A 144,179-nucleotide genomic window follows, 5' to 3' on the forward strand; every position below is an offset into this window, starting at 1 on the left:
CTGACTGGATTCACACACGGTCAAGTGTCACTTGGTAAGAAAACCTTTACAACAATAGGTATAATCTACCTCGCAGGAGCCACAACCAATGCAGGTCACTACACTGCATATATTAAAAAGAAATGTGGATGGTTCGAATGTAAAGATAGTACCATTACTCTAAAGTAGAGATTGCCAGCTAATCTTACAAATGCGTATTTAATCTTCTTAAAGCCAAAATTTAATAACTAATGTGTATTTCACCATTAACAAAAAGTGAAAAGCAGTTAGAATACACCGACAGGTATCTAACTGCTCAAGAGTGTATAACAACCACACAGATAAATGAATACCACAGATAGGTAACAAAAAATACACAGTTAGAATACGTCAATAGGTATCTAACTGTTTAAAAAATCTGCAACAAGCCAACATACATAACATTAATCAGAAACAACAAGTAAACACTCAAAGGAAACAAAGAAATAGTTTGTAGCATAGCAAAGAAAGGTTTTTTTGAATCCGACAAGGATTTTTTTTCCCCCAGACCCAAGGATTTGAAAAACAAACACAGAAACTGAGCAAAATGCACAATACACTGGTTTGTAAAGTAAATATGAGGGTAAAAAAAGTTAAAATGTCTATTGTACAATGTAATAAGTCTTTATAAAATACAAACACTAACATGCTCTTTTCTTTTATCGCAGAAAATAAAAAAGGATATTTCCGCTAAGTACTAAAATCATGTAACAAATATATGGAATCTCAACAAAGTACACAGTAAGTATAATTTCACACATGTCATACATATTCAAATCTATACGTCTGATCTATGGCAGTAATATGGTGCAGTGGCTGTAGGCAGGGCCTAGAATCTTCGATGTATAATTTACCACGTACACCCTGCACCCAAGCAACCAAGACTGTATGTCCTACCCACAACCATCGCAGCATATCAAAACCATGGTGGCTTATAACTTCACTGATTATAACTTTGGTCTTGTGTGCATGTTCTGCGGCCATGCACCTAAGACTCTAGGTTGTGCACACAACCACCGCACCACAGCACACCCATGCTGACTTATAACCTCAGTGCTTATAACTTCAGTCTTGGGTGCATGGCCTTTGGCCATGCACCCAAGACTCTAGGTCCTGCCCACAACCACTGCAGCATATCACACCCATTGTGGATTAAAACTTCACTACGTATAAATTTGGTCTTGGGTGCATGGCCTTCGACCATGGACCCAAGACTCTAGGCCCTCCCCACAACCACCTGATCGATATGCGATACTACTAGTGTATCTATTGCTGCGATATGTTGTGGTGGTTGTAGCCAGGGCCTAGAGTCTTGGGAGTATGGCTTACGGCCTGCGGCCTTCGGCCATACACCCAAGACTCTAGGCCATGGCCACAACCTTTGCAGCATATTACACCCATGGTGGCTTATATATCATTAGCACACCCATGGAATGAAACATTTTAACTGTATCATGTACTCAATTTGCACCCAGGACTCTAGGCCCTGCCCACACCTACCAGATACATAATCAACTGTATGGGTGTGATGTATGAATGTGATATGCTGCAGTGGTTGTGGACAGGGTCTACACTCTTGGGTGTATGGGTACAGCTTGCAGCCATGCACCCAAAACTCTACGTCCTGGCCACAATCACTGCACTAGATAAAAACCATGGTGCCTAATAACTGCAGTGCTTACAACTTTGGTCTTGGTTGCATGGCCTTTGGCCATGCAACCAAGATTCTAGGCCCTCCCCACAACCACCTGATCAATATGCGATACTACTGGTGTATTTATAGCTTTGATATGCTGCGGTGGTTGTGGCCAGGGCCTAGCGTCTTGGGAGTATGGCCTACAGCCTACAGCCTACGGCCATGCACCCAAGACTCTAGGCCCTGGCCACAACCACCGCAGCATATCACACCGATGCCGCCGTATAAATCAATAGCACACCCATAGAAACAAAAAATGTAACTACGGCATGTACTCAATTTTAATATTCGCTAACACCACGAGTGCCCTTAGAGCAGTTCCAAGTTGCCTGCGCACACCACGGACTGAAGCACTATACTTATGATACCCCTCATTTTCAGTACTAACAAACATCCCAGACAAGGCGGGCATATGGAATACATCATTAACACCTGCCGCTTCAGCCATACAACCAAGACTCTAGGCTCTCCCCACAACCACCTGATCAATATGCAATACTACTGGTTATCTATTGCTTTGATATGCTGCGGTGGTTGTGGCCAGGGCCTAGCGTCATGGGAGTAAAGCCTATGGCCTACGGCCTACGACCTATGACCTACGGCCTACGGCCATGCACCCAAGACTCTAGGCTCTGGTCACAACCACAGCAGCATATCACACCCATGGCGCTGTATAAATCAATAGCACACCCACAGAAACAAAAAATGTAACTACGGCAGGTACTCAATTTTTATATTCGCTAACACCACGAGTGTCCTTAGAGCAGTTTCAAGTTGCCTGCGCACACCACAGACTGAATCACTATCCTTAAGATACCCCTCATTTTCAGTACTTACAAACATCCCAGACAAGGCGGGCATATGGAATACATCATTAACACCTGCTGCCTAAACAAAAACAGTATTTCACCCATCTCTTACTCTCTAAACCTACCCAAGCACTCTGACACACCAAAACAGTTTCCAAAACAGCATTTCGCCTCAGGTCGCCGCTGCGCTATCGGCGGATCCAAGATGTCGGGTGCATCCAAACAATCTGACGCACATCACAGCTCACTGCAGTCAAGCAGCGGAGACCTTGCGTGTCCGCAGTCATGACGCCAGCCTCTTAGCCAATCGATATCTTGTCCGCAGGGAATTGTGACCGTGGAGCGGACATTGATATCGCACATTTTTTTAGACCTACTTTTCAGTCGTTTTAAAGAAAACTACTGGAAGGATGGTCACCAAATTTACAAAAGCACGCTTTTGGGACCAATCCCCTGCCGCAAATTTGGTGAAAATCCATCCAGCGGTTTGGCCTGTAGGCGTGCTTTTCCCCCATTCAGTCTATGGGAAAAAAAGACGTTTTGGGACCCCCTATAATTCCCCCCCAGACCATACATCACCAAGCTTTGCAAAAAATATTCAGAGTGGCCCATATACTTTGTTTGCAAAGTTTGGTGAGGATTCGTCCAGGGGGAGCGAAGTTATAGACCGCCCAAAAAGTGTTCTTCCTATGGAAACAGCAACTTAACCATAACTACACAGACACTACCGTGTCTGTGCAATGTCCATATTGAGGTCATATTCATCCACCTCAATGATCCGTGCTTGTTATATAGAGTTAATTATGCTTGGTGACTTCGTTCATCTGGTGCAAAATCTTTTACTTTTTCAATCGAAAACGACCTTAGATTTTCTATTTACATACAACCAAATCCATGTTCTTCAGTGAAAATACCCTACTTTTGCATATCATCATGCCTGAACAAGTGCTCATGTCTGTTGTTAATTTTCAATATTTGTCACCGACCAGTGTGGACTCAGGGATTAATGGGATGCCGGGAAATGGATTGTGTTGCAATGCAGTATGATTCCGTTTGCCAAGGCGGCAGAGTTTTCGAAGTGCCATTGAAAGCCCCACAATGCTCATTTAACACTGTCAGGGCGGCAGAAGATATCATAGGTAGACACTCGGAAATGCATTAACTTCTCCCATAACCATTCAGATCTTCATTAGAGACCAGGGCGGCTGGCATTCAAATCCCACTGGGAAGGTAGAAAACGGACAAGATAGGAACAATGCTTCATTTGCGTATGCGTGGAGATTCCATTTTCAAGAATGATTCCCAAAGCAATTAACGTAGATAAGAGCGCCGTCGTATTTGCAGCTTAATTCAGCTTTCAAATGATGAGTTTCAGTATAAGAGCTCAGTTTTTAGTAGAATTTACATATAGAAGGATGTATTCACTCTAATTGACAGGAGATATTTTCCATTTTTTGTGTGACTTATTCTGCAAGAGCTCAAGCTACTATGCAGGTTGAAGATGGAAGTTTGTATAGTTTGTATAGCGTGAAACTTTGTAGAGCGAATTATGGAGTGCGGTACGCATTGTCGAAAGTACAATATCCCCTTTCTAGAGGAAGAAGAAGCCATTTCTAACCACACGTAAATTCTACTCATCCAGGTGAAAGCCAGTGCTTAAATTACTGCAGCGGTAAATCCTTTCCCACTGGTAGTGATAGAATAACCACTAGTGATTTCCAAAACGGAAACACTACCACCTGAAAATGTGGTAATTACTAAAGCAAATGGGATCAATTGTAAAATGGTGTCAGAAACAGTCAACAACTAAACCATTTGCCTCCACTTCAGCGTCCTCATGCTTGGGCCTGCATATGGGGAGAGTGCTTCAGAAGACAATGTTGTAAGTCTCCCTTACTCATGTAACAATTTTACCACGTGCATGGCCTGCCAGTAGTACATACTCACGCAAGTTCTACAGAAATTGAAACAATCGTGATGGTTGAGTATCTACATGAAAAGATATTTCTGTGTCAACATTTTGCCTCACAAATGATTTTTCCAGGGGGAAAGGGTTGTGTTGTGTGGGGACACACTGTCACCCTTCGAGTGGAAGACCGCAAAAGAGAACCATTTGCCATGCTTTTACATCTGATGTGTTGTGGTGCAGAGAGAGATCAAGGATCATGCACAGGCATGCAGAACCCCCTTACATGTTGAGGGCTTCTGCAATACCTCTGATCATTTCAGATCTGCATTCAAGAGGTGTGTGTCAGCAGGAGTATCTGCGTGCCCAGGAATGAGCAAGCAGTCATGATATTCCCTGTGGGTGTTCCGGCGAGGAGAGACTGAGGACATGAGTTTAAGCAAACTTGTTATCAATAAATGATGAAGACGTGGTTTGTGCAAGAGACACCTTATTCATCCACTTGCACTTTTGCATATGGCAATGTTTAATGTTATTATCATCAATGCAATTTTATCCCAGCAGTGTTTCTTTAACTGATAGAAATTCAGGAAAATGTATGTACAAATGATGCCATTAATAAGTGCCATGAGCAGTATTTCCCACCAATGATAATGCAAGTATCCTGGTAGTAATAGGTACATGTAGTTCCACCTAGATGTACACTTCTGAAGGCGGGTCATATCAGGGGCACTGGTCATTTGCTAACAGCTGCATTTCCCATGCAACAGAGGCCATAGTGTTCCCTCAATACAAATGCAATTAGATTCTAGATCAATAGCTCCACATTCTAAGCCATTAAAAGTAACAACCTTCTACTGATGCGTAACACTTTTGGATTTACATTGTTAGCTAAATTCTGATTTACTTGCTTGCTATGCACCTTGTCCCAACAATTTCTAGGCAAGATGCAATCACTTTTTTAGGCTATCTACAATGAATACAAGTACGTTTTACCTGTACAGCTGGCATGAGACCCACACATGTATCTGATTTGATTGATTGGTTGTGTACAATGACTAATATTATGCAGGATGCAGGGATGAGTAATAGCTAAAGGACCTACTTAGACCCACACTAATACCAAACCAGCAGTGAACCTGATTATACATGTGAAGCCTGTGCAGCCAGACAGGAATACCTCCTTCAGCTTTATCGGTAACTTAGCTGGAGAACAGGCCATACTCTTCATAAGGGGTGTGAACTGGAACAAATTCAATGCAAAGAACAATTTTATGGTGGTGCCAAAATTAAATCATGTTCAACAGTTTCTATAAAAATAGGAACTTTATTAAAAATCATAATGCATTCAATGAATTAGTCCATTCCTGTAAAAGTACCACAGTGTATGCAGACTTTCAGAACAAAGGGGGACAATCTGAGTGAAAACAGTGTTGCAGGCCACTGTGTTGAGGAGCATATGTCCAAAGTCCTTGTAAGACCCTTGAAATGGCAAGGAGTGGGCTTGCCTAAGCCAGTAGGGCCCTTTAAGATGGACCGAGGGCAGCACCCCTTTTATTGCTTGTTTTGTTTGCAGAGTTGCTGCTGAGTTGTCCCTGCAGTCTGCGACCTGCGTGGAAAGTCTGTTCTCTTTGTCGACAGTTGTGCCGTGTGAGGAGGAGGAGTATTCAACAAAAACCCCATTAGCCCGCAGAGTGGCTGTGGAATTGCTGCTGAGTTGTCCCTGCAGTCTGCGAGCTGCGTGGAAAGTGTGTTCTCTTTGTCTACAGTTGTGCCGTGTGAGGAAGAGGAGTAATCAACAAAAACCCCATTAGCCCGCAGAGCAGCCACACAGTTGCTGCTGAGTTGTCCCTACAGTCTAAGAGCTGCTTTCAAAGTCAGTTCTCTTTCTCTACAGTTGTGCCATGTGAGGAGGATGAGCAATCAACAAAAACTCCATTAGCCCACGGAGCAGCTGCAGAGTTGCTGCTGAGTTGTCCGTGCAGTCTGCGAGCTGCATGGAAAGTCTGTTCTCCCTGTCTACAGTTGTGCCGTGTGAGGAAGAGGAGTAATCATCAAAAACCCAATTACCCCATGGAGCAGCAGCAGAGTTGCTGCTCAGTTGTTCCTGCAGTCTGTGCAGTCCGCGCAGAACAAGTAGTCCAAGAGGGCACAAGGTAGTACGCGCCAGGCTACGCTGAACTTTTGCCATTGTTGTTGCTCCCATAAAAATCCTCCAACCCTATCCGTGCACAATCTTGACTCTAAAATCAGCGCTGCCCATCGAGAGAGACTGCCGGCTTTGTCTTTGAGCTCTTGTGTGCAGCAGCAGTATATTATTAGAAGTAGCAGCTTCTTGAGTCACAAGATCTGTGATTTATACCCTGTGCCCAGGAGCCATGCCTGCAATGGCACAGGGTAGACAAACTACATATAATGTATGGAAAGCTAAAAACAAACATCCACGAAAGTCACATGGGTACAAAAGGGCAGTCCCTACAGCATCGCCAGTAAGGCGCTCAGAAGAATGTGAAGGGGCTTGAGGGGGAAGTCAAAGTCTCCAAACTATGTAGAAAAGACCACGATTCCTGCCCTGGCCAAAATAACAAAATACTTCTGCTCCACAAGTGCAAAAACTACCAGAATACTTGTGGAGGTTGCAGTGGTGTAGGAGCATTTGAATATGTCAACTGGAGCATTATCTTTGGGAGCAATATCAAATACTATGTTTGGCGACATTGACAATAATTCGATCAGAAATCTCTGCTACCAATTATGCTCTAGAAATCACCTACTGAAGGCAGGAGGGGATATACCAGCGAACAATCTGGACTGAACCAGAGTCGGCCTTCTGAATAGTGCCAGGGGAGTGCTCAGTCCCACTTCCCCAGTTGCCCTGTTTGCAAACCTATTCCTAGCAGCTCAGGTCATACTCCCCCCGTTGAACTTGAGATCGGTCCACTTACACTCACAGCGGCTGTCTGCCTCACCACATTTATTTTGCCAACCTAGCCTCCAGCTCTTGATTTGGGTGAGGTAAATGGGGAATAGATCATCTGAGGGGGATCTGGCAAACTCAGCCATCAAAAATGAATCAACAGTGGGGGACCAAACGGACCAACCCGAGGTGGGGGCGTCATGGGATGTCTTGAATGTTGCTGTTAACATACTTCTCAAGTTGTGTAACAGGATCCATGAAGAAGTCTTAAAACATTATGACCATATGACACTCCTAAAAGGTGTATTAGAGTCTTGTTTTGAACTGGTCCGCAATGCTGGCTCTGACCCCTAAAATGATGATTCAGGTGGGTCTCTTTCAAATTCAGTTGAAGTCTGTACGATCATTATTCCTTCCCAAAGTCCACCTATCAGGAACAGTGGGCTATAAATGTCATCACCATCACCATTATGCTACCCTACTCATAAACAGCGCCGCAAAAAGAGCAAACAAAAGAAAGCAGTTGCCTCTAAAGGAGAAGCTGCCGTATTACCTGTCGCTGACCTGTCGTTACCACTGAACTCGACAATAGCATCAGGTGTTAGCCAGAGGAAGCTGCCTAGACGTCGGAGGAAAAGGGAGTCTCGGCATAAGAAGAGACGCCAACCGAGTGTGGGCACATTGACTAGCTTGCTACTTAATGAAGATAAAGTGGAAACCTCCTCTTCGCCTGAACTCCCTATTAGAAGCCCTGCTGCAGTAGGGGCTGTCACTGAAATTTCTATAGCTGCAATTACTGTGCCTGAGGCAGCTATCAGCACTGGATGCAGTGTGGCGGCTGCTGTGGAGAGAGTAGCGGCAGGTACTATACCTGAACCAGTGGCGGTCTTTGGTGGCCCAAACCTGGATCTCAGGAAATGTACCATAAGGAAAACTGGCATGGAAGGACTAAGTCCTCACATAAACAGACATGAACTGCTTAAAGTTTGCAGCATGATTCCAGCACTTTGCATACTCAGTTCAGCCGATTTTGATTTCATAGAGCCTAAGGCAGCCTGGGGAATGGTGGGTTCCAGAATACATTGTGGTTTACCTGTTATGGCCTCGCTAATCCGAGCCCAGGCTGATTCTTTGGAATTTCTGGGCTATGAGGATACGAGCCCTAATATTGTGGAGGCTGCTGGGGTGTGTTGCAACTGTTGTGTTAAGCCCCAAAGCCCCACAACCACGGTCTTACAACTTAAGAGAAACCCCCACCCGATAAAAATGGATAATGTACAGGGATGGCATTGGTTGAAGAGTATGTTTGCTGGCCTAGAGGGTCCTCAAAATTGAAAGTTAACTCTAGCCTCTTTGAATACAAGAGGCCACTCTCATTTTCTCCATAAGTGCCATTTAGTTCATTTCCTATTAAATCATGCGATTTTTATGGTGCAAGAAACATGTCTAACACAGCAGTATCTGATAGATGGTTACCATATCCACGAGGTAAATGCAAAAACGTTCCCAGTGGGGAGGCCATTTGGGGGGCTGCTGATTGGCGTTAGCCAAGGAGCATGAGTCACAAATGCTTCTTCCCAGCGATGCAGATGGAAATGTATTGGCCATTGAGGTGGTCTTGAAAAGATCACAAGTGATGAAACGGGTGCTTGTGATCAACATTTATGATCCAGCAGGTACCGGCTCTTCAGAGCCGGTACCTGCTGCAAATTCGCCTTTATAGATACGTTGATAATAAATGGGGTGAAAACACTGAGTGAAGATTGTATTATACTAGGAGGTTATATAAATACTAGGTGTGGAGATCATAAAATGAAAGGAAATGTTTGAACTATTGCCTCAGAAAATGAAATGGAGATGAAAATGACGAATGGGAAGGGGAAAAAGTGGCTTAGTTTCTTGGTGCAATGGGAAGTAGCAATACTGAATGGGAGAACTAAAGGAGATATCCCGGGGAAAGCCACCTGGGTGGGGGGGGGTCCTACAGGGCAACTCTTGACTATGTGTGTTTCAATAGCGTTTTGAATGAAAACGTTCTAACATTATCTGTGAACAGCTTAAAAGCAAGTGACCATGCTGGAGTGAGCGCTGAATGGTCCTTGAATTTTCAGGGATAATCTTTGGGAGAACCGACTTATTCGGTGGCCTCGCAAGCAGGCAACAGGCTGTTATGGTCAGAAGCAAATATTGCTAGAGCATGCAAAATGGTGCAGCAGTATAAGGTGAAGTGTGAACTACTGACCAGCTATGTGAATGAAATAGAACATTGTCAGTTATTTCTCACAGTAACAGTAAACAGGGGCAAGGTAATAATAGGGTCGGGCAAGGAACATATTCATTGTCATGATCCAGAAGTTAAAATAACTAAAAGAGCCCTAAGGAAAAGACTACGAACGTGTAGTATTTGTGGTTCTTTAATGTAGGCAGGGACCAGTCAGGAGACAGGCAGGTACAAATGGAAGTAGGCTTTATTAGTTTCAGGGGACAGTTATGAAGAGGGAGTAGGAGCTATAAGGTATACATCTTACTTCATGCAATCTCCCATCCTGAATCCTTAACTGCCATTCATGGAATCCTGAACCCAGCGGGGTTCCATGCTTATCTCATACATTCTACTGCCTGCTTCAGTGCACTTGATGCAGAGCAGCTACATCCCAACACAAGATACTACACAACCCTAATTAAATCCGCCCCCCTCCCCCTTCATAGCCAGATTAAAATGCCAATGCAGAAATTGGGTTGGAAGGAGAAAAAAGGAGGGGAAAATTGGAAATTGGCAAACGTTTCCTGAGAGGCTACTAAGTGGCAACACAAGAAGCATGTGGAGGATACTGTCCTCAGTCAGGAAAACCACTGACTTGTTGATTTTGAATCCGATTCCGGAAGGGACCTGCTGAAAGTCCATAGAAAATAAAATGCATGTAGTAAATTACGAGCCTGAGTTAAGTAGACACTCAGCATCATATTGGCCCATTGAGTTCAACTTTAGAAATGTTTGTGAACACTTGAGGAAGCTTAATAGCTCTATGGCACCAGTCCCAAATGGGCTACCAGCAGCTAGTGTTAATGGAGTTGTCCCATTATGGCAGATGTTCTGCGTCACCTGTTTCTAAAGGTTTGCAAAACTAGAACCATTCCAGATTCTTGGAAGAGATCAATACTGGTGCCAGTTTTTAAAACTTGTGACTGTTTGGTGCCAGAAAATTATCGGCTACGGTCAATGCTCGACATAACTGGAAAGGTATTTGCCTCCTATGTCTTAGAGCATCTGCAGGATTGGGTTTAAGCCAGTAATGTTCTTCACCCCTTCCAGACAGGCTTTCATGCTGGGTCAGGCACAGTTCAAAACATCAGAGCACTGAACACGACAAAATCCCAGGCAAGGATCTCCTCTAGTGGCTCAGTATACATTGTCTTTGTGTATTTTATTTCTGCTTTTGATGAGGTAGATCAAAGCATCCTGTGGAGGAAAATGACGAGAGGATGGGTGTGTCCTAGTTAGCTTCTCAAAGTGATTATGGCCTTAGATGCAGCCTAAGCCAAGATCTGTTTGGGTGACAATGGCAGCCTGTCTATGCAGATACAAATAAACAGGGGATGAAACAGGGTTGAATGCTAGCCCCCTGCTGTTTAATTTTAACATCTAGATGTTGGATTAGTCGGGAAGGCTGATGGAAAAGGGAGGATGCATATCAAAGATCGGGCGTACTTCTATCAGTGGTACGCTGTATGCAGACGTTATAGCAAACAAAGAGACCCAATTAACAGTAAACATAAGCAAAACCAAGGTAATGCTGGTGTCTGCAAAAAAAATCATCAGAAGCATGCTCATAACAAGAGTGTGAATAGTTGAGTAAACTGATACCTATAAATACCTAGGGCTTCAAATGACTGTGACCCCAGGATACTGGGATATAATAAAAGCAAACGTTAGAAGGGCAAAGCAAATCACATGTTTGTTCAGGAGAATTATGCTTGAACACTCTGGCTTCTTGCTAAAAGGTATATTGGCTCTATATAGGCAATGATTATGCCCGATGATTTTATATGGGTTGGAATCCTTAGCCATGGGAATTCTGAAATTGCTGGATGGGGTGGAGGCTCGTTTCTGGAGAACCATTTTGGGGCTATCTAGATCTAACTCGATGGACTATGTCCGACTTGAATTAGGTTTGAGGTCTTTGACTTCACAACTCTTGGCTCGTAGGGGTATTTTGATGCTGAAGGCAAAGATGGCTCCTTCCTGTCCTCTTCTAGCAAAATTAGGCTCAAGTTATGATCAGGGACTGTTTGGGAATGCCAGGTCCCCCCATGTTAAGCTGTTCAGTGAACTGTGTAACAGCATTGGATGGTCTTCCGACTTTGGTCAAGGCTCTGTCCTTGATACACTGAAGGGAGCATTTGTTTTACGGCTCTCGAAATGGGATTGGCAGACAACTATGGCCCTCTCTCCACACTAAAGGGCTGTTACTCTGCCAATACCCCAATGCTCGTAATTTCCATATGAAGTTGCGCACAAATCAACTTCAGATGCTGGCAGAGTGTAGTGTTAAATATGCCATGGGAAAAAAGATTTAGCAGAACTTGTAAAATTACAACCAACCACAAGCCAGCTAAACATATGTTCACACAGTGTCTGAATATGGGTCCCCTCTACGTGGTATCTTTGGGACCCTTTGTCCATGATTATAACTCCATAAAATCTACTGAATTTTGTTTTTTCTGCTTAATCACAGAATCCTTGTTGGTTGTGTTAGACCTCTATAGTGTTTGGGGCAGGGTTTTTCCCTACCTTGTTACACATAAACCAGTGTAAACAAACTCCTATGGTAAATATTTATGGTTGTAAGGCTAAAGCATATGTTAAAACTCTCACACGCCAAAATGTATTAAGTGAAATGTGGATCACATAGATCAAATATTGGAATTTTCATAATTCTTGCAAATCTTTAACTCTGTAGCTTTTTAATTTTGTACTTTTGTATTTTGTTTACTTATATGTATCATACTTATGTATTTTATATTGAGAATTGTATGATACTTGAATGAGGTATGACATGGAAAAATGGAACAGTTACCAGAAACAATTCAAGTATGGATAAAATACAAAAAAAGTGTTAGAAATTGGAATTTCATTTTATTGTAAATAAGCAGATTTTTTTTATAGATTTTTAATGTATTAATACTAAATGTTAATATGTGTTTTGTTCTATGTATTGAGTAATATTGATTGTAAAAAGTTCCTTTTTTAACTATGTCCAATTATATTAAATAAAAAAAAATGCTTGTGTTGGTGGCTCAACAGCGTTCAGGGAGGTTTCCTTTTAGCAATCTAGGCAGTGTTGAGATGTTGAAATTTGCTAAAACATTTCTCGCACCATTTGATTTCCTATTTTTCTTAGATGGAATGTTTTGGGACTTTTTTGTACCCAACGATTCTTGGCTTTTCCCCGTTATCCCACTTTCTTTTATTATGCTTCTGAAAAATTGGGAAGGATGAGGCAGTAAAAATAGAGTAATTGGACTCTTTAACGGGAGGTTTATTCAAGTTCACAGAGGGTACCTGATCTTGTACCACTTTAGCCTCCGAGTCACTGACTGCCACACTTTCAGACAGTTTATCTATAACAACTTGGTGTTCCCTATTTACTTCCAGTCTTTCCCCACACTGTTTATTATGAAAGGTTGATGTTCAGAGTCCGGTTTAACATTCACACCCACATCTACTGACGCCCTTATTGTTCAATTCTTTGTTGGATCTTGAAGACACTTCAATGCTTACAATATTGACGAGGAAACATGTTTTAGTTGTTCAGGTTGTTGTTCATACCATGTCTTCAACAAGGAGGCCATACCAAAATTACAACAATGTCCTGATGTATATATGACTTGAACCAGGAAGAGTGAAATAAGTCTACCCTTATATACATACTCCTCCAGGACCGGTAGTACATCAAAAGCCTTTATGTATCCCTAAAAGAAGAAAGCAAGTTATTCCAGAAGAAGTAGAATCTATGTTGAAGGTCGAAATTATTGTTAATGTTAAAGGATATTTGTACCACACACTATCACCATCGGATTGGTCCCCTGGCACTCTGGGGTTCTGAAAAGGGAAGGGGGTGAGTTAGTGGGAACGAGCAGGAAAAGTGCAAGAGAGCAGTGATGTGCCATTGGCAGCCTCAGCCAGGTTAACACTGTTCGCAGGGCGTGGGGTGCTTTCCATTCGGTAGCCGTCGTGTGCTGTTGTGCGAGTCAATGTGTGGTTTGTTTTGTTGTGATGTAGTGAAGTCTGCGCGGTTTGTAATGCTATAGGATTGTGGTTGTGTTTGTTTAGAGTTTGAGAGGTGTATGCAGAGGGGTGAAATTTGTTAGGGCGTTGGTTATTGGCATAGCTGTTTAGAAGTGATGTGCTAGATTTCCATGTTCTTTCTAGATGTGGCACATGAATATTTCTGCATTTCTATCTATATCCGGTACTTGCTAAAATACGCAATCCATTCTATATATTCAGCCATCATAAAGTCCATGGTCCTCCCGATTGTCTTAGTTGCCAAGCCAGACAATTCCTGGAGATTCTGTATAGATTTCAGAAAGATGAACGAGGTATCCCAATGTCATAGATATCCTATGCCCAGAATAGATTACCTGATTGATAAATTAGGTGATGCCAAGTACTTGTCCACTATTGATTTACCCAAAGGGTTCATCCAACTGATAAACCCCAAACAGTTTGTTTCTACTCATCTTGGGCTATTTCAATTCAAAGTATTGACTTTCGGACTGCGTGGGACCTTTGCCACTTTCTAGAGCTTGATTGATCAAGTTCTAAGACCTTGGGCCTCATTACACGGTAGGCAGTAAGGGTTTACCGGTACCAGTATTTTACCAGTACCGGTAAACCCTTACCGCCTTACTACGAGGTCCCTTTGCGGGTTGGAGAATTTAACGCCTGCTTTTTGCAGGTGTTAAAAACCAACCCGCAAAGGGACCAGGGAGCTAATTATGGTGCCATAGTTAGCACCTTCCCCATTCCCATTATGCCCTATAGGGCAAAAATGGGAATGGGGAAGGGCAATGGGGGAAGGGGGAATTACCGCCCCACCAACCTTGGAATAGGGCGGTAATTCCGCTTTCTACCAAGGCGGTGCCGGTATTTTACCGGCATGGACCAAGGTGCTAGTAGCACCTTGGTCCACCGCCGTCCATGTAATGAGGCCCCTTGTCAGGTTTCCTTCCCCTATTCAGGCTATTTTCCCTTATTCAAGTTTCTTTCCCATTATTTCTCTTTTATTATCCTTTTTTAGGTTAGCCTTGTGTGGGTGGGAAGTTTTCTATTGTAGTTGGTTTGGCCTTAACTTCCAGATTCAGAATCCTGGTTCTGACCCAAGGCAAAATGGAGTTTCACAGTGACAGCTCTGATTGGTTAGAAAACACTGCAGAACAACAATGAACATTCTAAACTGTCACTCTTTGCCTTTCATCATCTAAGTCCCAGCTGAGAGGACGTGTGTAGTGGCTGCTCCTGCTTAAGACTTGGGCCTGGTGGATTTTATCCTTCAGGCGCTAGCAGTTGAGTGGCTACTTTCTTGGGGGTTTCAGGAGAAGTTCTCAGCTGTCAGGAATGCGATTTGAAGGCAGGAAACTCTGAAGATCTTTAGGAAATCGTTCTGGAGATAAGTGACTTTGTTTAGAGATTGTTAGACTGCCGCTCTGTTTATCTTAAAGACATTTAAGTGAGAACTCGTAAAATGTTTTCTTTGAATTTATATTTTGAACTGTTTTGAGTGCGCTTGAAATTAAGCGCGAGGTTAACGGGTGAACGCCATTTGTTAAACACGTACTATGTGTAATCTGAAATTAACCGTTGAACCTTTGCGCGTGCGAAAATTATTTAACGTCTTTGATTCCTCGCGAGTGAAAATAGCGCGTGTGTTTTCAATCGCGTTGTTTCGGCGTGAGAATTCAATTGCGCGTGTGAGTTTCAGCGCGTGTGCTTCCTAGCGCGAGAATCTGTTCGCCGCGTGAGAACTCAATTGCTCATGTGTTTTCCAGTGCGTGTGCTTCCTAGCGCGAGAATCTTTTCGCCGCGTGAGAACTCTATTGCGCGTGTGTTTTCCTGCGCGTGTGCTTCCTAGCACGAGAATCTGTTCGCCGCGTGAGAACTCTTTTGCGCGTGTGTTTTCAAGCGCGTGTGCTTCTGCGCGAGAACTCAATAGCGCGGGTGTTTACCGGTGCGTGTGCTTTTTAACGTGAGAACCTGTCTGCGTGTGAACTCTTTTGCGTGTGGGTTATAAGGCGCGTTTGAATAGGCGCGGGAGTTCAACAGCGCGTGTGAATACAAGCGCGTGTGTTTTCTGCGCGTGGACTTTTCTTACAGTGCGCGTGTTCTTCAGTGCGGGAAGTTTTCACTGTGCAAATCTTCAGCATTGAGATCATCTGCGTGTGTGCTTTGCATGTGTTTCTTCAAGAATTCTCAAACTCTATTGAATAGTAAAAAGGTTTTGGAAACTAAAGAAAAGTTTGAAAGAAAAAGAAAAGAAGATATTAAAGACAATTTAACTGGACAATTAGTGAATTTTGGAAAAAGGGCAAAGAGCAAAACTTTCCAGGTTTGCCCAAAATAAGAGGTTGCTGTGAATTTCAAGAGACTCAAGTAAGAGAGATTTTCAGCTTCTTTACAAGCTTCTCTAAGAAATTTAAAGAGAAGAACCAGGTATGATTCTTACTTATTAGTTAAGTATTTAAAGTCTTTCCAACTCTAAAGGTTAAGTAAGTAATGAAAGGATTTGTATCTGCTTTTCTTGTATCCTCTGCAGGTTCAGCTTTGGTTAGCCTTGACGCAGTCAGCCTGGTGTTGTTATGTTATCCACTTCCCCCTTTCCCTTTGGGGTGTAGTTTGCAGAGCTGAATTAATATCTAGTTCTGGGAATTACATTTCAGGGGGATTGTCGGGGGTTCAGCAAAAAGGTCAAAAGGTGGATGACTTGAGTGTTAAAGTAATACAAATTCAACAGAGGGGAGAAAGGGGAGAGGATGAGGTTTCAAGGGGTGCTGGTTCTCCACCTGAGTTAGAAAGGGAAGGTGGAGATTGATTACCACAAATACAACGGGCCCCTCCAGTGGCGGAAGGGGTAAGGAGTTTAATTATGCCAGTTCCTTTGGCGCCTCCAGAACGTTATCATGGGGACCCCAAGAGGTTTCGGGTGTTTTTGACGCAATGTGAATTACATTTTATGAGTAGACCAGAGATCTTTCCCACGGATGCATCTAAGATAACTTTTATGTTGTCCTGTCTTTCTGGGGAGGCATCTGCTTGGCTGGGTTATTGGTGAGTCAAAAGAGTACGGTTTTAGGAAATTACACCAGTTTTTTAGAGATATTCCGAAAGATGTTTGATAGAAGACAGTTATCTCTGGAAGTGGATGGTGAACGTTTAGAACTATAACAAGGTAATAGAGATTTGATCGCTTATATAACACAATTTAAGTCCCTTGTGTTAGAAAGCAGGTGGCCCGAGGATAAACAGGCCTCATTGTTTTATCGGGGCCTTAGAGATGAGTTAAAGGATGCATTGTCACGAGTGGTTGAGCACCCTTCTACTTGTGAAGCTCTGATTGATTTGGTTATTCAATTAGACTTTCGTTTGAGTGAAAGGAAGACAGAGAGGTGACATAGTCAGAGTGATGTAAAGTCTCTAGTTAGAGTGGATAGATCTAAAGAAGAGAGTAGATCCAAAGGGAATAATCCACCTCCCAGGGTCCAAGGTCCTTTAACTATGGAAGAAAGGGCTAGGAGGAGAGATAATAATCTGTGTTTATATTGTGGAAGAGGTGGGCACTTTTTAGGGAATTGTCCTTACACTCCCAAGAAGACTTCTACTTTAGCGGCCAAGGTACAACAGATCGCCAATACTGTGCAGACAGCTGTTCCCCATATTACCGTAAATGTATCCTTGTTCCTTGAGTTGGAGTGTAAGGGAAATGGTCCTGTTATGCTTGACTCAGGTGCCACCGGGAATTTCATGGATTGGGGTCTGGCAAAATCTTTGGGAATTCCAATTCTTCAGAAAGAGGTTGTAGAGCAAGTTAGGGCTGTTGATGGTACGTCTCTATCTTCTGGTCCCATTACTCATATAACTGGTTCTTTAATTTTGGAGTTAACAGGAGGTCACAGACAGATAATTTTGTTCGAGTTAATTGATGCTCCTTTGTTAAAGATTATTTTGGGTATGCCTTGGCTTACTCTCCATAATCCTTTGATTGATTGGAGTGCTAGGACAATTGACATGCAGTCAGATTTCTGTAAAGAGAATTGCTTTTCAGGAAGTCTCTTTGAGGAAGATGTCAAACAAAGTAATTCAGTGTCTAGCTTTCTGGCTGAGACTGGAATTGGATGTCATGGTGTGGGAGCTGTAGTGGGTCAACTTCCCCAGTGTTACAAAGATTTTTGGGACGTATTTGATGAGAAAGTGGCAGGAGAATTACCACCCCATAAGCCCTTTGATTGTAAAATGGAGCTGGAGCCAGGAACAATTTTGCCTAGTAGTAGAGTATATGCTCTTACAGAGAAAGAGAATGATTATTTAAAAGAATATTTAACGGAAAACTTGGCCAAAGGGTTTATTCGTCACTCTAAGTCGCCGGCGGCCTCTCCTTTATTTTTTGTACCAAAACCGGATGGAACACTTCGAACTTGCATAGATTATCGAGCAGTTAACAGAGTCACTGTTAAGAACCGGTATCCTCTTCTCTCATCTCGGAAATGCTTAATCAAATACAAGGAACAAATATTTTATCTAAATTAGATTTGAGAGGAGCTTACCATCTGGTGCGTGTGCAGGAAGGGGATGAATGGAAGACAGCGTTTAAGACCAGGTTTGGGCTGTATGAATACCAAGTTATGCCATTCGGTTTATGCAATGCACCAGCGGCTTTCCAATATTTTATTGACAAGGTTTTTAGAGAATTCCTGGATATTTTTGTTGTCGTGTATATCGATGACATTTTGATTTTCTCTTCTGACCTGGATCAACATCAGAAACATGTTCGCTTAGTCTTACAAAAGTTGCGGGAAAACCATTTGTTTGCCAAATTGGAAAAAAGTCAATTCCATACAGATTCTGTGGAGTTTTTAGGTTTTATAATTTCACCTAAGGGTTTAGAAATGAATCCTAAAAAGGTTCAAGCAGTTCTTGAATGGCCCACTCCTACTAAGGTTAAGGAAATGCAAAGTTTATTAGGGTTTGCCAATTTTTATAGGAGATTTATCGAAGGTTTTTCTCAGCTGGTTGCTCCTATTACGAGACTTTTGAAAAAAGGAGTGAATTTGACTGGGACCTTGAAGCAGAAAAAGCTTTTCAAGAGTTAAAAGAAAAATGTACTTCTAGTCCGATTCTAATTCATCCTGATCTATCTAAACCTTTTTTGTGGAGGCGGACGCTTCAAATTTAGCGTTGGGGGCGGTGCTTTCTCAAAGGCAGGAAACTACTGGTCAACTACATCCAGTTGCATTCTTTTCTAGGAAGTTTTCTGCTGCTGAAGTGAACTATACAATTGCAGATCGTGAACTGTTAGCAATAAAGTCCACTTTTGAAGAATGGAGGCATTTTCTGAAAGGGGCAAGACATACGGTAACGGTTCTTACTGATGATCGAAATTTATTGTTTTTAAAATCTGCAAGAACATTGTCTCCACGACAACTTCGTTGGTCCTTATTCTTTGCCGATTATTATTTCGTTGTGACCTTTAAACCCGGAAGTCTGAACAAAAAAGATGATGCCTTATCCCGTCCAATTTCCTGGTAGTGAGGAGAGAGAGGTTCTTGAGCCAGAACCTCTAATTGCTCCAGAACATTTTTTGTTCTGGAGGCATTAAAGGAATGGATTTTTTGAACGAAGTTCGCCAGAATATGTCCTTGCAGAAGATGGAGTGGGTGAGTCTGGATCCAGCCAGAAGTTTGAAAGACGGTCTTCCATTTTTTGATAACAAGCTTTATTTACCTACTGAAGAGTTAAGAGGAAAGGTTTTGAGAAATTGTCATGAATCCATTTTATCAGGACATCCTGGTTTCAGAAAAACTCTGGAATTGGTTCGAAGGAACTTTTGGTGGGAAAAAATTTGCCAAGACACGTTGAACTTTGTTAAAACATGTGTAGTCTGTGCACAAGCAAAAAGTCAAGTTGGGAAGCCGCATGGTTTATTGGAGCCGTTACCTGTTCCTCCTCGTCCTTGGCACCCTATTTCCATGGATTTCATTGTTGATCTCCCTCAAGATAAGGGTTGTACTACCAATCTTGTTGTGGTGGATCTTCTTACTAAAGAAGTGCATTTTTTACCAATGGAGGGAGAGGTTACCGCGGAAAAACTGGCTCATAGTTTCTTGCAAGGTGTGGTTAGACTACATGGACTCCCAAGTCAAGTTATCTCTGATAGGGGATCTCAATTTATTTCAAAATTTTGGAGGGCCTTCTGTAGGAAACTTGGGGTAGACGTTAGTTTAACTTCTGGGTATCATCCGGAGACTAATGGACAAGTGGAGCGAGTAAATCAGGAATTGGAGACATTTTTAAGGTGTTATTTACAAGCTGGAGAGGAATGGGTGGATTTGGTATGGTTGGCAGAATTCTCTTACAACAATTGTGGTAAAGATGCTACTTCTATGTCCCCTTTCTTTTTGGGTCGTGGGTTTCATCCTCACTTTCTGAGTTTTGAGGTGTTGGAGGATTCTGCGAATCCTAGACTGGAAGATCGTTTGCTGGTAATGAAGAATAACTTGGATAGAGCAAAAAAGGTGCTGGGAGAAAACAAGCTGAAATATAAAAGGTGTGCTGATTTGAGAAGGAAGGTTGGTCCTGAATATAAGGTGGGAGACTTAGTTTGGCTTTCTACCCGGTACCTAAAAATTAAGGGGAAGAATAAATTCAGTCCACGATTTGTAGGCCCATTCGAGGTAGAGAGAATCATCAACCCTGTGGCAGTACGATTGCAATTACCCAAGCATTTGAAGGTACATCCTACTTTCCATGTTAACCTTTTAAAACCAGTTTGTTCAGGAACTAGATTTAGAACACCACCTTCCCCTGTGATTTTGGAGGATTCTTCTGAGGAATTTGTGGTTAAACAACTTTTGGATTCCAGGAGAGTGAGGGGAAGGTTGCAGTATTTAATTGATTGGGAGGGATATGGACTTGAAGAACGATCTTGGGAAGATTCAGTTGATGTACATGCTCCCTGTTTAGTTGCTAAGTTTCATGCTAAAAATCCACATAAGGTAGGCCCAGGGACTGAGCATTAGGAGGGGGGTACTGTCAGGTTTCCTTCCCCTATTCAGGCTATTTTCCCTTATTCAAGTTTCTTTCCCATTATTTCTCATTTATTATCCTTTTTTAGATTAGCCTTGTGTGGGTGGGAAGTTTTCTATTGTAGTTGGTTTGGCCTTAACTTCCAGATTCAGAATCCTGGTTAAGACCCAAGGCAAAATGGAGTTTCACAGTGACAGCTCTGATTGGTTAGAAAACACTACAGAACAACAATGAACATTCTAAACTGTCACTCTTTGCCTTTCATCATCTAAGCCCCAGCTGAGAGGACGTGTGTAGTGGCTGCACCTGCTTAAGACTTGGGCCTGGTGGATTTTATCCTTCAGGCGCTAGCAGTTGAGCGGCTACTTTCTTGGGGGTTACAGGAGAAGTTCTCAGCTGTCATGAATGCGATTTGAAGACAGGAAACTCTGAAGATCTTTAGGAAATCGTTCTGGAGATAAGTGACTTTGTTTAGAGATTGTTAGACTGCCGCTCTGTTTATCTTAAAGACATTTAAGTGAGAACTCATAAAATGTTTTCTTTGAATTTATATTAAGAACTGTTTTGAGTGCGCTTGAAATTAAGCGCGAGGTGAACGGGTGAACGCTATTTGTTAAACACCTACTACGTGTAATATGAAATTAACCGTTGAACCTTTGCGCGTGTGAAAATTATTTAACGTCTTTGATTCCTCGCGAGTGAAAATAGCGTGTGTGTTTTCAAGCACGTTGTTTCAGCGTGAGAATTCAATTGCGCGTGTGTTTTCCAGGGCATGTGCTTCCTAGCGCGAGAATCTGTTTGCCGCATGAGAACTCTATTGTGCGTGTTTTCCTGCACGTGTGCTTCCTAGTGCGAGAATCTGTTCGCCGCGTGAGAACTCTTTTGCGCGTGTGTTTTCAAGCACGTGTGCTTCTGCGCGAGAACTCAATAGCGCGTGTGATTACCGGCGCTTGTGCTTTTTAACACGAGAACCCGTCCGTGTGTGAACTCTTTTGCGCGTGGGTTATAAGGCGCGTTTGAATAGGCGCGGGAGTTCAACAGCGCGTGTGAATACTAGCACGTGTGTTTTCTGCACGAGAATACATTTGCGCGTGAATTGTGCTTCACGTGTGTTTACAAGTGCGTGTGTTTCTGCACGTGGACTTTTCTTACAGTGTGCGTGTTCTTCAGCGCGGGAAGTTTTCAACGTGCAAATCTTCAGCATTGAGATCATCTGCGTGTGTGCTTTGCACGTGTTTCTTCAAGAATTCTCAAACTCTATTGAATAGTAAAAAGGTTTTGAAACTAAAGAAAAGTTTGAAAGAAAAAGAAAAGAAGATATTAAAGACAATTTAACTGGACAATTAGTGAATTTTGGAAAAAAAGCAAGGAGCAAAACTTTCCAGGTTTGCCCAAAATAAGAAGTTGCTGTGAATTTCAAGAGACTCAAGTAAGCGAGATTTTCAGCTTCTTTACAAGCTTCTCTAAGAAATTTAAAGAGAAGAACCGGGTATGATTCTTACTTATTAGTTAAGGATTTAAAGTCTTTCCAACTCTAAAGGTTAAGTAAGTAATAAAAGGACCTGACCTGAACATATGTTCCATTTAAACCAAGTCACCAGCACCTTGAGGAAAGCTAAACTAAAGGACAACTCAAAGATATGCTTCTTAGCTAGATCAGAGGTAAACTACTTGAGTTTCTTTGAAGAGAATCGACTAGTGCAACTCCAACCAGATAAAGTTGAGGTGGTAATGAATACCTCTGCACCTAAAACAAAGAAAAAGCTTTTTTGGGTCTTGTTGGCTACTATAGAAGGTTTATTCCAAATGTTTCTTCCATCTCTGGTCCTCTGACTGACAAACGTAAGAATGTATCCCCGGAGAAATTACAGTGGCAGCTAGAAGATCAAAATTGTTTTGATGAGTTGAAACATATATTATGTAGTGATCCTGTTTTGAAAGTGGCAGACTTTAATCAAAAATGTCCTTTTCTCAGCCTCCATCACACTCTCCACCTGCAACATCGCTCATGGCTCTATCCTCTCGCCCTGGCTCTTCAAAATCTACCTTGCTCCTTTAGCCCATTTGATTGATTCCTTCTCTTCTCACTTCTAGTGTTACGCGGTTGACACACAGCTCTCCTTCAAGCTTCCAGCCACTGCCTCATCTTCTTCCTCTCTCATTACTGACTGTCTGACTGCTATTCAGGCATGGTGTGATGCTAACGATCTCTGCCTTAATGCCAGTAAGACTGAGATCCTTCTCATTGGGACACCAGCTCACTCCTTCCCTCCTAATCTCTGGCCACTTTCCATGGGCCCCCTCCCCTCATCCTCTTGAGAGGCAAAACGACCTTGGTGTCATCTCCTTCTCTCCTCAACCCTCTCTCCCTAAATACCTCCCTGATAGAGTCCTTCGCTCTTCTAACTCCAACTCTCTGCAGATCAGATGCTGTTTCAAGCAGAGAGTGGATGGTAGATCTATCTCTTTCTTAGGTGCCTCCCTCTGGAATGGCCTCCCTTCCCCTCTCATACTTGAGCCAGATCTCCTTAAATTGTGGAAGCTTCTCAATACTTTCCTTTTCTGTTCATCCTTCATTCTCCCCCTCCCCTGCTAATGTCCCCCTCTGCCTCTTTTTGACTAGCTGCCTGGTTCCTTCTGATCCATTCAGGCCAACAAGTCCTCCTCAACCAGTGTACCCCTGCACTTGGTCTCCCCTGACCCCCCCCCAACTTGCACTTGCCCTTCCAGGTTACCTCCCCCTACACTAGCCTGGCTGGGTCAGCTCCCCATTTAGCCCATCTAGCCCTGTCCCTCATACTTAGCGCATGGATCTTTTTCCCTTGCACTCTCTGCATTCCACTGGCACATGTCGACCTGGGCTCCCCTTAGCGCTTGCCTAACCCATTGGCCCTTTCCCGACCTTATTTATTTTTTATTTATTTAATGTATTTCTAAAGTGTTGCAACATGGCCTGTGGGCATAGAAGTGCTGGGATTGACTAACTCACATGCAAGAAAAACACAGATATGATGAGACATGGGATAGTAGCAGACTGAGGGAAGTTATTCAAAGAGAATAGTCTTCAACTTTTGTTTGAAGGCTGTCAAAGAGGGGCAGGACCTCAATTCCGGGGGAAGTGCATTCCAAAGGCGCAAGTCTGCTGCAGGGAAACACCCTTCTTCCACCAAGGACGGAGTTTGCAACACACCCGAGTTATTAGACCTCAAGGCATGCCTATCAGGGAGCCAGGCTAACTGATTAGAGAGGTATCGAAGAACATCAACAAGCAGGGTCTTATGGTGTCAGCGCTCTCTCTATCCAGGAAATCAACAGATTAAATGTTAGTTCCAATAAAAAATCAGTATCCCATTCAGTAGAACATCTTTTAATGGTTTGGTCAGTACAGCAGACATGTGTTTCATTTGGTCGTCTTCAAGGCTGTTATTCCACAAACATTTTAACAATATCAATAGACAAAAAATCATCATGTATAATCCACACATGATGAGTAAAAATAAAATAAATACATTAAACAAACAAAACATTGTCCAAGTGTGAGTAACACAGGAGTAAATATCAATAAAGCAATTACAGAAATTACATTCCCATTGTTGACACAAAGGAGAGGGATGTTGGGTAGCGGGAAAAGGAGAAAAGCGAAGGCATTGTTCATTTTAACAGATACCATGAAGCATGTCTACGATACATTGATCAACAGTCCAATTCATGAGCTAAAGAATTTTCAATTGTGCATTAAAGTATTTAGGGGATCAATGTCTGATATGCAGCGCATAAGGTGGGAATGCTAGGCGCCTATCTTTGCCCAAGCACACCCATGTATCTTGAGACTACAACATTAGAGAAGGTGTAATGTTTAAGTGTTCTATGAATTATACAATGTATGTGTCATTCACTTTGGACAAGCCTCAATTGTGGTAGTACCAAAATCACCAGGACCCAAATGGTGTTTCAAGACAAAAACATAAAAAACTGGTATGTGAATTATACTTTTCCTGAGTTTTCTTTAAAAATGTGAGCTTTAGAACTGATTCTCTCATTATTTTGAACCTGTACACAAACATATATTATTTTATTTCAGAGACGGTCATAATCTATCTTACACTTTGATAAGCTCCTATTTACTAGGAATCCCCCTTTTTTTCTTGAAACACCATTTGGGTGCTGGTGATTTTGGTACTACTACTGGATAGGGAGAGCGCTGATGCCATAAGACCCAGCTTATTGATGTTCTTTGATTAACCCTTCTATAAGGCCTTACGGGTGGCCTTTTGGGTCATTTGGCAGTCGCTGCCTTCCACTACAGATTTTCACATACTACTTCATAGAATCTTAGTGCCTTCTAACCTAAGGATCGTACCCGTAATTCTCTTCTGATTAGAGAGGAGACAGGACTTTTTCCATAAAGGCAAGCATCGGTAATGCACAGTGTCCAAAACATTATTCTTTTCCTAACAGGGTGCCAGTGTAAATATCTCCTTGCCTCTGATACATGATTAACCCTCCGCAGGCCAAGGAGCAAACGGACGCTGTTGTTTTGTACAACCTGCAGATGGTTAACTTCACATTTACCCACGCCTTGCAGGAGACTAGAACAGTAATCCAAGCAGGCACCGATAATAGATCTGGCCTGGGTAGCACAGCAGGATGAATCAAGAAATGGTGTGATTTGAGCCAAGAGCTTAATGTAATAGGATTAACTTGAAACTAGGATGCTGATTTTAACCTTCATTGTACCTTCCTGATTGATAACAACTCCGAGGCTTTTAACTTTTGTTAGAGTTGTCAACTCGCAATCAGCAACTTGAAAGGACCGATAAGCCTGATCCAGTTTATGTAACTTGGGTGCATTTCCAACAATCATCATATCTGTTTTGGCATTATTCAATGCCAAGCCAATATACAACATTGAGGTATAAATGTGATTGTAGACCATGTTTTGTGTCTCAGTGTCTAAGGAGTGATTGCCAGTAAGAGGGATGAGACACTCCTCATTACGGGTGCAGCGGTAACTTTGCCGGTGCTACCGGCAGGTTGCCGCCAGACCTGTAATGATTTACCGGTGCCTGACTTACCGGTGGCACTGGGAGATAACAGCCCCGGAGGCCTTGAAAGTCAGGTGCTTCCGTCACAGGTCTGACCTGTCAGGCATGGCAGCTCCAGCAGGCAAACCTGTAGTTTGCCAGTCCAGAAACAATGGTGCCGGTAAGCTTCCCGGCACCCTTGTTTCCAGACCGGCAAACTTAAAATGAGGCCTAGTGTGTCATCTGTGTAATTCCATACATTATTCCCTCGAAATCAAAAAGCTCAAACAAAGGGAGCGTAAAGATATTGAATATAGTTGGGGACACACAAGATTCCTGTGGTACGCCACATGGTAACACACGACCCTCTGACATGGCATCTTCATGAAAGACTTTGGCTGTTTGATTCGACAGAAAGGAGAGGATCCAGCTAGCAGCCTCCATAGAAAAGAATGAATGATCTTGTAGTCTGCCAGTCAAGATGGGATGATCTGCAAGAACAAACGCTACAGTGAGGTCTAAAAGCATCAGTAGTGCAGTTTTTACCTTTAGCCAGGTGCTGCAGGATGTTTGTTTTTAGGTCCAAAAGAGTGGACTCTGTGTTGCGAGCACATCTGAAGCCCAATTGCTTGGGCCCTAGGATAGTATGCAGACCTAAAAAGTCTTGATTTGCCGATGGACAATCTTGTCCAGGATCTTCAGAAGGAAGGGAGAATTATTAATAGGTCGATAGTTGCATGTCACACTTGGATTTAAGGATGGCATTTTTAGAAGAGGCAAGAGCCATGCATGTTTAACAACTGCAGGGACTGAGCTCTCTTTAAATAAGAGATTAACAAACTTGGTGATAAGAGCAGTAAGTAAAGTAGAGCAGTATTTGACAACAGCAGCAGGGCAGATATCACCCCTACAATTTGTCGGTTTAATCCCAACTAGGGTGTCAAAGACATCGACTTTGGCTCCTCCAGAAAATTTGTAAGGGGAAGGTGAGGTGGTCCGCCTTCTAGAAAGGTGGGGGATGCCTTTTAATGTGCACAAATTATCATCAATGTCACCCATCATCTGCTCGATCTTATGCATAACAGAATTCCGAATTTGGGTACACCAATTGGCGTCCTTTGGGATTGTGATGACAGGAGGGCAAGGATCTTCCAGCTCTCTTAAGAAATTAAAGAACTACTTAGTATCCGAGGAGGCTCCCTTAATTCTCTTATCGTATGAGAGTTTCTTGGCAGAGCAAATGGCATTTGTGTGTTCCCTCAAGGCAGAGGAATAACTTATCCCATCTTTAGTGGAAAGAGTCTTCTTCCATCTCCTTAGTTTTCTGATGTTTCAGATTTTGGATTTTGGAGGAGTACCAGGATCCCCTCTCCCCTCTCGACAGCACTTCATGTTAATGCATTTGCACAATCCGAATGACACACGGCTTATTGGGACCGTTTCGATTTTGTTTTTTCTTCATCGATGTTCCCCCCTCCCTTTTGTGTTGTTGCGCCTTGAAATACCTTTTGCTGTTAAGGTGCATTATAAATACCCAATAAATAAATAATTATAATTAATGAATCAACCCTTTATTTTGCAGACTGATACTTCCCATACCGATTAAGAGCAGTTTTGTCTCAGCTCCACGATGGGGTAGAAGGTCCAATCCTCTATATAAGCTGGAAGTTATTTGATCGGGACAAGAACTATGCCACTGTAGAGTTGGAAGCCCTTGCCATCAAGTGGGCAATAACATACTTGAAATACTGTTTAAAAGGAATGTAGTTCATTTTAATTACTGATCATACCCCTCTTAAATGGTTAAGATTGAGAAAAGATACGCTAGAGTCATGCGCTGGTTTTTAGATGTACAGCCTTATTGCTTCCAGTGGAACATTGGAAAGGTAAAGAACAAGGTACAAAAAATAGAAAGTGTCCACGGTCTGTGGATCACTCGCGTCCCCTGCACACTCAAACAAATGTATGGTAATAAACAGTAAGTAAGTATAGTTCAATTAAACATTAGTGGAATAGCTATCAGTCAGGTTTTACATTTCTTATAGATATCGTAATTATGAGTAAACCCAATTAATTCTAAGGTCAGTACTTTACAAGCAATATAATAAGTCAAGTTGATTTGACATAAATTCGAGATTGAATCATTATTTTTAATTTGACTCAAAAGAGTAGAGCGAAAAACAATACAATTGTAAGATCAGAGTGACAATATTACTTTCTTATTGATACAGTGTCTTCAGAAGTGATTCATATTAAAAACTCAACGTGTTTCGGAAAAACAATTTCCTTCATCAGGAGTGGTCACTTGTGAGTACATTCAACACATTCTGTGATTCCAATTTCTGATATCTGCAGGTTATAAAACAAATAATTATCTCTCAGTTTACATGAGTGAAGCAAAAACACTTCCAAATCTTCAAATAGATAAATTGGTTAAGGGAGACACTACCTGGTATAGGTGCCCCACTGAGTGCTGCCTGTGTTTAGGTTGGATGCAGGTCCAATTTCTTAACTGGAATGATTACCTGCAAATATCCATTAGTACATGAATAAATGTACCTGAGGTTACAAAAAGTCTCTTATCGCTGTCAGTATGTAAAATGCAGTGAAGGGGGACCTACCTCAGTCAATGAAGTTGGTTCTAGGGTATACGGTGGGTTTAGCTGTGGAGTCGCATACAAATGCTCATAATTCTTGGCGCTCATTCTTACATCCACAAAGTGGGGGGACACGCCTTTTGGCTAAAAGGAAAACGTGATAAGGCTTGGAGTGGAGCAATGTATGCTAAAGGTTCCTTAGTTGTAGGTTCAACATCAATTGGAGCTTACCTCCCTGTGGGAAGCTTGACCATGTATGGTTAGCGTTTCAGCTTATTATGCAAAGGTTTGTTGTCATCTTTCACTTAATGGGGTCATCAGGGACTCCTCAGTAATGTTCAAGTTGGGTCAAAAAAAATTGACTCTAGAGGTCTATATGGAAGAAATAGAATCAAGTAAGGACCTTGTCTGCATCTTTGTTAGTTGTTAATTAGTAAGAGTGCAAGGGTTTAGTCTAAAGTGTCATTTCGAAAAACAAGTAGACTTCTACTATCAAGAGGCGTAATGCCTGGGATTGTTGATTGTTAATTATTCAGTGTACTAAAGTTAAGACTTAAAATGTTGTTTCGAAAAACAAATAGACTACAAATATAAAGAGACATAATGCCTGTGATTTTAACCAAAAGCACAGTTAACCTGTGAGACAAATTATTCTAAAGGGTGCTGTTGTATCTGTGCAGTTTCCTGGTAAAAAACATGTTTAAATAGAATTGGTAATGGTGCATGCAGCACGTACCAGAAATTACTTCTTTTAATGCGAGAGAGCTGAGGGATGTAACTAACCATCACCAGCATGCTCACGGTCAGAGAATAAAGCTAAAGCTTGTAACACATACACGAGAAGTGGCGCTGCAGAGAACCGAGCGGGATCAGAGCAGGAGTCGGGCATTCCGAGGTAACTGCCCAGGAGCAGGAAAGATGCTAATTGAATGACGTCTTGCTATGTGAGCGTGATGATGTCAGATGTAAAGATCTGACATCATCACGCATCACGTCATTCGTTGCAATAATTCCCGTGCACAATAGTTGGGGACCATCTTGGACAAAACGTGCCCAATACGAATAAATACATGTTACATGAGGATGGAAAGGATATGTACAGGCAATTAAAGGGTAAACAAAGTAATACATTCAGAATGTTAATAAATGATTAAAAAAGGAAGCCTCGTGTCCCGCTAATACTGCAGGATTGATTTACATAAATCTAGGGTACCTACGATGATCGAAGTGGGGGACAAGATATCTGAGTCCCCAAATTGCCTGAATTATGGATGATGTCTAATGGTACCTTTAGGAGAATAACTCCTCTTGCAATGGGGCACCTATTACCAATCTAATGGTAAGATACCCCGGAACAAGTAAAATCGCACAATTCATAATACTGTTAGCCAATGTGCAAGAGTAAAGAATAAAAGGCATGAAATCAAGCTTCAATCAGCTTGAAATGGCATACCACCACTATGCTGTTACAGACACTATAAAGTGTTATGTATTATGATCACTGTTGTATATAAAGACATCGATATCTTTGAGAGTTAAAGGACACTTAGCGGTATTAGAGACCAACTGGTCTGGCAAAAATTCTCTTTATCTTAGTATCAGAAATATGTAATGTACATTATGTAAAAAGTGGCTGGTTACTATCTTTGGTTTGTTCAGGTTATGTGTCATATTAAAGCAGCTTATATGAAAGAATCAATGGATATAGAGAAGGTATGAGAATATGTGGTGTATTAACTCTGATTAGTTAGTCTATGTGTAAATAAGACGTTCATTCGTCTTGTGTCAGCTATATCTGGAATGGTAATATGCAATAATGGAGCTCAGTGGTTCTGATAATTAAAGTTCATAATCACACCATATTCAGACTTTATGGGGTACAATGTGGGGTCATACCGAACAGTATGTGGTAGTCCAGTTTCTCAGAGAAAAGCACTTGAATGAAAGTCTTTGTTCATTCCATGCAGGCTCATGCTGTCTAATTTGTCGATCCAAAAGAGTTCTCGTTGGTCAATTCTTTTAGCATGGTTCCCGCCCTTTGGGGCTCGTGGGGCTACCTCCAAGATTTGGAAACAAAGTTGAGCCACTGTGTGTTTTCTCTTTGTAAAGTGCCTGGCCACTGGGGAACATAGCTTGTTGGTTCTGATGTTGCTTTTGTGCTCATTGAGCCTTTCTATCATTTACCTTTGAGTTTTGCCTACATAGTAGATACAGCAAGGGCAGTTAAGAGCATACATACAGATTTGGTGTCACAAGTGGTATATTGTTTCAGTTTAATTTTTGCGCCTGTGCCTGGGTGTCTTACATAGTCACCTTTGGTGATGTTGTTGCAATTCCAGCATTGTAGACAAGCAAAGGTTACTAGTTTCTTTTTTTTCGTAGTATAGCTTGGCATGGTTCTTGGAACCGTTCAGCTTTTACTAATTGGTCTCTGAAATCAGTGGGGGTTCTGGGAAAAGTTTCTGAAGTTGTGGCTCCTTTTGGATAATCCTCCAGTTGTTTCGTATTAACCTGGTGATATGGTGGCTTTGGCTTGAATATTTAAGGGTATACAAAAAAGGTATTTCTTTGGATTCTGGCATTTTGCTCACTAGTTCAGTTTGTGTTTTGAGGGAAGCTCTGTCTCTGGATACAGTGATAATCACCTCAGGGTATCCTCTTTTAGAGTATTTATCAGCCATCTTGTCCATCTCTATGGTTAATGTTGATTCAACTGACGTGATTCTTTTGGCTCGAAAGAATTGGCTATACGGGAGATTGTTGCGTAGATGTCTGTGATGGTAGCTCTGATAGCGTAAGGTGTTGTTCACATCTGTTGGTTTGGAGAATAGATTAGTTACAGTTAAGCATTGTTTAATTTCCAGTTCAACATCTAGAAAGTGAATGTTTGGATTTCCTGTTTCCATAGTGAACTTTATCCTGTCATTGACAGAGTTCATGTACGTTAGGAAGCTTAGTAATAGTTCTTTGTCACTCCTCCAAATCATAACTACATCGTCGATGTACCTCATACAGCAAATTAGTTTGGTACTCCAATTTGGGTTTGTGATGATATGTTCAATTTCTAGATGATGCATGAACAGATTGGCATTAGCAGGAGCCATTGCCGAACCTAAGATCTCTTGTCCCCGACGTCGAAACATCATAGGTACCCGGGATGTATGTAAATCAATCCTGCAGTATTAGCGGGACATGAGACTTCCTATTTTCATCATTCATCAACATTCTGAATGTATTACTTCGTTTACCCTTTAATTCCGCGTACATATCATTTCCATCCACATGTAACATGTATTTATTCGTATTGGGGATGTTTTGTCCAAGATGGTCCCCAACTATTATGCACAGGAATTATTGCAATGAATGACGTGATGCAGGAAGACGTCATGTCCCTTTTGTGCAACACTATGAGAAAACTAAGACACATTTCAGTACCATAATTCATGAGGTGTATGGCTTGAGTCTGTCAGGACAGCAAGCTCGGGACTCATGCCTGGAGATACATATCCCATGCACTGTGACTCAATGCCATTGCTCCAGCCCATCCCCCATGCCATAGTTGTACATTATGCCATGCCGCTACAGAATGGGAAAGACCATATGAAAGACAGGCTCCCCAAAACAGGCATACAGACCACATTACAATGCCATATTTTAATTTTATTTTTTAAATTTTATTGAGCATTTGTTAGGTGCTTATACAACTGAATTGTGTTTCAAAGCACCAAAAGGATAAATGGGAAGGGAACCGGGGGACAAATAATAATAACAAAACATAAACATGCAGTCATGGACCTACTGGCCTTCTGCTGTTCGGACGTGCAATTGCAGTGAGGAAAAGTGCAGGAGATAGGGTGGAAAGGGGAAGCAGAGGAGTGGTAAGTGTTGGTACAGGGCCCAGGAGGGAAGTGCTAAGGGGAGCCAAGAGGAAGAACCTCAGGCTAGTGCAAGTGCAGGTGACTCCCCAGAGTGGGAAAGAGCCGCAAAGTGGGGGCCCAGAAGGGCAGTTCTGTAGGGGGTGCTGGTATCGACTGGGAAGAAGAAGGGCCTGGAATCCTGTGACATTCATCAGGATCAGGCCACCAATCACAGCAGCTGTTGGTGACTAGCAGGGAAAGGAAAGAGGGAGGGAGCTAGAGAACAGCAGCGTTTTGAGCAGTTTCTCTAACTTGAGGAGGTCCAGATCAAGTCTGACTACACATGACTAAATCTTTTGGCCTTATTGAGCATCATCAATGAGGTGGAAAGCTTGGGTCTCTAGGGTTAGTAAGTTCATGACTCACGTTTGGCATACATGTTCCACGTAATGTGACGTGCAAAATTGAAGAGTAATAGCTAGAAGGTTTTTAATTAATCATAACCATTGGCATTGATCTTGGTGATCCCCAAACCATAATTGTTAATCCTTACTTGCAATTAACGAATGGCAAAGAACATTTGCAAATCTCATCCAAAAATGGGCAGTTAAGCCCCAACTGCTAGCTTACTTTCCATTTGCACAATACCAGTAACAGGTCCAAACATATGTCTGGCTCATCTGACATCATCAGCGAGGAGCTCCAGGTACAGCAGGCTTTGTACACATATCTGACCCTACCTCTTCTACGTAGGGTAACTTTGCCAACACTGAATAGTAAGAAATGAAAGGTTTTAAATAAATTGTAATCACAACCATTGTTCTGTACAAATCTGTACACCATCCGTTAACACTCTCCGATGTCATCACTGGAGAGCAAAGACAATGTGAACATGAGTCCAGACCAGCTTGCTAGGTTTCACTGCTTTTGTATGAGATCATAAACAAACCCAGACATGTTTCAGCCTCATTGTGCTTTGTTAGCCTAATTTACATACGCAATTTCCAGTCTTCTGTAGTAGCATGTTAGGAAGAAAAACAATGTTTTCAAGGATTGCAGGAACAATGGATTTGGTTATAATGTATTTAAGGCATTTCATCCATCACTTTTAAGTTATGCATCCCATTAATCAAATATCAGACATATACAGCAGGTTATTTATATATCATCTTCTAGATCATCATTTGCCTGGTTCTTTTAAGTAGTCCCATGGACTTGGTCTTGTCAAACTTTATTTTGATTATTTACCTTCAATCTCGTACTAACTGATACTGTTGTTTGCTGTAAAATTGTATAATTATGACTTCATTTCTTTACCTGTGTGTGCAATGTGGAGACTACAACGGGCTTCCCCCAGGAACCTGGTGTGGGACATTTCTCATGTAGCCAGGGGAAGGCAGGCACTCTCTGATCCTGACTCTGGGATTGGTGTACTTCGGGAGGCTCACATGGGGTGGCGGTTCAGACCAGGAAGACCGGAAGGAACCTCTTTTTAACATTCCCCATAACCCCACCCATCTGATGGTCTTTTGCCATTTTAAAGTAGTAGGAAATACACATTTCTCTAAAAATGTACTACATGTCCCAGAATCCCTCAGGGACTGTGACAAAGAATAGGGCTAACGAGGCATGTAGGAGAAAAGTTTAGACAGGCAGGCCTAATAGCTTTTGGAAAGGTCAGGCAATTAGTCCTAAGAGCCTGTAATTGAAGCCAATTAACCAACCTGAGGGGCATAAAAGGCTGCAGCAGGATGGAGCAGTATAAATAAGCTGGAGCTGGAGCTAGAAGATCAGCAAAGGTAGCAGTAGAAGAAGCAGAGCACAAGGGTAGCAGCTCACTAGAAAATGAGACCACAGAACGGAGAGGCCTGAGCAGAGGAAGAGCAAATTTCAACTGCAGGTTCTGAGTTGGCCCTGTGCTCAAACCCTGTTTGGCTATGGCAGCATTGGAAAAGACTGGGAGAAACAGGAAGTCTTTCCAGGTGTGCCTAATTGCTTTGAATGCAGAGTTCAAGTTGTGCATCCACCCAAGGGTCATGTGCAGAAGCAAGCCGAGGGAAACCGGAGGAGGGAAGACTTTCCATTAATGGGGCGGGATCAGAGATACCCATGTTGCATAGGGGTTTGGGGACCCAAGAGTGTCTAGAGTAGTAGCAGCAGAAGAAATTAAGTCAGGAAGTAGAACCCACCCAAAGCTGCTGTTACTGTGGAATCAGTGAAGGAAGCTCTGTGCTCCAAATCATTCAGAGTACCTTGCTGTCAACTGTAGCCAGCTTAATTTATACTTGCATGCAAGTAAGAGCAAGTAAAAGGTTTTTGCAGAAGTGGGAAGTTGATTTAACAAGGGAATTATATCATCAAAGCTAAAGTGCCCGTGTGAAGAAAAAGCTTCTCTTTTTCCCATTATTGGCCTATAAACGTATGTTGAACGGTTTCCTGTCTCCTATTAAAGAGGAAAATGTTTCTGGTAACTCTTATGAAGTAGAAGTTGACTTTCCCGCAATGTTTCAAGCCCATCTAACGTCAAAAATGGTCGCACACATGAAACTGTGTTTCCCCATTTCTTTTGAAGTATAACGCTGACCGAAAAGAGGAAACACACATCCTTAGAGTGGTAGTTCATTCTCAAAGCAAAATCACATGTACCTAATTTCATTTCCACATAAGAACTTCCTCCTTGTAACATACTGCATACTTATGCAACAGTTGTAGAAGTTGCTAAAGTCAAACAAAGAACAACTATAACCCAAGCCAGTTTATCAAAGTCTGTTAAAGTGAAACCAGTTTAATTAAGAACTGAACACCATTGATTTAATGATGGTGAAGCTGTTGTAAACCCTAAATCCCCTGATGCAAGGGTAACAAGGTTATCGAAGGAGCAAAGATTGGCAACAGAGCTTTGAGGTAAGTACTGGAAAAAGGGAGGGTGTATATGAATCTGGGGAAGGGAACTGGGTACTTGTTAAAAAGAACTAACTAACATCTGTAGAGCTTAGACTGTTCAAGTTGGGAAGAAGCAGTCTGGGAAATAAAGATAGATTTTGTGGTAGCTGCAAGACAGAAAGGAAAGGCTAGGCAGCTACCCTTTCGTGCCATACAAGTGAGAAAAGTGCCTTGCCAACCTTTAGAGGTGGAACAGTCATGTTGAAGTTGACTAACAAACAAAGTCGCAGTAGCAGAAGTAGAACTGTGGTGGTCGATACTTTTGTCGGAACCTTATTATTTGAATGTATCAGAAGCAGAAGCAAATTGTGGGGTAAGGGAGCCTGCACTCATGGTATAAGTGTCAGAAGGGAGTTGCTAGAGAGAAAGCAAGGCATAAGAAGAAGCATCCTGACAGACTGTATTGAAAGACTCTGCATAAGTTACAAGAAGAAGGGTTGTTTCTAGGCCGAAGTGGAACTTTTGTCTTAAATTTGATCTATTCTTTTGTGATAAAGATGCAAGTTCAACACGGTATAAAGGAATGGGCTTCTCTGCTGCAAGAGTAGCACTGTAAAAGGGGAGGGGGTCTTTCTGATTCTTCTGTAATTAAACCCATAATAAAATTCATCCATAAATACAGGGGCAATGGTAAGTATAATTAAAACTTAGTGCTAGAACATAACGCAATAAATAGGCCTTAAAAGCTTGCTTTTGCAGAATATGTATTTTAGCTTTTTTGTGCGTGGAAAAATCAGCTGTGGTTGGTGATTTAGTGCAGATTCTGCAATCCCAGGCCAGTGCTACAAGAAGAATACAATGGTTGCTATTTTTCGAGGTCACAGATTTGAGCTCACAGGTTGCGCCAATGAATAATGAATGCATGACCATATTATAATTCAAAATCACTTGTAAAATATGATTTTCTAATGGAGCCGAGATGAACCAAAGTGGTTCCAAATTGCCCTGTAGTACATCTTCCCTGGGAAAAGGGTTAGAGTGTCCCCGATATGCAACATTTGTGTAGGAAGTGCGTGGCGGTGACATGGTGGTAAGCTTTTCTCATGAGAACCACAAATAGGGGACCAGGGCAGTTGATTAATGTTCTGCAGGTCATCTCAAATGTTTCAATGAAATAACTTTGTGCTGTGGGAATTGGGGGTGGATTGTGACATCACATGTTGTAATTGAGGGCGGTGTGGGAAGGTTTGCAGACCCAATTACATACTTTAATGTAGGGTCTGATGTTGTTAAGTGACCTCAATTCAGCACTCCAACTAAGTCAATGGCGAGTCTGGGATGCCCAAGGGAAGCCCTTAATTATATATTTTTATGACAAGTTCATGGATCTGGATGATAAACCCTTGTATAATGCCCCTCTCTTTGAATCATCCCCCTGACTTCACTGAGCCAAGAAGTAGGTTTGTTTTGCAATTTAACAGATTCATTTGAAAATTAAACTATATATATATATCACACTTTTATAATAAATTAATATTTGATAACACAATTATGAAGATAATGTTGATCAACAATGGATCCTAGCACACTTTTATTTATCAATTAGGAGTTGGTACTGAAAGGATAAAATAGCTGAGGATGCTTTATGGTTTCAAGGAAGACTAATGGTGGAAAGGAATGCAGAACAGAAATAAACTGATATGGTTTCAACAAGAGATAATATAATCACTTTTCCCCTTGTGGAAATTCACTCCCCCCTATGCAATATAAAGAGATGGAAGGATAGCACATAGTTTTCAGGAATACAATCACAATACAATACGAATTTCAGTTGCCCCCTAGCAAGCTTAGAACACAGGGATGATTTTAAAACACAGGCAAAATACTTGAATGTGATTTGCAAAGAAGTGAAAATATGCTAAAAATGATTTTAATTCCCTATATGCAATTCAGGGTAGGTGGCAGCTACTTTGAATTAGTTCAGGTCAACACTATCAGTGATTCATGAGGGATTATTAGGTTGAAAATGGATTTCAGCAATGCAAAGCAAAAGACAGCGATTTTTTTTACAAGTGATGAAATTCAGCTAGTTGCAATTCGCGGCACTTTTTCCTAATGCATCGAGCGCAATTATGGAAAAACTATAAGGTTTAGGGCGTGTTCGAAAGCTGAGGATCTTAGCTTTTGAATGAAAGTTAAATCTCGTTCCTAACACACGCGGTTCCAAAGATACAGACAATTTAGTGGAGGTAGATTTTCAGAAATGAAATGGCAAAATGACACTTTTACAGGCTTAATCAGACAATGGACACACGATTTCTATGATGCAGTTCTGGACAGGTTAAAATGGTTTGAATCAGATTATTTTAGACTAAGAGATTGGCTCTGGGACAGTTTTCAGGATACTCACTCCTAGTCTTGGAAGGAATGGGCCTCCGTCACAGATCTGGTCAACAGGTTAGCTGCAGTTCTCTCACCACGGACAGTCTCTGGGACCGGTTCTGCTCACAGCGATCTGGGTCAGCTCTGCTCTGCTGGTCTGGATCTCTGGTTCTGGCAAAAGTTCTTGGCACTGCACCGCGATCTGGTCTGGATACAGCACTGCTTTCTGGGTTCTGGCATAGGGTTCTAGTCAGAATCAAACAGCACAGCGCGGCTGTTGAAGAGTCAGGTTGCAAAAGATTTTGAGACCTGCTGAAAAGGATTCAGCTTGTAGCTCAGGCCCCTCTGCTTAAAGTTCTGGAGTCTGGAGTCTAAGTCCTGGATCTGAAGTCTTCTGGATATTGTCTGGTCCGGCAAAATGCTTCGCAAGAAATCAGTTTGAAGTGGAAAGTGAATGTCCCTACCTGGGTCCCAGTGGCTCCTTTTATGTCTTTAGAAAATGGGTGTGTGCGTGGGCATAACTAAGCCTGCCCCTCACAACTAATCATTGGCCAAGCTCTCCGCTCTCCCTTGATTGGGGGAAGGAAATGGAGTGTCATCGTGATGAGGTAAGTTTATGGGTCAGAGGATCCCCCCTTGTCAATTTGCACACAAATCTATTTTTGATCCAAATACATATTTATCTATGTACAATTTTTCTAATATTATAAGTTCATTTAGCATATTTTCTGTAGCACCAAATCATCCGATCCCTGTCTTTGTAAGATGTTGTGTCCACTTCTGACAGAATTCTCTAAACCTTTACAGAATTTACACACACATGCGCAAGGAGTATGGGCATCGGATGATAAAGTGTCAGATTTTTACCATACAGATATTTGGAGTAATACCTTATTTTCCGCTACTTCCCCCCAGAACATACCACCGAATCCTAACACCTCTTAAAATGAGCACAGAAAAACAGAAAAAACACAAGAATAAATGATATTATTATATAATTTTGACAATTTCGTACTATGAATTATCCATCTTTTTAAAATTATGCTCTGGCCCAGATGGGTGTGGTTTAGGTTCCAAAGCACAGGGGGGGATTTCTGTCTGTCCCCGCCTCCAGCTCAGGTGGCTCCCAGAAGCACTGCTCCTCACAGTTTCTTCCAAGAGAAAGCCATTTACGACCCCCCCTAATTTAACATTTGCCTGAGCCAAGGAAAGCTCATTGTTCTGTTTCCTGCAGCCCCAAGTACCCCACCCCTAATTCAATCAGAGAGGTGTGATCTCCTTTTGGTGGTGCAGCAGAAGGGAGGCCAGGCCTGGGAATGCAGTTGCTGGGCAAGTTCCCACTCCTGTCGGGGGTAGTTGTCATGCAGAATTCAATCTCTTCAAGCCAAGCTTCAGCTAAATGTCACTTTTGTTCCAGTTTTCTTCATTCAAATCAAACTTACAATTTTTACACATGCAGCTAGAACGCTGATTCTAAGTTCAAAACTATGACATTTAAACAGTTGAAACCTATGTGACACTCAAAAAGTAGGTCACTCATTTATTTTAAACATTTTGATTTGAGTGGTTTTAAGTCCAATTTCACTTAAGCTGCTAACATCCACCGCTCAGCCAGTTGTGTTATGAACATTATTTTACGCTCTTCATCTTTCCAGATTTTGTATGCACACAAGACTACATTCTGCCAAATGTCTGCTGGTGTTCAGTGAGATTTTTGAATATCTTGCAATGTTTAAAATAGGCATTTTTAGCTTGCATTTCAGAGAAACAGAGGTGATTTCAAGGCGCTTTTTGAGCTAACTGGCACTGCTATATTTCCTTTGGCACCACGTTTCACTCATGATGCTTCTGGCCCATCACGCTCGCACTGGTGGGTGGCAGGTCAGACGACCATTTTTGGTGTGCACAAAACTGCGCGGTTTTCCTGGATTCTTGCGCAAATGTGGGCTTTTCGCCATCTTGGATTTTCTAAGCCCACAGCACCAAATGTTGTAGCATAATAGTTCAAACGTGGGTCAAGACACCCAACAATGTACGAACACCAATCAGCTAAGTGTGGGGAGATATCTTCTTGTTTTAATGTTAGTAATGTAATGTAGCTCGACTATTATAAAAGTATTAGATTTATGGGCATTTCTTTGACAGAGTATTTTCATGCAGTTCTGTTCCGTGATCTGTTTGAATATAGCTGTCCTAGCTGCGTCTACGCCCTGAATAAAACTGTGTTACTTCTTGCACCGGTGTACACTCCTGCTTGAAAACGTTTCTAATTTTTTGGTGAGTTTTCAATGTGGCCCGATACATTTTTGGAGGACCATGCGAGAAATCTCTGCCTTTCAACTGAGGTGTGAGAATTCCAGTCATACCTCCGGAGGAGTACAGAACAGAGTCCCTTAGCGAGTACTTAGAGCTCAAGCAAGAGGAGGTCTGTGGAGGCCGAGTTCCCGAACATCCACCTGGTTCGGCACTGCCTTCCCTTCTGTTAGAAGTGCATGCCTTTTAAGGGAGACTCCAAGGTCGATAGAAGTGAAGAATCTCCTAAAAGGATACATGAGTGTACTTGTGCATGAAAATAGCAAGAGGTGGGAGGGACTATTTTTGTGGAGTATAGGATGCACCTTCATTAGTGGTGGAGGGCTATTGATGGTAGTAGTCTTATATGTTAGATCTCACTTTCCGATAGGGAGCAGGTAGATAGTGGCACATCTGCATTAGCAAAACTGACACTGCAGAAGAAGGGCACACCGTATCAGTCTAGGAAGACAGTAGTGACACCGATCATGGAGATGATGAAACAGACATACACAATCTGACAGACGGGAGAAGGGAAAGGAGAAGAAATGAGAGTGAAGAGGCGGAAAGAGAAGAGTCTTTGGGCAACTGTGGAAATAGGCTTCGGAGTAGAAAAACAAGAATAGCAGTAGCCAAGAGACCACAATGTGTCAAGTAATGCAGAGCTCGCACATAGATGCCCCTTTTACAGAAAGCGAGGGGTGAGGTTCATTACATACCGCGGTAGACAAAGGACAGGGGCAATCTAGTTTACAGTATACCTTCATTAATGGCGGGGGTGAGCAAATGGATTTATGTTTTTTAAAAGGCGAGAGCAGGAATTCCATTGGCCATAGGAGATATTGAAAGTTTATTGGCACTAATGGTCGGGGGGAGAAGTAACAAAATATGTCAACAAACTGGATATGCTGGGGTAAAATTGAGCTCTAATATACACAATGGAGCACTGTTTAAAAACTATCGAGCACATGTCTAGAAGGCTCTAAGGAAGCTGTATCCAGATACATCAGACATGGGTTCTATACTGGCTGGAAAATGAAGCCTGATGAGGAACCTATGGAGTATATATGATCCATACAAGAAATGTGGACACAGGAAAATAAACAGTCATGGGACAATAAAATACCCTTGTTTTACCACATCTTAGTGAGGGTGCTCCCCACAGATGTGCAGATCTCTTTAGAAAAGATAGTGGGAATTGAAGCAAAAGGTTGGCCTGAGATACAGGCAACAATTGTTCACTATTGTAAAAGGAAACAGGAGAAGGATAAGTAGACAGTTGATAAAGCAACTAAAGTGGAGCACAAATTAGTTCAGAAAAAACTAGCGAAAATACATGTGGAGGGAGCAGTACTCACAGGGCCAGTTGTCATTCCACAAGCTCAGCAAGGAGGGTTTCCAGTGGCCACAATAATGCAGTCAGGAGGTTACACTCAGGTGCCACCCAACCAGCAGTGGGGAACGGTACCGATGCAGCAGCAACTCAGATTCATAAACGTGCAGCAGCAGCCAGTGGTCATGCAGGCAGGCGTGGTAATCAGTACATGGGTCAGTATCAGACTGGGAGAGGATATTATGCATGTGGAAGGGGAATGGGATACAGGAGACCAACACCACGTTTTGAAGTACAGTGCTTCACATGTGGGAATTTTGGACATTTTGCAGGAACATGCCCACTTATTGCAGAGGCAGTGCAACAACAGCAGACATTTGTGCAGCATATGCCTCAACAGGTGCAGGTAATGCTGCAGCAAGAGCAATTGCAGAAAGAGCCTACACTAACAACACACATTTCTATCCACAGACAAGTGCAAGTACAAGGTGAAGAAATGGCAGGAACTCAAGGCACAGTGGGCATACTTCAGTGCAGACACAAATACCAGAAGGGGTAACAATACTGGGACATCATTCTCTGCCCCAATACACAGGAGTGACAGTGGTGGGTGGTTAACCCATTAACGTCATCTGTGAAAACATTTTCCCAATATGGGTGCCACAGGGAGTGCACGTTTGTCCTGTTCTAGCAGTAACTGAAGACCCAGAGGAGGAACTGGAGGTAGCAGTTCAGATAGAACAGAGGGGATTTTCCTTTCTTATAGATAATGGAGCAACAGGATCATGCATTAAGGAAGTAGGATTTCCATTATATAACAAAAGTTTGGAAACACAAGGATTTTTTCAGGAACAATTTTAAAAGTTCCTCTGACAAAAGATCTCATGTGGTAGCACTGTTGCTGTATTAAAAAGATACTCCTATCAACATTCTGGAGATGGACCTACTCAGCAAATCGAATCTGGAACTGTCACTTTCATTGAAATGGATGGTGTGCACTACAACCGGAATGTATTCAACTTGGGTGGCAGTACTGATTCAGGTATATTATGCACACAGCACAATGAGGGGTGTACCCACACACATGGAAGTGTTTCTGTACAGGGTACACATGTTGTTGGATGGTTGCCAGCGATCGAAGGGAAGGATTTCAGGCTGCCCAATGTTTTTTTTTCAGGCCCCAGGATCCTCTGTTATTTCAGGCATACACACTCTACTGTATCTGGAGGAAGTAGTGGTATGGAAATACATGATTATACTGGTTGTCACTGGTGATAACAGCATGGAATGGTGTTCAATATTATGTATTGATCCCACACTGACGTTGACAGGAATAAGTGGCACATAGTTTCTTTTGCAACAAAAGACAACGAAGAAGGAGAGGTTGTGTTTGAGCTGAGCTCACCTTGTCCAGCCCACATAAAAGAAAGGGCAGTGCCCCAGATGACTCAGGTAAAAAAAAACAAAGCAGAATATTTACAGGAAGATTTGTAAAAGGTGCGCAAAAGCTTGTATGATATGATAGATTATTTATAATGCGTTTAATACCTAGACGTTTCTAAGCATGGACACGGGGATCAAACCTATGGTGCTCTAGGTCGTCTTGCTTCGAAGGCAAGCACGTTGCCCCTGAGCTATCCTCCAAAGACACAGGACTCCCTGATGTAGGAATACTTAGAGGAGCTGGGGCAATATGCATCGAAGTTAAAAGGAGGAGCACTATTGCACAACTAAAGCCATAACCACTTTCTCGAGAAGCAGATGCGGGCATATACATGACACTGCATGCCCTATGGCAGCAGGGCATAATACAGGTGAGGTCATCACCTTGCAACACAGCTATCTATCCAATTAAGAATGCAAAGGCAGGGGCATGTCATTTTATACAGGATTTACAACCTCTGACAGTATTATTGAGGCAGAGTATCCACTGCTTCTCAGCCACACCACACTTCTTTGCAACATTCCAGTGGAGGCAGACTATTTCACAGTGGTAGATTTGAAAATGCATTTTTCAGCATTGCACTACATCCAGACTCCAGGTATTTCACTGCATTTATGTATCAAGGGCCCAGATTCGTACATTGTAGAATGTCACAAGTGTACTGTTAGGGACGTGGCATTTTTAACAAAGTTATACAAATAGATTTTTAGCAATTTACAGGTAGCAAGCACAATAATACTGTATGCAGACGACTTACTGGTATGTAGCACAAAAGAACAGGAGTGTAGTATGGACTCAGGGAAATGGCTGACGTTGCCAGCAGAGAAAGGATACAAAGTGGACAGAGAGAAATTTCAGTACTGTCAACCCAAGGTGGTGTACTTGGGTCAGATTGTGTTGGCAGACGGAAGAAAGATAACACCTAAAAGAGGGGAGGCCATACACAAAACTCCACACCCAAAAACAGTGAATGAGATGCAACAGCTTTTGGGCCTGTGCAACTACTGAAGACCATGGGTTTTAGAATATTCCACTTACACCACACCATTGAGGTAAGTACTAAACAAAGCACAGAAAAACAAAACACTCATTAAAAGGGACATCTGAAATGGCAAACTCTTTGATGAGCTAAAACATGAGTTAGCACATGCATCAGTTTTAGCAACACCCAACTACAAAGCCAAGTTTCACCAGTCTCACATTCAGATGGAAAAGTAATGACAGCAGTACTGACACACAAAAGGGGACAGGGACACAAGTCGCTTGCATATTACAGTGAGTCACTGGATGCAGTGATGCAGGGACATTTCTCATGTGAGCCCGCACTGCTGCTGCTACATTTGCTATTCAGCAGGCTTCCACAATAACCATCGGGTACCAAGTAGTTTTGTATGTGGAACATGCATTATTTGCAATATTGGAGAAAACAAAATCAACACTGACAACTCAGATATCCACAGGGTATGAGGTAATATTGACAAACACAGCAATAGAAGTGGTGAGATACAGAACCATAAACCCAGAGAGGAGTTCATTGCAGAGAACATGGAGGAAGGGGATTATGTGCATGACTGTATAGCATGCATTGACAGGAGTGAAGGTAACCCCCTGGTTAAGAAAGAAGTGATCGAAGGGGGGCACATGATTTTCATTGACAGAAGTTCCAGCTTTGACCAGACCACAGAGCAAAGACATTCAGGTTGCGTAGTGGTGGGGCATAGACAAGGTGTACACAGAAGGGAGGAATTGATAGTGCACTTAGAGACGTGACTACCAAACCATTTCTCTGCACAAGCAGCAGAGCTGGAGGCCTTGATTGAAGCACTAAACATGTCAGAGGGCCAAGCAGTGAACATCTTCTCTGATTCAGCTTATGTCACTTCCACAGTGCACTCAGGGTTAGAAAGATGGGAAAGGAGAGGGTTTTAAAAAAAGTGATGGCACTCCCAATCAGCATGAAAGACTGCCCAGTAAACTACTAGAAATGTTACCATTCCCAATAGCCTTAGCATTGATAAAGTGCAGAGTCCATATAGGAGGGCAAGATTATATCTCACTAGGAAATGAAAGAGCAGACAGAGCAGCAAAAGAAGCAGCATATTTGCCAGAGGGGTCACATGTGCTGTTGCCTTGCAAATAAGAACAAATACCTCTGATAGCAGTATTAAAGGTGAGCAAAGTGAAAGATGCATTGCCAGAAAACTTTAATGCAACCCCAACATTGCAGATAATTGAGTTGCAGAGAGAAGCATCAGATACTGAAAAAGATCAGTGGAAGAGGCGAGGATGTTCCTTGTCCCCAACAGACTTGGTCTGGCTGCATGATTGCAGGGGAAAGGTTGTAATGCCAAAGATGTGGTAACAATTGGCATTTGAACAGCTTCACTATTCTGTCCACGTATCAAAAGAGCCTGTGTCTCCAGAGATAAGTGAATACTGGTTTGTGCCAAATGTGTATGAGTATGTCACAGAATTCATAAATATCTTCATGACCTGCCATAAATGTCTGCCAGGTCACACATTGAGAGGTGTGCAGGGAACATTGCTGCAACCAGAATGCCCCTTCCGGCACTTGCATATCGACTATGATGACATGCAAGAGAGATGTAGTTGTAGTATCCGTTTTCACGTTGGCTTGAGGCAGGTTCTTGTGCCCAAAATTACACCTGCTATGTGGCTAAACTTCCTGTGAGGGAGGTATTGCCGAGATGGGGATTCCAGATAAAATGTGTTCTGATAATGGGCAGCACTTTGCTAATGATTTAATAAAGGAAGTAACAACACTCCAGAGGATAAAGCCTTCAATCCCCCCAAAACCCTTCAATATATCTCCTTGTAGAAGAGGCCTAAAAAACATAATGGACAATCAGGTGACCCAAAAGGACACTTTCCACAAGCAGAACTTCTCTATCCGGGAGACAAGGTCCTCGTTAGAAACCACATCAGAAAGTGGAAACTATTATCTATTTAACACCAATTGCAGCCAAGCTCAACGATCAGTGATTATGTGTCCATATGAGTGATGTTCACAACGACAAGAGCACTGTCTCCCAAAGCACAATAAAATGAGGAGTATCTCTGAACTTTTCTTTAAACTTTTTTACAGCGATTACAATTTTAAAAAAAAAACAGCAAAGGAGGGTGTTGAAGAGGTTTTGAATGGAAAATATGTAGCTAAGAAAAATACATTTTCAGTTTTCTGTTAATATGTTTTTGTATAGCATTAATATTTCAGTTTTATTTGATTTTTAAAGAAAAAAGTGAAAGACAAATGAATGAAAAAAGAAAAATGGGAAAAATAAATATGGTAAATGGGAAGGGTTTCCACCATGGCACTAAAGAGGAGCATAATTAATTAACTGGAAATGTTTGGTACGATGAAATGATGTGTTTGGGAAGGAGAAAGAGTAAATGGCACATGCTATGTCTGCTCTCTCCTTCCACACTTAGTAGGAGTGTCCACCTTTTCCTTCCCCAAGCTGTGTATTATGAGGAGGCGGGTTGCCTAATGCACCTGTCACTCTGTAGAACTAGAAGTTTATTCCAGGGGAAAAACGGTAGCAATTCATTGTGTGGATGAAGGGAAAACGTGTACCAAGACAATTTTGTGAAATTAACAAAGATGTCTTCAACATAAGGAAACCCAATATAAAGTGATGGAGTATGTCGCTGAGGGTCCGAAAGAAAGGGAAATTACAAACAAGAGACCATAATAGATTACAATACACAACTAATGAAGGGCAAAGCAGAACCCTCGTGTAATGGAAGACCACTGATTAGAACAGAGGGAGCAGTACGGCATGGGGACACGTGGGAGGGTGAATAATGCAGTGTTGTGCTGAAGGATTGGTGGGTTTCGAACAAAACGTTGCAGCCAAGGTGAATGAGAGCTTCCGAGAGATTTTCATGTACATGGCTTAATTTGGCTAGATAAAAAATATCAACCAGTTGACATAAAGAGCTTTGCATGATTCCCTTTGTGTTTCAGGTCAAGTGGGTCAATTTTCCTGGGAAATAATTAGGGCTGCACCAAGATGGTGAAGAATGCAGCAATGACGCGGGGACCTGCAGCAATGATGGATTTCTAGTAGGCCTGCAAATCCAAAGCACATATCAAGCTTCTGCCTAACTGGAGTGGAATGTGTGCTCTCATCACCTTGAGCAACTCTGCACTTGTGGCACCTCAAAATAGCACTGCCATGATGATTGCACTGCATGGAGAAATGGCACAGCAAAATAAGCAGAAGAATGAGCAACAAATGATAATGAGGAGAAGGAAACAAGAAAATAATTATTTCTCAAGAAAAAGTGTGGAGAGGCCGCTATCCCAGATGAGTTCTGTTTATTCTCCACGGCTGCTACGTTCTTTTTTTCATTGTTGCTTCCAGGAGTCCAGGATGCAACAAATTCGAAATGGCTGCAGCTGACTCAGTATGAGTTATAGCAGCTGGCAAACTCAACAGCAAATGATTTGAACACAATTAAAGAAGCGATGGTGGCTTTACGCTTTGTGGCCCTTCTGAATCTTTATGGGCTAGACCTCCTAACAGCCATCAAAGCAGATGTTTGTGCCGTGCTTGGAAGAAGTTTCTGTACGACCATACCTGATGGTGATGCCTTAAATTGAACATTAAATGCAGCCCTACAAGAGATAGGGATACTGCAGTGAAAGATGACAGGTGAGGTGAATGGAGTGCAAGAACAAGATTGGCTGGACAGCATCTGGACATGCGTACCTACAGGGATTTCCGGATTGTTTCGAGTCACTGTCCCTGTGTTGGTTCTCATTCTCATCACCTTCTGCATTATTAAGAACATTCTTAAAGTATATTTTAACAAGAAAAAAGGACAGTTGATGTTACCCTTAAGTTTTGACAAAAAAGGTTTTGAAATGAAGAGTAGGAACAGAACAATGGGGAAAGCCTGCTGATGTTGAAAATCACAAGGAATTCTGGATTCAATGTCTGAAGGATGGGCGAAGGTCTGTATGGGTGGGTGAAGATTTGAATGGTTGTGAGGAAACTGGGGAGACATGACAAGATTGGAAAAAATATTGATACATAAAGATGAAGTTGCTAAAAAGGAATGGGAGGCCCAAAAAAAATAGTTATTAATACATTGATACAAGGGAATAATGTGATAAAGATGTAAGTTCAACGTGGTATAAAGGAATGGATTTATCATCTGTGAGAGTAGCTGTGAGAGTAGCACTGTAAAAAGGGGAGGGTCCTTTCTGATGCTTCTTTAATTAAACCAATCATAAAACGAATCCATAAATACAAGGAAAAGGGAAGTATAATTAAAACTTGCTAAAACAAAACACAGTAAATATGCTTTAAATGCTTGCTCTTGAAGAACACATGTTAGCTTTTTGTGCGCAGAAAAAGCTGCTGTGGCTGGTGATTTAGTGCAGAGTCTGTGATCCCAGGCCAGTGCTGGAAGATGTATAAGATAATTGTTATGTTTTGAGGTCACAGATTAGAGCTCACAGGTTCCGCCGCCGAATAATGAATGTATGACCATTTTATATTTCAAAATCAGAGGAGAAAAAGGCAGATCATCGCCGATTTTAGCTTCATTTTTTAGATATGGTAAAAAGCGAGGTTATTTGCCCAGGTACTTGCCTAAGTTCCCAGATGCAAAAATAAGACAGAACTTCCATAGAACACGACTTAACTTGGTAAAGACTGGTTCATTCCTGGGAAAATGGTGACAAGGATCAGTTGCCAAAATCTTATGTCCAGAATGTATAAATGGCAGGGAGCAAACAATTGAACACATATTGAGGTTTTGTATGGGTACTTGGAAGGTTAGGCAAAAGTCTGATAATATTTGTAATTTCAAGTGATTGTTTATCATCAAGCAGTTTCTGGGAAAGAATGAAACTGGGTCATGAAATCAGACTAACCGTAAATGTGGTAAGAGTACTGCACGAGACTGGATTTATTGCACATAATGTCAGGTAGCTTTTATTTTAGTATCATTTTATTCGCAACATAAGAGAAGGAAAACAAAAATATGCATTCTATGTTATTACTTGGGGGTGGATTGTGGTGTCACATGTTGTAATTGAGGGCAGTGTGTGAAGGTTTGTGTACCTAATTACAGAATGTAATGTATGTTTTTCTATAAGATTCTGATGTGAGAACACCAATCAGCTCGGATTGGGGAGATTTTTTCTTGTTTTAATGTTACTAATGTCATCCAACTTGACTATTCTAAAGTTCTTAGATTGAGGGGCGTTTCTTTGACAGTGTCTGTTCATGAGGTTCTGTTCCGTGATCTGTTTGAATATAGCTGTGCCAGCTGCGTCTGGGCCTTGAATAAAACTGTTTCTTCTTGCTCCAATGTACACTCCTTTTTAACTGCTTTTGTCATTTTTGTGCGAGTTTCCTGTGCACCTTCCTAGAAGGAGGTTATCCAGGAATGCCATTGGTGCTGTTGTTTTCTTAGTGGAACTCGGAAAGGGAATCTTTTCATCAAGGGAAGAAGGAACTGTTACCAGTAGATTTTTGTTTGTGTGAACTTTTATTTCTTTGGAACTTTTCAAGACTTGATTTAAGACTTTATTTTCATTGTAAAAAAAATGACTTTGGGACATTCCTGGGGGAGCACGCTCTCCCCATGACAAGTAGAAGTCATCCAAGACACTGGTAATTTGGTAAGCTTTTATTTATGTTGTTTTTATGTTACTTTGAATGTTTTCTTTGTTTAGTGTGAGGGGTAGGTTTGTGTATGCTGCAAGATTTTCCCTTAGACCATAGTCTAAGTAAGGAATCCCATGGTAGAGTAGGTTTAGTTAGGGTTTATTTTCTGTTTTTGTGTAAAATAAAATGTCACAACTTGAGAATACGAAACATAGTCATGAGTCTCACATTAATGACCCCTCACAGCAAGCATTGTTTTTGCTTCCAGCGTATGCTGAGATTTACTTGTGGACTATTCTGACCAGCATTCTGAGCAGTAACTCCATTGCTTGGGCACACCCTTTATTTATTTCCGTCAGGACACTGAAGCGATGCATCATTTCTTTACCTGTGTGCATGAGCATTGTTTTTTGCTTTTATTTATTTATTTAATCATTAATTATTTTTTTGTGTTGCGGATAGAAAGGTCACATGGGCATGATAGTGCAGGAAAAAGCATACCAGAAGAAAACACAAAAAGGCAAATTAAAGGATGTGCAGTGTCTGTAGAGATTTATCAATGGACTTTTGTGACATGACCTTGGAGCAAGACTTCATTTCATTAGCGAGCATTGCTTTTTGCTTTCTGCATGTGCTGAGATTTACCTGTGGCCTTTTGTGACCAGCAAAGTGAGTCACTGCCACGTCGTCATGCAATCAGGCTGGCCAGGTTGATCAGTTTACCATCATGGTCTCTATCAGGGAGAAAGCAGTATTGTAAGTGGTGGAGAATCCCGATATGGCGGTCGATTAACTGTTTGTTGCGGTGGAAATAGTTGACCCAATATGCTCCTATACAAAGGTCTACAAGGACATGCCCACAGAAAACGATCAGAGATGTCGGTTTGGATGAAGGACCTAAAAGTACAGTAAAAAGAACATGTTTTTTTCCCATACATGAAGAGAATAACTCGATTGTTGAAACTATGCAAACTGAGCTAGTGACTGAACTCTCAGCCTCAGGGCCTTGTTTTGGTGCTAAGACAATTAAAAACATTGTGGATGCTATTCAACCTCTGTCTGGAACACATTAACTTTTGGCTGAGCTGAAGGTCACTCAGCGACAAACTAATGAAATAACTGATAATGAGACTTTTGTGTCCACTATGGGGACTATAGAGGGAGTTATTCTTGATGGACAGCCACTACTATTACAGTTAATCCCATTGGCATATACGGAATGCCTTTAATGGATACTGCACTCACTTCCTCTCCATTGATACAGATACTCAGTTGATCTGTTGATACCAGATGTTATCTTAATGCAGGGAGGCTGAAATGCTGAAATGTTTAGCATTTTAGAGACAATTTTAACTACTTTGGTTGAAAAGTGTGATAACTTAGAGAACACACTGAATGTGCAAGCCATCACCCTGAATATGATCACGGATTTGCGTGCATTCCTGGTTAGCAAATCTGATTTACAATCTTGATTATTGGAAAAGAACTACATTAGCATAGATACTATGAATAACACCTTAAATAATTACACAACATTACCTAATGGAGAAGGCATTATCTTGGGGGTTGGAATGCTATTGGATAACACTCCCACAAATATTAGTAAACACAGTAGAACAATACTTACTGGTGATTGGTATAAGAGGAACATTAGTAGGGTGATTCGTCAGGCTATTATGTATGGAGAAAACAGGAAAAGTGGAATCAAGCAGGCACCTAGTACAAATGTACAAGGAGATGTTCTGCCAGACAGCCCATGGTGGTTTAAATACTGCATTGAACTTGTCTAGGGATACAACAAGGAAGAATATAACCAATTCTAATAATGTGGGTAGGGTTTTTAATGTCACATTTTAAGGTGAGGAGGGCAAAGAGGTGGGTTCCGCCTCATTACAGAATAAAGATAAAAGTAGTATACATTCTTACATTAACACCCCCAAAAATCCCATTGCAGTGGGGGTCAACAAGCACACTAAACAACAGAAAAAGAGGCAGATGAGGGATAAGGAAAGTGATGATGAGGCTTTGCCTGGTCTCGAGAACTTGTTCAGTAACCCTGTTGATTTGGATTCCCCAAAAATTGAATGATGAGACTTTGCAAACCAAAATAATTGATATTATATCAGATCATACTCCAATTATGATGGTAGCTAACAGCATGATTATTTAGCAAATATCGATGGATCTTAAGGTTAGCAGTCTCTTTCGTCCGTCGGAGACCTTTTATATCAACCGAGCTGGGTATTTAAAATATTTGCTGCATGGTATCATTCCCCTCCCCCCCACGTTACATTAGAAGTGATGATATTCGGAATTGGGGATATCCGTGAATACACCACACTTGTTACCTCTATTATTCATTTCAAAGTGCAAAATTATATTGATTATATAATTATACGAACACTAATCAATTATTTCATACATTACGACAGCCATTGCCAACACCTCAGGCCAATTGTTCAAAATAACTATGCTAGGATGCTAACAGTAATCTAAAAATTAATGTATGAAAATCATACATCTTGATTGTTGAAGCAAATGAATAAGCTTGGACAGTGAAGATGTGGCCCTAATAAAGGAGAACATGTCCTTTGTGGGCATCCCAGGTGGATATTTATTTAGTGTTGATTGATGTAGAGATGTTCTTGCCCCTCTCAGGAGTTTCTTCTTAAAGATTCTTTAAGGATAGTCAATATGGTTGATTTGTCATTAAATAATCCAATTGTGTCATTAGTCATGTAACATATTGACTTTGTCAGTAGTCTCCACCAGAATCTCCAAGAGATCAGAATTAATTAACTGTGCAGGTTAGTGACTTGAAATCTAGAGAACATACGTGATCACCACTTCCCTCCTTATCTTTTCCCAATTTGGCAGTGGATTGGATCCAAATGAGTCTTTATTATTAATTGTGATTTTATTGGTCTTAGACGTCTTTTACCAAAACAAATGCATAAGCATTATACACTGTCTCAGAAAGCACAATGTCTCTAAAATATGTTTCCCCTTGAAATGTGTGTCAACAATATATGAAGCTGCTTGGAGCGCAGTACTATTGCATTGACTCTAGTGTGGACAATGAATTAGAATTGAAAATCATCCTGATAATGATACCCATCATATTTTGAAGTGTGTTTGTTTTCCTTTAAACTGTTACCTAAACCTAAGCAAGGAGTGTGCAGCAAACAAACGAGAGCAGATAAGGTGCTAGATTCAGAAATGAAGCTTGAAACCTTTAAGGACATAGGGGATAAAAGACATGGTTTAAATGATAACTAAACTCATTTAGTCATACTGGTTTACGTGTTGGATTATCAGAACATGATTTATCTCCTCCTGTTCCTAAATTCTCTTAGCAAGGGTCTGCTGAGTTTGCCTATTTCAAAATAATTGATTAGTTGGGTTATCCAAACTGTAAAGTTTTCCATAATTGTGTCTTAGGACTGGATATTGAATGTGGATGAAAGAGCAAACATTACCATAATGAAACTTTGAAACTAAGCCTGGGATATTTTTGAAAATGACGTCCATGGATGTTAGGAACGATTTCTCTTCAAGCAACGTTCCCTTCATATTTCTATGGACCCCAAAACATTTTATTTTTGTTTTTGAACCTGGCTACTGAATGTGGATAGTGCCCTAAAATGGCAACATCAAGAGATTTTCGATTGTTATTTGGCCATATTGTTTTTGGGCCTTATTCCTGCCTTGCCAGGTCAGTAAATCCCATATAAAGTCATGCACATGCCTGGAAAGGCTGCGGCTTTCGTAGGCTAGTGATGACTTTTTTTTGTTGTGGCCCAGGAAGGGAGTATAACTGTCTGGTGCCATTCCACATACATGGCGTCTGAAAATCTAGGTTTGAGTGGCATGAGTGAAACCTACAGTCGTCCCTGATTGGACCACTGATGGCTGCTTTAATGTTGTAGATCCTTATCATGGGTGGAATTGGGATTGCTTCCAAGCAGGATCTCTTATAAGAGGAGGACTCTTGGGTCCATTTCAGATCAGCGTTAGAGCCAGGTATCTTGTGTAGAAGAGCAGCCAACTGAAGATCTGTGAACAACTCCCAAAAAGGCCCAGCATCCCTTCCTGTGTTTGTTTTGGCGACTACCTGATCTGCAAAGGCTTTGAGTGGCGCTTCAACCCTTGGACTGGTGGGACCAACCAGTTTCATTTTGTTCCCGAGTATCCAGCTGTTCTAAGCCTTCAGAAGTGTCCCTAGAGCACCCGTTTGATGGACCAGGTCTCCAGTGGGCTACCTACCTAGAAACAAAAAAGAAAGGAGAAGATTCAAGCTTTGAATCCTCCCGTCCCCTGCACACTATATAGTGTTGGATAAACCAACTACTGTAGTCTGAGGATAAAGATCTAAATATAGAAAATAATTTTCAACAACAGTAATTTTTGTAAAACACATTTGTGTGTATATTTTTTTTGTAAAGAATAAATTGCATACAAGAAACAGTGACAATGTTATTGCACAAAGAAGAAATCATTGGAAGAATTGTTGTCAGTAGTCCGTAATTTTCAAGTGGCGACGCGTTTCGAGGGAAAATGCCTCTTCTTCATAGGCCTACAAACAGACTATAAAGAAATATATGTTTTACAAAGGAACTGTCCAATTTGATAAACCATACATCCTAAGTAGCTTATACATCGAGTCAATGTTAACAGAGAGATCAAAAACAATTTTTCTACCAAACACTTTTTTGGTTTACATGATATAAACAACAATACTCCTCATATATTTACACTCAGCTTTGTTATAAGTGAGTAAAACAAGAATACATTCATATGTTTCAAAACAAGGACCCTAGGATCCTTTCCAAGTTTAAACATGACCACTGATATGTTGCCCCAAATATTAAAAGTCAGGTAAGTGGGGGTCCCATGAACACCATTACTGTCCAACCAAAACACCGTCCATGCGGTTAATTAATAATGGAATGAAAAAGGTTACCTATTAGTGCAGGAATGGAGATGTGTGTCCATTACTGCCACCACAAACTGGTGTGTACACGGATGTAGCAAGAAACTGCTTCCAAAATGATGATGTAGATCGGCAAGGTGATTATAGTTTTCAGTAAGAATAAAGTAACAGGAGCCAGTTCAATCTAAGAGATGAAAGTAAATTAAATGCTCATGTCAAGTATAGTGTTGAAAAGAGTAAAAGAGAGGCCGAATACTCCTAAGGCATACGGTACTCAAGATAACACTACATAGTTCAGTATGAAGCTGCAAACATCGTCAGGAAGGGATACAAAATGTATAAGATAATGATGTTGCTACTGCATATTGCACTGGGTTATAGTGGTCCAAATAGGACCTTACAGCAGAAAGACAACTGTTTCCATATAGATACTCAAGAAAGTCAAAAAAGAAGGCCAGGCGCATATGTCTTGTGGTATGGAACCCACCACACCAGGAGAACCAAGTAATCAGGGGATTATGTACACTAGAATCAAAAATGCGGGGATGGAAAAAGCCCAACAAGACTTACACTGATCCAAAAGCAAAGTGAATATGGCAGTCCGGTGGTGTACTAATGCTATGTCTAAAAAGACCATCAGTGCCAGCCAGAGTTTACTCGACGTGCGGAAAACTTCGAAAGTGAAGCAATCTACAAAAAAAATGATTAACGAAAGAAACCTATTAAGTAAATATTGAACAAAAGTACGGGAACAATTAATGTAAATAGATAGAGTCATACCCAGAAATTGGTTTCTTCGAGTATGCGTTCGGTAAGTTTTAGTCCATCAGCTGGATGTGTAAAGACCAGAGCTCTGTGTAGCTCCTACTGCCAAAACTTCACTGTGAAGGCAGAGTCCTGAAGTAATTCACTAGCGCGGATGCTGAAACCAACGTGAAGAAAGTGCATAAATACACGTAACGATTCATCACTTTTCAGAGAGTCACTGACATTCTATTCAAGGAGCGATGATTCTTACCTCCGACCGCAAGGAAAGCGCAGTCACGAATTCACATGCAAGCATCGGCATAGGTCGCCATGGTAACAAAGTAAAACCCTTAAAAAGAATCACGTGATGAATGCATCACGTGATAATCCAAGCGGATGCAATAGACGTCAAATCAGAAGAAGGACAAAGAGTGTCCTTTTCGATGTAGCATGGTGGCCATATTGAAATGTAACTCAAGTGCTGCGAGCAAACATAACATGTTCAATGGATGATTAAGGAGGTTCTTACAAGGAAAAGCCGAGGAAACAAAATAACTAGAGATTACAGATAAGGAAAATGGGTGAATAAAGGGACAAGAAAAAATTATGAAAAAACAGTATAGAGTAGTGATATAAACAGTATCAAAAGTCGTGTAAATGGGAAAAACAAATTAAAACAGAAATAGTAGTAACAAGGGTGGCTAATGTGTACTGTAGTTAAGAACATAATTAGAAAGTCTGAAAAATTAATAAGAGTGTAGAGTGACCCAACAAGAGGTCGAAACTGGTACTGATAAAAGGGGTATAGAGACCGCAAAAGGTCCTTACTCAAGTCAGACAGTCATGGCTATCACACAGAGGGCCAAGCAAACCCAGCAGTGCTGGTGCTGTTAGTTGTAGAAAGAGGCATCATATCACAGTGATCATAACTGTACAGAGAAAGTAATCTCAAACTTCAGGTTTTGAATCCTAATGGAAAACAAACATAATAATTGGTTAACATGTAGTATAAGAAAAACAATTAAGAGGAGTTATTCAATTTACATGATATTGTTGTGGTACATAAAAGAAAGTTCAATTCACGAGGTCTAATGTAATACATAAAGAGTGGAGGGCGAGATTGGTTTCACAACGTCTCTCTGGTAGAGTACCCAGGAGAATACAAAAAATGATAAATCACAATAAGATTAAGATCAAAACAAATGTTTGCACATTAAAAGCAGTTGTATTAAGCCCAGATGGAGAAATTCAAAATCAACCCTTATAGAAAACAATTCAGTGAATGCTATACATTTAGTCCTTTGGGTTGCACAGTGTCTAAGAGGTTGATCCAAAATAGTTCTCTCCGAAGGAGCATGGAGTGTTAATCACCACCTCTTTGGGGTTTCCTTACAACCTCAAGAATCTGAAATTGCATCTGGGCAATTGTATGGTGTTCACAGTTAAAATCTCTTGCCACTGGTGAACGTTGATTATTACATCGTATGTTGGATTTATGTTCTGTCCAACGTTCCTTAGCTGGTCTCATAGTTTGACCTAAGTACAGTTTATCGCAGGGGCATTTGATTGCGTAAATAACTCCTGATGTTAAACAAGTAGAGAAGTCATGAATTTTTATTTTTTTGCCTGTTTGTGGATGGGAGAGCAAATTACCCCTGGTGATGTTATTACAGTGTGTGCAGCTCAGACATGGGTAAGTGCCTTTCTTCTCAGTGCTTAGAAATCGTTGATTTTCTTTCAGTGGTTTTTCGGCTTTAATGAGTTTGTCCCTCAAATTTCTACCTCTTTTGAAACACATCATGGGGGCCTTCGGGAATAGTTTGAGAAGTGATGAATCATTATGTAGGAATGACCAGTGTTTCTTAATACTTTTGCTGATTTGGAAACTCTGGCGTGAGAATTTAGAGATGAATAGTAATGGGATGTCTTTCTCATGAGGTTTTGATTTTAATAAATCAGTTCTTGTCACGTTAAGGGATCTAGTCTTGGCATCATTCAGTACTTCATCAGGGTAACCTCTTTGTTTAAAATTGTCAATGAGTGTAGAGCATTCAGTGTCAAAACCCTCTGGTTCTGAGATGATTCTCTTTAGCCTCATGATCTGGCTATATGGAAGGCTTTGTAACATGGCTTTGGAGTGGAAGCTTGAACAGTGTAATAGGTTGTTTGCATCTGTAGGTTTATGGTAAATGTTGGTCGAAATGTTACCATTCTCTAACTTCAGGTTCACATCTAAGAAGTGAAGGGAAGGATTTCCAATTTCCATGGTGAACTTAATTTTTGAATGTACTGAATTGATGTATGTAAAAAATGATTCCAGTTCATCATGTGTCCCACACCATATTCCAAAGATGTCATCGATGAAATGTTTCCATATCAATATGTATGATGACCATTTGGGATGATCTAATACATATTCACTTTCATATTTAAACACAAAGGTGTTTGCATACACAGGTGTCATGGAAGACCCCATTGAGGTTCCTGATATCTGTAGATAGTATTTGCCCAAAAATCGAAAATAACGATTGTATAGTATGATGTTCAATAGTTCAATACTGAATTCTGCCTCTCCTCTGTGATTCGTTGTATTGAGGAGTAGCCATTCGACCGCTTCAATGCCATCACCATGAGGTATAGAGGTATAAAGGCTACACACATCAAGACTGAACAAAATACAGTATTAGCTAATAGCCGTGATTTCCTTCAAACAGTTGAGAAAGTCAGTGGTGTCCTTCAGATAGGTGGACATAGCTTGAACCAACGGTTGAAGTAATGCGTCAACATGTACTGAAAGGGGATCAAAAATACTTTTGGTTCCCTCTACAATTGGTCGTAATGGTGGGTTCAAACGGTCTTTGTGGATCTTTGGCAATCCTTAAAATACCAGTGTGATAGGATGTTTATTAATAAGGTATTTAAATGTTTTGTCGCTAATCCATTGATTGAGTTTAACTTTCTCTAAGGTCTTGATGATTAATGATTTAATCTTGAGAATAGGATCATTGTCTAGTCTCAAGTATGTACCCTCATCGCCAAGTAAATCAAGACATTTCTTGTTGTAAAATGGAGTGTCCATTACAACAATGGCGCCTCCCTTATCCGCAGGCTTAATAGTTAGCGATTCATCTTTAGCCAAGCTCTCTATATGATCCAATTGGCTGTTTTTAATGTTCAGTGGTGTGTTTCTTTTGTAGTTAATTCTGTTGAGATCTTGTAAAACATTTTTTTCAAAAAGATTTAGCACTGAATTTAGGATGTGAGGGTCAAAGGAGCTTTTAGGGCGCATTTCTAATGGGTCATCAGTTGTACTGACAGATTCCATCACTGGTTGTGAGTCAAATAATATTTTCAATCTAATTTTCCTTAGAAGTCGATGTAAGCAAACCTTCTCATCAAAGAACATGGTGTTGCAGGTCGGGACAAATGACAGACCTTTATTCAGTACATTCAATTGACCACTAGACAATGTCTTGCTGGAGATGTTAACCACTAGATTCAGAGAGTTTATTTGTTCTTTTTTCTGGGCTGTTTTTTTGTTGCCTCTCCTGGCTTTTCTCTTATGCCTAAAAAGGCACCCAAGTTTGATGGTTCATTAACTATTTGTGGTGTTGAGTTATTATTTTCGGATAAGTCTTCAGATTGTGTGGCGGGAATAGACTGGTGTGGAGCATGATTTTGTATTGGTTCACTTATACTGCTGTCACTGCTGTTACCACTGTTGCCAGAATTTGCTGACCCGTCCTGTCTAGGTCTTGCCCGCTTGGAGTTCCTTTGGCGATAAAATTCCTGCCAATTGTAAACTATATTGTTTAAATAGTCAAAAGTGTCACATTTAAATTTACGTAATTTTCTCTGTTCAATTTCAGATCTATAATTTGCTAATTTGGAATTAATTTCCTCTAATAAGTCAGACAGTTCCTGAGGAGTTTTAAATTTTGAAAGTTGTTCTTTCAAGGTGGAAATATCAGTATCAATAGTTGTAAGAGATTTTGATAATTCTTCTATGGTGAGGAGAATCAAATCTAAGGAGCATTTATTGAGAATTTGATCCCATCTTGCAACAAATGCTTTGTTGTCACTACAAAGAGTGGGTCTCAGGTAAACCCTAAGACCCCTTGGTATTTTTTGTGATTTGTAGGACTCTACTAAAGTACTTGCATGGAGTTTTTGTAAAATCTTTCATCTGATGATTTTCTCAAGTTTGAAAATTAGTCTATCCGGATTATCTTGATCCTGCAATGTTTTGCCTGTATCTTTAATGAGAGAAAGAATATGATTAGCTTCCTCCGAGCTAAACGCAAGAGTTGTAGCCCTTTTATCGGTTAATTCATTGATCTTTGAAAATGACATCCCTAACGGATGTTATTCGCGTGGTGGGTGCTACCAATTAAATGTGCCACACTACAGAGCTAGTGAAACAAAACACGAGAATTCCGAAATTGGTGGGCTCCTACTTTAAAGTGCTGTTTTGGAGAAGTAAACAAACAACTCAATTGAGTTTAAGGTGCGGTGGAGGAACTGAGATCCTGGCACAAGACCTCCACAATTAACAAAAAATAAAGGAGAAGATTCAAGCTTTGAATCCTCCCGTCCCCTGCACACTATATAGTGTTGGATAAACCAACTACTGTAGTCTGAGGATAAAGATTTAAATATAGAAAATAACTTTTAACAACAGTAATTTTTGTAAAACACATTTGTGTATATATTATTTTTGTAAAGAATAAATTGCATACAAGAAACAGTGACAAAGTTATTGCACAAAGAAGAAATAATTGGAAGAATTGTTGTCAGTAGTCCGTTATTTTCAAGTGGCGACGCGTTTCGAGGGAAAATGCCTCTTCTTCATAGGCCTAAAAACAGACTATCAAGAAATATATGTTTTACAAAGGAACTGTCCAATTTGATAAACCATACATACTAAGTAGCTTATACATCAAGTCAATTTTAACAGAGAGATCAAAAACAATTTTTCTACCAAACACTTTTTGGGTTACATGATATAAACAAAAATACTCCTCATATATTTACACTCAGCTTTGTTATAGTGAGTAAAACAAGAATACATTCATATGTTTCAAAACAAGGACCCTAGGATCCTTTCCAAGTTTAAACATGACCACTGTTGTGTTGCCCCAAATATTAAAAGTCATGTAAGTGGGGGTCCCATGAACACCATTACTGTCCAACCAGAACACCGACCATGCGGTTAATGAATAATGGAATGAAAAAGGTTACCTATTAGTGCAGGAATGGAGATGTGTGTCGATTACTGCCACCACAAACTGGTGTGTACACGGATGTAGCAAGAAACTGCTTCTAAAGTGATGCTGTATATCGGCAAGGTGATTATAGTTTTCAGTAAGAATAAAGTAACAGGAGCCAGTTCAATCTAAGAGATGAAAGTGAATTGAATGCTCATGTCAAGTATAGTGTTGAAAACAGTCAAAGAGAGGCCGAATACTCCTAAGGCATACGGTACTCAAGATAACACTACATAGTTCAGTAAAAAGCTGTAATCATCGTCAGGAAGGGATACAAAATTTAAAAGATAATGATGTTGCTACCGCATATTGCACAGGGTTATAGTGGTCCTGTGGTGCTGTGGTGCTGTTTTTAACTTGCTGCACCTCATCTGTGCCTCTCACTGGTCTTCTGTAAAGGCGAAAGGAGGATACAAACGTCATAGTGAATAGAGCAATACTTCCCATCAGTCGGCCCACCTTTCTTCTCCTGCAAGGGGAGCGCCTACCTTGTCCCTGTGAATATCTCTAAGATGGTTTCAAAGACGTCTCTCGGCCACCTTCACTGATATTTTTACAGTGCGTTACTGTATAGGGACGGTGAAGCAGGGTTCCTTCCAGGTCCTCATGATGTTCCTTATCAGGATCTTATAACTGGGATAGAGAGGAAGTTGTGCTGTGAACTCTTCAGTCTCTTGTGTTGATAAATTAGCTGTACTTGATCCCGGGTCAGCAGTCCTGTCTTGCCTTGGTTGTATCTGGTGTGAGATATATTTTAGAGATTGTGTAAACTCTTTTAAATACACCTTGAATGGTTATCCTAGGAGCTGTGCAACTGCTGACAAGTTAAATGAATGTGACTAATGGGAAGTAAGTAAAAGACCCAATGTGGGATGTGACACACCCAATCTACACCTTAGACATTTGCAAGCTAAAGAGGTGGAACACCAAGATGGAATTTATCAGCCCAGAGTTTCAGAGAATATAGCATTTGTATAGTTTTGAAACTGATTATACCATGGGGGTATAGAACATGTATACAATACACCATTAACATTTAATTGTCCTGAAGATAGCCAGCATAACAACTTGTGAGTGATAGCAGGGATGGTATCTCATTAGACAAAAGGCTGAAACATGTTGAGGATCCTAGAAGACTAAATGTTTTGTGAAGTCCTGTTGTAATTGGTTACTTGATGACAGGACACAAAAATTTTAATATGAAAAAATGAGTGTTTTATTCTGAAAAGCTGGTAAATTGATCTTATCGATGGCAAAGAAAGCATAAAAGAAATAAGCCCAAACTCTCCTTTATCCTGAAAAAAAAACATTCAGATGGGAATGAATAGTGAATAGCACTTGCCCCTATCTAATTTGTGATTATAGATGCTTTTTAAAACAAATATAGGTAAACACATTTTAGGTGATGTGAAGGTATAAAATGTGTGTATGATATCACACAATGTGTGACATGAATTGATGAAATCAGACTTGATCTGTTTTAAAGACATAGAAAGAAGTGCAATTAAATAAAAATATTTTTATGGTAAATTCGATAATGTCTCAGACATGTTTCATGGTATAACGAGGAAAATTATGTTAAGTAGCCAATCAATTGATATCACTCGGACATAGAGAGAGGTAACCAGTCTTTCCCCTTTTTATACACTTTATTTTTCTCTTGTTGAAAACCGGTCCCTCGATAATAAAAAAGTGGGAAATACAGAATTGTTCAATTCCATTATCAGAGCTGTCATCTCAGCTGCCTGCACTGAATAGTGTAACAGCAACCTCATCCGAGCCTGCAGCAGAAACTCTTTGTTCTTATAACAGACCAATGCTGCACACATATGTCAATAACCTGTGCTTGGATCTATCGTCAATGATCCATCCATTAAGTATATTTCCCCCCTTTCTATGGGTTCTTCCTTCACTCTAACATCTTCCTCAGCTGTGTCCATGTACGATCATGCACATACTACCCTATTTGCGCCGGCTGTGCTATGAATGTCACTGGGTTAACAGCCTGACACCTCACTTCCTCAATGGATGGGTTAGACAGTATTATCTTGCAGAGTGACACTCCCTGGGTTGTCAATGTGGACGTCTAATATCGCAAAAAGCAAATGCTATACGTAGAGTCCTCAAATGCTCACTGCACAGCCCATGGCCATTGGTGCTGATTTCTCGATGGCAAATGCTGCTGTGAGGAGTACCTGTTCACATGCTATGTGATCTTGCATTAGTGGGTCTACAGGACCACTGGAATACGCTGGGGGTTTGTGTGCTTCTGGCATCATTTGAGTGAGGACAGTCGTCATCACTGTGCCATCAGAATGTGAGAACAAATAGAATTCTTTCTTGTAATCTGGGGTGTCCATTTTATGGGGCCTTTTGCCTGTGTGCTTCTTTTAATCCCTGAAGTAGGGCTTTTTATAAGTGGAGTAGTCAAAGTTGCAGGCCCTGCAATAGTTGCACAGGCCTAATAACTGATGTATCTGCTTGACCGTGCGTGGCTGTGGTGTGCTGTGCCCTTTCTGGAGTGATCCTTCTGCCATCCTTTGATATTATCTGTCCTAAGTATACTATTTCCTTTTGGTAATACTGTAATTTCTCCTTGTCTACTCGTACCACTTCTTTGCCAATAATGTCAGGAGGGTCATTGAATCTTTTCTACACTGGTCCTCCATTATGCTGCACATCCACACTGTGCTAATCATTTGCAAGTTGTTTAGGTCCATCTTGATCACTCTATTGAACACATTAGATGACTCACAATACCCTTGTGGTGAGTGTGCTGGAAATGGGTCCCGCGATAAATGAACACAGTGAGGTACTGTGACTCTGGGTGCAATGGGATGTAATAGAAAGCATTCTTCAAATCAATAACTGTAAAATATGTTACTTCTGTGGGTATGTTACACAATAAGGTGATTGGATTTGGTACATGTGGAATCTCCACTTTCACTATGTTGTTCAAGTGGTGGAGATTTTGAAAAAATCTCCAAGCCCTGCCTTTCAATTTCTTGACAGGGTAAATATTAGGGGTGTACCGAACTTTGATTTTTAGAAATTATTCGGCCGAATTCCGGTTGAAAATAAGCTATTCAGCTCTGGCCAAATAGTTTCTTGCTATTCGGCTCTTGCTGAATACTTTGACAATCTCATATGAATACAATGCAACAAGAACTCAGAAAGGCAAATATAGACTTCAGTATGCAAAACTGAATAGAATTAGACCAGAAACTTAGTCACAAGACCAGACAAATAGCTAACACACAGCTGTAAAATATCTCATATTGTAATATGCTCTTTAGGGCATGTTTTGTTACAGATTCGTAGACACAAAAGGTGCTAATCTTTTATACTTATCCTGCAGCAATACTGGAACATCTTTTCTGTTGGTGGAGGTTTTTTATGCAATGTGCACTTTTTTCAGTTGGAAAGGACAAACTGAAAGAAATGTGCATATTTCACTTTAGGATACTTCCAGGTCCTGTCATGTCACTTCCCATTGCGTACGTCATAGTCCCCCCTTTTCTTTTTTGTGGACTTGACTCCTGAGTTTAACATTATCTGATATTTTATTATGAATGATAAGTTGCATATGTTTGTGTATTGGTGAGAAAGAGTGGCAAGGAGAAGTACAAAGTGAGCAGCATGGGGTGGGGTGAATAGTTGTGAGATGGAGTTGATGCATTTCAGATTTCCTCTTGACTTGTGTCCTGCCTTTGCCGACATGAACCATTTTATACATTTCTATGTGAGCTGCAAAGAAGTTTCAAAACTCGGCAGCATGGACTTTGCAACTGGATAGAGATATTTGTTTTTTAATTGTGTTTTATCAAGTTTCGAACATGATTTATTAAATAAAGCAACTATTCAGCTTCAGCGGAATAGTTGACAAACTGTTCGGTATTCGGCCGAATATTAAATATGCTATTCGGCACAGCCATAGTAAATAGCCATGTTTAATAGGGATTCTGATGGTTTTATTATGCCATAATGCGAGCAGTGTGTCAGATATACCCTTGTCTGCTTCTCATGATGGGAGTATTGTTTGACTTGGGACAGCAGTGGCCCTTCCTTTAATTTTATGCAGACTGCCCCAGCTCTGTTCAATAACTCTACATCATGGGGCCCATTGATCCATAGTATCTTTGGTATTTTTTTCAAATCAACCTGCAAGTAAACTGATCTCATTCTCACTAGGTGCATTCTCTGGGGATCTGTCTCTCTTCTATGGTCACCTGACATTGTATGTATATCTGGAATAACATCTACCTTGCCTCTTTGTTCTCGGAAAACAGCTGTTCATCTCTCAAGTCTGTTAGTCTTAATGTCGGGTCAATGTATAGATATGTGCTCCTATCAGTTCTCTTTTTTCTGTCCCATACAATATTACCATGTCCGTCCTTGTAAATGTGGCTTCTAAGTGTATTGTAAGTTTCATTCCTGCTGTCATTTCTTTGTGTACTCCTGGTATGAAAAGACATGCTACAGCCAATTGAAATACCTTGTCTTTCATTCTAGGAACCCACACTAGCAATACGTGTACACCATAGAGGAATAGCTTGGGTGGGTGCGGTGAGCCACGCAATGTGCTGTGTGCACTGAATGCTTGTATGAATGCTGCAACCTGCTCATAGAAGATGCCAGTTGTCAAGCATACTATGCCCTTTTCTGAAAACGAAACGGTCAAATTCAATATACTCGTTATGTCTCTCCCTAATAGGTTGATGGGCATGTCTTTTGAATACAACATTGGCACTACTATTTGCTGTATGGCTATTGTGAGTGGAAAGTCTTCTGTGATAAGAACCGCTATAACAGCCCCAGAAAAACCTTGTGTGTCCATTACTTTGTCTTTCAAAGGGAAATGCACCCTCCTTAATCCAGTATTGGTGGTCCCATGTCGACCAAAAATGAAAAGTCTTTTTGTCCAATCTTCACTGATACCACAGGTTCCACTTTAGGGTAATCAGTTACCGAAAAGATTGGGCACACATGTGTCCTCTGTGGACTAACCTTTTGGGCAGTTGGGCCTTGTCCTCAAAATGGTAACAGGTTACTTCCAAGCATGGTTGCTCCTGTGTAGTGTGTTACTGTGTTATGTCCTAACAATGTACTGTCCCCTTCTGTATATTCCAAAGTGTATTCCAAAGTTAAAAAAAATAAGTCATTCTTATCAACCAATTGAGGTTGATCGAAGGCATTGGGATATATGCCGAATTTGCCTATAAGCGAACCGGAACAAACCTTTGAAGAAAAATTCGAAAATATTGATGAGCTTTAACACAACAGACACAAGACAACATTGCCCCTGATGAATGTTCAACATGTACATGTTTGTACTGGACAAAAACATGTACAAGTAGGGCTTCCATAGAGTATAAAAGGAACAGCACAACAAACTGTTTGAAAGAAAAAAGGCACCAGTGTGAAGTGTCACACTGAGGATTTGTTTGTACTGGATGAATAAGACTTACATATACTGGTTTACTTGTGTTGTTTTTTAAATGTTGTTTTTTAAACAATGTTTTATTTGATGTGATCATTTTATGATTGTGAAAACACTTGATTGATGAATACAATTTGAATTTTTATAAATGTATGAAAACAAGATGCAAGTTTGGATAATTGTTATGGTTCCCAATCTATAGAAAAATAACACGGGGGTCCTGGGAGGCCCTCTGCCAGACATTAGTCCTGGTTACGAGAGCTTACCCAGAGTCTTTAGCTCACTGTCTTTCACAGAGGAGAAATATCCAAAACACATCAATCTTTGTTCTGCCGTGGGGCAGTCCAGCACCAAAATGCTAGTCAATTCTCCTCTGAACAAGAGTACCAAAAGCAACCCCAGACACGTGTTTCGGTCTGGTTGGACCTCATCAGTAGGGTGGAGCTCTGCCTCTCTAAGAACATTGAGCAACTCTGGTTGAGACTCTAACCCGGGATACAGGCCGGTAGTAGAGAAACTCCCAAAACCCTCTTGTTTTTGCATATTAAGTAGCTTGGGGTTTTCACCCTAAATTACTAGGGTAATCCAGATGTGGAACCCTTGCTCACTGTTCTTAGAGAGGCACAGCTCCACCTCACTGACGAGGCCCAAACAGCCCAAAACAGGTGTCTGGGGTCGCTGTTGGTACTCTTGTTCAGAAGAGAATTGCTAGGCATTTTGGTGCTGGACTGCCCTTTGGCAGGACAAAGACTGGTATGTAGTGGAAATGTCTCTTCTGTGAAAGGATGGTGAGCTAAAGACTCTGGGTGAGACTCTAACCCAGGATACAGGCCGATAGTAGAGAAACTCCCAGGAACCTCTTGTTTTTGCCAGTCTACAGAAGCATTTCTATCCACATCTTATTTTTGTAGATTATATACATATACCCATGTAGTAAGAAGGTAGTCATCTTTACACGTGGACTCAGCTGTTTGATATCAGTGTAGCTATACAATTGCCTTCACTACGCATCACTCCATCTAATGGAAGTCTGCCACCATATATGCAATCATCTATTCTACTCTAGATGTGCCTGCCACACACCTTTTCCCTACCGGAGGGGTGGAACTAATATCTATGACTGCAATGACATCTGCAGGGCCTCCTCATTAGCGCACTTAGAACTGGTCTCTGCTCGCCTGCACCACACAAATACCCTCAGCTTCCCGTGGGAACTGAGGATCTCACTAGTGCCTCCACAATGTACCAGGGGACCTCTATCAACATGTAATCCCAAGAAAGAAAAAGCAATCTAAAAAAGCAATCTAAAGGAGATTTATTGGACCCACACAGCCGGGAACTAAGGTCCAGATAACCCAGTGGAACTGATCTGAATGAAAGTAGGGCAACACTTCCCACTCTGGCTATACATTTTATACATGTATTAGAGAATTGCCATTTAACATTTTAGTTACATTTTTGGAGCAGGTCACAGTTGCTGATTGGTGGAACTATGTCAGACCCCTACAGAAAGCTAGATCATACTGGACTCTTATTCGGGGAAACATTTCTTGGAACAAAATCACAGCAACACCCCTTGTGAAGTCACACACCTTCCCACACCACCCCACAATTACATGATTGTGCTGATCCCTCAAAAACACTTATTTGCCATTGTTCGGCACTGTTCAACATACACATGGATAAACTGCTGCATTCTGATAGGACATGGCAACTTGAGATGGCAAGGGCGCGACATTCTCACTGATTTTGACCAATGAAGTACCCAGCTTATACAATGTTGCACCCTAGGTAAACCAAAACCACTCTCTGCTAATTAGCCCCCTGTCACATGCTTCTCAGCCCTTACCACTTTGACCTGGCCCCTGAGTTCCCTTCTCATGCCTTACTACCAAATGTACTCTGAAAATACTGTAACGCACTGGGGTACGATTTTTAATTAACTGTATTTGGTTTCTATTTCTCTGTCAATTGTTCTCGGACACCCAGGTGCCTGGCTCAGGGGCCTCAACAGTATCTCCTAGAACGACTTTGATGGGACTGCATTCTCCTGGGAAACTTCAGTCTTGCAACATTCATTTGCACTGTTTGTGATGGATATTCCAAAAATTACCATTGCTGTCACAAAAGCCTGCAGACCTTTATTGTGAGCTTTCTACACAAATACTTTCCTAACCTGGGCATACAAAACTTGGCTGCTCTACTGTTCACATATTGTTCAAGCAGCCCCACAGCCTACTACCATATTACTCAATAGAACACCATACACCTCCACGCCTTAGGCCCATACTGCAACAACAAAACAAATTACCCCCAATTACAGACACCCCTTTCGGTTTCCCCATGTACCTAACAGCATTGCACCAGCACATACATCTTGACAAACTATAGCTATATTACATGCGCCCTGTGCAGTGATATCACCACTCGCGATGTCACCCACCACGCCACTCTTGACATCACAACATAACTTGCATAACTGATATATCCACCCCTTTGGCAGCATTGCACCTGTACCCTTACAACACTGTTCACTATAACTAGGATGGGCTCCTAAAATCTGTCCACCATGCCAGATTCTAGAAATCCATTTAACAAGTTGGTGCTCAGCTGTGACTATAATGTCTTTGGTACCCCAGTGTTGTTCACTGGTGTAATATCATAATTATGTTCACACAGAACCCTGTGATTTGAATTTAGTATTTGGTACACCAGTTGTCTACTCTTTTTTTAAGTATGGAAATATTTGCTATGACTACTCTTGCTGCACTTAAAGTAGAACCTTTAAAAATGTTGTGTGTAGACCTTGGCGTACCATCCTCTGGTGTGAAGGTGGATTTGATACAGAAAATGCTAGATCAGCAGGAATATAGGCTTGTTCCTTTTCTTATGAATAGTGATGCAGTTGATGCTGGGGCAGGTCCCATCAGTAGCAATGGGCGTGTGGTAACTGCCACTATATAGAATTAAGAAGAAGAGGGAGAGAGGTCTTCTCAGGTTTCACTGTCAACTTCTGAAGCTGAAGCTTTCTGGGAGCTTAAAAGCGAAATACCTAGGGTCAGACAGAAGGAGTTGGATTTCAACATAGCTAAGCTGGAGTTTCACAGAAGTGAGAAACATAATGCCAGGCATCCACAGTTCGAATTGCCAGACCACAAGGGTCTCACGCTTGTCCAGATGTTCTAGGACTGCTCCAGGATCATCTTCTCGTCCTAGATTTTCCTAAGGACCTGCTTAGTGTGTATGATGAACATACTAAAAGAGACTTGGAAAGAAGAAAGGAGGACCTACTACCAATTTCGCAAAACTCACAGAAACTGAGAACCCATATGACAGCAGTGAGAGAAATTGTAAAGAAAATTAGAAACAAGCTCAAGAACATCAGCAAGCTGTTCACAATAAACACACTGTAGCCCACTCCTTTTCAGTTGGACCGTCAGTCTAGTTCTCCTTCCCACTTTGGAGAATAAGATGATTTCCAATTGGTATGGTCCCTACAAAGTGTTGGAGAAAAAAGGCCCCTTGAATTACCTTATCTCCCAACCAGATAGGCATCAGAAAACACAAGTCTATCATGCCAACCTGCTCAAGGAGTGGAAGATAAACCATAGTATAGATACCACCATTACTTTGGTCACCCTCCTTACTGACTCTGATCATAGAAATACATTAGTTTCCCAAGATCTATCAGCTTCCCAACAGACCAACATTAGCAACCTGCTAGTTCAGTTGCCCAAAATATTTTCAGAACAGCAAGGCAGGGTTTATGATTTCTTTCACTACATTCGACACTCAAACACTGACAGGGAAGATCATTCAATTAAAACCTTATAGGATCCCTAAAGCTAGAATAAAAGAAGATGATAGATAAATGCTCAAGGCGGATATCATCAAGCCTCTGAGAGTCATTGGTGCTCCCCTATGGTTTTAGTCAGAAATCCTGACAACCCTGGCATTTCTGTCTAGACCTCCGAAAATTAAACTCAATCTCAATATTGGATATCTATCCTATGTGCAGCATTGATATGATAGAAAAGTTGGGTTTGGCCAAGTTTATATCATTGCTAGGCTTGACACAGGGTTGCTGGCAGGTCCCTTTGTATCCAGCTGGCAGGGAAAACAATTAATTTTCAACACCACCAGGCCTATTCCATTTAACGTTCTTACCCTTTTATCTGCATGGAGCCCAAGCCACATTTCAGTGACTAATGGCCGAAGTTCTAAAACCATATTCAGAATTTTGTGGGGCATACTCGATGGCATAGTGGTTCATAGCAACAGTTGGCCATAGCACGTTCATCACCTGTACTCCATCACCCGTACCCTCAGGAGAGCTGGATTAAGAGTAAATCCATCTGTCCCAATCCGCAGTGAAGTACTTGGGATTTCTTGCTAGAAATGTCCTAATACAAACACAAATGTAGAAAGTAAAGGTCACCCAACAAACCCCTACCCCAAAGACCAAAAGAAATCATTGTGCCTTTGTTGGGTTACCCAAAATTAAAGGGGATTTATCCCACATTATTCCACCGTGCCGCTAACCTAACAGATAAGCTAAAGAACCCCCAGCCCCAGAAACTTCTTTGGGATAAAATGGATCAAGCAAGTCTTGATGGACTGGAAAGTGTTCTGGGTTACAATCCCATCCTTAAAATGCCAAACTTCAATAAGAAGCTGCTAGGCCATAAAGACCCTGCATATGGAAACTAAGTCACAATAACCATATACTAGTGACATGACAAACACGAGGTTCGATTTCCAAACAAGTCTGGTTTATTTCAAAGTATGCTCAGTCGGCCGACTGGGGTCTAACATCTCGCAACGTGTGTACCCAGACCTTGTGAGACGCAAGAGAGTGAGCAACACTCAAGCAACAATATGTTTGCATAACATGCAATCTTTAGAAAGCAATTCAAACCGCCCATAATGTATCTTTTAGGGTAGGGTTTGGTGATTGACTATCATGACAATTATGACACTTTATGACTAGTCTCTATTCAGTCTAAATATACTTATTCTAGCAACAGTAGCTGAGACAGATTTTTGTTATGGAGAACAAAAAGCTCTTAGTTCAGCAAGGATATCATGTTCGTATAAGAGAAACGTTCCTTAGCACGTTACCTATATGTTTCTATTCATGAACCAAGTGTCAGACAGTTCTGAGGCACAAAATACCAGTCACTGCAAAGGAGTACCGCTAAAAGAATATAATTCATGCTTTAACTGCCTAGTGCTACAGAGTTTGAAAGACAGGCCGGCATCTGGGCCACTGATTAGATGCAGTTTCTGCTCGCCTCCAAGGACTTTGTGAGGGAGGAAAACAATGTACTTCTGCATCGTTTGACATGCCTGTCTGTGTTTGTCTTTCAGCATGCAGGCCGTGGCCATGCACCGTGTATGAGCTAGAAGCATAGAATACATTTTGCAAAGCATTTTTCAGAAAGAAAAATAGCAAATGGCGGATATTTCACAAAATGGACGCCCTTTGGTTTACATTGACGATTCTGTGTTTGCGATGTTTGTCAAATGATGTGATTGGTTTCCGGCCAACATGATATACATACTATAGGGTTGTTTCTGGACTAACAGAGTTCCTGTTACAAACATATGCATCGAAGTTGGGCTTCCGAGCAGTGCCCTCTCAAGAATATGATGGAACTGAACACCCAGTGTTATATACCAGTTGGAAGAACTTTCCAAGAGAGTAATCTTATGCTATGGTGTAACCTGAGGCTGTGGCCATAAAATGGACTATCATGCATCTGAGATATTTTTTGACAGGAAGAACATTCAAGTTAATTTCAGACCACACACCATTGACATAGAGGAGCTTTGAAAAGGACACTAATGCAAGAGTCATTGCAATGACAGACATGTCCTAATGGCCATGGGTTCATCAGAAACATGGATGCATTTGTGCACCCAGATTGTGGAATGAGAATCAGACATAGAGCAAGATGATCAAGATAGTGAGACATCTGAAGACATTGTAGACTTTGTTGGCACTTTGCTTTTTTCAGTTAGAACAGGCCAGTGACTGATGGTGCATGTTTGCAGGGAACTGAAGCTTTCCAGCCCCTTGCAGTGCTACTGCCCCAACATGCCTGGCCCTCTGCCACAGAGCTGCTTGGACCAAGCAATATGCATACCCATGGGCCCCTATTGCCTGACACACCTCCCTCTTAGACCCCATCTGAGATGAGAGGAGGCACAGTGTATGGGGGAATCTCACTGGTCTTCCAAGTACCACTTTGAAAAATGCTAGCAGGGAACGAGAAGAGACAACAATAGCCCAACCTCATTACTGTGCATGTCCCATGGACACCCACAATATGCAAAGCCTGGAGGAGGAACTCATAAAGAGGAGAGAGGATGTTCAGCAGTTACAGAACATCTGCACTCAGTTTTTCAGTGCCACAACTTCACCCAGGCAAATATGAATCAGCTTATGAGGGTGGTGTTTAGACAACAATTTATGGAATATGGCATGAGACTGTATCAAAACACAGGAATGGGGGACCCCCTTGCCTAAGCTAGGGAAAGAATAATTACCATCATTCAAGAAATTTGCCCCTGAAAGGCTAGTTGGGCAAAGATAGGAAATTCGAAACAAAATAAGAGAGAATTGCCCGCAGACTACATAGACCAACTAAAATCAGAACTAAAACTAAAACAATTAGTGGAGCTAGTGGTGGTTGTGAATAATTGTGCAGGTTTCCAGAAACAAAAGAATGAGATCTTTGAGAATAAATGAAAGAACCTCCGAAAGCAGCACCTACGAGGACAGGTGCAGGTACAGGCAGAGCACACAGAATGACCAGGGTGACAGGTGGGTGGCTAGCTGGGACAGCAGGACCAGCAGAGTCAGTGGGGTCAGCAGGTCAAACATAGACAGTGGGATCAACATGGCCAACAGAGAACATCAAGACCAAAGGGACTGTGGGGAATGCCAGCAGATGAACTAGTAGGTATTTACTGTAATCAGATAGGACATTGGAAATAATTTGCACCAATGTACACCACATAGTCCCTACTTTCAGTGCAATCAAGGGCAGAATAAAGCTAAATGACCCCATGCAGACTATCATGCCCTCTTTGCAGATATGAATCAGAGAGTTCCTAAAAACCCTTGTCTTTCCCTGAAGTCCGTCAATCATCCCTCAAGGTGAACAAGAGCCGTTCTGACTAAACCAATAGGGCAACATCCCAATGCATACCCTAATCCCAGTAGATCAGGATGGACCATATGTACAATGCAGCGTTGAATTAATCTCTGTAGGTTGCTTAGTGGCTGGTAAGTCAGTTCTTCATGAGGACAATTTCCAGAAGCACCCATGTCCACAGAACCTGAAATCAGTAGGTATATCCAATACACAAGTCATACACTCAGTTGCGGAGCCCCGTACAATCACCTAAGAAGCATTAAGGTAAGCGCTAAGATTGTAGCGCCTGTCCCTGAAAATGAACCTTAATGCATGAATCTGCATTTTCGACCGATCCGCGCCTCCTCTGAATGAAGGTTTGGCCCCTGCTCAGCTTCATTCTGCTGAAATGAAAATCCGACTTTGCTGTAGCACAGCAAAGCCATTAAAGTACATGAGGTACTTTCCTTTTTAAAATGGCCACCCGCTTTCCTACTGCATAACTACAGTACCTATTGAGGCTTGAACATCCATCCTGATAGGCTGCCGTGCCTCCTTAAGCCAACATTGGCCACCGGCAGGCGAAGCCGGCCCACATTTCCCAAGGCCCACTGCAACAAGGCCAGCACCTGTTAGATTCCTGTTTCTGCCTGTGTCTGCCGTCTGCCAGACCCCCTATCTGCCACACGCCAGGTAACTTCTAAACATTCGCAACATCACCATTGTGGCGCAACGCTGAAGAGCATGTCTCTCCAACTAATGATCACATTAGTAAACTCTATCCTGAACACACATGACTCTGCCTAGCATCAATACAACTGAATTCAAGGTGCTGCCATAATTGACTCTTGCCCACACCAACCACTGCTTTAACACACTGCACCCAGAGTATCTTAGTCTCTGCTTAACCATATTCACTGTCTCTAGACTGCCTCTTAGCAATGGTATGCATACTACTGCAACCTGCATGACCCGCCTCTTTGCTGCACATCTATTATGTGGACCTCTGGTTGCTGAAATCGAATTCGGTTGCCCATAGCCATATGTTGTCTGTTTGCACATGCCATTTCTAGCCTAAGTGTGATTTCTGAATTTAGGTGAACCCCTTTGTCTATTTGCACATTCCATTTTTAGCCTAAGTGTGATTTCTGAATTTAGGTGAACCCCTCTGTCTATTTGCACATGCCATTTTTTAGCCTAAGTGTGATTTCTGAATTTAGGTGAACCCCCTTGTCCACTTACACATGCCATTTTTTAGCCTAAGTGTGATTTCTGAATTTAGGTGAACCCCTTTGTCTATTTGCACATGCCATTTTTAGCCTAAGTGTGATTTCTGAATTTAGGTGAACCCCCTTGTCCACTTACACATGCTGTTTTTTAGCCTAAGTGTGATTTCTGAATTTAGGTGAACCCCCTTGTCCACTTACACATGCCATTTTTAGCCTAAGTGTGATTTCTGAATTTAGGTGAACCCCCTTGTCCACTTACACATGCCATTTTTTAGCCTAAGTGTGATTTCTGAATTTAGTTGAACCCCTTTGTCTACTTGCACATGCCATTTTTAGCCTAAGTGTGATTTCGGAATTTAGGTGAACCCCTTTGTCTATTTGCACATGCCATTTTTTAGCCTAAGTGTGATTTCTGAATTTAGGTGAACCCCCTTGTCCACTTACACATGCCATTTTTTAGCCTAAGTGTGATTTCTGAATTTAGGTGAACCCCTTTGTCTATTTGCACATGCCATTTTTAGCCTAAGTGTGATTTCTGAATTTAGGTGAACCCCCTTGTCCACTTACACATGCTGTTTTTTAGCCTAAGTGTGATTTCTGAATTTAGGTGAACCCCCTTGTCCACTTACACATGCCATTTTTTAGCCTAAGTGTGATTTCTGAATTTAGGTGAACCCCTTTGTCTATTTACACATGCCATTTTTGGCCTAAGTGTGATTTCTGAATTTAGGTGAACCCCTTTGTCTATTTGCACATGCCATTTGTAGCCTAAGTGTGATTTCTGAATTTAGGTGAACCCCTTTGTCTATTTGCACATGCCATTTTAGCCTAATTGTGATTTCTGAATATAGGTGAACCCCTTTGTCTATTTGCACATGCCATTTTAGCCTAAGTGTGATTTCTGAATTTAGGTGAACCCCTTTGTCTATTTGCACATGCCATTTTTAACCTAAGTGTGATTTCTGAATTTAGGTTAACCCCTTTTTCTATTTGCACATGCCATATTTAGCCTAAGTGTGAATTCTGAACTCAGGTGAACCCCTTTGTCCACTTGCATATGCCATTCTTAGCATAAGTGTGATCTCTGAATTTAGGTGAACCCCTTTGTCTATTTGCACATGCCAAACCATACAATGCACCTTAGCAAGAGCCGAACAGCCACCTTACCGTACCTCCTCATACCTCTATTACACCTTACAATCTTTATTGCTGCCATAACTATGCACCCTGTCCAAACCCAGAAAGAAACACCAGACTACAAGCCAGACTACCCCGCCTCTACGAGCCCATCTACCACAACAAGAGACCCACCTTGCAACACACTCAAATCTGTCCGAACCACACCACACCCTGCTACAACTTCGCCGAACCCAAACTCATCCCTATAACTATCCAGGACACCCCCAATACTACCACTATATCCGGAGCTCTGATCAACGCTAGATCGCTAGTGGCCCACGCCACAGAAATAGCAGACACCTTATCCTCAAACAACCTCAACCTCCTAGCTATCACTGAATCATGGCTGCACGAAGCAGCAGGCCCAGCACTTTCAATAGCCATTCCAGAAAATTACCAAATAATCAGAATGGACATGCCCAACAACAGAGGAGGTGGCCTAGCCATTATAGCTAAAACAAACCTCGAGCTAAGACCACTGCCCCAATCACCTCTCAAATCCTGCGAACTCCTAGTAGCCAAACTACCCATCTCCAACTGTCGCACCCTAACCATTTATATAATATACATGCTCATTCGAAGCAGACCTATCCAGCCTCCTAGCCAACAACATAAAAGACGCCACCCGAATATTATTGCTAGGCAACTTGAATCTAGGATTAAACAACCCTGATGACAAACCAGCACAAGCCATAGCTAACATGCTAGATTAACACGGCCTAATCCAAAGAGTGCTCACCTCCACTCATAATAAAGGTAGGACCTTGGACTGGATAGCCACTCTGAACTGCGACACCGTCATCACCAAAACCACCCCCCAACACTGGACAGACCATCACCTCATTGACTTCACCTTATTTCTCAATAAAGAAGTCAACAAAGAAAAAATCATGGCACCACCACTACCTACTAGAGCAAAAACAAACATAACCCCTGACAATCTCCTACCACGTCTACTATCAACCCTCAATACTCTTTCAGATAACCTAAATTCAGAGTGTCTAGTAGAAAACTATAACGATGCCATAAAGAAAGGACTAGACATCATTGCCCCTCTTAAACTGCAAAAGAGCAAACAGCAAGCCCACCTAAACACCTGGTTCACCCCACATCTGAAAGAACTTAGATTGCACAAAAGAAAACTCGAAAGCCAATGGCGCAATTCCCCTACAGAAGAGAACAAATTACAACTTAAACTCTGTGCAAACAACTATAAAAAAGAAATTCTTCTCACTAAAAAAAAACTATTCAATGAAAGAATCAAAAAATCTATTTCCAACACTAGATAACTATTTGCCATACTAAGGGAACTAGAATCCCCCATACCCCCACCAGACAATATAATTAAGGACAAAGTATGGTGCATCAGCGTCCAAAATGCCCTAACTAACAAAATCAAAACTCTGCAAACTAAAATCGCACTGAAAAAAGACTCCCTCACCACCAATGAAGCATCTCCCCGCAACCACACCAAAATAACCAGCCCTCCAGGCCAGAATCTCTTCAGATTCACCAAAATATCTATCCCAGAAACAGAAAAAGTTATAGCCTCACTTAAACCATCTAACTGCAAAGGCGACAACTGCCCTCCCCAGATAATCAAGGATGCTGCTAGGGACCTAGCCCCCTTTATAACCAAGCTGACCAACGCATCCTTCTCCTCCAACACCATACCAAGTAACCTCAAAGAATCTTGGGTCCTGCCTCTCCTCAAGAAACAAACCCTAGACCCTGCTATTCCCACCAACTACAGGCCCATCACCACGGTGCCATTCCTGTTAAAGATAATAGACAGAGTAGCATACCTGCAAATTCAGCAATATCTTGAAACTCACAAACTATTAGGCACCCGCCAATCGGGCTTCAGACCACAGCACGGTACCGAGACAGCCTTAATCGATCTCAAAACCCAGATCAATGAGATTAACGACAAAGGGAACACCGCCATGTTACTCCTCCTCGACCTGTCGGCAGCATTCGACCTGGTGGATCACGCAGTCCTGTGCGAACACCTGGCCTCAGCTGCCCACTTCTTGGAAGAGGGCATAGCCTGGATCCAATCATTCTTGGACAACCGAACAATGAGGGTCTTCTCTACACTAGCCTCAGCAGACCCCATTAAAATAACTTGTGTGGTACCTCAGGACTCCTGAGTCTCTCCCACCCTCTACAACATCTTTACCAAGCCCCTATTTGACAAGTTGGACAGACTGGGTGTCTCATATACCAATTATGCAGATGACACCCAGATCCTCATACCCCTTTCGGGCAACTTCGTTGCAGATACGGCCTTGGTAAACAAAATATATCTCATCATTCAGGCATGGATGGCCACACACGGCCTATGCCTGAATGATGAGAAAACCAAAATCCTGCTCCTCGGATCCAATACCAATCTTAAAAAGCTCAATTCCAACTATAAGGCCTTCAACATTGATGGCAACACCATCACAGTGGCCAAAACAGTAAAATCGCTAGGCTTTCACCTTGATGCATCCATGTCACTAAAAAAAACAAGTCAACTCACTAGCATCCTCCACCGCCTACACATGCAAGCTAATCAGGGCAAGTAGAGCCTTCCTCATCCAAGCTAGCTGCATCATCATAGCCAATGCCCTAATATTATTCAGACTGGACTATTGCAACGCCATGTACCTAGGAGCCATCAAATACATAACCAACAAACTACAGACACTACAAAACAACGGTCTCAGAACAGCCCTCAACCTACCCTCTAAGGAACACATATCCAATAAAAGGAGAGAACACAAATGGCTCAAAATCTCCAACCACATCTCTCTCAAAACGGCATCACTCACTTACAAATGCTTAAACAACGCAGCCCCCCCTATCTCGTATCCAGAATAAAGAAGAAAACCTCCACCCGCCCCACCAGATCAATCAACTCCTACTGCCTACAGGTACCCAATTTCAGACTAAAGAAAACCGGCGTCAGTAGCTTCCCTGTCTTGGCAGCCCAATACTGGAACACCCTCCCACTCAACATTAGGACAGACCAATCCTATTATAGCTTCAGGTGAAACACCCTTACCTGGTTGCGGGCCAATGATCATGACTAACCCTGCCATCTCATCTGCCCATGCCACTGTTCTAACCTGACTGCCATGCACAGCTTTAAATATGTAAATATGTAAGTGCAATATGTAAGTGCAACCCCTATGTACAGCACTAAAGATGCAAATATGTAAGCATCCGTTTAACTATATGTATATATGTACACACCATGCAATGTAATGCTATGTCTCGTTTTTCTTTTCTGTTCTTCGCATGCGTGCCTTATCATGTAACTAAGTTTTTAAGTAATCCTATCTTCCTGCCCTCTGTTGCGCCCTGTTACATCTGGGTTTTTGCGCGCCATGCTAAATAAATAAACAAACAAACAAACGAACAAGCTATCACCAATACACATGCTTTCCTCTTATGCCCTTTGGCATCAGTCAATCTGATAGGCAGAGATGTGTTCTGCAAATGTAGGTGCAACATAAACTGTACCCTGCTTGGGGTATTCTTAAATGTTTCCTATACTAGCAAGGAAGCAGTCTGGGAGACTCTCCAGGCAGACCCAGAAGAAGAACTGCCAGGTGAGGGAGAATGGGTAGATGATTTGAAAGTAATAAGTATTTATACATTTAATACCTCCTTTTTTGTGCCAATCGATAATAAGTTGGGATATATTCCTGATAAAGGTAGATCTTTTTAAGAAGGTGTTACACATTACCCAGTAATCGCTAAAGCCTGAAGGGGAATCACGCCTGAGCCAGGGCATAATTGTTCAAACCACCAATCCTTGCAAGAGTCCAATATTACCTGTCAAAAAGCCGGGGAAGACCACTTATCACTTTGTCTCAGACCTAAGAGCTGTAAATACTATGGTCATTCGTTAATACTCTGTAATGACAAACCTGGCAACATTACTCTTATCTATCCCTCCTGAGTCTGCCTAGTTCATGGTAGTAGAACTGTGCTCAGCACTGCTCTCCTTCCCCATAAATAAGGATAGCAAGTATCCACTTTTTCACCTAGAAGAATTCAGTATACCTGGATAGGAATGCCCCAGAGACATCCAGAGTCCACTCCCGTTTCTCTCAACAACTGAACAACAATCTAGATCATAGACAATTTCCTGTTGGTTCAGTACATTTAAGACTTATTTATTGCCTCATCTTTTTATGAATAATGTAAGCAGGACACACAGGTCTTGCTGACAGCCCTTGCAAAGAAAGGGCATAAGGCCTATAAGATAAATGTACAATTATGTAGGACAATAGCTCAAAGCAAAAACAAAGAGGTGATGGCTGGAAGGTTTAGACTGAATCTTAACCACAGGCATTGCTCGGGGCAACCCTCCAGACCATCGTTCTTCGCCTGCCAAGCCATTACAGAAGGGGAAAGACCATATGCAAATCAGGCTTGGCCCCACCCCAACAGGGGCAGTCCAGCCCGAACTGCTAGGTCACATCCCTTCTGCACGAGACCACAAGCATCCCCAAACATGTTTCGCCCTTGTTGGGGCTCATCAGTGAGGAGTAACTTGGGTCTCTAGGCCCAGCAGGCACGGGACCCACGTCTGGGCATACCCGTCCCACTCGGGGTGACAAAGCAAAAACAAAGAGGTGATGGCTGGAAGGTTTAGACTGAATCCTAACCACTGGCATTGCTCGGGGCAACCCTCCAGACCATCATTCTTCGCCTGCCAAGCCATTACAGAAGGGGAAAGACCATATGCAAATCAGGCTTGGCCCCACCCCAACAGGGGCAGTCCAGCCGAACTGCTAGGTCACATCCCTTCTGCACGAGACCACAAGCATCCCAAAACATGTTTCGCCCTTGTTGGGGCTCATCAGCGAGGAGTAGCTTGGGTCTCTAGGCCCAGCAGGCACGGGACCCACGTCTGGGCATACACGTCCCACTCGGGGTGACAAAGCAAAAACAAAGAGGTGATGGCTGGAAGGTTTAGACTGAATCCTAACCACTGGCATTGCTCGGGGCAACCCTCCAGACCATCGTTCTTCGCCTGCCAAGCCATTACAGAAGGGGAAAGACCATATGCAAATCAGGCTTGGCCCCACCCCAACAGGGGCAGTCCAGCCCGAACTGCTAGGTCACATCCCTTCTGCACGAGACCACAAGCATCCCCAAACATGTTTCGCCCTTGTTGGGGCTCATCAGTGAGGAGTAGCTTGGGTCTCTAGGCCCAGCAGGCACGGGACCCACGTCTGGGCATACCCGTCCCACTCGGGGTGACAAAGCAAAAACAAAGAGGTGATGGCTGGAAGGTTTAGACTGAATCCTAACCACTGGCATTGCTCGGGGCAACCCTCCAGACCATCGTTCTTCGCCTGCCAAGCCATTACAGAAGGGCAAAGACCATATGCAAATCAGGCTTGGCCCCACCCCAACAGGGGCAGTCCAGCCCGAACTGCTAGGTCACATCCCTTCTGCACGAGACCACAAGCATCCCCAAACATGTTTCGCCCTTGTTGGGGCTCATCAGTGAGGAGTAGCTTGGGTCTCTAGGCCCAGCAGGCACGGGACCCACGTCTGGGCATACCCGTCCCACTCGGGGTGACAAAGCAAAAACAAAGAGGTGATGGCTGGAAGGTTTAGACTGAATCCTAACCACTGGCATTGCTCGGGGCAACCCTCCAGACCATCGTTCTTCGCCTGCCAAGCCATTACAGAAGGGGAAAGACCATATGCAAATCAGGCTTGGCCCCACCCCAACAGGGGCAGTCCAGCCCGAACTGCTAGGTCACATCCCTTCTGCACGAGACCACAAGCATCCCCAAACATGTTTCGCCCTTGTTGGGGCTCATCAGTGAGGAGTAGCTTGGGTCTCTAGGCCCAGCAGGCACGGGACCCACGTCTGGGCATACCCGTCCCACTCAGGGTGACAAAGCAAAAACAAAGAGGTGATGGCTGGAAGGTTTAGACTGAAGCCTAACCACTGGCATTGCTCGGGGCAACCCTCCAGACCATCATTCTTCGCCTGCCAAGCCATTACAGAAGGGGAAAGACCATATGCAAATCAGGCTTGGCCCCACCCCAACAGGGGCAGTCCAGCCTGAACTGCTAGGTCACATCCCTTCTTCACGAGACCACAAGCATCCCCAAACATGTTTCGTCCTTGTTGGGGCTCATCAGTGAGGAGTAGCTTGGGTCTCTAGGCCCAGCAGGCACGGGACCCACGTCTGGGCATACCCGTCCCACTCGGGGTGACAAAGCAAAAACAAAGAGGTGATGGCTGGAAGGTTTAGACTGAATCCTAACCACTGGCATTGCTCGGGGCAACCCTCCAGACCATCGTTCTTCGCCTGCCAAGCCATTACAGAAAGGGAAAGACCATATGCAAATCAGGCTTGGCCCCACCCCAACAGGGGCAGTCCAGCCCGAACTGCTAGGTCACATCCCTTCTGCACGAGACCACAAGCATCCCCAAACATGTTTCGCCCTTGTTGGGGCTCATCAGTGAGGAGTAGCTTGGGTCTCTAGGCCCAGCAGGCACGGGACCCACGTCTGGGCATACCCGTCCCACTCGGGGTGACAAAGCAAAAACAAAGAGGTGATGGCTGGAAGGTTTAGACTGAATCCTAACCACTGGCATTGCTCGGGGCAACCCTCCAGACCATCGTTCTTCACCTGCCAAGCCATTACAGAAGGGGAAAGACCATATGCAAATCAGGCTTGGCAACAGGGGCAGTCCAGCCCGAACTGCTAGGTCACATCCCTTCTGCACGAGACCACAAGCATCCCCAAACATGTTTCACCCTTGTTGGGGCTCATCAGTGAGGAGTAGCTTGGGTCTCTAGGCCCAGCAGGCACGGGACCCACGTCTGGGCATACCCGTCCCACTCGGGGTGACAAAGCAAAAACAAAGAGGTGATGGCTGGAAGGTTTAGACTGAATCCTAACCACTGGCATTGCTCGGGGCAACCCTCCAGTCCATCGTTCTTCGCCTGCCAATCCATTACAGAAGGGGAAAGACCATATGCAAATCAGGCTTGGCCCCACCCCAACAGGGGCAGTCCAGCCCGAACTGCTAGGTCACATCCCTTCTGCACGAGACCACAAGCATCCCCAAACATGTTTCGCCCTTGTTGGGGCTCATCAGTGAGGAGTAGCTTGGGTCTCTAGGCCCAGCAGGCACGGGACCCACGTCTGGGCATACCCGTCCCACTCGGGGTGACAAAGCAAAAACAAAGAGGTGATGGCTGGAAGGTTTAGACTGAATCCTAACCACTGGCATTGCTCGGGGCAACCCTCCAGACCATCGTTCTTCGCCTGCCAAGCCATTACAGAAGGGGAAAGACCATATGCAAATCAGGCTTGGCCCCACCCCAACAGGGGCAGTCCAGCCCGAACTGCTAGGTCACATCCCTTCTGCACGAGACCACAAGCATCCCCAAACATGTTTTGCCCTTGTTGGGGCTCATCAGTGAGGAGTAGCTTGGGTCTCTAGGCCCAGCAGGCACGGGACCCACGTCTGGGCATACCCGTCCCACTCGGGGTGACAAAGCAAAAACAAAGAGGTGATGGCTGGAAGGTTTAGACTGAATCCTAACCACTGGCATTGCTCGGGGCAACCCTCCAGACCATCGTTCTTCGCCTGCCAAGCCATTACAGAAGGGGAAAGACCATATGCAAATCAGGCTTGGCCCCACCCCAACAGGGGCAGTCCAGCCCGAACTGCTAGGTCACATCCCTTCTGCACGAGACCACAAGCATCCCCAAACATGTTTCGCCCTTGTTGGGGCTCATCAGTGAGGAGTAGCTTGGGTCTCTAGGCCCAGCAGGCACGGGACCCACGTCTGGGCATACCCGTCCCACTCGGGGTGACAAAGCAAAAACAAAGAGGTGATGGCTGGAAGGTTTAGACTGAATCCTAACCACTGGCATTGCTCGGGGCAACCCTCCAGACCATCGTTCTTCACCTGCCAAGCCATTACAGAAGGGGAAAGACCATATGCAAATCAGGCTTGGCCCCACCCCAACAGGGGCAGTCCAGCCCGAACTGCTAGGTCACATCCCTTCTGCATGAGACCACAAGCATCCCCAAACATGTTTTGCCCTTGTTGGGGCTCTCATCAGTGAGAAGTAGCTTGGGTCTCTAGGCCCAGCAGGCACGGGACCCACGTCTGGGCATACCCGTCCCACTCGGGGTGACAAAGCAAAAACAAAGAGGTGATGGCTGGAAGGTTTAGACTGAATCCTAACCACTGGCATTGCTCGGGGCAACCCTCCAGACCATCGTTCTTCGCCTGCCAAGCCATTACAGAAGGGGAAAGACCATATGCAAATCAGGCTTGGCCCCACCCCAACAGGGGCAGTCCAGCCCGAACTGCTAGGTCACATCCCTTCTGCACGAGACCACAAGCATCCCCAAACATGTTTCGCCCTTGTTGGGGCTCATCAGTGAGGAGTAGCTTGGGTCTCTAGGCCCAGCAGGCACGGGACCCAAGTCTGGGCATACCCGTCCCACTCGGGGTGACAAAGCAAAAACAAAGAGGTGATGGCTGGAAGGTTTAGACTGAATCCTAACCACTGGCATTGCTCGGGGCAACCCTCCAGACCATCGTTCTTCGCCTGCCAAGCCATTACAGAAGGGGAAAGACCATATGCAAATCAGGCTTGGCCCCACCCCAACAGGGGCAGTCCAGCCCGAACTGCTAGGTCACATCCCTTCTGCACGAGACCACAAGCATCCCCAAACATGTTTCGCCCTTGTTGGGGCTCATCAGTGAGGAGTAGCTTGGGTCTCTAGGCCCAGCAGGCACGGGACCCACGTCTGGGCATACCCGTCCCACTCGGGGTGACAAAGCAAAAACAAAGAGGTGATGGCTGGAAGGTTTAGACTGAATCCTAACCACTGGCATTGCTTGGGGCAACCCTCCAGACCATCGTTCTTCGCCTGCCAAGCCATTACAGAAGGGGAAAGACCATATGCAAATCAGGCTTGGCCCCACCCCAACAGGGGCAGTCCAGCCCGAACTGCTAGGTCACATCCCTTCTGCACGAGACCACAAGCATCCCCAAACATGTTTCGCCCTTGTTGGGGCTCATCAGTGAGGAGTAGCTTGGGTCTCTAGGCCCAGCAGGCACAGGACCCACGTCTGGGCATACCCGTCCCACTCGGGGTGACAAAGCAAAAACAAAGAGGTGATGGCTGGAAGGTTTAGACTGAATCCTAACCACTGGCATTGCTCGGGGCAACCCTCCAGACCATCGTTCTTCGCCTGCCAAGCCATTACAGAAGGGGAAAGACCATATGCAAATCAGGCTTGGCCCCACCCCAACAGGGGCAGTCCAGCCCGAACTGCTAGGTCACATCCCTTCTGCACGAGACCACAAGCATCCCCAAACATGTTTCGCCCTTGTTGGGGCTCATCAGTGAGGAATAGCTTGGGTCTCTAGGCCCAGCAGGCACGGGACCCACGTCTGGGCATACCCGTCCCACTCGGGGTGACAAAGCAAAAACAAAGAGGTGATGGCTGGAAGGTTTAGACTGAATCCTAACCACTGGCATTGCTCGGGGCAACCCTCCAGACCATCATTCTTCGCCTGCCAAGCCATTACAGAAGGGGAAAGACCATATGCAAATCAGGCTTGGCCCCACCCCAACAGGGGCAGTCCAGCCCGAACTGCTAGGTCACATCCCTTCTGCACGAGACCACAAGCATCCCCAAACATGTTTCGCCCTTGTTGGGGCTCATCAGTGAGGAGTAGACCACTTATCACTTTGTCTCAGACCTAAGAGCTGTAAATGCTATGGTCATTCGTTAATACTCTGTAATGACAAACCTGGCAACATTACTCTTATGTATCCCTCCTGAGTCTGCCTAGTTCATGGTATTAGAACTGTGCTCAGCACTGCTTTCCTTCCCCATAAATAAGGATAGCAAGTATCCACTTTTTCACCTAGAAGAATTCAGTATACCTGGATAGGAATGCCCCAGAGACATCCAGAGTCCGCTCCCGATTCTCTCAACAACTGAACAACAATCTAGATCATATACAATTTCCTGTTGGTTCAGTACATTTAAGACTTATTTATTGCCTCACCTTTTTATGAATAATGTAAGCAGGACACACAGGTCTTGCTGACAGCCCTTGCAAAGAAAGGGCATAAGGCCTATAAGATAAATGTACAATTATGTAGGACAATAGCTCATTATTTGTGGCATAAGATTACTAAAGGTCTCTGGTAAATATCCCCCTGCATAAAGGAAGCAGAACACAAGATTTCCATTCCCCAAACTATTACAGAGATGATAGTATTTTTAGATATAATCGGTTATTGCTGGCAATGGATCATAGCAAATGTTGAGATTGTTACCCTGCTACAACGGTACACCCCAATTACACCACAGAGCCCCTAAGGAGTAATCCAGAAGCTAAAGAACCCTTCACCACAATAAAGAACAGTGGGCCTCATTACACGGATGGCGGTAAGGATTTATCGGTACCAGTAAAATACTGGTACCGGTAAATCCTTACCGCCTTACTATGCGGTCCCTTTGCGGGTTGGGGGATTTAACGCCTGCTTTTTGCAGGCGTTAAAAACCAACCCGCAAAGGGACCAAGGGAGCTAATTACGGTACCGCAATTTGCGGTACCGTAATTAGCGCCTTCCCCATTCCCATTGAGCCCTATGGGCCAAAAATGGGAGTGGGGAAGGGCAATGGTGGAAGGGGGAATTACCGCCCCTTCCATCTTGGAATGGGGCGGTAATTCCCCTTTCCGCCAAGGCGGTGCCGGTATTTTACTGGCATGAACCTTTGTGCTAATAGCGCCATGGTTCTCAGCCATCCGTGTAATGAGGCCCAGTGTATCTGGTACACCTGCATTAGACATTCCTGATTACAAGAAAGGGTTTACCCTAGACTGACATGAAAAGGTTTGCTGTAGCAATATTTACCCAGAGACATGGCCTTCATCATAAGAAGGTGAATGCTGACTTGCTGAAGTTGGAATGCAGCATCTGCACTAGTGGCGAAACAGTGTGAGACTAGGTTGCAATGATCTCCTTTGGAGGTTCCATTGCCACACACAGGTATCTCCTGTTGCTGAAAACCAAAACCCAGCACATGCCTGTATACCAGGCTAGCAGATATGAAATTATTCTGTTGAACTCCATCAATATTACTTGAACTAGGTGCTCAGTAATTAATCCAGCATCTTGCTCCCCACTTCCGAGAAAGGGGAACCACACAATTTAGAATGCCATAAATTTGTAGCTATTAATGATTTCTTATGGACACCCAAACTGATTTAACTGATGTCCTCCTTCCCAAGACAGTCCTGGTTAAGCTTGTTGATGGGTGTTGTTACTGGGATCAGAATTGGAAATTGGTTGTTTTGTATGCTGTGTGTGGGCCTGGGTAGGTTATGAAAGTGGGAATCCACCTGAGGTTACTTCCACACAGATTATGGAGCTGGCGGCAATGACCAGGACATGCAGTTTAACAGTTCAAAAATCTGTTAAAATATATACTGTTTCCCAATGTGCCTTTGAAGTACCCCACGACTTTGGTTAACTATAGAACCAGGAGGATTCATGAGATCGACAGGGTCCCCTTTAAAATATAGCCAATATGTGAGAGCTCCTCTTGATTCTGTCATGTTACCAGAAACAAAATAGCCATAACGATTGTGTTGCTCATCAGTCCCTAAATGAAGAAATCAGTTGTGGCAAAGATTTTTGTAGCATTCTTCATATGTGGAATGCACACATAGAACGTAGAACGAGAATTGTAGGAAATCTCTGTTAGCTCCAGAGCTCCTGGTCAGTTGGAAGGAGCATTTGATAGGACCGGTGGGGTATACATGTTATCCTCTTGTGTTACAATAAAAGAAGTATTCAAAACTTACCAGCATGGAGGATCATTTCATTCCCTTTTCTCCATAAGGCGAGACACAATTATATTGGAGCACAGGGCCTGGGTAGCTAAACATCACATCACACATAACATTAAATGAAAGTAACAAATAAGGAATATATGTAACACTAAGTATAAGAACCTTGGTAATAAAATTACTACATCGCAGATGACATCTGAACATAAAACAAGAAACAAGAAAATCTATGCATGAGGTTTGTATCTGAGATAAGATGCATCCACACACATTTCAACAGTGAAATTATTCAACACAATCTTTCAAATAAGATGGTCTCCCACATTTCCTAATGGGAAGTTCTCTTCTACAAATTCTACAACTCTCCTTGTACCTAACACGATCATTCTCCTCTCCTCTCTCCTGCAAACCTTTGGACTTCCTTGTATGCCGGCACACTCTATTAACATTAGACACCCGTCCATCTGAAACATTTACAGCACTATGTAACCTTTTAATGACCTTTGCGGGTTGTGACCACTTTAAACCACATTCCGCCCTGTTGCTGGGAAACTTTATATGCACCCAATCTCCTTCCTTCACTATGCATTGTGTGTTCGCTTTCCCTGTGACAAAATCGGTTTTGCTGCTCATCTGCCTATTGCTGATCCTCTCCTTGACAGTAGATTTAATCTACTTCTTTCTCCCTGGCAACATCATTCTCATCATATGTCCCAGCATCACTCATTAAGGTTGACAACTAAGGTCATCGAAAAGCACCTTATCTCTCACTGCACTCTCATAAATCCTATCCCTCCCTCCCTCCTTCCATTTCTCCCTCCCTCCACATCTGTGTGTTTAACAATTGCTGCGCCCATCATTCATGGGCACAACTGCATACTGTGCTCGTGTCCTCGTAACATCTCAATTGATGAGTCACCCATTACGTGATGTTGTGCTGCTCTGCACTGAAATACTCTCTCATCAGAACCCTGATTCAATCACTGCTTGTTCCAGCTGAAATCCCTATCTCATCAATAAGGGTGCAACTGAATCTTTCCACATACTGATTTCCCTGTGGGTGATATAAGGATGTGATGATTTGATCAATCCCATATCCCTTCAAAAAGTTTCTAAATTCTTTGCAATCCAACTGCGGACCATTATCTGAAAGGCCTCCTTTTGGCAAACATTCTTTCCCAAAAAAGTTTCAAGAAATTTAAAATGACTGCTGGATATACCATCCCTCACCACATATACCTCAGGCCCTTTGGATATATCTATCACCACCACCAAATTCACATTTCTCAGACCTCCAATATTATACTGATTGGAAAATCCAAAGCTATCTCCTCCCATGGCACTTTTGGTACGTGCCATGGGTAGTTTGGTGGCTCTAAATATTTTGTCGCTCTCTGCACACTCCTTACATTCCAGAATGGTGTCCTCCACATCACCATTTAACACAGGCCATCAAAAATCATCTCTAATCATCACCTTTGCCTTGCCTACACACAAATGACCTTTATGTCCAAGGGCTACTACTTTATCCATAATACCTTCTGGAACAACCAAAAGGTGTCCTCTTCACAGACCCCCCACTAATACAAAATTCATCTTGAACTCTTCTGAAGGCTTTAACTTCTTCACCTACAATTTCTCCAACCCAGTTTGGCTGTATCTGATCCATTACTGTCTGGTGGACCTCATACATTCAACATGCTTCATCACACACTTTCCTGCATCTGGACCATGCTCTTTAGCTCTTCATCTTCAAGATCACACTCACCACCTGCCTCTTCGACCATTGTCACTGCATCCCTTGACAAGGAACCTGCAACCATGTTATTCTTCCCAATTACAGGTTCTACAGAAATCTGGAGGCTTTGTAAACTGCTACCCATTTCATGATCCTTCTGGAACCTTGATCCTGCCCCCTTTATAAAACTACAAACCAAAGACTTATGATCAGTCCTTAACTCAAAAGTGTTCCCCTACAGATTGTATTGAAATTTGCAATGGCCAAACATATGCAAGAGCCACTCGCTCAATCATTGGTTGTCTTCTCTTTGCATTCTTAAGGGGCCGGGAAGCAATAGCAATAGTACACCTGCACTCCATTTCCTCTTGGATGAGTACTGCACACAATCCCAAATCGCTGACATCCATGTAAAGCAATGCCATTCAATTATCTTTGAATTCTGACAACAGAGTTTGCAGTATATCTTGCTTCACTTCCATACATGTTTTCGCACATGCTTCATTCCACTGAAACAACACACCCTTCCTTGAGTTTTATCCGCCATGTTTTAATACTGTTTCTACATAACTGAACAAGACACAGAAAATCTGCCACTTCAAACATGCTACTAGGTTCTGGCATATTACAATAACTCTGTCATGCTTCGGCTTGAGCCCATTACCAGACACCTTCTGGCCCAGTTATGTATATTTTCCTTATGTTAGGACTTCTCTCCTTAAACATATCCACATTTCCTCTCCATCTCTAGGCATGCTCATCCACACTAGACCCCCATATCAGTACATCATTCTGGTTAAACAACACAACACAATATTTCCAGACCCAAAAAACCTATAGAAACTTTCTGAAATCCACTGGCCATAGACACCAGTCCAAATGGCATCCCCCCACCTTGATAAAGCCCAAAAGATGTGATAAATACTGCCAGATATGTGCAGTCTGCATGCAATTCCACCTGGTGATATGCAGACCTAAGATATAGCAGGGAGAAGATCTGTACTCATGATACGCTGATCAAAAATTCATCACTCTATGGAAGGGGACATTTTGTGGCTATGTGAAAAACCTAGTCCCGGGGGATCCTGTACACAGGTGGCCAAGTAAGGGACATTGCTTTTGGATCCCGACCCTTGGGGTGGGCAATCACGGGAGGATCTCCTGGGTAGGGGGGTCCTCGGGGAGTGGAAGAGAAAAACCTGATGGCGAGACAAGGTATTCCATTATTTCCACCACCCATCAAACCCCTATCCCTGCTTATTTTATGGGAAACTACCACTCCCATAATTCCTCCCCAGGTTACATTGGGCACACTACTGAGCTGAGGAAGATGAGGAAAAAGGTCTGGCATATTACATAGACTGGCTATGTCCCTTTAATGAGGCCAGGCAGAGTAAGGCACGTAATCCTAACTACATACACCTGTCACCTTTTAACACTCCAGTTCAGGCAAATATAAGGTGGCACGCACAGTCAGACTCTGAGCAAGGCTGGGTATGAGAAGGGGCAGCTCTTTCGGGGCTGATGCAAACCTGGCGATGGAAGTCAGTTTGTGTTAAAAGCAAAGTAACTGGAATTCAAAAGTTGATGGTTGCGTGTATGCTGATAAAACACATAATGGAAAGGACAATTGCTAATTTATAAAACAAATGGATACACATTAACCCAATGGTCCTGTTGGGAAAAATCACACATTGAAAAGTCTCTGCGAAATGTTCTGAGTTGATTGGAAATCAAAGGCAAGAAAGCAATCATGATACCAAAAGAAAGTTAAATGAATGAAAAGCAAAACATGTGAACTCTGAATATGCAAAGAGGGCAACATATGTGACCTATGAAAGAGTGCAAGAAGGCAAACCAAAGAGATTGAAAAACTACAAGTACCAAAATGCATTGGTGTTGTAAGAGGAGGAAGATTGCAGATTTTAGAGTTACTTAAAGAGAGGTCAAAGTGGTCATACAGAAGACTATGTAAAATCCTTGCAGTTTCTAAAGTCTTTGACAATGAAAAGACACCTGAGACAAAAAGTGGTGAAGGGAGCCCCCATGAAGTGAAAGACAGGCTTGAGTCTGGCAGAGGAAAGCCTGTGCAGAACTTTGTGATAAAGTGAAAGCTGAAAGACAGGCTTGAGCCCGGCAGAGGGAAGTCTGTGCAGAACTGTGTGATTAAGTTAAAGGTGAAAAACAGGCTTGAGCCCGGCAGAGGGAAGCCTCTGCAGAACTGTGTGATAAAGTGAAAGCTGAAAGACAGGCTTGAGCCTAGCAGAGGGAAGTCTGTGCAGAACTGTGTGATAAAGTGAAAGGCGAATGACAGGCTCTAGCCCAATAGAGGGAAACCTGTACAGTAAAGGTCAAAAGTGGAACTGTATATTTCTGGCGGACAAAGCCTAAGGAAGTGATTGAACTAACAGAAGCTTGAAGACCAAGCCTGAACTGTTAAATTGTACCAGTAAGCCAAAGTGTGTAACACTGAAAGAACTGTGCCATCCACCTATACAATTTAGGAAACTCTCTGGACCCCGTGGTGTTGAACGTGGGGAAGGGAGCTGTTATTTAAACTCAATCTGAAATTTCTTTTTAGACACTGTTTTCCTTTTGAATTCCCTTAACTCATTTGTTATTTTGAGAAGGAGTGCAAGGTTATGTTATATTAGCAAAGGCCTTTTTATTTTGACTAAGACTGAATTTTTTTTATTTATTTAATGGTCGGGATTACTCCCATTCTATAGTTAGGGCCAAGTAGGAATTCTACCAACACAATCAAATTACTAAATAAAGGTTTTCAAAATGTGTATACATTGTCTCTGTGTCTACGAGTGATACCATTGCTTCCTTACAGGAAACACATTCTTGTGGAGATTTCTAAGGTAAATGCATAGTCTCACTGGTCCATTAGACTTTTGTATGACCACTATCGGCCTCACCCATTCCTAGGATTCAATATTCTCAATGATCCCCTCTCCTTTCATTCTCTTCAAATCCATCTCCAGTTCTTGCCTCAAAGCCAGTGGAACAGTCGGCACATTGGCAGAGACAGGAAAAACTCCCCTCTCAAACCTTATCCTATTAACACACCTTTTCAGGCAACCTATTTCCTTTCTGAAAACTTCAGGGTACCAAGATGACACTTCACCACCCATGTCCACCTTACTTGGACTACTATAATTGACTTCTCGTACTACCAACACCAGGATGAAGAGGCTTCAACTTCATCACTAGTTCCGCTTGATCGTCCTATGAGATTATCTCATTGTTACGCTCACCTGGCTCCCACAGGGGCGTCGGTCGGACCCGGACAGCTGCGGTCTCCACCCACGTAATGCGTAGTGCAGTGATGACTGACTGGATCTGCCCTCCTAATCTTGTCTGCTTAACTCGTAAAAATATTCTCCTGCAAGTGGAGAGATGGATTTAGCCACTTGTGGATTCAAGTGATGGCACCCCCACAGTCCTCCCCAACTAATCACCTCCTAAATGCCCTCACAGCAATCTCACCGTATATTCTTGAAAGATTAGCTCTCCATCCTGCGTGGATTTGCAGGGGCGCATCGATTCCAGTTACTTCACTGGTTTGAAGGCTTGGGAGAGTTCCGGAGAGTATTGATTCTAAGGTTCCTGGTGAGGACCAGTAAGTATTAAGTTCATAGAGTTCAATATGTCCGATGTTCACTCTTGTTCCCCCTTCCTTTCTTGTCTTGCAGCTGGCTCATGAAAAGATGCTCTTGTGGCAGCTGGTGGCGCTCAGGTAAGAGTCTGTATTACCCGGTGCTGTCCGGTAAATGTTGCACGTGGAAAACGTGTTGTTTTGTCTCTCTTTACAGATGCGGAACGTGAAAATATGGAGAGTCACAAAAGGATGACTCCGGTGGTAAATCAGGTAAGTCTATGGTGGTAAGAATTATATTTGTTGGTTCCCTCGGCTCACTTTGTGGTTTTCTTTTGTCTCCTAGGTGCCGAAGTTCGGCGAAGAAATGATGGAGGCAGCGCCGACCCAAAGGATGCTGTGAAGACTAGTGAGTATGGCGCGACGCTGCAGCTGGAGGTGCGGCGCGTGCAGAAATGATGTTCTTTACAGGTCCGGAGACGAGATGGATCCAGAATCAGGTGTTGAATAGAAATAAGTTTGTTTTCTAACCTTGTCCCTTTCTTTCCTCTTTGTTTTAGGAGCTCCGGATTCAAGGCGGGCTTGGCAGAAGACTGGATGCAGGCTGCAGGCACGGTGAGCGTTACGCTGTTGGATGCAGAATAACGCGAAGGGTGTGTTGCTGGTCGGGCGTGGTTTAAATAGCCTCAAAAGTAGTCCCAGGTAAGAAGTCCTTAGACCCACACCCAAATAAAAAATAGTCCCTGTAGAAAAATAGTCCCTTTCAGGCTTCATGTTGGATTGGAGTCATTTGCAGCATGGTCTGCCTGAGGTAAGTAATGAATATGAGCCTGGCACCTAGTAAGTAATGAATATGAGCCTGGCGCCTTGGGTGCCAGGACTGATTTCTACTATGAGCCTGGCGCCTAAGGCGCCAGGACTGAACCCAGATAGCCCCTAGCCGGTGCTGCTGAGGTTTTACTAAATGTTTAGCTGCCTGCTCCCGGGGCTGATGGGCTTGGTCCGGATGCCTGGGGGTAGGCATCATGACAGCACTCCCCCCCAAGGCCCCTCCTAAAATTGTTCTTCCCCTGGGCCCTGGTAATGGAATCTTTTCACCAACCGAGGTGCATGGACGTGGTCATTAGGTTCCCATTACCTTTCTTGTGGTCTGAAGCCCTTCCAATCGATTAAATAAAAACGTTTTGATTTAACCATCTTGGAGTCCAGGATATTTTTACCTCGAATTCAGGTTCTCCATCTATCAAGATGGGGTCGGGTGGTTTGGTTAATCTTGTTCCTGGTTGAACTGGTTTTAAACGTGAAACATGAAAGATAGGATGAATGCGCATATTAGAGGGTAATTCCAATTTGACGGCTACCGGGTTGAAAATGGCCTTAATAGTGTAAGGTTCCAAATATCTAGGTTAAAAGTGTGAGTTCCCTTCAGAGGTATGTGTTTTGTAGCCAGCCAAACTTGATCCCCAATCTGGTATTGTGGAGTTTCACTTCTATGTTGATCAGCATTTTTCTTATATTTCTCTTTTGCTTGTTTCAAATGTTCTGTTGCCTCTTTAAAGGCTTGTGTAATAGTAGAATGCAAATGACTAACTGCAGGCATTTCTAAATACTGAGGCAAATCTAGTTCTTAGGTTCGAGGGTGATGTCCATATATGGTATAAAAGGGGCTTTGTCCGGTTCCTGAATGTACAGAGTTATTGTATGCATACTCGGAAATTCATAAAATATCTTTCCAATTACTTTCGGTCTGATGTCGCATGCAACGTAGGTACTGTTCAAGGGTCTGGTTGGTCCTCTCTGTCTGACCATCGGTCTGGGGATGGTGACTGGTTGATAACCTCACATCAATTTGCGCCAGTTGACAACATTTGTTCCAAAAATGTGAAATTAATTGACTACCTCGATCAGAGACCAATACGGAAGGAAATCTGTGTATTCGAACAATGTTTTCGAGGAACTACTTGGCCAGAATTGAAGCAGAAGGTAATCCCTTTAGAGGAATAAAGTGGGCCATCTTGGAAAAAAGATCCACAATAACTAGAATGGTGTTAAATCTGTTACATGGAGGTAGATCTGTAATAAAGTCTAACGATAAGGTGTGCCATGGTGTAGGTGGAATATCCAAAGGTTGTAAGAGGCCAGCTGTTTTTTTCTTCTGACTTTTGTTTTGGGCGCAAATGCCACAAGACATTACAAATTACTTTACGTCTTTTCGCCAGGTGGGCCACCAGAATTGTCTCTTAATTTTAGCTTCAGTTTTTGCGATACCTGGGTGTCCTTCCATCAGGGTGTCATGATAATTGGAGATGACTAGTTCTTGTAGTTCCTTGTGTGGTAGAAATAGTCGCCCTGGATAATAATGTAGGTCATTGATGACTGAGTAGTCCGAGCCTTTCTTCACCCAGTCCTGCAGGGCTGTTGGATCTAAGAGTTGTTGGATCTTTACTTGAATATCCTCTAGTGTCTGTAGAGTGGTTATGCCAAGAATTCTTTGTTTTGAAATTATAGGTACCGGTTCCGGGTTCGCATATGCTTCTCCCAGCCCTATTCGGGATTAGGCATCTGCCTACAACCTGGTTGATATGTGATCAAGGGATTAGCCATTTTTACAACCTGGTTGATATGTGATCAAGAAATCGAACTCGGCAAAGAACAATGCCCATCGAAGTTGACGTGACGATTGGGCCTTGGATGTTTTTAAATACTGCAAGTTCCGGTGATCGAGAATTACCGTAATGGTATGCCTGGAACTGAGAAGATAATGCCGCCAAGCCTTGAAGGCGGATTTGATGGCTAATAATTCTTTATTGGTAACCGCATAGTTTAACTCGGGTGCCGAGAACTTTCTGGACCAAAATGCTACTGGGTGAAGTTGACCGGTTTCAGGATCCTTCTGGGACAGGACAGCTCCCATGGCTAAACTGGATGCATCAGTTTCAACTATGTATGGAAGTTCGGGGCATGGATGCTTTAAGACAGGTGTAGACGTGAATTTCGCTTTCAGCTCTTGGAAGGCCTTTTCAACTTCTTTGGTACACAAGTAGCGTTTGTCATTTTGCAAAAGTGCTGTGATAGGGTGTACAACATGTGAGAAATCTGGAATGAATCTGCGGTAGAAATGAGCGAATCCGAGCATGCTTTGTACCCCTTTAACTGAACTGGGTGATGGCCACTTGAGGATTGCATCTACCTTTCGAGAGTCCATTTGGACTCCTTTTGGAGTCAGGATAAATCCAAGGAATTCAACTTCCGTAGCATGAAAAACGCATTTTTCCAATTTTGCATATAACTTGTGCTTGCGTAGTTTCTCAAGGACTGCACGAACGTGCTTCACATGGTCTGATTGTGAAGAGGAGTACACTAGAATATCGTCTATGTATACAACAACACAGACGTCAATGAGTTCATGAAGGACATTGTTCATAAAATACTGTAAGGCTGCTGGTGCATTGCACAACCCGAAGGGCATCACCTGGTATTGGAATAACCCGTACTTAGTGCGAAAAGCAGTCTTCCATTCGTCGCCTTTCTTTACACGTACCAGATGATATGCCCCTCGGAGATCTAATTTAGTGTAGATGCAAGCGTCCTTTACTTGGTCTAGTAATTCGGGGATCAGAGGCAATGGGTATCGGTTCTTAACCGTGATCTGATTTAATGCGCGGTAGTCTATGCATGTTCTGAGGTCACCTTCCTTTTTAGGCATGAAGAACAAAGCTGAAGATGCAGGGGACTTGGATGGACAAATGAAGCCTTAGCAAGGTATTGGTCCAAGTATTGTCGTAGGTGAAGGTTTTCGGGTTCCGTAAGGGCGTAGATCCTACTACATGGAGGTTGTGCACCGGGTATGAGATCGATTTGACAATTGTATGATCTGTGAGGTGGTAGGGTGTTTGCCTGTTCCTTTTGGAAAACATCCTGGAATTCTTGATATTCCTAAGGTAACTGCACGACTGAAGTAGCGACTGTGGCCAGGCCTTGGTTCAAGGGTTTTTTCGGGTAACAAGTATGTGCACAATCCGGGAAGGTTATTCTCTTCTCTCGCCAATCAATACAAGGATTATGTGTTTCCAACCAAGGTATCCCCAGTATTATTTAGAACTGAGGGGCTTTGATTAAATCAAACACAATAGTCTCTTGATGCCCATCCTGGCCCAATAGTGTCATCTCTGCGGTGGAATGAGATACAGGCGCAGAGGCAATTTCAGTTCCATCGACTGTGGTGATGACATCCGAAGTGGTCTTTTTGCAGAGAGATAGATTCATCCTAGAAGCCAACTCGTGGTCCACATAGTTTCCTATGGCCCCGCTATCAATGTATGCCCTCACTGCGTGTATACATGATGGCTGCCTTGGATCTATAAGGACCATTGATATGATGAAGTGCGAGGTCTGAGTATCCTTCTTCAAGCTCAGCAAGCAGACCTCTACGCTTGTCGGGCGTGGTAGTTTCCTGAATCAGGCTCTGTTTGATTTTTATCAGCAACTCCGACTACTCTTTTAGATGTTTTTACAGGGCAATCCCGTAGAAAATGTCCTGAGGCCCCACAGTACAGACACAATTGCATCTGCCGTCTTCTTTCTCTTTCCTTTTGAGTTAAGGGTCCGTTGACCCGCCCGATCTGCATCGGTTCTGATACATCGTTTCCTTTGAGGGTAACACTGGGTTTAACGATATAGGTTAGTAGATCCTGGTTACCTTGTCATAATGATAAAAGTTTGTTATCCAGGGCCTGTCCCTGTGAATGTCTGGCAAATAGTCTTTCCATGCTCAATTGAAAACCTTGAAAATCCCGAAGAAGAGGGTCATCCTGGTTGACTAATGGAATTGATCAATCCGCTGTGCTGCCACTAAAATATGATAGTACAAGGCTTCTTTGGTTTGGTCATTCGGAAAAAGCTCCAGGTCTGCATAAAAAGTGCAAGCGGCATTGGTTCATAAACACGGCAAACTTTTTTGGGTCCCCAGCAAAACGTTCAGTTGGAGCTAAAGGAATGCTCCCTGGTAGAACCACTTGCACAGGATTGCTCGATGAAACAGGAGTTGGATTCCACCCGAATCCAGGTAATGGTGTTTGCCCAGCTTGGTTTTGCAGTAAGTGTCTAGCAAGATCATCAGTGCGCTCCTTTGACACAATCAGTTCTCTCCTGAGGGCATTAGTCTCTTGGCGCGCGGAGTGCACTTCTGCCCTAAGTTACCCTAACAATAGGGCTAGTTGGTCGGTTTCTGAGGTTTCCATAACGCCCGGGTGGGGATTTGTAGATAGGCTTCGCGTTCTGTTATGCTCACCTGGCTCCCACAGGGGCGTCGGTCGGACCCGGACAGCTGAGGTCTCCACCCACGTGATGCGTAGTGCAGCGATGACTGACTGGATCTGCCCTCCTAATCTTGTCTGCTTAACCCATAGAAATATTCTCCTGCAAGTGGAGAGATGGATTTAGCCACTTGTGGATTCAAGTGATGGCACCCCCACAGTCCTCCCCAACTAATCACTTCCGAAATGCCCTCACAGCAATCTCACCTTCTATACTTGAAAGATGAGCTCTCCATCCTGCGTCGATTTGCAGGGGCGCGTCGATTCCAGTTACTTCACTGGTTTGAAGGCTCGGGAGAGTTCCGGAGAGTATTGACTCTGAGGTTCATGGTGAGGACCAGTAAGTATTAAGTTCATAGAGTTCAATATGTCCGATGTTCACTCTTGTTCCCCCCTTCCTTTCTTGTCTTGCAACTGGCTCATGAAAAGATGCTCTTGTGGCAGCTGGTGGCGCTCAGGTAAGAGTCTGTATTACCCGCTGCTGCCCGGTAAATGTTGCACGTGGAAAACGTGTTGTTTTGTCTCTCTTTACAGATGTGGCACGTGAAAATATGGAGAGTCACAAAAGGATGACTCCGGTGGTAAATCAGGCAAGTCTATGGTGGTAAGAATTATATTTGTTGGTTCCCTCGGCTCACCTTGTGGTGTTCTTTTGTCTCCTAGGTGCCGAAGTTCTGCGAAGAAATGATGGAGGCAATGTCGACCCGAAGGATGCTGTGAAGACTGGTGAGTATGGCGCGGCGCTGCAGCTGGAGGTGCGGTGCGTGCAGAAATGATGTCCTTTACAGGTCCGGAGACGAGATGGATCCAGAATCACGTGTGGAATAGAAATAAGTTTGTTTTCTAACCTTGTGCCTTTCTTTCCTCTTTGTTTTAGGAGCTCTGGATTTGAGGCGGGCGTGGCAGTAGACTGGATGCAGGCTGCAGGCACGGTGAGCGTTACGCTGCTGGATGCAGAATAATGTGAGGCGTGTGTTGCTGGTCGGGCGTGGTTTAAATAGTCTCAAAAGTAGGCTGAGGTAAGAAGTCCCTAGAAGCACACCCGAATAAAAAATAGTCCCTGTAGAAAAAATAGTCCATTTCAGGCTTCATGTTGGATTGGAGTCATTTGCAGCATGGTCTGCCTGAGGTAAGTAATGACTATGAGCCTGGTGCCTTAGGCGCCAGGGCTGATTTCTACTATGAGCCTGGTGTCTAAGGCTCCAGGACTGAACACAGATAGCCCGTACCCGGGGCTACTGAGGTTTTACTAAATGTCTAGATGCCTGCTCCCGGGGCTGATGGGATTGGTCCGGATGCCTGGGGGTAGGCATCATGACACTCATCCCCTTTCCTGGCCATGTACACTATTCCATCTGCCCTTCATCCCTTGAACTGACAGACTGCTTCCAACTCTCCTTCAATGTCAATGAGAATATCACCATAATCAATTACCTTTATGCATGACTCCCTGAAAGTGCAACACATGTACTTTTCCTTCCATGTTCATAAACTGACCAATATCACAACCCTGTCTGCTACATCAGTATCATCAGAGATGCACTCATAGACCCCACGCACCATCCCAGCAGCAGCTTCGAAGTTCCTGCAGCAACTAGTTAGGTGCCCCTTCCTTCCACAGTCTCTGTCACTGGCCAAATGATTGGTACATTCACAGAGATAGCAACTCCTCAACAATGGATCACTCCCATTTCCCATGGGTGTGAGACTCCAACCTTGTGAGGCTCCATTAGGGTTATGATTTGATCCTGCCTCCTCATTGGTGGTGCTTTTGTTCTTCTGATCATACCTCGTATTGTCACTGGTTTTCTGTGAGCAGGAGTTCTTTGTATCCATTCTATAGACTGAATCCTTTCTCCCATAAGGGCTTATGCACAGTGTCCAGATGGAGTTCCTTAATGCAACTCTCAATATGATCAATGCTCTTTCGTATCTCATCAGCTCTCTCTAAGTTCAGGTGTTTTTCCATCCACAGTTCCTCGCCAACTTTAGTGTTGATGCACGTTAGCATGAGCTGGTATTTTATGTTTGCATCTCGACAATGTCCAAAATGACACTTTATCCACAGGCCGCTGACTGCTGTGACACATTCCTCAATCGATTCACCAATATTTTGTTCCCTAACAGCAAAATGATAACACGCCAGTATTTGTTTTCTTTCACTTCATAGTGTTTATCCAGTTTAGCAGTGCACCCATGACTTTGACTCATGTCACCCATTTCAACAGAATCTGACACTTCCTGCAGTGCTGGACCCAGGCAGTGGAACAGTAGGGCATCCTTACTTTCATTAGATTAATTCATCCCGTAAATTGCTAGAACAAATTTCATATGCAGTCCTTCCAATCAGACCACTTGACATAGCACGCCCTATAGGAAGCAAAGAATAACACTGCACCTTGTATGTTGCCATGTTGTATTTTCAGTAAAGGAAGAAGAAAACAAATAAACCTATCACTGCTGCATTCATAGTATTCAAGTTGATGAAATTACACTTGGATAATGCCACCTTCAAGCAAGAAAGTTTTCAGCGTTCAGCTCCAACTTTGATATCAGCTCTCACATTATTTGTGATCATGTACCTGACTTGAAAATGACACGCTCTTTCTACGCTGTGAAATCTTGCTTCAGACTTGCTTCCACAATGTTCCTGGGGTTTCCGGCAATGAAGTGCAATGCTCTCCTGAACGTCATGTCTTCCACCGCTCTGCCTGACTCTGGGGCTTTGTAGATGCTTTCTGCATTGCTAGGCCTTTCTCCGGGGCCTGGCAGATGTGTTCTGCGTTTCTGGACAACGAAACACTGCAGAACAGCCTTACCCCTTGCTGGGCCATTAGGCTTCAAGCCCTGTACCTCCTCGCTGCACACACCTTTGTCCAGAGTGACACCAGAGCATGGGTGCCATATAGTCTTCTCGCCACTGCAGCATGAAGTTGAGCCTAAGCATCATCTCCGGCAGATGCAGGTAATTCGGGGGTTGTTGTCTCCATATGCTTGCCACTAGTTGTTATGATGAAACTCGTCTGATATAAGACCAAGGCAACATCCAGAGTTTCAAACATGTTCTCTTTATTGAAGATTATAAAGAGACATAATGAACAATGACCTTCCTCTGACCAATCAACTCTCTGCCTTCTCATCATTCACATCATCTCTCCCATGTATCTTTTCATGGCCTGCTCTCCTACACCCCTAAGACACTGGAATAATTGTCCATAAGCAAGAAAATTCCCCATCCATTGAGAAAGATAACCAGATAAGGTAACGTTGTCGATTATATGATGACTCCCTGTCTAGAGATGACCAAGGTCAATTAGTGGCACCAAAGATAATATTGTCACACCTTGGCCAGATGTACCATGGCTAGTCTCATGTAGGAAGTGAAGGGATGATTATGTCACTGAACAAGTCCTAGTGTGCTTACGAATTCTCTAAACTGGCCCATGGGTACTGTAGGCACTGCACTATCTGCTTCCAGAATAATGTGGAGAATACTGTATTTGCCACCCAGGTAGCACACCCTCCACCTTATAGCACTTTTGTGGGCCTTCAGGTTAACTTTCTCCAGCTTCCTTGGTGCAGCAATCTGGTAGTAAGCATTGTTATCCTGGGTATGTTCTCTAGGTGAATGGATGAATAGCCCTGCCGGAAGCCAGATGCAATAACAATTTTTGAATTTGTTGTCCAAAATGTTGTATCCAGATCTGGAGTGCCTGTTATTATTAGCAGCAATCAGGGCTCCCACTTTGTGAATAGTGTGTTTAAAGCACCCTTTTCATCTTTGAACGTGCAGTACAATATCTACTGCCCACACCAACCTCAATCAGCCGGGGCAGTAGCGAGAAGTAGAGAGAAGTAATGGGATGATTCAAAATAAACTGGCCAAATGTTGTCAAGAGACTGAACAAAAATGGCTCGATATCAGCCCCATTGGATTATATGCAAGCACCCCTAGAAGAAAAAGGTGGCTCAGCGACGCACAAGATACTTAATGGCTGACCTATGTGCTTACCCATATCTCTGCCTGTAAAAACTCATAATGATAACATAACCTTCATTTAAAAAATGTTCCACCATTGGATGCGCTGCCAGCTCACACAAATTGTACATATGCAATTTTAAGTGTCGCCTTTGCTGCAAGTCCATATACAAAAATGCTTTTCGACGGAGACTCAGATAGATTTTTTGCATTATTTAATTATGTTCATTTTCCGTGTTCAAATGACAGAGTTGTATGCCAACACGTGTTTTGACCTCCACAGGTCTTTCTCAAGGCAAAACTCCAATACGAAGTCTCTCTGATAGATATCAGCTTGTGAATAAATGCAAATGTTGCAGTAGCCGTGAATCTGACGTCCTGCACAGCTTTATTGCTGATCGGTCCTAGTGAACTATTGGCGATCTATGTCAATGAAGTACTTTGGGCTCGCTGTACTTCATTGACATAGATCGCCAATAGTTCACTGTCATTTGAACTTGGAAAATGAACATAATTAAATAATGCAAAAATCTATCTGAGTCTCCGTCGAAAAGCATTTTTGTATATGGACTTGCACTAATGGTGACACTTAAAATTGCATATGTACAATTCGTGTGAGCTAGCAGCGCATCCAATGGTGGAACATTTACTGTCTCTTTTCAATACGGAGTCGGTTAGAGGTGCCTACTTGTTCCATGTGGGTGCAGCAGCTAGTTTTGTTTGATTTAAGGGTGGGTTTTGATGAGATAAATAAGCTCAAGCGCTTCAAATTACCTGGCACACCTCAGCTATACTGTTTTTTGTTAACCTTCATTTAACATGTAGATAATTACTTGGGTTTGTGAAGTCCTTAATCTCTTCTGTTAACTAACAGGTTAAGGATGTTCTACCAGGAGACTTTGGCCTAATGAAGATACATCCGAGAAAGCCGGATTTTAGGTTCACTTTGTGAAGGCCCTTTGCAGGTTCTATTAGTATCTAATTCAGTTGCTAAATTACAAACGCACCTGACTTGGCCCCATGTGACCCACTGTAAGTAGGCTCTAGCACTTGAGAATTGAAAATAAAAAGGTCTGTTTCATGCATCCTAGTTGTCTTGCTACAACTCCTGATTTGCAATGTCTCTCATGCCTCTTTCAAACTAAAACCGAGGTATAATTTTTTAGATATGGTAACAACATCTGATGTGCAGTCTTAGCACTGGTACAGAAGGAAATGTTTAGTTCACTGGCAGTGGGTGGGGCCTGAGCTATGAATGTACTTTGGAATGCAGAGTAGAGATGTGGTTAGGATTCCACCATAGACCAGCTCTGTGCACCCAAGGTATTGCTTCCTATACATCTGAAGCACTGCCAAACTAGCTGACAGATGATGACTTTCTCTATGCCTAAATACAAGTCACAATCCTTAAAATGTATCCCCACCCCAGATTTCCTGTTAAAGAATGAAACTGCTGTTACCTAAGGACACCAGCTCCTGCAATTGAGACCATACTCTGAACCGTCCCAAATTTCAGATTTTACATAGTTCTGTCACTTTGTTTTACTCTCTAGGCTGAGATGAAAGGATATACTGAAGAAGTTAACTGGTACCAGTCTCTCTAGTGGGACATCATTAGCAAGATAGATCAGGATTTAGATATGTTATTCAAATACCACATTCACAACTATTATATTTGCTGCTCCCCTTTCTTCATTTGTTTTATTCTTTATTTTCGTGTTCTTAAACATACAACAATATCAACAATTGATTACAATTAACAAATTAATTCCTTTACAATCACAATGTTCAAATCATATTCTTAAATCACGAACTAACAATCTATACTTCAACAATTAAAGTTCATTCCTACAGCTCTCCAATAAAATATTACATTTAACACCCCCCCACCCGGCTCACCCCCTACCACCTCTTTAAATCAGTTGTCCAACTGTTCTGAGGGGGTACTATCCACATTCAGCAGCAGACTGTGGATTTTACCAGAGGAAGAAAGAATAGAAGAGTAGCTGATCAAATTTAGGATAATGCCAATACTGTCCTTCAAGCTCGGGGTGTATATAAGGGGGCAATGTTTAGATGGCTTTTAGGCCAACTTTAAGGAGCAACAGGACTGTACGACACTGCCCACTAATGCAATGCTAATATTAGTCAACTTCACAGAATGGAGACGCTGAGCAAGCTAACAAGAGATGCCCTGATGCAGCTGATGCATGCAGTAATGTATTTCAAAAGAATGCTTCAATGGGACATTATATCTGAATTCTGAACTTTGGCACATCCGAGATAACATGCAACATACCAGCTGGCAAGGAATAAAGGTGGACCTGGAAGGACCTCTGGCAGTGCAAAGGATCGGCCTATGGGGAACAACAGTAGACCATCACAGAAAAGGGGCCAATGAACGCCATTTCGGGCCCTCATCAGCATAATCATGCCAGGTCCATCGGTTGGGTGTTTCTGTGACTGACACAGAAAAGTTTCGGAAGTACAACCACCTGGCAGTTTGGCCAGGTACATGACATCTGCCCCATGGATAACCCCTATCTTGTGGAGAGGAATGTGCTCAAACTGAAAATGGTGGCCCCTTCCGGCAATCCCAGCTGCAATGTCTTAATAAGGTAAGGAAGTTTCCAATTATCTTAGTGGCATACCTTTAGTTGCAAAAAGTGGAGCACGCCAGTTCAATGTGCATTGGCCAGTATAAGAGAAGACATCTGTATGCCTCCATAAATAATTTTTTAAGGGATGACTCAAGGTAGTTTGCAGAGTTTTTGAGAAGTTAAGAGAGTTGGTGTCATGCTTCTGTCAGCTTCACACCATACTCATGCATCCTCAACACCCACAGTAGCACCCTCAGCAACCACAATGCTCACTGTCCCTCTGTTCCCCTCCCCTATCACTCACGTGAGCAGTGGTCTCCCTGTTTCCCTCTGAGTTGGCACACCTGTGCGGGGTATGGTGGGTGCAGCCTTTGGTCCCGCTCCTCTCCCTTTCTTCGTTGGCACCTGCCATGGCGCATGGGAGAAGGCATCCACCGGCGATTGCTTCCGCGTCGCGTTCCGCCTCGCTCCCGGTCACGTGACACAAGTGCGGGTCATGTGGCGCGGAAGCATTCCTACATAAACGCTGAATCGCCCGTGGTTCCTTGCTTCACAGCTGTTCCACGGAGCTCTGTACGGCGATCACAAACTTTACCTGCTTCACGGATCTCGACCTTGGAATTTCTCACAGACCTGCTTTCAGATTGTGCCTTTGTTACCTCAGCATTCGGAACTCATGGACTACCTGATTTTGGACCGGCTACTCGGACTGCTTCTGGATTACTCCTTTGTTTTGGCACTTCTGTACTTCCTTGGAGCAATCCTAGCTTCTTTGCCCATTCCAGGATACTTACCATTGACTTTGGTCTCCTTCACGACTCAGCTTCAGGTGGGCCAGCCGGAGTTTGCACTCTAGGCTTATACTCCGCATCTACCATCCAACCGGGATCCTGCTCACTTGTTCCTTCTAAATTACAACCTAGGCCCTTGAGGGTTAGGGGCTTCATCTCTGCCCCCTTAGGTAAGCCTATTGCCAGTCTTTTTGTATTCTTGTGTTTACTGTACTCACCTGGTGCTAATCAGCATTTTGCTTTTCAGTGGCATTGAGGTTCCAGAGTTCCACGGATCCGAGCTTCAACCATCACCCACCTGTGGCATTGAAGATTGCATAGAGAGTGTTTTACATTTCTCTCTGTGTGGTACTTGTGGACGGAGGATAGTTTTAACTTCACGACATTCAAGTCTTGACAGACTGTGAAGCCTTTTGTCATGTGGGTTATGGAGGGATCCGCGGAAGACCCCATGGACACAATGCTCCAGGCGATCACAGTACTAAGAGCTGACATGGCTGTTGCTACCACAGCCATTCACCACTGCCTGGATTCCATGCAGAGCATCCCCCACCCCCTCCTAGCGGCTACAGAATTAGGGGACACAACACCACCCCCTCCTCCTCCTCCTCAGGCTCCCAACAAACCAAAACCAAACCCTGTGGTTCTTCCATCTCCTTTTCCTTTGGCAGCCCCCGAAAGGTTCCAGGGGGACCCCAGAAAGTTTTGCACTTTTCTCAACCAATGTAAGCTGCATTTCCTGTGTAGGCCCGCCGCTTTCACTGATTCCACCATTAAAGCGGCCTTTATGTTGTCTCATTTGGCAGGCACCGCAGCTGCCTGGGCTAGCAACCTCCTCGAAAGTTATAGTCCTGCCTTATATGAATTCGACCTCCTGGTAGCAGAAATGTCACGTGTCTTTGATACCCATCACAAGGTCCTGTCCTGAGATTTGGAGTTGCTGGAGCTCCATCAGGGTAGATGGACCCTCATAGAGTACATCACCCGCTTCAACCAGCTGTCAGCAGAAACCTCATGGCCGGAATGTAAGTTCCACGACTTGGTGGACTTGGCTCTCCAGGTCGACGCACGCCGGTCTATACGTAGAGCTGAGGCCGGGTTCTCTGGTTCCCCTGTCCCGAATACCGCCCCTTCCTCGTCTGATTAACCAGCGGAACCGATGCAAGTAGGGGGAATCCGCAGTCCAGTCACACCAACAGAAAGGGAACGCAGAAGGGTTAATAATGCCTGTTACTATTGTGGCTTGGTTGGGCACTTTGTGAAGGAATGTCCATGTCGCCCAAAACCCAAGAACCAGGTTTTTCCGACAGTTCGATCATCCGTCTGGGGACTGGATCGAGCGCTTCTTGTCTTTCCCCGGATACCCGCTTTTGGTAGCATCAGACCCGTTGTTGTACAGGCAACCCTACAACCCGCACCAAACATCACACATCCTCTTAATATTTCATTGATTCAGGAGCAACAGGGAACTACATTGACATCACACTGGCTGTTTCTCTGAACCTCTCTTTAGTAGCCAAAACACGGCCTGAACCCATACAAGCTGTGGATGGTACTGACCTGGTGTCTTGTCCTGTCAAATAGCAGACCGCTCCCCTCACTCTTGTTGTCCAAACCACCCATAAAGAGACCATTAGTTTCGATTTGATATCCATGCAAAAGTTTGGTCTCATTTTAGGCATACCATGGTTACGACAGCATAACCCGCTCATTAACTGGAAAACGGGTTCAGTGTTTTTTGAGTCTGATGTTTGTCAGGATTTCTGTCTCTTGTCAACCCAAGGTGATGAAACACTGTTGCAAGCTCTGGGCACCATTGCACAACTTACACTGGAGGAATCCCGTGCTCTCTCAGTAGTCCCTTATGTAGTTGGTTTAGTTGTCGGCAGCATTCCGGAGATCTACCAGGATTTCCGAGAGGTCTTCGACCAGGGTTCTACAGAGGTTCTCCCACCTCATAGGCCTTACGACTGCCCCATAGATCTGCTCCCTGATTCTGTGGTCCCAAAGGGCCGTATTTATTCATTGTCCCCTTCTGAAGAACTGTGGAAACAGAACAATAATATGAGGCCGGGAAGCCCAAAAAGAAACACACCAACACAGGTTACAAAGAAACATACAAGTGCTTTATTTAAAAGCTACAACAGTTACCAAGTCAATTGACAAACGGATAGTTATTCGGTTCTCAGAATAATATAACGAACTTCAACGAGGGTTCGATGTGTTAGTGAGAGACCGCACATTGGAATACCCGGCCTTTTTATACAATTTGTCCAGCCCTTGGCCAACCCTCTTGCGGGTTAACCATTCTGCGAAACAGGTCTTTGGGTTCCTTGCCAGGTCAATCCTTTAATATATGCATTTCGATTAGTTTCACTGATATGGTTGTACATTTACATATAGGTCAATGGTAGGACAAGGTCTCAGTTCGCGACCCCGACAAGTGGCCTGCAGGCATATTAATTATTCAGTTGTACGGAGGTCACAACGGCCAGAATCTTACTCAGAATGTCATTCGGCCTCCATTTTGATGTTCAGGGTGATTTCTACATAGCAAGAGAACCTAAAATGGCGGCTCAATCCAATATGGCGACTTACATTACTTTCTCTAAGGTCAAGACCTTGCTGTGGAGTTTGTTCGCACATGATGTTTAGACAACTTGGCGTAGGCCAATACACATACAATTGTTATGATAGGAGGCATAATATTGTTTCTATTCCGACAAACCCTCCTTTTGGCCTATGCTAAGTGCTAATATCATTTCTAATGTCTTTGTAAATAACTCCATGCATTGTCGTCCATACATCCTAAATCGTTATCTGTAATATCTATAGCCATTAAGTCGTTCACCAGAACCTCTTGCAACACAAACTCTTTAGATGCTATATCTGGGGCATACATTTTATGCCCTATCGTGCTCACTGCCTGAGCGCAACATCCCCCTAGCATTGCACATATACTAGGTAGACATTTGATACAGCAACAAAGGAATAGCAGGATTCCCAAAATAACCAGTATAACAGAAAGCACCTTCCAACCCCAGGATCTTAGAGAATCCCAGAACCAAGCACTAATACTCCAATCTCCCACAGGAACATGCACTTCTGAACTAAGGACGTGCAAGTTCTGTATTGCTTTAAAAATTGTTGGTGAGGAATCTGGTACGAAAACACAGCAAGCGGACCCCACTAATTTACATACTCCACCACGTTCTGCCAGAATGACATCTAATGCCATCCGGGTTTGGAGCGCTACCAATCTTATTGCTTTCTGTTCCAGTGTCATATTGTAGAGTATATCTGTGGTCCGGTTGATGGTTCTCTCCAGTACTCTTGCTAGCCCCCTAATATTTTCAGAATTCGCTATCTGTCCCCAAAATGGCACAACTGATTTTGTTATATCTCCCAATATTTGCCCAGGGGTATCTCTGTTCTCGTCCCGCCGTGGGCGAGCCTTAGAAACTTCCAATGTACTAGCTATGAATACCCCAGGTAACAGGATTCCTAAATAACAGGTTCCCTGCCAATCCTTGGGCAACCAGGGAAATGTTGTAGTACCGCAAACGAAATAGACAGGCTCCCCTACATACAAAGGCCTGTTCTCTCCGGTCAAATTTACAACGTTCACACAACCTTCAAAATCTCCCATTGACCGGGTGCCATTTCTTTGTACACAAAAGGGGACTGAATTGGGGCTATGGTTAATAGAGTAGGAAGGAGGCACCGCGTCCTTATTGCCTATCAGAGCCATTTTAAAGGAAATTAGAGTTTGGAAAGGAAGAGACAGTTTATCAGATGGCCTAATAGAAGCAACATTAGGTTTACTTCTATTTGCAAAAAGCGAGCATCCCATGGGAGTCAATTCACGTTTCTCAAAATCATTTAAATTAGTTCCATCAAAGTTCCCTGAGATGCTGTCATTCCAACGGCCAAAGAATAGTGCTCTAAGAGAGGCATAGCAAGCAGTCGTTAAAGGTAAAGGGTGAATATACCATCCTAGCCCCTTGTTCCCATGTTGCGGTAAATGGGTGCAAATCCAGCAATTACTCTTATTACAAATGGCATGCGCTGAATTCATTATTATCATTAAAGTGTTATTATGGTACTTTTGTCTATGCTGGGAGTCCCTAGGTGACAATGTATGAAGGTGTACAGAGGGAGTCAAAGCAGTAGGTACAATTTCAATTGGCAGAAGAGGCTCTAGAGGATAAATTTCTTCGAAGTACCAGAGTCCCACGGCAGTAACTATACAAATTCCAATTACTATTAACACAACACAGCAATACGTTTTCGGGGCCCAGACACATTGTTCATTGTCCGAGTTGGTCACCCCCTTATTTACAAGTCCAATGCGAGAAGCAGCGGTGGAGGTGGCAGGCATTGTAGTTTCTCAATCGATGACCCCAATGTTTGTTGCTGGCGACACTACGGTCACGCGACTTCTTAGTCCTTCCCTAGCCCTGGCCAGCAGAATCCGCTTTCTTTCAAAAACTTTCTTTTGCAAGAACAAAACTCTTAATGACTCTTTTTTCTTCTCCAGATGCACAGGCAAAACCCATACCGCAGTCCTATTTTCTTCGTCGAAGGTTGTACCTGGTGATTCCGGTACTGTTTGATCCGGAAATAAGGTAACGTCATTTCCTGAGGGAAGCAACGTATCAGAGGCGATGGAAGTCGCAGAACTTGAAACAACGTTTTCTGGAAGTGACCTTTCCAAAGAGTGTGGAGACAAAATGGACAGTTCCCCAAGCTCCACGGGCTCAGAGAAATTCTCCGACACACTCACAGCGCTATTTGCTACTCCAGGATCTGAGATTGTAGCATCAGCGAGGGGTTCTGCTTCTTCTGTAACGTGTGGCGTCGGGTGAGGAATTTTCTTGACATGCGTCGCGTGGATCCAATGCTTCTTTCCAGCCACCCGCACTGCTGTCTGGGTGACCAACAGCACCTGGTAGGGTCCCCGCCAGCGAGGCGCGAGACAGGAAGACCTTTCGTAGGCCTTCACCAGGACCCAACTTCCAGGCTGAATATTGTGTCCTGGGCCCGTAAACCGTACAGGTAAAGCTAATTGAACCTGATGATAAATGAGATACAGATTTTTAGTCAACTGGTTACAGTAGTCTACAAGCAATACATGTTCAACCTCCCTCAGGGCTTTGGGCTTCGGAAGACCCCAAATATTAGCAAGTCTCCCCATCACTACCTCAAATGGAGAGAGCCCAGTCTTAGTTTGAGGTGTGGCACGCATGGCTAATAATACAATAGGTAAGGTGTCCGGCCATTTCAGTTTGGTGCCGGCGCATGTTTTAGCAAGCTCATTCTTTAGAATACCGTTATGTCTCTCTACCAACCCAGCACTTTGAGGATGTCTAGCCGAGTGAAATCGCTTTTCAATGTTTAACGCTGTGCATATCTGCAAAATTACTGCTGCAACAAAATGGGGACCGTTGTCCGACCAAATTACTCTTGGCAGCCCAAATCGTGGAAAGAATTCCTTTACCAAAGTCTTTGCAGTGGTCATGGCAGTAGCATCCTTAACGGGGAAAGCCTCAACCCATTTACTAAAAGCACAAATGATCACAAGGACATATTTTAGATTGTTACACCGTTCCATCTCAATAAAATCAAAGTGGATGACCTCGAAGGGAACAGAAGGAGGCCCAAAACTACCCCGTGGAGTTACTGTCCCCTTCCCCACATTGTACTGTAAGCAAATCATACAATTTTGAACATAGCGCTGTGCGATCTTCAAAATTTTATCATTTACCCAGACTTGTTGTAACATTTTCGTGATCTGCTGAGCACACACATGCGTAGGGCCGTGTGCCATCGTAACCATCGCCAGCAGATATGAATCAGGGAGCAACCATTTCCCTTCAAATGTATCCACCCAACACCCATTGTCATCTAGTTTCCCCGTCCCTTCGGCCCACCTTTTAGATTCTTCTATTGTGGCATCAGCTTGGATATCTCGCACAGACCCAATACCCTCATCCATTACATAGGCATTTTTTGTTTCTCTTAGAGCATACATGTCTGCGCTAAGGTCTGTGGCCGTTTGCCTGGCTATCTGGTCAGCAAAAGCGTTCCCCTTTCCCACATCACCTATGACCTTACGATGTGCTGCACATTTCATGATCGCTAACTGACTAGGGAGCGAGAAGGCCGAGAGCAATTGCACTATCAGGGGGCCATGCTGAATCTTGGTCCCATGTGAACCCTCTTTCCGACCAGAGCCTCCCAAAGTTGTGAGCCACCCCAAAGGCATACTGGCTATTAGTATATATGTTTACTGTATGCCCTTCGGAGAGTTCACAAGCTCGGGTCAACGCTATAATCTCTGCGGCCTGCGCAGAGTTATGCGGAATTCTCTTAGTTTCAACAACCGTACTCAATGTAGTAACTGCATAGGCAGCTGTAGATGTACCATCCAGGAGTTTGAAGCAGGAGCCATCACAAAACAGCTCCCCTTCCGCATTGCCCAAAGGAGTATCTATAAGGTCTATCCTGCCCTTCGTTTCCTGTTCAGTAGTATACAGGCAGTCATGTGATTCTTCGTCACCGCAAACAGTATTTTGCGGGAAAGGTAGGAGTTCAGCCGGATTAAGAACACAACACCTCTTAATTTGAATGTGAGGGGCAAACATAGTTAATTCATACCACGTCAGCTGTGCAGAGGTGAGGTGCTGTGTTTGGGTTTTATTCAATAGGACATCTACAGAGTGAGTTACCATCAGGATTAAATCATGGCCTAGGACCATTCCCTCACTCTGTTTTACAGAAGCGGCAGCAGCAGCGACAGCTCGCAAACATCTTGGCAAAGCGCATGCAACAGGGTCAAGGGCGGAAGAGTAGTAGCCGCACGGTCTATTCTTCCCTCTGTGTTCCTGTGTTAACACAGCCAAAGGACATCCATCACATTCATGCACAAACAACACAAAGGCCGTATTGTAATTTGGAGTACCCAGAACCGGTGCAGAGCATAACGCGGCTTTGAGAAGCTCAAATGATCATTGATGTTCCGACTTCCATGGCAGCGGCGAAGAAATGCCCTTCTTCGTCAAGGCCAACATCGGTTTTATCACTAGTGAGAAGTTCGGGATCCACAGCCTACAGTAAGAAGCCATACCTATTAAGGCTCTGACTTCCTTCTGTGTATTTGGGACAAACATGCCAGAAATGTGTTTTATTCTTTCAGGTGTCAATCTTCTCCCCTCCTTTGACAGGAGATAGCCTAAATAGGTGACCTCCTGACAACAATATTGAAATTTTTTAAGCAAAGCTTTATGACCGTGTTCAGCCAAATGAATAAGCAACAATACAGTGCCTTCTTTACAAGCACTTTCAGAATCTGCAGCTAAAAGCAAGTCATCGACATACTGAAGCAGTGTACAAGTAGATGGCAATTCAAGGGTGTCAAGCAGCTCTTTCAAAGCCCTACTATAAATGCTTGGACTTTCAGTATAACCTTGAGGTGCACGAGTAAATGTGAACGAACGTCCCCCCAAGGTGAACGCCAACAAATATCTACTCTCCTTGTGTATAGGAATACTGAAGAAAGCATTCTTCAGATCCACAACACTAAAGTGCGTAGCTGTAGCAGGGATCATCGTTAGTATCGTTGTCACATCAGGCACAATTGGAAATTGTGGGGCGACAACTTTATTAAAAGCGCGTAGATCAATTATGAAACGGAATGGGATTGCATTGTCGCCTTTCTTGTACACGGGTAAAAATCGGGCTGTTACATAAACTACCTGCAATCTCTTCAATCACTCCTCGATGCACAAAATCGGAGACAATGCACTTCAAATCACGCTCGCCCTCAACTGATATTTTATATTGCGGAATGCGTGGTAGTTTAACTCCATGTTTCAAAACTATTTTAACGGGTTCAATCTGTAGTAACCCAACATCATTGTCGTCAACCGCCCACAAACATTCCGGGACAATGCTAAGCTCAGGAGGCAATGGTCGAGTCAAAAACTGGTAGCTGGAAAGTTGCTGTGGTGAAACCGTCAGCTGCACTCCGTCAGAGGAACAATGAATTACTGCATTTAGTTTCTTCAACAGATTTAACCCCAGCAAATTCTCTCCACAGTTTGAAGTCAAGAGGAATAGACAGTGGTCCGTGAAGGGACCCAAAGAAACAGCCACCAGCGAAGAAACCGGACAAGCAACTGGTATGCCAGAAAACCCTACAGAAACATTAGTTTGCCCTGACAGTGGAATGTTTGGAACCCGAGAATGATCAATGGAGCACTTCTGTGCTCCAGTGTCTATCAAGAACTGATGTTTCCTATTCCCCACTAACAATTCAAAGTAGGGACCTTTTTGACTAACGGGAATAGGTGAGGGTTCCAAACCCTGCTTCGGGCAATCCTAACAAAATAAAATGTCGTCGGAAGGAAGCTCTTCAGAAAGGTAGGCAGCAGAAGGGTGATCAAATATGTTTCTCGTGTCCACACTCGAAGTCTGATTTTCCCGTGAAAAAGGTTGCTGAGGATCTTGCGAGAACTGACCTCTATCATGGCCCCCCTCTCCGGGGCGACCTCTAGGTCGTCTACCCAGACTCCCAAATGTGCTGTTTAACCTTTGGTGAAGGACAGGGCACTGTGCACGCCAATGACCTTCCTGGCGGCAATAGGCAGGTTGATTAATATTCACAGGACCCAAAGGAACGTTCCCTTTTGGAACATACTGACCTCTGGTCTGTGAATTACTCCCTCTGGGATTTCTAATAATTTGTTGTAACAATATTTTAGTCTTCAACTCTCCTTTCCTCTTCTCTATTCTTTCTTTTTTTTATTAACACGGTTCTCATAATACTGAGCCATGTGTAAAACTTCAGATTGGGATTTCGCCTGCCAAGCGCTCTCAGAGGACATAATCTGTGACTGGATGTCAGGCAACAATCCACGTACAAATTTGTCCACAAACAACCTTTTCCCAGACTCTGTGCCCAAGTCCTGTCCACTGAAGTCAGAGAATACCTGTTTGAATCTATTAAAGAATTCAGTGGCACCTTCAGTTTTTCCTTGAACACAGGCCGTAAGCTTGTCCCAAATAATTCTTTTCTCAGGAATTATGGTTTTCAATTTTGCGACAATTCTATCAGGCAAAGTGAGTATTACCTGAGGTGGTTTCTCACCAGCTGGTCTTTCCCCATCAAACCTAGTCATGTTAGCCCACGTATCTCCCAACCCTGGCACATCGTCTATTGTTCGAACCTGCTTCCATAAATCTACGGGCAGGAGTACAGGGAATAGCAAGTCAATATCACTTAAGGTGAACACAGAGGACTGTAAAATGGACTCTATCTCTTTGTAGAATCCTGTTGGATTTTTCCTAATATCGGGAATTGATTTTCTAATAGTGTTCACTTCCTGTCGCGAAAACGGGACGTGAACAAATTGCGATACATAATGTGCAGGGATCTCCACAGCGGGTGCACCTGTCCCAACGTTAGCGGGAATCTCAACTTTTGGGACAAATGTCGGAGGAACCTCTCTCATTGGCAACTGAGATATAGGTAACTCCGACCGCTTACTGAGCAACAGAGCCAGGTCGAGCGCTAAGGCAGCCGAAGAAGTGTCGGGCAAAAAAGCCCTCTTACAAATACTCAATAACTCTATAGGACAACTAACCTTCTTCCTTACACATTCATCCTGTAGGTACTGTACCATTACCTGAATCGCATTCCTCTGCATTTCTACTGAATACTGACTATACGTGTCATATACTTCATCCGGCGGTATCGATGAATCCGAGATCCATCGAATCGCATCTTTGGTACAAATTCGTACTTCCACCAATGCCGATCTACGTCACGGAAGGAACCGTTTCTGTACATACATACTGTCGTCTTCACCATCCTCATCCTGTAATCTTTCTAAGTCCCTCCTATACTCAAACAACCTCTCAACATGACCATGTACTTTCTCCTCAGTGTCCCTCGAAAGCGCTAAAGTATTCAGATCCCTCAACCCTTGTGGGAGATCCGTATTATGTAATCTACCCCACATTACACATAAATGAGTCCCCAAACCTTCAATAAAAACATTTTTCTCGGGAAAATTGCCCATATTTGATAATGTGGAGAAAACATCAGCTTGATCACCTCTCTCCATACAGTGCTTAGCCCATGAAAATAATTCCCGTTTCTTTTCTGCAGAGACAGTATTTCGAGTAACAATCTTTGACCCCGCACCCTGATCAACTTCAGTCAGTACAGAACCACTCGGGAGCAGAGGTGCGGGCAAATTCAATGGAGGTGCAACTATCGACGCAAGAGGAAGGGGTGGTAGGATAGGTGGAGAAACAACAACTAGAGGAATAGGAACAATCAGTTGTACAGCGGGAACAGGAATAACAGCAGAAATAACAGCAGGAATGGGCAGAACACCAGGGAGAGGATCATACTGAGGTGGCGCAGAGGCACCAGGCCTGCGTTCGTTTAACAATTTATCAATAAATTCTTCGGAAACATGGAAATCTTTAGAGGGATAGATTTTCTGGATACTGAGTAAGAAAGCCCTATCCATATTTTTGACTGACTCTGAATGTTTTTCCTTATCATATAACAACGCCTTTTCGGCATTTGTTTTATGACGGCCTGCATGTTTATCCCTACTTTTAAGCTGCTGCAACGCATCTTTTTTCCAATTCTGCAAAATATCAAATGCTGCAGGTCTGGCTTTCTTCTTTAGCAAGACCGATTCTAGGTATTCAATACGGGGGATCTCGAAACTACCATTGATTGGCCACTGAAATTTGGAGGCATGTCTGGTTTGTCTGTGCCAAATATCATTAAATACTATACTTCCAATGCCATGCTTACAGTACATAGTACACACCGGCGACCCCTCCTGTGGTGCCGGGCAGCTAAATTCCAAAGATTGTCGATCGCTGCGGAACAGAGCCCTAAAGCAGCTAGACAATTTCCCAGGCATTTCACAAAAAATTGGTGTTACCTGGTCAATAATTGTTTCTGCAGATACAATATGCCAAATTCAAATTGTCAGGGTTAAATTAAGAGTCGGGTCACGACTACACCTGACCTAACCTAAGGCGGACTGTACGGTTTACCAAAGAACTTACCTAACCAATGTTACCTTGTGTTTGGTGGTATCGACAAATCTGCCAGCCTCAAAAATGGACCCTCGTCAAGATGCCGTGTCAGATCACACGACTATCGTCCAAGGATTGGATCGTGCAGCGCTGCCGAGGTATAGCGTCTCGTTCGGTCGGGCCCGGAGTATCACACCGTCCGATCCCGGCGTCAATCCTTCAATGATCCGGCATCAATCTTGAGGGTCCCTATTCAGGCGCCAACTGAGGAAACAGAACAATAATATGAGGCCGGGAAGCCCAAAAAGAAACACACCAACACAGGTTACAAAGAAACATACAAGTGCTTTATTTAAAAGCTACAACAGTTACCAAGTAAATTGACAAACGGATAGCTATTCGGCTCTCAGAATTACATAACGAACTTCAACGAGGGTTCGATGTGTTAGTGAGAGACCACACATTGGAATAACCGGGCTTTTTATACAATTTGTCCAGCCCTTGGCCAACCCTCTTGCGGGTTAACCATTCTGCGAAACAGGTCTTTGGGTTCCTTGCCGGGTCAATCCTTTAATATATGCATTTCGATTAGTTTCACTGATATGGTTGTACATTTACATACAGGTCAATGGTAGGACAAGGTCTCAGTTCGCGACCCCGACAAGTGGCCTGCAGGCATATTAATTATTCAGTTGTACTGAGGTCACAACGGCCAGAATCTTACTCAGAAAGTCATTCGGCCTCCATTTTGATGTTCAGGGTGATTTCTACATAGCAAGAGAACCTAAAATGGCGGCTCCATCCAAGATGGCGACTTACATTACTTTCTCTAAGGTCAAGACCTTGCCGTGGAGTTTGTTCGCACATGATGTTTAGACAACTTGGCGTAGGCCAATACACATACAATTGTTACGATAGGAGGCATAATATTGTTTCTATTCCGACAGAACAGGCACTGAGAACTTATGTACAGAAATCCCTACAGGTGGGACACAAACGTCCATCCTCGTCCTCAGTGGCCAGTCCGATTTTCTTTGTCCCCAAGAAAGAAGGGGACCTTCGCTCCTGTGTGGACTACCGTCGGCTTAATGCCATCACTAAAAAAGACTGGTACCCCATACCTTTGATAACTCCCTTGTTGGACCGACTCACACATGCATCAGTGTATATCAAACTAGATCTCCGGGGTGCCTCCAACTTCGTCCATGTCCGAAAAGAAGACGAGTGCAAAACAGCCTTTTGCACTCGCTACAAGCTCTATGAATATATGGTCATGCCATTTGGACTATGAATGCTCCAGCCACGTTTCAGCGTTTTATGAACAAAGTCTTTAGTGACATATTAGATGTTTTCATGGTTATCTATTTAGACGATATCCCCATCATTTCACAAACTATGGAGGAACACATCTTGCATGTACGGGAGGTATTGGCTAGGTTACGTAAGCATTCCCTATTTGCTAAGCCCGAGAAATGCCAGTTCCACGCCAACAAGGTCGACTTCCTGGGGTTCCATATCACGCCCAATGGCTTAACCATAAACCAGGCCAAGGTCAAAGCAGTGTTGGACTGGCCGGTCCCTACCAATCTCAAAGCATTCAAATCATTTTTGGGTTTCACTAAATTTTATAGGCGTTTCACTTCTGGGTTCTCCTCTGTCATGGCGCCTCTCAACGCTCTGACTATCCCTTGTACCCATTCTTATGGTCAGAGGAACAACAGTCAGCATTCGATACCCTGAAAATGGCTTTCACCACTGCCCCAGTCCTCCAACACCCAGACCCTGAGTTGCCATTTTTAGTCGAGGCAGACGCCTCTTCCTTTGCCCTGGGAGCGATTCTATCTCAAGAGTGCCCCTCCACAGGCCGCTTACATCCCGTCGCATTCAACTCTCGTAAGTTCACCCCCACGGAAAGCCACTATAGGGTGACTGAAAAAGAGTTGTTGGCATGCATTCCAAGTGTGGCGTCACCATCTCCTGGGGACTAAGCATCGTAAAACTGTGTATTCAGACCACCGAAATCTCCAGGATCTGGCCTCACTCAAATGCATCAACAGCAGACAGGTTAGATGGCACTTATGTTTTGTCGTCTATGATTTCCAAATCAAACATCAACCAGGAACTGTCCATGGGAAGGCAGATGCCTTATCTCGCTCCCCTGATGGTGTTTTGCTGCCGACCTACCCTGAGCCCTTACTGGATAAACGTAACTTCATATGTTTATGCACTCCTTCTCTACCTCTCCTGGACTCTATCCGCACTTGGGTAACTGGGCACCCGAACCTACTCACGGAATGGGACTTGGTGCTGCACAAAGGATTACCCTTTTTTCAGGATAGGTTGTTCTTGCCCACATCAGAATCTCGTAACATCGCTCTGGAGTGGTCCCATGATCTGGCTATAAATGGACATCCTGGGCAAAGACGGACCCTTTCGCTCTTACAAAGCTGCTGTTGGTGGCCCTCCATGCGACGGGACATGGAGTGCTATGTGAATACCTGCTCTGTGTGTGCCCAGTGTAAACAGCGGAAGAGGCGGCCTTTGGGTCTACTGCGACCTCTACCCATACCGCCTAAGGCATGGCACACCCTTACCATGGATTTTGTGATGGACCTACCTAGGGTACAGGGTTTCGATTCCATCTGGGTAGTTGTCGACTCATTTACAAAGATGGCCCAGTTCATTCCGTGAGCGGGCATTCCTTCCGCCCCTGTCCTGGCGGGATTGTCTTTCAGGTCTGTGGTTTGTTTGTTTGGCTTACCTTCTGTCTTGGTTTCCGATAGGGGGTCTCAATTCACCTTGCGCTTTTGACGGGCCCTGACCAAGTTGATGGGGATAGATTCTCGTTACTCCTCGGCCTACCATCCGGAGACGGATGGACAGACCAAGAGACTCAATCAGATCATGGAGCAATACTTACATTGCTTGACGCTTCAGCATCAACAGTCCTGGTTTCGCATCCTGCATCTAGCTGAATTCGCATACAACAACGCTGTACATGCCTCAACAGGCTTTTCACTGTTCTATGCTCTCTATGGTCAGCATCCTCGGGTTTTGCCTGTCCCTGATTTCTCACTTTCGGGCAACCCAGCCGCCTCCGTCTGTGTCCGTGACGTGTTGGGGATAGGGTCTGGCTGTCCTCTCTGCATCTTCGGTTGCCGGGTTGTCGGAAGCTGCTTCCCCATTTTATTGGTCCCTACATTGTCTCACGGGTGATCAATCCCATGACTTATCGGCTTTTGGTCCCGCGGTCCTGGCGGCTTCACCCGGTATTTCATACTTCTTTGCTCAAACCATGTCCCGGCCCTACTCGCCTTCGTTCCCCTGCTGCTCCATTTTATCCCGCTTCCCTGGATGCGTTTGTGGTGTCTGGCATCCTGGGTTCTCTCATCTTCAGGAGAGGTTTGTAGTACTTAGTGGATTGGGAGGGTTATGGGCCCAAGGAGCGCTACTGGGTCCTGCTAGGGACATTCATGCACCCCGCTTGGTCTCCCATTTCCATAGGGATCATCCGTCCTGCCCATGGGGTTGTGGGCCTTTGGGGGGGCTCTGTCACGCTTCCATCAGCTTTGCACCATACTCATGCATCCTCAACACCCACAGTAGCACCCTCAGCAACCACAGTGTCCACTGTCCCTCTGTTCCCCTCCTCTACCACTCACATAGGTCCAAGGTCACGTGAGCAGTGGTCTCCCCGTGTCCCTCTGAGTCAGCACACCTGTGCGGGATATGGTGGGTGCAGCCTTCGGTCCCGCTCCTCTCCCTTTCTTCGTTGGCGTCTGCCATGGCGCATGGGAGAAGGCATCCACGGGCGATTGCTTCTGTGTCGCATTCCTCCTCGCTCCCGGTCACGTGTCACAAGTGCAGGTCACGTGGCGCGGAAGCATTTCCTACATAAATGCTGAATCGTCCGCGGTTCCTTGCTTCACAGCTGTTCCACAGAGCTCTGTACGGCAATCATGAACTTTACCTGCCTCACTGATCTCGACCTTGGAATTTCTCACGGACCTGCTTTCGGATTGTGCCTTTGTTACCTCAGCATTTGGTACTCAAGGACTACCTGATTTCAGACCGGCTACTCAGACTGCTTCTGGATTACCCCTTTGTTTTGGCGCTTCTGTACTATCTTGCAGCAATCCTAGCTTCTTTGCCCATTCCAGGATACTTACCATTTACTTTGGTCTCCTTCACAACTCAGCTTTAGGTGGGCCAGCCGGAGTTTGCACTCTCGGCTGATACTCTGTATCTACCATCCAATGGAGATCCTGCTCATGTGCTCCTTCGGAATTACAACCTAGGCCCTTGAGGGTTAGGGGCTTCATCTCTGCCCCCTTAGGTAAGCCTATTGCCAGTCTTTTTGTATTCTCGTGTTTACTGTACTCACCTGGTGCTAATCAGCATTTTGCTTTTCAGTGGCCTTGAGGTTCCAGAGTTCCACGGACCTGAGCTTCCACCATCACCCACCTGTGGCCTCAATGATTGCATAGAGAGGGTTTTACATTTCTCTCTGTGTGGTACTTGTGGACGGAGGATAGTTTTAACTTCACGACATTCAAGTCTTGACAGTTGGATACCAAATGTTAATAAGATCACAGACATCCAGAACAGATTGGGGCATTCTAATCAGTGATTAATCAGCAGAAGAAGGCATTTGAAGTAGCTTACCCTAGAGCCACTCTATGTACTCCTGATCATACAGTGTGTGCCATTAGTAATGACGTATCTGAATAACCCTATATCACCACAGCCATCTGCCTAACCATGTTTTTCTTCTTGCTGGCAGGAATTGTATCAGGCTACCATAGATGTTGTAGTAAGAAGAGTCCATGACCATTAATACAGCACCATCCTCTGCTGAACGCAGCTCGACCTTGGACATGTATCTGTCCTTTGTCCCCCATGAGAAAAATGAAAAATCACATATTTTTCACCAATAACTGAAGGAAATTATGAAAGTCTGAAGTGTAATTTTAATAAAATTGACTACTCGTTATTTTGTTGCACAGAGGTGCATTAAGACCAAACATTGATGGCTCTAATCCTACCAATCTCAACTGAGAATGCAGCTTTCATGACAGTGGCTAAAGATAGCTGCCCTAGAACTGCAAGACGGGTGTTTGTGAAAGTGTGCAGCCCCCAGTCAATGAAAAATGAAAATAAATGACGTACTGATCATCATGAATCGGGAAAAGTATGAAATGAGGTGGTGGTCTGTTTTTTTTTTTAGGCCTAAGTGCCTTCAGTTAGGGTGTCCCTATGCCCCTGTTAGTGGCATGTAGTGGTGGATGACTTAACCTGTAGTGTGCATGTGTGCCTAAATTGGTCAGCACAAACAATTGGCCTGCCTGAGGAGGATGTGACTGGAAATATGTGTGCACTGCCTTTTTTATCCCAGAAACACACCAATACAGGACATCTAATGGGTATAGACATATGGGACAAACAAATTCCTCAGGACAATCTGAACCTTTATTCAGATGTGAGCCGGGTGCCCCACTTAATGTTTTTGAAGATTCAGGGTCGAGCGTTTCAGAATCCATAATAGAGCAGGTCTGCGGGCATGGTGGGTTAGTTGGTTGGGAATGGGTTAATTGCTAGGATGTTGTAATTTGTCATGCAGGAAAATGAGAATAAACGGTTTGCCTAAACATAACTTGAAATTAAGACAATTCTTTCCACAGGACTGGGGGAGAGTCAGTCACATGCCATGCATTCATGATGTACACTTTGAAGTTTCTTAAAGGAATACCATTTATTGAGGTAGGGTTGCAATATTCTAAGCTCTGTACCTCAGAAAAAGTACATAACATGTCTTTGGTAAAAGGCATACAGGTGCAGGGAGAATCACACATGCTCCCAACACTAAAGTATGGAAGGCGGCTGGCCAGCACTTCATTTGTACTTCAGGACAGCCCCTTGGAAATATGTAGGCTACCTTTGTGAATAAGGTGACCTCTGTATTTCCCAAATTAATGCAAATATGAAAAACATTATCTGCATTTTTATTACATTTTCTACATTTTGCCATAAGTGATGTTTTATATGACAATTTTCTGTCAGCAGCGTAGAGTTTATTTAGTTTTCTGTATTAAGAAATCACCGTGTGCAAGCCATTAGTCATGAAGTCACTTTGCTTTCTTTCAGCATCCCTGACAGGACACGTTCTGAACCTCTGACATATTCCATTAATTGTAGAGTTTGCTTTTAAAATTTTCTGGCAGGGACAGGTCTAACCTCTTCAACCCAATGTTTATAGCAACATTTCATCTACATGATTTGTCATAAACTTAACTTGAGTCTGCCTCCCACATTCTTTAAATGTTAAGGCGACAGAATACCTTCCAAATAGAGGTGATTCAGGTTTCGGCCAAATGTATTTGCCAAGCTTAACTGAAAAGGCCTACCGCGGAAGAAATCCAAAACCCACATAATGTTAGTTCCCCAAATCAAGGCTATTGTGTGACCAAATTAAACACCTACAAAGGTAATGTTATTGGTGATTATTATTGCCATATTCGAAGCTGATACTATCTCAATGTAAAACTTTCCATTATTTTGCCTGTGCCTGCCATATTCATAATATCGCAATAAAATGTCGAAATGGCCATTTACTAATAAACATATGCAACCTGCCGAACGTGTTTCATAAATGCACTACATGTATGAAGGAACACACTGTCCATTTGTGAAATGGCTTCCGAGTAACTGTATAGACTGTGGCAGGGTTGTGCAACAATTGTTCTTCAGTTCAGTACAGCTCACATAGACAATACGGGTCTTGTCTGGTATCTCAGATGCCCTAGCTTTAGTGCAGGGCACACTTTGACCGCACACAATAAGATCTCCTTTTTTGTTCAGAGGCAATCCACATGCCGTCAATCTCCATCGTGGCCTTTGTGTTGAATGAACACGCACTGTTGTTTATATTTCTCTACTTCGAAAATGCCAAAAGTTCCGTTTGTCTTGAACTCACTCTTCGGGTCATCCATTGTTGGTGCTGACAAAGTGAATACTTTCAGTCTCGTCTATTCGAAGAAACATGTACTTGTTAGTAATCTAATATGTTATTCAGTCTCTATTTCCTCATGCTATATTGCCATTTTAGCACAAAGTATGCGTACACCAACAAGGTAGTAAAACTACTTGCAAATCATATAGAACAAGTAAAAAAAAAGCATGAGAGTAGACACGAGATAACGGCCCCACCTGCTCTTCAATCTTCAGAAACAAGCTTTTAACCAACATCGTGTAACAACATAAATGGTGTTTTAGGACTTTTCTTTTCAAATAATTGTAAACAGATGATGCTGTCATTCAAGAGAATGTTGCTGAATTGGCAGTTACCCAGAGGGAATTTGAAAATGGTTCTATTGCATTTAACCCACGTAATACTTCAGCACTCTAGCCACATCCAGCGAGTGCAAAGTCCTTTCCGTCGGCGACAAAGGCATCGAAAAATACAGGTAACACCAAGGGCTTGTTTAGATGAAAGTCCGACGGCACCTTGGGCATGAAGGAGGGGTGTGTCCGCAGCACCACCCTCATCCTGTGGAAAGTCAAGTAAGGTGGTTTACAGGAGAAGGCCTGGGTCTCCCCCACCCATCGTGCAGAGGTGATTGCCACAAGAAAAGCGGCTTTCCATGACAAAAACTTGAGTGGTGCAGAATGGAGAGGCTCGAATGGAGGTCCCATGAGCCTAGTAAGCACCACATTGAGTTCCCACCCCGGGGCCAGAGCCTTCACTGGCAGGAACGAGCAGTATAGTCCTTTGACAAATTCCTTGCCCAATCAGTGCAACCAAAAGGATGGTCGTCCTGGGGATCTGGTGTCACGGGAGATGGCCGCCAGATGAACCTTGATGGAGGCATGGGCCATCCCTGATTTGGCCAACAACAGCAAATATGGAAGCACCTGAGGGTCATGACCCTTAGTAGGTTGATCTTCTGGGAACGGCACCAAATAGCAACTATCTTCCAGTTGAGCCAGTAGCAATTCAAAGTTGATGCTCTAGCCTTGGCAAGAACTTCCTTGCAGTCTGCTGGGAGATCGTAGCCACCCAATTATAGTGCTGCAAGAGACCCTGGATTTTGGTGAAGAATGGTGCCTCCTTCACTGGCGAGAAGATCCGCGACCACTGGCAGCTTGACTGGCGGAGACGCTGACATGCTGAGATGGTCCAGGCACCAGATCTGCCTCGGCCACGCCCCTGTGATGAGGATCATTCAGCACCGGCACTGTTTGAGTTGACTGATGACTCAAAGTAACAACGTCAACAGAGGGAACGCATACAGAAAGAGGCCTTCCAAGGGAATGAGAATATGTCCCCCATGCTCCCCTGCTGGCAAACCTTTGGCCCTTGGTGTTCGTCGCCATCATAAATAAGTCGATCTGGGAGTTGCCCCATTTGAGGAACAGGCTCTCCACTAGGTTCTGCCGAAGTTCCCACTCCTGGCAAGAGCAAAGCTCCCTGCTCAGAGAGCCGGCAACCGTGTTCTTTACTACTGCCAGATGGAGCAGGATAAGGAACATCCCCTGGGTGACGGCCCAGTGCCATAAGTCCTGCGCCTCTTTGGAGAGTGCCGGGGACCTGGTGCCACCGTGTTTCCTGATGTAAAACATTGTGTGGTATTGTCTGTGAAGACCCGCACCACCTTGGCCTTGAGGGACGTCAGGAAAGATTTGAGGGCCTAAAACACAGCCCATAGCTCCAGAACATTGATGTGCAACGTCTCTTCCTCTGGTAGCCACATGCCCCTGGCTTGAAGACTTCTGGTCTGGGCTCCCCATCCCTCCAGGGAGGCATGCGTTGTTACAATCTCCTGATGTGGTGTTACGCTCACCTGGACCCCACAGGGGTGTTGATCGAACCCAGACAGCTGCGGTCTCCTTTAACGTGATGCGTAGTGCAGAGATGACTGTCTGGACTGGCCCACCTAGTTTTGTCTGCTGGACCCGAAGAAGTATTTTCCTGCAAGTGGAGACAGGGATTAACCACCTGTGGGTTTTAGTGATGGCCTCCCAACTGTTCTCGCTCTCCCGTGTTGTTTTTCTCCCTCTTTACAGATGCAGCATATGAAAATGTGGAGAGTTATGGAATAATACCACCGGTGGTAAATCATGGTAAGTCTATGGTGGTAAGAGGTTGTATTTGTGGATTCCCTTGGCTCACCTTGTTTTTTCTTGTGTCCCCTAGGTGCCGGATTACGGCGAAGAAATGATGGAGACAGTGCCGGATCGAAAGATGCTGTGAGGACTGGTGAGTATGGCACCGTGCTGGAGCTGGCGAAGCGACCCGTGCAGGACTGATGTACTTTCCAGGTCCGGAGATGAAATGGTTCCGGAATTAGGTGAGGAATTTGAAATAAGTTTGTTTTCTAACCTTGTCCTTTTCTTCTTCTTTATTCTAGGAGCTCCGGATTAGAGGCAGGCGTGGCAGAAGACTGGATGCTGGCTGCAGGCACACGGGCGTGGCAGAAGACTGGATGCTGGCTGCAGGCACGGTGAACATCACGCTGCTGGATGCAGAATAACGCGAAGCATGTGCTGCTGTTCGGGTGTGGTTTAAATAGCCTCCAAAGTAGTTCCAGGTAAGAAGTTCCCTAGAGCCACGCCCGAGTAAAAAATAGTCCCTGTAACAAAATAGTCCCATCCAGGCCTCATGTAGGCTTGGACTCTTTTGCAGCATGGTCTGCATCAGGTACGTAAAGTCTATGAACCTGGCGCCTATGGTGCCAGGACTGATTTCTATGATGAGCCTGGCGCCTAAGGCGCCAGGACTGAACCCAGACAGCCCCTAGCCAGGGCTGCTGAGGTTTAAACAAATGTCTGGATGCCTGCTCTCAGAGCTGAGGGCCTTGGTCCTGATGCTCGGGGGTAGGCATCATGACATGTGGTGAGGGCTGGAAATCTGCACCTGTGGTCAGATGAGAGCGCACACCCCACCATATTATCGCCCGACGGAACCCCTCGTCGAGAGGAATATTGTCCTGGAAACTTCTGAACACTTGAATCCAATGGGCATCAAGTAACTCCTGCAGCGGCCGCATCCGTAGCCTGCAGAGTCAGATGAGACAAATGCATGATGACATCATGCTGAGCAGAGACTTGATGACCCTCACGATCTTAAGAGCGATCTTCAGAGCGATCAGCCATTGCACCTTGCCCAGGATGATCGCCACTCTCTCCTCCGACTGTGACACCAGGCATGGCACTGTGTTGAGCCGGGATCCTAGGAACGGCGCGTCCTGAGATGGAGTCAAGCAGGACTTTGCATAATTGACAGAGAACCCCAGATCCATCAGTAGGCGGACGGTCCTTGCCGTGTGGTCAGCGGCAATGCTCCTTGAGCTGGCCCAGATGAGCCAGTCGTCCAGGTAATGGTAGACATGGATCCTTTGCAGTCACAGATGTGCCGCCATCCATGCCAGGCACTTGGTGAAGACCCTTGGTGCCGACTTCGTTCCGAAGTGAAGAGCCTTGCATTGGTATTGCTTCCCCTGAGCGACGAAGCAGAGAAACCTGCGGTGTCCATTGTGAATTGGGATGTGGAAGTCCTCCAGGTCCAACAACGACAGAAAGTCTCCCTCTTCTAGCTGTCTGAACACGTGCTGAAGAGTGACCATTCAGAACGTCTGGGACTTGATTTGTTTATTCGTCGGAGGTCGAGAATGGGTTTCCAGCCCCCGGTCTTCTTTCTCATGAGGAAGTACCTTGAGTACACTCCGGAGCCCCAGAGCAGCTTTGGGACGAGCTGTTCGCCCCTTTCTTTAGCATGGCCCGAAACCTCCAGCAGCAGAGTGACGTGTTGATCTTGACGGGCAACCATTGGTATTAGGGAACACTTCTGTTGAAACTCCAGGTTGTGCCCGTGGGTGAGAGCATCTAGCACCCAATGGTCGGTGGAGATGGTCTTCCACACGCTGATGAAGTTCACCAGCCGGCCTCCCACCGGGGTGCACGGGTGGGGGCCCGACATTGCAGCCGGTCCATTCTTGCTTAGATGTCGACAGGCCACCTTGGGGTCCCTGGCAATGACGTTATCCTCCTCTGAAAGTCTTGGAACGGCTCCTGTTGGTCTCTCTCTTGGGCCAAAGAGCGGGAGGACTGGTGGTACAAAGAGGATCTCCTGCCGTAACTCTTGGAAGAACGGAGAGACTTGCCTCCTGAGGATCAAAAGGACGTCCATCACTGCTGTAGCATGCCTAGGGCAAGTACCATTTCCGTGTCCACCTTGATGGCCTGTAGAGACTCATCTACAGCCTTCCCGAAGAGATTGTCTCCGTCAAAGGGTATGTCCAAAATGCTCATCTGGACGTTCTGTCAAAAGTTGGTAGCCTTGAGCCAGCCACGATGATGAAGGCAAACACTGTTGCCCATCTGGTGGAATCCTGCATCAGCGATGTCTGTGGCCACCGTGATGGCGTGGTCCGACGCTACCTCGCCTTCTTGCAGAATCTCCAATGCCTCTGACCTCTTGTCATCGGTGAGGAAGTCCAGAAGGGGAGCGATCTTCAACCACAGTTCCTGGTCGTAGCGCGCTACGATAGCGAGGGCGTTGGCGGACTTTATGGTGGTCGCTGCAGAGTAGATAACACGTTGTCCCATAGCATCTAACTTCTTCCCCTCGCTGTCCGGAGGGTTGGATGGTGCCGAAGGTCAAGCGCCCAATGACTTCTTCTTGTCCGCTGCAGAGACCACAGAGTCAGGTGATGGTTGGGCCCGCAAGCACTTGGGCGCAGAGTCTGGCACTCAGTATTTCTTCTCTAGGCGATCCCTCTCTCTTCGTCTTGCGACGCTGGTATAAGAAGCCTTCCTTCTTCTTCTCCTCTGGCGCAAGCTGGAAGAGCTCTGAAGCTTTGGAGATCATTGCATGCAAAAAGCCTATCTTGTCCAGCGGGGAGGACCTGGGCGGCGGCGACCGGAGGTCCTCCATCCCACCATCGTCATCCGTGCCTGTCGTCGTCGTTGCCATGTCCGGATCCATCTCACCTCAGGGGGGGGTGTCAAAGGATGGCAAAGAGGCAGTGGGTCCCTCTTCCTTTTCTTGGCTGGTGGGTTCCCCCGTTGCCAGAGGGTTGGCCGCCAGTGGGGCCGCGGGCGGGATCATCGGCATAACAGGCATCCTCATCTGTATCTCGGATACCAGTGTATGTAGCGTGGAGAGAATGTGAGAGGTCTTTAGGGGGTAGCTGAGGTGGACGTGGAATAGGAGGCCGGGGTGCAGGAAAAGAGCCAAGGCCCTCGTCAACCTGAGGTGCTCCGTCGGCTTCCACTCTTGCCTTCGAAGGTGCACCCTGCGGGTCCGCCTCCGCAGCCTTCGAAAGGGATGCCACCACTACCTCGATGGAAGGCAGAGCCTTCGTCGGGTGTACCTGGGCCTTCACGGTCAGGACCAGTCCCTTGTCCTGCTTGGCCTTTGTGGCTGTCCCGGACGCCATGTCCTGCTTGGCCTTCTCCTTAGGGGGTGGGTCAGGGCCTCAGACCCCCTTGGCCTTCTCCATCGAGGGCAGGCTGGCTTTGGACTTCTCCTTGGCTGTCTCTGGAGACACCTTAAGTTTTCCCGGGTGGTCTGATTTCCTCATGGACGAAGATCCTGAGCGTTGGCTGGTGACCAAAGTTGCTGTAGACGTTGGACGTGCCCTGGCCACCGAGGAGCCCGCCGCAACGGCAGTCCTGGTGGCAGTGGACTCATGGTGCTTAGCCTTTTGTTGGACCCCCCCGGGAGGGGCGCCCTCAAAGGACTTGGAAGCCCACTCAGCTTTCCCAGATCCGGGAGAGCCATGCTCCTGGGACCCACCCGGTGCAGAGGCCTTGGCCTGCAGCCACTCATTCAGTCGCTTACGCTGCTCCTTCAACGTCTGTGTCGATAATTCATGGCAAAAAGCACAATCGTCCTTCTTGTGCATCGGGTACAGGCAGTAAAGGCACTGGGAATGTTTTTCGTCCGAGAAACCATTCGTAAACCTCAGTCGGAGCAAAGTCTGAAAAGGGGGGTGGAATCCTTCTTCTCCTCCGACGTGGTGCACACGGCATACGGATGCAGAATCTTCTGGAAGACTCCATGAAGAAACTCGATGAAATCCACCCTTGAGGGGCACTAAAGAAACCGGAAAACGGAACCCTGTTAATCGGAAGGGTGATCGATGGAGCACAAGACTCGATTGACTGGAAAATAGAGTAAAACTATTCCAAAAAGCAAAAAACGCAGTAAAAGCTCGAGAGCTAAGCACGAGGACTCCCAACACGTGAACGTGCAGTTAAATTCTGAAGATGGCTGCCAGAGGGGCTTAGGTAGAGAGCAGTCATTGGCTAGGGGCAGTACGACCCAGGGCTCAGTGATTCGTTGTTATGAGAAAGATAGTTCAGAAATGAAACTGAAACTGATGTTTTCTTTTAACGAGGATTCAAAGCCTAACGATGGGGAATATTAATGAGCATGTGAATCCATGCCAGACCCCATGCGGGAAAATACAGTATATTCCCAAAACAGAGTAAGCCAGATTTCACTGGTCACTTGGCTGCCCTCCAGTGGCGTAACACAAAATGTGGGGCCCGCCCTGCGAGCCATGCTGTGGGGGCCCCCCAACTCAGCAACAAATCACTGGTCGCACCACATTGTGGGCCGGCAAAGATCATCACGCTTGCGCAATACCTACACACGTGCTGCCGAAGGTACATACCACACACTGCACTAGCAGAACAATATAAATATGTGTTTTAATGCACACACCTTTGCTCCAGCCTTGCCCGATTTCTGTAATTACACTTTCACCACTGGCACGTTCCCCTCTCCCCTTAAGCACTCCCTTATGCATCCACTCATCAAGAAGCTGTCTGCTATCCTGCCTGCTGGCCAACTATCGCCCAATCTCCATCACCCCTTTCCTGGGAAAACTGTTGGAAAAGCTGGCCATCTCCCAGCTTACTCTCCATACAGAATCTGTTGGCTGTGCTCCATGACCTTCAGTCTGGCTTTAGAGCTGGCAGAGTCACAGAACCTGCTCTCCTGAACACCTGTGAAGATCTGCTCTCTAACCTTGATTCCAGCATTCCTTCTGTCCTCATCCTCCTTGATCTTTCCTCTGCTTTCGACATGGTCAACCTTGCCATCCTGATCAATCCTGATCAATCCTGACTACTTGGCCCCTTTGGCCCACCTGATCTCTACCTTCGCCTCTAACTTTCAGTGTTATGCGGAGGACACTCCGCTTTCCTTCAGGCTCCCCTCAGACTCCTCTCCTCTCTCGCTCATTCCTGACTGTCTATCCGCGATTCAGGATTGGTGTGCCTCCAATGATCTCTGCCTTAATGTCAGGAAGATGGAGATCCTTCTCATTTGGACTCCTGCCCCTGCTTTCCCTCTCTCACTCTGGCTGCCCACCTTGGACCCTCTTCCTTCGACATTCTCTGAGGCAAACAACCTTGGTGTCATCTTTGACTCCACTCTCTCTTTCTCTCCTCACATCTTGGACATTGCCAGGAAGTCTCACTACCAGCTGCTCCTCCTCAAAGGTACTCTTCCCTTCCTCACTTTCCCCCAGAATCTCACTGTCTCCAGAGCCTTGGTTGTCTTTAAGCTGGACTACTGCAACAGCCTCTTTCTCAATCTGCCTTCCTCTTCTCTCCACCCTCTGCAACTAATCCAGAATAGGACTGCAAGACGTATCATTGGCCTCAAGCCCAGGGATCGTATCTCTCTAGCCCTGAACTCTCTCCACTGACTTCCAGTTGCTGCAAGGATCAAGTTCAAGGCCCTTTGCATTGTCCACAAGGATTTCTGGGCTTGGGGCCCACACTACATCCAACGCTCTCTTCCAAAATATCTTCCTTCTCAAGCCCTTTCCTCTGCTACCTACAACTCTCTAAGGGTTAAACACTTTTCCAGGCAGAGAGTGGGTGGTAGATCTCTCACCTCTGCAGGCACCTCCCTCTGGCATAGCCTCCCCGCCCCTCTCAAACTTGAGCCGGACCACCTGAAGTTCCGGAAGCAGCTCAAGCCTTTCCTCTTCTCTTCTGCTTTCTCTCTCTCCCTCCCCTGCTGGCCTACCTGATCTACCTGTCTGCTGTACCGACTGGTTGCTTGGCTACCCTCAGAGTCTCACTGAGTCCAGACTCTTTCTTGATCAGTCACCATTGCACTGCTTCTGGGCCTACCACGCACTTAGGGGCTGTACATATAACTCTACAGTCCCTTGTTTTCCTTGCACTACCCAGAGCCGCGCTGCCCTGGCTGCACTTACTCAGCATTGCTGCCCTGTTTTTCCGTCTCCTCTCACTTGCACTTCCCCCTTTTTTTCCCCTTCAACTTCTTGTTCTAGCACTTGCACGATCTGAATGACACAAGGCCTAGTACGATTGTTTGTCTTGTCTTCACTCTATTTTCCCGCCCTTGTCTTGTTGCGCCAAGAAACACTTGTGTACAGGCGCGTTTTAAATGATTTATATCATATCATTTGATCACAGACGCCCAGAAAAATATACAAAGCCGCAGTAAGAAGCGGCTAGACTGGCAGCACCCAAATGGCAGTCTAGCCAGGTAATTCACTTAGCAGGACTGCTTTATCAGAAATGCCCAGTTAAGCAAATGTCATACCAAACTGAGGAATGACTAGACTGGCTACACCAAAATGCCTCTCTAGACACTAATACCACATATCATACCTGCTTAGCCTGGACATGGCCAGCCTTTATGATTTGTTGCACAATCCTGCCCCCCCCCACACATCCCCTCTCCCCCCAACCCTACCCCATCCTCCAAACTCAGCTCCTGGGCCCAGAATTACCTCCACGTCCCTCTTCTTTGTCCCAGAGCTAACATATGAGGCTCTTTGCCTCATAGGTAAGTACTGGAATGAGGAAAAGAGGGACTAGGAGTAATGATGATTACAGGTAGCTAAGTCAGGCATTACCTCCATGTACCTCTACCTCATCCCAGTACTTGTGTATAAGGCACTCTGCCTCATACACAAGTACTGTCTCATACACACCGGGACGAGGAAGAATAGGGCTAGGAGAATGTTAATCAAGGCATTAAACACAAGTATTGGTGCAACACCATTGAGTTGACTCGGATTCAGCACTCCCTCGCCCAACCCCCTAAAATGTTGGGCTATTTTGACTCAACCTGGTCGACCTTCACAGCAGTTGCCAGTCAGAACATGACACGGATGTTAAATGGCACCTGGGTTTTGCTGTTAACTAGAGCCCAGCAATTACTAACATAAAGCCTTTCACTGTTAGTACCTGCATTCAAATGCCACATTTTTTAGGCAATTGAAATCATGATGTGGGTTTAATACTTGCATGCCAGGGGAGTGATTGGAAGGGTAGGGAGGCAGCAGGAGACCACTCATTCTCACAGCAGTCCATGAGCGGGTGCTTTCAACCTTAAAGGAGAGAGTTAACTGCTTGTAACATTGAAGCTGCACTAGAATAGTCTCATTAAAATGCGTAAAGAAATGAGATGCCCCAAACAAATAAGTTTGCCCCTCCCTCACCGCCGATGAAGATAGCGCCTCTCCCAACATTTGAAGGCTTAGCCCCCAAAATGTAGATTTGTTGCGCCCCTGAACGCAAGCACACACACCATTCACCATATACACACAAGCACACCAAGCCATCCATACATTTAAGTGTGCGTTCTTTCACCATACAGAGACACCCAAGCAGCCATCTATACATTTAAGTGTGCACCCTTTCACCATACAGGCACACCCAGGCAGCCACCCGTACATTTAAGTGTGCACCCTTTCACCATAGAGGCACACACTACCAGGCACCCACCCATACATTTAAGTGTGCACCCTTTCACCATAAAGGCACACCCAGGCAGACACCCAAACATTAAAGTGTGCACCCTTTCACCATACACTCACACACACACACACACACATCATGGGGTTGAGGGAAGCCCTAATACTTCCCAAAAAATTAGGCCTCATTACAACTATGCCAGTCTGGAAACAACAGTGGCGATAAGATTATTGGCACTGTTGTTTCCTGTATATTACATCTCTGCGGGCGGTTGCTATTCCGCCCGGCAGGTCAGACCAGACCTGCCAGGTGGAACGGCACCCACCCGCAGAGTTCTCACAGAAGCATGGCCACCGTTATTAATGGTGCTGGTGCTTCCGTGGACCCCATTCCCATAGAGTCCAATGGAAATGGGGACTTACCATTTGCCGGCGCCTGACTTCCCGGATCGCCGGGCTTGTAATCCCCCTGTGTTCCTGGGAAGTCGGGCACCTGTAAATCATTACCGGTCCAGCGCCAACCTGACGTTAGCACCGGCATGATTACCGCCAAACCCGTAATGAGGCCCATTGTTTCTTTTTGAAGTCACTCTGACTTCATAAAGAAATTATTTCCATTAAGGACCGAACCATAACAGCAATAATTTCTTTGGGAAGGCAGAGTGACTTCAAAAATAAACTATTCATTTTTTTTAAGTCATAGGGCTCCTCCCACCCCATGACATGGAGGTCTCCAGCCTAGGGTCTTCCATGCCATGGGGGGCGGAGCCCTCGGACTTCAAAAAGAGTGTTTCTTTTTGTAGTCATTGCCTTCATAAAGAAATGATTTATGTTACAGAAATCATTTCTTTATGAATGCAGAGTAAAATGAAAAATAAAAAAATAAAAAGAAATAGATTTTTTTTTCTCCAGAGGGCCCCCTCCCAGGACATGTGCTGGAGGGGCTCCCTGCACCGCGGGGGCTGCGGGGGCCCCTGTTATGCCAGTCCTGTGCTCTGAACTCGGGCCCAGGCTCCTGCATTTCCTGTTGCTGTCTGGCCACCCACTCTGGACCATCTTCATGCTCCTACCTGTGAGGCTAAGAACCTTAGTGTCATCTTTGACTCCACCCTCTACTTCTCTCCTCACATCTCTGACGTCTCTAAAAAGTCAAACTATCAGCTGCACCTCTTTAGAGGTATTCCTCCTTTCATCACTTTCCCCCAGAAGCTCACTGTCTCCAGAGCTCTGGTCCTTACTAGGCTGGACTACTGCAACAGCCTCTTTCTAAATCTGCCTGTCTATACTCTTCGACCTCTACATCTTATCCAGAACAGGACTGTGAGACTTGTCCTTGGCCTCAAGCCCAGGGATCGTATCTCTCCAGCTCTGAAATCTCTTCACTGAGTCCCTATGGCGGCAAGGATCAAGTTCAAAACCCTTTGCAGTATCCACAAGGCTTTCAGGGGCCTGCGACTGCACTACCTCCAACTCTCTCTTCCTAAACCTCTCCCTTCTCCAGCTCTCTGCTAATGCACTTCCAACTCTGAGGGTTAGACGCTTTTCCAAGCAGAGAGTTGGGGGCAGAGCTCTCTCTTTGGCTAGGTCCTTCCTCTGGAACAGCCTCCCTGCCTCTCTCAAACTTGAGCAGAACCACCTTCGGTTCCGGAAGCAACTCAAGACCATACTTTTCGCTTCTGCTGTCTCTCTTCCTCTCCCCTGCTGATGTCCAGACTGCTCCACGCACTGGTCACTTGGCTTCCCTCTGAACTCTGGTCCAGTCCTCTGCATGTCCAGTTGCTCTCAGACTGCCTCCGGGCTGCCCCAGCACTTATGGTCTGTATCTGCAACCCTACAGTCCCTTCTCTATGCACGTATGAGCCACCCACTGGCTGCACTTTTTAAGTTACCTGCACTTCTCCCTCCCACCCCCTCAGCACTTCTGCCCTTCCACCTCCCTGCACTTGCTCTATCTGAATGACACAAGGCCTAGTAAGATTATTTTTTTGTCCCCCTTCCTGTCTTGTCCCACCTAGTAACACTTGTGTACAGGCATGTTATATATGCCATATCATATCATACACCAAGTTATTCTTCTCATTTGTTCATCTCTGGGGATTTATACTGGGGACAACAGAAATAGAGGGGAGTCATTGCTCTGATAGACGGTGGAGTTACGGGGAATTGCATAGATATATCTTTTGCACATCAACAACAAGTACCTCTCAAGCCTAAATCCAAGAGCGAACCTATCATGTCTGTAGATGGATCCCTGCTTATATCTAGGTCCCTCTCATTGCAAACCAATGATTTATTGATGATATGTGGTACCTACCATCAGGAATACTTGATATTTTCATCATTGCAGCGTCCCATTTCCAGGTCATAATAGGTATCCCATTGTCGAAATACCATAACCCTTTCGAAACTGCAAATATTTAATTCTTACTACCCAGATGGTTGCCAATGTGCACACTAAATGGTTGAATGGTGATTGTGATTACATCCTCTCCCAAAAGGGCATTACCAAAGACAATCTCATTTATAACACGGTCACAATGAAGCTTAGATTGTCTGATTTAGACAAGGCCACCATCAGGACTGATCTAGGGAATTATTCACTCTGTAGTGAACTAACTTGTATAGAAAAAGAGTGAAACCTTCCTGCAAACCCCACCAAGGTCCCTATTTTGGCCATCATGAGATTCTGTTTCAATATCCTGTCATTTGGGGATGTCAATGACAACTGGAAACCAGACAACCACAAGGACCACAGTTGAAGTTTCTGTGGTTCCAGAACGAACACATCTTGGTAACAACTATTGGAGCAATTTATAGGCACCTTCTACTTATGATGTAGCTATTATATACCTTTTTTACACAATTTCAGCCTTCACACCTTTGAGAGCCATGACACAGGATATAGGCCTGGACTCATTTTGCACTGATCATAGAAAGCGTGGGATGTATTAATGCAATTTTAGCAAATGCCACTCAAGGTGTTATTTGTATCATTTTATTACACTTTGCTTTCTTTTTTTGTGTTTCATTCTTTTTCATTTTTCTTCTCCTCTTTCTCTTTTTTCTTTTTATGTTTATTTAATTTGCTCATTTTATTCATTCACAAATATGTATTTTTCTATATGAAAGTTTGAATAAACCAAAGCAAAAAAACATTTTTGAAAAAGTTAGTAGCTGCTCTGTTACAGATCATCTTTTGCTACAATAGAGACCCAGTGTCCCGTTAGTTGGCCGCTGGTTGATTATTTTCATTTTTCCCATTGTCAATATACCTAGAGAGAAACAAACTGAACATCTCGACTCTCTAATCAGTGTGCTGCTAAATGCAAACTGTGCTATCCATGTGCAAGGTCTTGTCCAATCAGAGTACATGTTCAGATATGGGGGGTATTGCCACTCATCTACATTTCCATGGCAGTTTTGTATGCATTTTGTATTTACCCATTGGCACGTGAAAACAAAAAAACACACTGGTGGCAATTCCATCCAGCAAACAGTTCCAGTGGTTCACCTATTATGGGCCTTTGCCATATGGCTACGGATCCATGTGAATCTTATTTAGTTGTGTTTTATTGCTTTTGCAAATTACGGCAATAAGGCATTCGGAGCTTGATCTGCAAACAGAGACAGACATGTTGGGAATTGCAATGAGCCGTGCTTGCTAGAGTCCAGCATGATTGTCACTTAATATAACATGTGAAGACTTGGTTTGTGGGAAGACATATGCTTATTCCACAGCATCTTGCTTGCCTTCACTACTACGCTATCTCTCTTGCATCTACCCATTTACATTTTGGGTTTGTATAGCTGTGGAGTGGGAGTGCCCCACTTATATGGAGATGTTTACTTCCTGCAGAGTGCTGGTTCAGCCTTTGGCCTCTTGCAAGACGTCGCAACTTTTGGCAAATGCCAGTTCTGTCTGGCCAGGATGAAAGAGCACAACAGCCCTGATTTATGTGCTAGGGCTTGATGGCTCGACTTAAGTCGGTACTCGACGAAACAGTTCAACTAAAAATATGAATGCATCATGTGTACCATCCTCCTACTTGTATATCACTGTTAATGGCCCCTGTTTTGAATATGAAGCAGAGTTGTTCTTTGTACAATGAAACACGTTGCACATGCTCATTGTGAAATTCCTGCTAAGCTTCAGCACAGAGATGAGCGCCAACATGATGGAGCTACTTGGCAATGGGTATACCATGATGGAAATCCAGCAATATCTTTCCACTCCCTTGATTCCCTTCACATGGCCTGCCATGCACTATCATACCAGTGGGAAAACACTCCCTCAGAAAGTGGATAATTACATGCTCCATAGCCATGCACATTACAACAGGTGGGAGGGGGTGGAGGTTGCTATGTGATGTTGTACTCAGAGCATTTTAGACGTTTTAGACATGTTTGGGATTTAGGATGTCCCAAAGGGGCTACACTGAAGCACTGGCCATGCACTAGCTTTACAGTAGGAGCTGGGGATCCCATTAAATACATTACACGATATTTAGGAGGATAGACTCCGGATTCTTGATGCCAAAATGTTTTAATTGTCAAAACTTGTTTATAGATTCTGTGACTATGTTGCTACAGTAATCTTCCCATTTGCTTGTGTAGCTCTTTAGGTGTGTGTACAAGAAAAGGAATGTGCCGCTGCAGCAAGGCAACACGAGGACTTTGTGGCAGATATCAATGATCCGGTTTGATGCTCACTGGGTGAATGCATGGATGGGCTGCTTCAGCAAGAAAACAAGAGCACCCTGAGGCAGCTACTAGTGATCCAGTCAAAGCTCACTGAATGAAAACCACCATAGGAATAAAATACCATGCTCCTTTGGCTCTGTGCAGGAAGTGGATGACTGCAGGGTTGAGTTGAAACCAGCACAGTTTCCTTGTCTTTTATAATAATCATGCCTTATTCTGACACATTGGGCTCCCTGCTGCCCGGACACTGAATTGGGGTGGTAATCAGGACAGTGTTCATTTCTTTTATTGCAACTATGCCATAAGCGTTCTCCTTCAGTTACCCCATGCATACTATGTGGATGGTAACCAGGAAGGTGTTACTTTCTTTAATTATAATCATGCTTTATTTCTTTTATTGCTGTGTCCAATGTTGTTTTTGCGCGATACTCACTTTAGGCAATGTAGACTGGCAAGCTATTGGTCTATTTATGTTGTGCAATGAAGTTAATGATCATGTTAATGAATTTGATTCTTTTGAACTTATTTTAATCTTCCACTCTGTATTTTATTCTATTATTTTATGTGTTCAATGTTGTTGTATGTACTTTGATGGATTATTTGTATGATCCAAATAAAGTTAACTGACTGACCATGGCTTATTCTGACACTCTTGGCTAGACAATCCCAATGTGCATTAAGTTTGGACGGTAACCAGTAGAGCGTTAATTCATTTTTGTATGACAATGCCTTCTTCAACATCCCCTTGCCCTTTTGCAATCTGTTTGGGTGTTAACTAAGACAGTGTTTACTTATTTATTTCCTCACTTTGTATTATGTTTTGATGGTAACCAGGACAGTGGGCCTCATTACGAGGTTGGAGGTAGCCTTGCCGGTTTTACTGGCAAGGCTACCTTCATACCGGCATGAAAATCTGGCACCTGCAAATGGGCAATTACCGGGGTATTCTGGCCCCGCTGGACCCGGTTATTGCCCTTTCGTAGGTGCCGGTGCCGGTTTATCCCCATTCCCATTTCAGCCCCATAGGACTCAATGGGGATGCCTGTAGCACTGGCTCTGTTCATAACGGTGATGGTGCTACAGGCTTGCTGTGCTCGCGGGTTCCTTTCATTCTGCCAGGGCAGACCTGCCAGAATGAAAGGCACCCGCGAGCACAACTCGGAATTTGCCGGTCCGGTAACAACGGTACCGGCAAGCATACCGGTACCGTTGTTACAGGACCGGCAACTAGTGTTTGTGTATTTTATTATAGGTAATTATGCCTTAGTCTAACTTTGCAGGCTATGCCTAATGATTTGCACCTTCAAGAAAGAAAAGGAGGTGGCTCACATGAAGCTTTTGACAGAGAAATGGCCAGACTTTGAGGACACACTAATCATGAATGAGACTATTGTTGCCCTAGAAAGCTCTAATAGCGGCAAACGCTAGAGGGGAGAGGAAAGGTCTGAGAAGTCTGGCTACAATCATCACTTACTTCGGGCACATTAAATGGACATTTCTAAAATAGATGCCAGAGGGGTGTATTATAGTCATTGGTGAATGCATCTCTTTCTGGTAAGAGCAGTAAGAAGGAGAGAGGATTATGAATTGAACTGTGGCATGTATAAACAGCATGAGTGCTGGGTGAAGTGTGACAACACAATTATGAAGCTTTCCCAGGCATGCTATAATTAAGTAATAACTCACAATAACAGTGCTTGATATGTTACGATGCGGAGATGAGCAGAGTGTACTGTAACACGGAGCCCTGGAGAAATGTATATGTTATTATTACCTAGAACAGATAACAGTACTACTTAATACCCTACTTTACATGGTAAGCACAATCTGACACATACCGAATGACAAATCATGCACCATTTGCCCTAATAAGAGCCACTTTGTCTCAACGAGTGTGTGTAATATACCAATTGTAGAAACATAACTGCATCGGCAAGAGTCTGTAAAGTATTGCATAACTCATAAAACAATGGAACAATAAACAAACGAATAATAATATCCTCCAAAAACATCTGGGGTACATATACACAGTGACAAATAAACAGGAAAGCAAGTGAATGAATGTGCTAAATTAAAACAAAACAAATTATACACTCATTATAAATGAATAACTCAATAGCACTGATGGCAATTGTACTCTTAAAAGTAACAACGTTGAGGCAGATTGAATCATGAGAGCGAGTTGAGTCAGAGGACCAGGTTAATGTGCTGTTTACCCTTTTGATTAGGCTCACACAGGATAGAAACCTGGTCTAGAACTGTCACAAGTGCACTGAGTAGGTGGTCAACCCCAAAGTCTCTGCTGATACAGAAAGCGACGTGTGATTAATGGACTATGTTAGTAAGAGGGCACTTGCATCACACGCTCACCCCCTCACAGTGTGCATGTGGCCAGAGACAGGTAGCCTCATTGTGAGTAGGGTGGTAAGGGTTAACAGTCAGCGGTAACGAGACCGGTGCCATTAAACCCTTACCACCCTACTACGAGTTCCCTTTGCGGGTCCTTCCTTAACGCCTGCTTTTAGCAGGCGTTAAGGACGGGACCCGCAAAGGCACTTTAGTGCTAATAACGGTACCGTAATTTACGGTACCGTTATTAGCGCCTTCCCCATTCCCAATGAGCCCTATGGGGGCTCAAATGGGAATGGGAAAGGGCCCTGGTGAACGGGGAATTACCGGTCCGTCCAACCTTGGAATGGACTGGTAATTACTCCATTCACCAGGGCGGAGTCGGAACGATTTTGGAGGCAGCCATGCCGCAAATAGCGGCGTGGTTACCTCCAAAGTCGGAATGAGGCCCAGGGCATGAAGGTTGGGTGCTTGCACCTCAAATGAATGGCAACAAGCCACCTATAAGCAAAATGATGAACATGGTCTCGAATAACTGTTTACAACGTGTATCAAAGACACATTGGGGACAAACTAGTATTAAGATGTATGGACAATGTATCAGATGTTCCCCCCAAAAAGTGATTTGTACAAACAAATGTTACTCTCAGATGCTTTACTAATCTCATTCACATTGCAAACGACTTTCCTAATCTGGTTGATGACCACTCACCAATATTTATTCATCAGAACTTTGCAAGGGAATCATTTGCTACAAGGAAGGCATTTCTGGCATTGCATGATCTGGTAATTAGACATCAACTTGCACAATGTGTATGGAATACTGCTGAAAGACCTCTTTGAACCCCCAAGCTCTGCACACATTCACGAACAGTGAACTGCTAGGAGATATGAAGCCGGCCACTGACAATCTGCACTCAGCCTATCTTCCTTTGGCCACAAGGTCACGCCCACTTATAGTTTCCCAAAGGAGCTACCGCCAGTACAGCCAAATTGTTAAATTGTTAAAATTCACACCAAAAATAAGATCTTGTTCTTATCTATTTGACAGGGGAATAATTAGACGTGGCCTTTATACATTTAAGGTATCAACATGTAACAGTGCTCTGCAGTTCCAAGATTTTTGCTTGTATTGCCTTTTAAACCAGACAAGAAACATGTTGGAGAGATACAACTTCATAAAATATGAGGTGGATAATAGCAAAAAGGATCCAACCAAATCAGTTAAGATTAATTGCTATCGTGTTTGGGCGTGAAGCTATCATTGTCCTGGTCTATACCATCCTCCAAAGTAAAACAATAATTGTTTAAAGAGATATGTGACACCCTACATGTTCTGAACCCCTCTTATTTGGCTAAATTGTGGAGGGAGGACACTATCTGCTTTCGTGGTCATACAATATATATTGAATGGCACAGTGCACAGGGTGCAGCATTATATCGATGATGTTATTAGTTCATGTGTACTGTGGTATCTATTGGATGTTTTCATGTGTTAACCTAGAACATGATATGTACATTTTACAGCTTTTCAGAAATTGTGCTGTACATTTCAACATTTCAAACCATTATTGCAAAAATAATTCTTGGGCAGAACCACCCGCCCCATCTGGTCGCCTTGCATTATTTTGACCTTGCTCCCTATGCTCTATCACTCACGCTATGTTTAGGCCCAACAAATGAAACTATTCACTGGCAATGACTGACCATCAATCATTTAGAATGTTGCTGCTCCTCAGGAGCTGCCTACCCACCCAGCACCAAAAGCTGCCTCTGCATTACATGCTTGTGTGATATGTTGTAATTCCAGCGGAGGGTTTACTTTTGAGGAGCTCAAATGAAAATGCAAGTTCATAGGCTATGTCCTAGCAAAAAAGCTGACAAACCTATTTGTGGAACCAGGATTCCACAAAAAGGTTAGCGAGCTCAGGCCACCTATTCATAGCATATAAGGGAGGCCTCCTATTCTCGTTCATTAGGCTGATACAAGTTATGGAAGTATAACTTCATTTGATACATGCTGTTAGGGAAATATTTCAAGTATCCTCCGGTGTGGTCATAGAAAGTCCATCGTGTAGTATTTTTGCAGGATTTTCTACCAAGTTAATCCTGACTGGCATGAAGGAAGCTGTGGCTAAACATCAACCTACAGTCTTAGAAGGCAAGAGGAGAAATCACGAAGTACAAACAACACATAAACACAACATGGATTGTCCACTAAGAATGCATTGTACATATTCTCTTTGCTTTAGTAATGAATATACAAATATCAGCATTTACAGATATGCTTTTTTAATAGGAAACATGCATTTAAAAACAATAACTTGTTCCTAAATATTCCAAACAACAATCCATATAAGCGATCAGCATTATGTTACTGGTACCTAAAATATGTATACATGTGGAGAACGTTATGGAGTTTAAGAAACGCTATATTTAGTAATAACATGTAAATAGTCAGGACCCTGTCATTGGGAAAATAAAGCTATTTGTTACCAGAGTTCAAGGAGAACTGCAAAGCTGGAAGCCTTCAAGCTGGTTAGAATGACGGACCCCTACAGATGAGGCACAGATCCAGGTTTGATGACCAGAGGCCCTGAGAAAGAATGATGCAAAGGTGGCCCACAATTCCAGAAACAGAGTGCTGCTTTCAGGACAGGGAAGGCGCTCTGCACATGGAGTCAACAGGCACTAAATATTGTGATCAATGTGAAGCTGAAGGACCCCAAGAATTTGCAGGAATGTGTTGATCATGTATGAAATGTTCCACAGTTCAGAGGGTGAAATGGAGAGTTTGACGGTTGAGTTCTATGCAAGATGCATAAGTTGTACTATTCTAAGAAATTCTTTCAAATTACCTAGGCAAAGCAGGGTGGTTTCAGTCTTGTAAGTGATGGCCTCAGGCTCAAAGAAGGTGACTTCTGTAGTGGTTATTGATAGAACATCACTAGTAGTGGGTTACCACTATACTGGCTCTTCGGGATAGACCAGTGATTCTCCAGTTGAGAAAAAGGACGGCAGGACATGAAGGTCCCACAACAAAGGACAGATTTAGAGGAGCAGCCCAATGAGTTCCACGATGGAACCAAAACAGTTAAACAGCAGGAACCATACTGTTTAGATGCAGTAGTAGCAATAGTGTTACCCACTTCTCATCCAGTTGAAGAAAACTATCTAAATGACGGGCTTAGTGAAGTGTGGATAGGGTTGCAGTGCAGGAGTATCCAGCTGTTCCTGCCAGATCAGAAGGAAGAGGAGCCTGAAATATGATTCCTCGATGGAAACAAGCAGAACAACTCCTTAAACAAAATGTGAATTTTCCAAGCCATAATCTTTGCTCAACATCTCAACATTAGTTGTTCATTTGAGGTTCCTGGCAGGTTCTTAGGAATGGCTGTTTCCAATTAGATATGAACACATATTTGGTTGGGGACTACCACATCCCCCCATTCACCTTCTATGCACCATTCAAAGTTTTGGTAGCCATCCACTCAGGAAATGTCCTTCTTACTAATCCGTTATGGGCAGGGGGCAGACCCACTGGGAAGTGGATTGGGATGTATAGGAGACACTCATCTAGACATGTAGGAAGCTTTAATCGGGCAATATTTAGTTCTGGGGGATTTTCAATCCAACTCAATTCAGGCGCGCATAATTTTTATTTATTTAATACAGTTCTTTTTATGAACCAGGGACCCCCACTTTAACAATATCAATTTCTTTACAGACTCCCCCACCTTTTAGGGCAAGAAGCATGCTGGCTTGCACAGAAGGTCTATTTATTAATACAATTTTAAATAAGAACATCAATTTAAATATGAACAAATTATGATTGTATGAAATGTCGATGCCAATGGTGACTACAATAAAGACTACAATAAAGAGTCACGTCACTTGTCAATGCTACATTTATTTAAATGTGGACTTTTGTAAAAACACACACCACCATCTATACATATGGTGAAAGCACATCCACCATGGATTGAAAAATGTATGACAATTCAGAATAAAGATTTCATATGGACAAAACAAAGGTCAAGCAAAACATTCCGGCCTGTCTAAATCTCTCTACTTCTTAATTATTGAAAATAAACACCTCCTCTTTACCGAATCAACATCTGATCATCTGAAGGAGAATACCTGAAATCTATATTTACAAGACGATATTTTTGACATTCCTGCATGGTAATCACTTGCAAAAGTAAAATGTATTTTTAACGTATATGTTTACTCGACTCCTTTCTGTGGTGATTTTCTTGCATTAATGTGTAAAAGGGTACATTTGCCATTTTAATTGGGAAATGTAAAGGTGGAAAAATAGGTAGCAATTAGTAACCCTTTCACCTCGGTCTTCAGTGGTTCAGC

The sequence above is a fragment of the Ambystoma mexicanum genome, chromosome 7q (assembly GCF_040938575.1).
Source record: "Ambystoma mexicanum isolate Mex_15411 chromosome 7q, UKY_AmexF1_1, whole genome shotgun sequence".
NCBI lineage: Eukaryota > Metazoa > Chordata > Amphibia > Caudata > Ambystomatidae > Ambystoma > Ambystoma mexicanum.